Raw genomic sequence first — 144,179 nt, forward strand, 5'->3', positions numbered from 1 at the left:
ACAAGACACTTAACTATGAATAAAAAAAGTAACATAAAACTACATTGGTGTTATTAACCAGTTGAATCACAGAGAGACTAAGTCCTACATTTATGAAGTGTTCATTAAATTTGGGCACCCAACTGGTGCCCAACATTAATGGACATTTTGAAAATGCTGATCTTCACATATAAGAGATTGGTGACTAGGGAAGCTGCTGTTTTCTGTGTTCATCCGTGACATTTTGTGCTTCACTGAGTCCCTTGCAAGCTGCTATGTTCTTTCAGCCTGCAAAGTATTTTACTGTATTCTACTGGATAGCAGATTTGATTCAGAATTATTTAAACAAACCCTCAAAATCCAAGGATGTGTCTGCTCTGTGTGGATTAAAGATCCCATAGCACTAAATCCCAGTCTAGCTGGCCAAAATTTCCACTGCCCATAATCACTCAGTTGTGCAGCATACTGTGTGCTAGTTGGTTGTTGCCCTCCACCCTAGAACTGGCTGCATTTCAGTGGTGCAGTTTCAGTGTTGCTACTTTTGCAATTGTATCATGAGCCCTGCGACATTTGGTGTTTTTCTTAAAGTCACAGCTTCTGAATTAAAGTGATTGCATGAGATTCTCAGCTTTCATTAAAAACCCTAGAAAACCCATAGAAAAAAAAGTTTCTAGCCTTTATAGTTGCAGAGAAAAGTCTGAAAATGTGACCTGAACAGTTTTCAGCCTCAGAAGGCAAATATGAAGATCTCCAAATTATTAATTTTAAAAAATCTTATGATTTTTACAGCAATCTAATGATTTTGGGGGCACAATTCATGATTTTTGAGTGCTTGGGTTTGGCAACACTGTTTGTATGTAATTTATAAAGTGCTTTAGGATTCTTTGGGAATGGATACCATCATATAAATGTAAAATATTTTTAAAATAATGTTTACATTGCTATTATTATTGTTGCTATTATTACAGTAACACGTATAGGTTCCAACTGAACGTATGTGTGCTAGGGGCTGTACAAACACATAGAGAATGTCCCTGCCTCAAAGAGTTTAGATCAGAATCTAAATTGACAAAAGAGAGAAAGGAAACAGAAGTGAAGTGACTTTTCAAAGTCACAGAACAAGTGAGAGGCAGAGTCAATTAGACCTCAGTTCCCTGACTCCCTCTCTCCTGACCTATGTAATTGACTACAGCACACTGCCTCACTACAATGTCTTTTCCACTACAAACTAAGTTGTGTTCAGAAGGTCACTCAGCTAGGGAACCAGGAGAGATTACTTCCATATCAAATGAAGGGTGAGATGAAAACATAAACCACACCAAACTATACCATTTTTTCACTGGACTGTAACTATGAAACTAACATAACTTTATAATCAGTCCATACCTAAAAAAATCATAGTTTATACTTTTGAAATAAATAATGATGCTGCTTCCAGATTTGACAGCTGAGCTGATGGCCACTACAATCCTACCATCCACAGAGTTGGCACATTACAATACAATGGCTACCTTAAGGGCTTGATTCAATGTAAATAGCGGTCAGAGGAAAAAGCACTGAAAGGCGCAAAGGTTTTAAGAGGAGAGAAGTGATAGATGGGACAGCACAATGTAGGGCTTATCTATATGGTGGGGGCAATGCACTCTACAAGGGTGTGATTCCTAAAGTGCACTAATGAGTTGCACATTAATTGATCTGTGCAGACCCTGCTGATGCACACAAAAAGTTCCCTAGTGCACTTCAACATACTATGGAACCTTCAGTACACACCAGCAGGGTCTACACAGATCAATTAATGCACAACCCATTAGTGCATTTTGGAAACCACTCCCCCATACAGTGCATTACCCTACCATGTAGACAAGCCCTCAGAGTGACCCCCAACTGTAGAAGAGAGGATGATAATGAGATCTGTGGGGGCTTTGAAAACCTAGAGGGCAACTGGACTGAGAGACTGATTAGAAGCAACAAAATTAGTCTGGGTCTAAGCCCCAAACTTCTGGAATCTTGAATTGCCCCCAAAATCTGGAGTCTTTGGATCTTAGGTTTTGCTTTGGGTTCATCTCTATTAAAGAAGCTAAAGGACAAGACAATGGAGTAGTATTGTCAGTGTTCTGGGCCCAGTGGACTCAGGGAGCCCATATGTGAGGGAATTACAATAGCTGAGAAATAGTTAGTACATGAATAAAGATTCTAGCAGGAGAAGAAGTCGCACTCAGGATTTTGGCTGCATTCTTTAGTAAGGTGCTATTGCACAAACCACTTTAATACCTAATAATTAGTCATGTAAACTGTCTGGGGGAGAAACTTCATAGAGCAAGGTGTGAGATGGGAGTACAATTAAGTTTAATAATTCTGTGATCTTCTGAACACCCATATCAACTGCCACTTAACTTAGTGAGAATTGGGTATGTTCAGCACCAATCAGAGGGCACACAAAAGAAAAAATGGACCCAATCCTGTTCCCACTGAAGTCAAAGGGGACTTCTGTCTTTGATTGCAATGGGAGCAGGATTAGATTTAGTATTTTCAATCTTTCACCTTCATTTTATTTGTTAGAAATGTAAATGCCAGTGGCCAGCACTAAAGCATTTAGGTGCCTTACACCTTATATTTTAAATAACAAAACATAAGCTTTTTCAGTTGAAAAGCTCTATAACAGAACCTTGTATACACTGAATGAATGGCACAACCCCAAATATTACATGGATTGGTAAATCAAGCAAAAGCGTGCTTGTTTTAAAGGGGCCCCCTAAGATAGTTTAGACCCAAAGCGGTGGGAATGGGTCATTTTAAAAAAAGGTTTACTAAAACCTACTATGAATACAAACGTTGTCATGAACACTCCCGCCCCTCCCGATACAATGTGCTTGGATTCCCTTGCGGTGTTTAGATCCCTTCCCAAACATTGCAGCCTGCTGCTAGGGCATGAGAGCTGGAAACCGACGCGAGCAGCCGGGGAAGAGAAGCCTGACAGGGCCCCTTGGAGGCTCTGCTCTGATCTGGGGGGAGGAGGGAAGGCAGGAAGGAAAACGTCAGCCCCGCCGGAAGCGCTTAGGGCTGGTGCAGTGTGTTGCTGCTGGCCGGGCTGGAGCCGCTTCGCGTGCGGCCAGCTGCAGGGGAGGAGCGGCGCCCCAGGCGGAGCTGCGGCCATGGGCAGGACCGTGACAATGGCTACCTGTGCCCTCAACCAGTGGGCTCTAGATTTTGATGGCAATTTGGCACGGATTTTAAAAAGCAAGTGGGGGCACGTTAGGGGCAAGGCTTCAGCCATCACCTGGCGGGGAAGCGGTGACTCCCTGGCCTCGGGGGCGGGAGATTTCTCTCAACTTCCTGGGGCTGCAGCTGGTGCAAAGTGGGTGATGACTAGAGAACTGAGCCCCATGCAGGCGGTCCATGAACTCCTGAGCCCCACTGGTGTCCAGCTAAACTCAGCGCAGGGGGTGATGTTGTTGCCCTGATTGAATTAAAATGGGATATTTTTTTTTGAGCCAGAGTGGGTCAGCTGACAGTTTTAGGCTTTTTGGTCCCCAGTGTAGCTCCCTGTGTCTCTTTCCCATGACAGGGAAGAGAGCCATGGGAAAGTGACACCAGGAACTACTCTGAGGACCTGGAAAGCCTAAGATTGTCCTGCCAGCTGACCCACTCTGGCTCAAAGTGGGAAAGGAAGAATGGGGGGAAAGCAGGGGGGTGCTGCTTGGAAGGAGAAGAGTGAAGATAAAAGCCCAGTCCCTTCCTGACCAGGCAGAAAGGACCCTTTCTGAGCAGCTCAGAGATTGCCTCTATGATGCCCTCCTTTGTGGCAGTGCACAGAGGCAGCTGAAGCTCTCAGTGGTCAAGCCAGCATCAGTGTTCGCACAGTAGATTTTCAGCCCTGCTTTTCCAGGAGTTGATCTGTTGTACAAGGCCTGTTTCCTTGTTCTTGCATCTGTGGAGCTCTCCCAGTATGGTATGGTTGTGTGGAGGAGCTGCTGCAGCCTCACGTGTGTAGCAGTCACTGCACCGAACCACTGCTTCAGTTTGTACAGCCCCTTCTGACCCATTTCCTTTTTTCTTAGCTTCCCTTTGTCATTATAAGGCTCTAATGGGTAGATTTTCAAAAGAGCTCTGCTCCCAGTTAGGTATTCAAATGAATGGTTATTGCTAAGCACTTTTGAAAATCTGGCCATTTTGTTAAGGTGCTAAATGGAAACTGAGCTCTTCTGAAAAATCTGCCTCTAAATAAACTTGAACCAAAAAGGATAGTGACACTTCAAAAGGACTAAAAGATTACAGGATGACACTGTTATATGGATGGAGACTATTAAAACCAACCTGAGACTTTATGTCCAATACTGGGATCCCCTCTGCACGCTGACAGGTTAGATTACCATTTAATGTTTTCTGTTTAGAATGGACTCATCTTCTCCCCCCCCCTCACCCCACCCCACCATTTTATAGGTATTGAAATAGCAAAATACAAAGGAGCAAGATACAGACTTGGACCAGAGCTTGAAATTTGGTGAGACCATCTTAATTCCTGTATATTTGGTATGTTTTCAAGGGGGAGAAGTGTATATTGCTCATCAACAGAATAACTAAACAACAATGAATGGTCAAGAACAAATCGTAATGCAGAATACTCTGTGTAATAGTATGCAAATTGCAGTTTAAACCCCAGGGTTGGCTTTATGAGCAAAAATGTATTAATGGTAGTGAAGGGTGCAGGACTGGGTCCTTTGTTTTACAACTCACAGTGGCATCAATTATTAAGTGTATTATAATGAAAATTCCAGATGGTAAATGTAATGTTCAGTTCTGTCCTTAGTTTAAACCATGTTATTTTTTTGTGAAAAAGAATACTTCAACAACAATACTGTAGAATTTTAAATGCTGTCAATGTAAATGGTAAACTATACAGTTTGTTTGTACTCTGTGTAATTTCCATATGTTTGAGAGTTGTTTTTATTTATTTTATTTTAAGTGGCAGTGGCTTACTGATCTCATCTGAATTTTTTGCTTTGTAACTTTTTGTACACAGTGGCTATGGCTGTTCAGATCACTATTATGAGTCCGATACACTCTTACATTCATTTGAAGTTCTGGCAAAGCTTTTGGAATCTCCTGCCACTCAAGACATCATCTGTGATGTGGGAATGTAAGTGTTGTGTACTTATTATGAAGAGGCAGCTGCACTGGAAAAAGGTGACCTGGGTGCCTGAGCAGACACTACTGCAGGGGTGGCCAACTTGATCCTGAGAAGGAGCCAGAATTTATACGTCACTAGCTCCCACCCCTGCTCCTAGCGCCTCCCACCCACCCACAGCCCCACCAATCAGCGCCTCCCCTTCCCTCCCCGTACCTCCTGATCAGCTGTTTCGTGGCATGCAGGAGGCCCTGGGAGGGAAGGGGAAGGAGCGAGGGCACGGCAGGCTCATGGAAGAGGATGGAAAGGGATGGAGTGGGGGCAGGGCCTGTGGCAGAGCCAGGGGTTGAGCAGTGAGCAACCCCTGGCACATTGGAAAGTTGGCGCCTGTAGCTCCAGCCCCAGAGTCGGTGCCTATACAAGGAGCTGCATATTACCTTCTGAAGAGCCGCATGTGGCTCTGGAGCCACAGGTTGGCCACCCCTGCACAACTGGATAGTAAGGACTCTAGAGCTACAGTGGCCCAGTCATAGCATTGCTTAGCACTGTAGCATAGACACTTAGTACATCAACAGAAAGGGGTTGTCAGTTCCTTTAGTAAATCCACCCCATCAAGAGGTTGTAGCTTGGTCGAAGGAAGGGTATACAGTGACGGTTAGGTTGACCTAACTACATTGAATGGGATGTGAAATTTTTCATAGCCCTAAATGATGTAGCTAGTTGACCTTAGTTGTAGGTGTAGATAGGAAAATTTTTCAATAGTGCCTTAATGACTTAGACTCCTAAGCCCCACTTTTAAAAGTGATTTAGGCTTCAAAGTGCCTAAGTTATTTTAAAAATGGGACTTGGGCTCCTGAGTCACAAAGGCACTTTTGAAAACTTATCCTCTGTATTTAATGTTGTTGTCCAGTACCAGGAGCTTTGCTCCTGCACATGAAGTTTTTACATGGGAAGAGCTGTAGTATGAAAGTAAAAAAATAAAAAACTGGGCTTTTTATTTTTCAAACTTAAAAATAGTGAAACGACCCTGTTTGTATCCAGAAGGAAAAAAGAGATTTCTGATGATTCTTTTTTTAAAGAGATTTGAGTGGAAGGATCACTAGGATTTAGAGCATACTCTTGGGAAACAAAAAGTCTGGGTTCTATTTCTAGGTGATCATGGACTCATTGTGTGATCATATACAATTCTTTCAACCTTTCTGTATCTCAGTTTACCCATCTGTCCAATGGGATTAATACTTGCATCTATCCCAGGAATGTTGAGGCTCTATTTATAAATATATGTCAAGGGCTTTATGATCCTAACTAGCTATCACAGAGAAACTACTTTCATGAGTAGAAGCAACCTTACATTGATATTAGGGAAAATGTTTTCAATTATGTGCTGTATTAGGTTAAGTGGTTCTGAATTGCATCATTTTAAAATTAAATATATAAGGTCAGCTTTTCTACTCTGTTGACACCGCTGGAGGTACCACACAAGTCAAATGTGGCAAAGGATGCTAAAATATATATCACATTTACAGTAGATCTCCTGGAATGTGGTAGATATTTTTAATTGGAGTGTTTTTCAATAATCAGCTTGTTTTATTTAATGAACTTAGCTTCAGGTAACACTGATTCTTTTTTTTGTACAGGCCTGTTATGTGCAGAAATGTTCGCTACAACTGTAGAGTGATCTTTTTAAACAAGTATGTATTTCTTATCTAGATAATACCTTTTATAGTCACAGGTTAGGTTAACTTCTTTGTATATAGTTATCAATCGAAAACAAATCATATGTCAACACATTAATATTTAAAGGGGCAACGCCAGTTTCATACGTGTTAATTTCAAAGAGATGGGCAATTTTTGTGAACTTTCTATTTACAATCACGTCTTACTTCTTAATGTAAACATCAAAGATTCCCACTGCTGTGTGACGGACCTATAAAGCCAAGAGAGGAAGCTGAAACAGGCAGACTATGCAAGGGGAAACAGTGAAAATGACTGTATATAAATTGCTATCAAATATGCAAAGTAAACATACTGAAAAAATAAATAGAAACTTGGCATTTCTTAATACTCATTTGCCTTTGCTGCAGTGTGAGTACTTAAACCCTCTCTCCCACCCCCTTTTTTTTAAAGGAAAATTCTTCTGATCAGGCCAAAGATGATACTGGCAAATACAGGAAATTACAGGGAACTTCGATGGTTTACCCCATGGAGCAGAGCACGGTGGGCTGTGTACAACGTACTACTGAGGCTGCTAAAAAGCATGGATTTGCCATTGCAGTCACAGCAAAGGGTTTGAAATCCCCATGCCAATTCATTATTTCTACTGCAGGTTCAGCAGCAAGGGAAATTCATTTAAGCCACCTAATGGTATTTCATTTAGAAAGCTCTTTAAATAGGACTAAACTTGTATCCCATACAGCCATGCATGGAGGGGAGGCTCTTTAAAGAATAGAGAATCTGCTGCCAATGTGGCAGTGTCCTTCCCCTCCATACTACTTCCCCTGACTGCCTTCAGACCAAGCAGAAGCCTTTCCATGGAGTCTAGAGTTGGAAGGGTCCCCAGCCTGTTTAGGGATCTAAACCCACCTCCAGCTGGGTATCTTCTCTAGATGTTTACAGAAGATTCTACCTCAAGAATGGAGCATGGATTTCTGGCCGCCTTGCGGCACAATCCACATGCATTGATATAATGGTCCCTTCTGACGAATTCTATGAAACGTCAGGTTAGCATTGACTATAGCATTGAGTTAAAGCAGAAAATTTATTTCTGAGCATTGCTGATTTGTATAATTGTTTTAGGTTTGTGGAAGAATATTTTCTCCCCAGGATGATACAGGAGGTGACAGGACAGGTGAGTTTAAGGAATGTGTTTTCTGATCTTGTTTTAGTGTCAGCTAGGCATAACTTAATCAAAAAGAACTTAATGACAATAAAAACTGTTAGGCCAAATTCAGCTGTCAGTCACAATAGTGCAAATTCTGTGGTTTCAGTGAAGTTTGAGTTATTTGTGAGAATGAGTGAATAATTTAGCCTTATTTACTTAAATGTTAATGTTCCGCAGCAAGGCAAGAGGGTCCAAAGTTTGCCCAACAGAGGATCACATTGGCTGCTTACCAGGAGCTGGAGGATCATACCTGAATTTCCCAAAATAGAACAGATTTTTCTCCTTGCTTCATGCACAGGTGCAACCTGCAACAATTGCATGTTACAGCACAAAGTGCTCCATCTTGATCTAAGTAGACAGCTCTGACTTATTGCCACACCTTTTTGTTAAATCTGAGGGTGGCTTCTAGAACTGCATGGGCTACCCCTGTTTTCCAGGATCTTTAATTAAAAAGAGATGGGCCTGAACCAAAACCCTAGCTCCTAACACCACTGGAACTCTGGGAGAGGTAAGAACCTGATCTGGATTTTTCAGTTTGGGCCTATCTTGAAGTAAAATCAGTTTGAGATTAGAGAATGTGCATTGTGCTTTTGCTTTGATACTAATTTTATGTAGTTCTATATTTTTGTCTTTTGGGGATTAATTTTTTAACTCCTATAAGACCATGCCCCCTGTTAAACATGCATGTCTGTGTTCTCTGTTTACCTCAGGAAACTGTTCCTTTTGGTGATGCAGTGCTAGCAACCAAAGATACATGCCTCGGGAGTGAAATCTGTGAAGAGCTGTGGGCACCAAAAAGGTAAGAAAACTCATGGTGATCGGGGGAGGTCCCGGATGACTGGAAAAAAGCTAATGTAGTGCCCATCTTTAAAAAAAGGGAAGGAGGAGGATCCGGGGAACTACAGGCCAGTCAGCCTCACCTCAGTCCCTGGAAAAATCACGGAGCAGGTCCTCAAGGAATCAGTTCTGAAGCACTTACATGAGAGGAAAGTGATCAGGAACAGTCAGCATGGATTCACCAAGGGCAAGTCATGCCTGACTAATCTAATTGCCTTCTATGATGAGATAACTGGCTCTGTGGATGAGGGGAAAGCAGTGGACATGTTATTCCTTGACTTTAGCAAAGCTTTTGATACGGTCTCCCATGGTATTCTTGCCAGCAAGTTAAAGTAGTATGGGCTGGATGAATGGACTATAAGGTGGGTAGAAAGCTGGCTAGATCATTGGGCTTAATGGGTAGTGATCAATGGCTCCATGTCTAATTGGCAGCCGGTATCAAGCAGAGTGCCCCAAGGGTCGTTCCTGGGGCTGGTTTTGTTCAATATCTTCATTAATGATCTGGAGGATGGCGTGGACTGCACCCTCAGCAAGTCTGCCGATGACACTAAACTGGGAGGAGTGGTATATACGCTGGAGGGTAGGGATAGGATACAGAGGGACCTAGATAAATTAGAGGATTGGGCCAAAAGAAATCTGATGAGTGCAGAGTCCTGCACTTAGGACGAGTGCAGAGTCCTGCACTTAGGATGGAAGAATCCCATGCACCACTACAGACTACAGACCGAGTGGCTATGCAGCAGTTCTGTAGAAAAGGACCTAGGGGTTACAGTGGATGAGAAGCTGGATATGAGTCAACAGTGTGCTCTTGTTGCTAAGAAGGATAACGGCATTTTGAGCTACATAAGTAGGAGCATTGCCAGCAGATCGAGGGATGTGATCATTCCCCTCTATTCGGCATTGGTGAGGCTTCATCTGGAGTCCAGTTTTGGTCCCCACACAACAAGAAGGATGTGAAAAAATTGGAAAGAGTCCAGTGGAGGGCAACAAAAATGATTAGGGGGCTGGAGCACATGACTTATGAGGAGAGGCTGAGGGAACTGGGATTATTTAGTCTGCAGAAGAGAAGAATGAGGGGGGATTTGATAGCGGCTTTCAACTACCTGAAAGGGGGTTCCAAAGAGGATGGATCTAGACTGTTCTCAGTGGTGGCAGATGACAGAACAAGAAGCAATGGTCTCAAGTTGCAGTGGGGGAGGTTTAGGTTGGATATTAGGAAAAACTTTTTCACTAGGAGGGTGGTGAAGCACTAGAATGGGTTACCTTGGGAGGTGGTGGAATCTCCTTCCTTAGAGGTTTTTAAGGTCAGGCTTGACAAAGCCCTGGCTGGGATGATTTAGTTGGGGATTGGTCCTGCTTTGAGCAGGGGGTTGGACTAGATGACCTCCTGAGGTCCTTCCCATCCCTGATATTCTATGATTCTATGAAGACAAAGAGATGAATGAAAAACAGGATGAAACATGTCCTGAAGCTGCCAGAAGGAGAGGTGCCTCTGCAAAGCTCAGTTAATGTTCTTCTATGGAAAAAATCTTTCAGACAGTACCGGCATAACTTGGATTATCAAAACATAACAAGGAGCAAGAAATGCATGTGGGGGAGGCGTCTAAGTAAATGGGACAAAGAATTTTGTTGTCTTTATGTATTACAGTTTCAGTGTTGAGAACTCTGTGTGCCCAAGTCACTCCTTGGGATGACAGATAAACCTGAGAGTTTTAATTAACCAGTTTATGTATCAGGAGTTTCATTGTACTACAGTGTCTTCCAGGATAATACATATGGAACCAAACTTTTCCACTATGGTTTTGTGTGTCTTTTGAAGAATTAGGAAAGATACTCATTGCAACGTTCCCACCTGGTGGTATCTGGACCGGTGATCTGCTAGGTCACTCCAATCCTTGACTCTGGGAGCCAGCCTTACCCTGCTCTGCTGTGAGAACCCCCAGTCCTGGGCTGTTCATGCACAGCCTCTGGCATGTAAGCTGCTCCAAGCTACTTGCAAGTGACTATCACTAGCTAATATCTGCAGTCCCAGAAACAACCGTAGGAACGTCCGTCTTGCAATGTCCAGTTATGCCCGCTGGACGCTGCAAGCTTATATAAGTTTGTCAATTTAACAAAGAAATTGATATGTACCAGGCTTGTTCTCCCAAGGGGAGTCTCTGACACGCTTCAAAACAAATGCACTGCTTCAGGTAGAATAAACAGATTTATTAACTATGAGATAGATTTAAAGTGATTATAAATCAAAGCATAAGAAGTCAGAATAAATAATAAATAAAATAAAAGCAAAACGCATTCTTAATGCTGTTCTTAACCCTTTCAGTGTCCTTACAAACTTAGATGGTTCTCACCATAGGCTGGCTGCTCTTCAGCCAGGCTCTCCCCTTTGATCAGCGCTTCAGTCGCTTGGTGGTGTCTGTAGTTGTAGGTGGAAGAGAGAGAGCAGCATGGCAAATGCCTCTCCCTTTATTCATGTCCTTTCCTCCCTCTTGGCTTTGCTGCTCCCTTTCACTCCCCCCAGAGTCAGGTGAGCATAAGGGCTTGTCTACACTTACATTTTATAGCGCTCTAACTTGCTGGCTCAGGGGTGTGAAAAATGACCCCCCTGAGCGCAGCAAATCTGAGTGCTTTAAAGCACTAGTGTGGACAGGCTCCGAGCGCTGGGAGCCGTGCTACCAGCGCGTTGAGCTAATCGCCTCGTGGAGGTGGATTACCAGGAGCGCTGGGAGACTATTCTCCCAGCGCTCGTGCGCGACGACACTCACACTTCAAAGCGCTGCTGCGGGAGCGCTCCCACAGCAGCGCTATGAAAGTTTCCAGTGTAGCCATGCCCTTAGTCTCTTCAAGCAAGGTTGATCAATTCCCCTGTTGTGGCCTCATGCAGGTGAGTCATTGCATTGTAGCTCCCTTGCTTGACACCGCACCTGGGCGTTGGTTACTTTCCTTGCTGTTGCCTCTGGGGAGCTAATGTCGGGCTGATTCCCCAACTTACAGCATGCTTTAGTGACCACAATACAACACAATTCTCATAACTTCATATGAATTAATGATATACGTATATGGATAAAGAAATGGATCGAGCAGCAGATAACCTTTCCCCTGATACCTTACAAGGCATGCTTTATACGTAAGATCACGATTATATGAAAATGAGGAATATGAGGGTTACAGCACATTCCCCCAAGGTATAGAATGTCACACTCGAATGATGAGCCTGATAGTGGTGTTACTTACATTGGTGTAAATCAAGAGAAATTCTTTAACATCACAGTGGTGTAAGTGAAATCACTATCAGGCCACTTATCTGCAAAGGAGACTCCCAATCATTGTACCATATTCAGAGAACCTAACTAATTTCCACACTGCAGAATTTTACCTCCCTCATGATATCACTTGCACACTAACCTATAGGTGTATTATTCACTCTTTAATTTAGGTTTTATTCATTTTTAATGATCAGTTTTATTTTTTTTAAATTTAATAGTGCAGGCAGTGCATAGCGAAATAGCTGAAGCTAACTCAGGACATGCAAAATTCAAGACATACTGTTTAAAGGGTATTCAGTTGAGGCTCTGGAAATTTCTTTCCTGCTTATGGGGAAAGTAAATTCCAGTGCACAGTTAAGTGCCCTTTAAATAGTGTGTCGTGAATTCTGTTGTTTTAATTTTTAAATTCCTTAGACTTTTTTATAAGAGTTTTTTCTGTTCTCCTGTAGAGGTTTAAACTTCTTTACAAGGGAGAAACTACCTAGGGTCCCGGTCTTCTCAGATTAGCAGGCAGGAATGGGGAACTAATTGACATGCAGGGGAAACAGTGAAACTGACTATAATACAAAATGCTGTCAGATGCATAAATTAAACAAATAGGAAAAAAAATGTAAATGTTTCTCTAAACTCTTTCAGTTCTAGTCATCCTTTGTTCCTTGTAGCTATAGAAGGTGCAAAATTTTCAATTGTGTTTGATTGTCCTTTTAATATCAGTATATTTTCAACCAATTTCCTATAAAAATAATTTTTAAAAAATGCAACATGCTCGTTTTCTCATTTCCATGTCATGTGACTGTAGTCGATCTATTTGTGCTGTGGGGTTTGCTGAGAAGGAGAGAGGAGACCTATGGACCTTGGAGGAATGCTTTAATTCCCTCAATGTTAGAAATCTTCTTTCGTCTCAAAGAAGGATCATCTTATCTTTTTGTTTCGCTGGGATCAAGATATTCAGATATATGAACAGTTGACTTCCTTTGAATTAGAAGGATGGCATTTGATGATCAAAGCCCCTCCTTTTCTCTGGGAACCAGTCCATCCATGACAAAGGAACAGTGCTATGCAGGGAAATAAATATGATGCTTTAGCAAATATTTCCATTATTTGAACTAACCAAGACACATATTAAACTGGCAGTGGACTACTCTAGGCATGGAAAAGAGTTGTCATTAGTTGCCACTAATTTTAAGTGACACAGAGGAAATGCCAGATGAGTATTGTACTGTCGTTTATTTTTACAGCCCTCATATTGAAATGGGGCTTGATGGGGTGGAGATCTTCACTAATTCGTCAGGGAGTCACCATGTGCTGCGGAAAGCTCACACCCGTGTGAATGTGGTAAATTCGGCAACAGCAAAGGTAGGTCTTTTTAAAGACCAACTCATCTCTTCATTACTTAGCCCAGTTTTTCAGGGTGGTCTCCTCTACTCTGACAGGGCATAGTGTTGCCTGCCTGTGCTAGTAATTAAGCTTGATGGCATTGGAAAGCTAAATCTGTCGTCTTCTTCTTTTCATATATATATATCTACAAAGGAGAGTCAGCAAAATCTTAAACCAGGATGTATTTAATTAAACCAAGCCCCAGGGATGTGAGATCCAAAGATTGGGCACCTTTGATTCTTCTCTATCTTGGTTCCTTTTTTAAAAAAACAAACAAACAAAAAACTATAACAATAAAGAGACAAAACCACCATTCAAAGTGACTAATTATTTCACTGTTGAAAGCATGAAATGTTTTATCCACTTTATGCCACCTCACCTTATCCTTTTGCCTTCAGAGGTTTATAACTGCAGTGGAGATTAGCAAGATGATGATTTTTTCTCAAGGAAATTATTTTTTAAAAATAAAGATGTTAAGATGTTTTGCATTTTTTATATCTAAAACTCACCTTATTTTAAAAGAAAAAATACATATTCAGTAATTAGGCAAAAACTAGATTTGTTTTGTAATAGAGATGGGGGGGGAACAAACCTGTGAATGGCAAGCTAAGCTATGAAAAGTGATTGCTATGTGTATGATGTCTCTTCAGAGTAATTTAACATACTTTGCTTGCTTAACAATGTCAGCTGCGCCCCAAGACATCCAAACATAATTTCTTCCTTATTTTGCCAAGCCCTCTGTTATAAAGAATTATTGTTTTTGCAACACCCCCACATCCTGAATTTTGAATTTCAGTTCTAAAGTATAGGCCTCTACTACTTGAACTAAAGGGGCAACTCCATCTGGCGGTAACAGCCATCTGAGGGAGATGTAACACATGTAGCCAGTGTGTTGTATTATTTGTTTTCACAGGGCCCTACAAAGTGCTGAGCACTTTTTCAAATGAAAAGGAAGGAATGGTCCCTAAATTAGCCACAATGTAAAGATGGAGAGTGGACTTTGGGGGTGGGGTCAAAAGAAACCAGTAGTTTTGCCTTTTAACATTCCATAGTTTTCAAACTGTTATATTTTGGGAAAAAAAATAATATATTTTTTTCTTCTTAGAATGGTGGGATTTATGTCTTAGCCAATCAGAGAGGCTGTGATGGTGATCGTCTGTACTATGATGGTTGTGCCATGATTTCTATGAATGGAGACACTATTGCTCAAGGATCCCAGTTTTCACTGAATGATGTGGTAATAAACTCAGGCTGACTGACATTGTGAGATTCATTTCACTCCTTGGTCTCCCTCAGCCTGGCATTGCTATTCTTTTCTCAGACCTTGTTGCAAGGTGAAGTCAGTGGGACTGCTGCTATGCTGAGGCTTTTCAGAAATTCTCCCGCCATTGGTCTAGCACAGGTTCAATTCCATTGGTGCTAGGTTGGCTGGATGCCCTAATGTAGACCAAGCAAGTACCTTTTTACCAAGTTATCCAACCCTGCTCCAAGGGGGTCTAGATGTCACATTGGTAAAATAATTGCCTGCCCCCAATCCACACTAGCACTTCTTTTTTTGTCTGCAGTGATGGAGCTGCAGAAGGGGAAGAATTTCTGAAAAGCCTCATGTAGACGAGGCGTGGAGGTTTGGATATTGTGCTGAGGAGCAGGCCTTGTTGGTTTATATGTGCTTATTTAAGCAATTGGACCCAAAGGTGTCAATTAGAGTATAATAATTATAGGCTCAATTTTGCAAACCCTTATGCAAACAAGAAATTTGTTAAGTCAGTATGAACTTTTTCATGTAGGGATTGTGGGATAGTCTATTGTCAAGTGCATTCAGTATAAATTGTTCTTATTTAATTCATGTGAGGAATCCTATTGAAGTCACTGGTCTTTCACTCATGAGTAGATTGAGCAGGAAATATCTACATGGAAATGGCTGTATCCCTTTTTAAACAGTTCTTTGTACCGTACATTTGGGTTTGAAAAGCCATTCTGTACCTGTGTCAGAGGTCTAATTTTAAATGCCTTTCCCCAGGAAGTCTTGGTTGCTACACTGGATTTGGAAGATGTTCGAAGTTATAGGGCAGAAATTTCATGTCGTAACCTAGAGGTAAGCATTCTTCAAATGTGTTGAACTTGTGCTCTTTGATGAATTTCGATAAGTCATTGAGTCAACACATTTTCAATTATTGAAAGAGACTGTTGAAATACTTTGGTTTCTGCAGTATTCTAGAATTCCAGTATTATCTGTGAACATGCTTTTATAGATAAATGCTACATTAAAACTGATGACTTCCCAAATGTTCTATTCTATTAATTAGGCAAGCAAAGTGAATTCCTATCCCAGAATAAAAGTGAATTTTGCTCTGTCGTGTTCTGATGATATATGTGTACCTACCTGTGAGCCAATCCAGTGGAGATATCATAGTCCTGAGGAAGAAATCTGGTAGGCATAAATGAGGTGGGGAAATGAATTTACTCAAAATAAAAATATAGTCTGTTGCATAGTTTATTGGTAAGGTTAAAAAAATTTGGAGACTAAAATTATTTCTTGATGGTGTGTAAAGTCCTAGTGGAGAAGTGTCTAAACAAAGGAGATCAATAAAGATGGATTTTTAAATATGAAATAGTTCTTATCTTATAACTGTTCTGGAATATTTATTAGGGCTGTTGATTAATCGCAGTTAACTCACGTGATTAATTCAAAAAATTAATCGTGATTAAAAAAGTTAATCGCGATTAATTGCACTGTTAAACAATAGAATACCAATTGAAATGTATTACATATTTTTGGATGTTTTTCTACATTTTCAAATATATTTATTTCAATTACAACAGAATACGAAGTGTACAGTGCTCACTATATTTTATTTTTTATTACAAATATTTGCACTCTTAAAATGATAAAATAGTATTTTTCAACTCCCCTCATACAAGTACTGTAGTGCGATCTCTTTATCGTGAAAGTGCAACTTACAAATGTAGATTTTTTTGTTACATAACTGCATTCAAAAACAAAACAATGTAAAACTTTAGAGCCTATATGTCCACTCAGTCCTACTTCACGTTCAACCAATGGCTAAGACAAATAAGTTTGTTTACATTTACAGGAGATAATGCTGCCTGTGTTTTACTTACAATGTCACCTGAAAGTGAGAACAGGCGTTCGCATGGCACTTTTGTAGCCCGCATTGCAAGGTATTTACATGTCAGATATGCTAAACAAGGGGTGGTCAATCTGTGGCTCTGGAGCCACATGCGGTTCTTCAGAGGTTAATATGCACCTCCTTGCATAGGCGCTGACTCAAAGGCTGGAGCTACAGAGGCTAACTTTCCAGTGTGGTGTGGGGTACTCATTGCTCAACCCCCTGCTCTGCCCCAGGTCCTGCCACCACTCCACCCCTTCTCCCAAGGTCCCTGCCTCTTCCCCCGAGCCTGTCATGCTCTCGCTCCTCCCTGCTCCGCACCAGAGCCTCCTGCGCACTGCAAAACAGCTGATTGCAGCGGGTGGGAGGGAGTGGGAGGCGTCGATTGGCAGGGCTGCTGGTGGGCGGGAGGCGCTGGGGCTGGAGGGGGTTAGCGGATGGGGATGCCTGCTGACATATTACTGTGGCTCTTTGGCAATGTACATTGGTAAATTCTGGCTCCTTCTCAGGCTCAGATTGGCCACTCCTGTGCTAAACATTCATATGCCCCTTCATGCTTCGGCCATCATTCCGGAGGACATGCTTCCATGCTGATGACGCGCGTTAAAAAAATAATGTGTTAATTAAATTTGTGAATGAACTCCTTGGGGGAGAATTGTATGTCTCCTGCTCTGTTTTACCCACATTTTGCCATGTATTTCATGTTGTAGCAGTCTTGGATGATGACCCAGCATGTTGTTCATTGGTTAAGGAATGGTGTCCCTAGCTCTGTTTGTCAGAGGGTGGAGATGGATGGCAGGAGAGAGAAATCACTAGATCATTATCTGTTAGGTTCACTCCCTCTGGGGCACCTGGCATTGGCCACTGTCAGTAGACAGGATACTGGGCTAGATGGACCTTTGGTCTGACCCAGTATGGCCGTTCTTATTTTCTTAAGAACACTTTCACTGCAGATTTGACAAAATGCAAAGAAGGTACCAATGTGAGATTTATGCAAAGAAGGTACCAATGTAAAGATAGCTACAACACTGGACCCAGGGTTTAAGAATCTAAAGTTCCTTTCAAAATCTGAGAGGGATGAGGTGAGGAGCATGCTTTCAGAAGTCTTAAAAGAGCAACATGTCGATGCGGAAACTACAGAATCCGAACCATCAGAAAAGAAAATCAGCCTTCTGCTGGTGGCATCTGACTCAGACAATGAAAATGGACATACGTCGGTCCACACTGCTTTGGATTGGAATGGTGGTTGAAGCATGAAGAGATATATGAATCTTTAGCGCATCTGGCAAGTAAATATCTTGTGACGCCGGCTATGACAATGCCATGCGAATGCCTGTTCTTACTTTCAGGTGACATTGTAAGAAGCGAAAAGCATTATCTCCTGCAAATGTAAACACGCTTGTTTGTCTGAGCGATTGGCTGAATGTGAAGTAGGACAGAGTGGACTTTGTTTTCTTTTTCAATGCAGTTTTTTTGTACATAATTCTACATTTCTAAGTTCAACTACAATACTTTAATGGGGGAATTGAAAAATACTATTTCTTTTGTTTTTTTACAGTGCAAATATTTGTAATTAAAAATAGATATAAGTGAGCAATATACGCTTTGTATTCTGTGTTGTAATTGAAATCGATATTTTTGAAAATGTAGAAGACATCCAAAATATTTAAATAAATGGTATTCTATTATTGTTTAATAGCACGGTTAATCACGGTTAATTTTTTTAATCTCTTGACAGCCCTAATATTTGTATTTTTTAACTTTCAGCCTTGGCCCTGCATGTTGGCTTTGGGACTACTTAAGACGCAGTGAGCAGGTAAGAACTCTTTTCAACATTGTTTTTCTATGTTTTAACCATAAGAACAGTATAGGTAGCTTGCCTCTACCTAGATCTCTTTAGAGCAAGATTATTCTGGGAGACTTTTCACTAGTATCGTCAGTTCAAGCTTAAAGCACTTATTCAAGGTGTGTCTAACTGTTCTCTTCAAATCTGTTAGTGCTCAGTCCTGCTTTCTTTAAATTCAATAACAAAACTCCCATTGACAAAGGGGGGTTTTTTTTGGGTGTTTTTTTTTTTTTGGTAACCTAAGTTGGTGCTCCAGTTTCCTGCAAGCAACATACTTTTAATGGCATGATAAAAAATGGCATCCTTTCTACACTGTCCCCAGAAACAATACACCAGTTTCATTGCTGACTTACACCCTGGCAATCTGATTAAACTCAATGGAATTGTGTAGGGTGTAAATCAGCACTGAATCTGGCCAGATTGTTTAGGATCCCTCAAGAGAAATTCCTTCTAAGAGCTTCATTCATGAATCTGTTTTCTTTGTGCATTCATGTTGCTGTTGACTTTTTTTTTTTTTGCTTCTGCTTGGTTTTGGGCCCTCTTTTCATCCCTGCCGTACATCACACAAGTACTGAGTTGTGTTGCTTGTATTCATGCCAGTTCTGGGCTTGCTCCCGCATCCACTGAAATCCAGTAGAAAACTCATATTGACTTCTATGGGAGTAAGACTGGGCCCATTATGGCTGTTATGGGGAGAAGTGTATTACTCACGCTTTCCCTGTAACATGAAAATGGAGGGTAACTATCATGTAAACTATTGATGAATAGGACAGTGAATTTGAGATTTAACCTACACCACCAGTTTATTGCATCTGCAACCTATTCAACCATTGCTAACGCGCACACAGATGAAATCTCAGTAGTAGTTGAGAGCCTACAGAGACACATGAAAAAGTACTAGCCAGTTACAGCTCTCTAAAAATAGGAGGTCCATAACTATAAACAAAACATACAGCATCCATTGCAAGGTAACTGCTTTTACCATTCCTTCTCAGGAATGGTAAAAGCACCTTCCAACTTCTCAAAAGCCATTTTAAGTAGATGGACAAAGAAAAGTGCCAAACACACATACTAGCAGTTTGATTCCAAAGATCTGCTTATTTCAAAACATGAGGATCACATTAAGCAATGATCCAAATTAAACAGAGTGGATTGGATGCTAAGAACTCCATCCTTCTTAATTAGCTTTCCTTAACCACACTAGAGAGTGAGGACCTGTTCAGCAGCTTTTTCTAGCCATCAGAGTAAAGGGTTTAACCTGAGACTTGGCTTGGTTAGCCAATGCAAAGTGATAAGGGTGTGAAATGTTTTGCTAGATCTGTTTTCCAATGTTCCGAAGTACTACCAGAATTGACTGGCCCTGCTGGCTGGAGCATGCATAACTCACCTGAGGGAGGGACGCAGGAATAGGCTCAAAATATTGTTTCTGAAGGGTAAAATATGTTTTTACAATGGCAGTTCTCACAGCTTTTCCATTGTTTGCTGTTTAAGGCAGGATTTTTCCTACCACTTAGTGGTGGAATTGACAGCTCTGCTACAGCTTGCATTGTGTACTCCATGTGTCACCAGGTTTGCCTTGCAGTCAAGAGTGGAAGTAAGTTGGGGTTTGTGTGTGTGTCCTTGTCAAAGTAATCAAGCTTGATAATGGTTAGAGGTAAATGAATATTAGCCATTAGTACAGTACATAAGGTGCAACATACTGGTTATGTGCTTAATCAGAGATCAGGCCCTACCTTTTCAGTGGAGTGTGGTAGCTAATTGCCTTAGATGCCTTTTGAGAAACCCAGCCAAAATGTGGATCCAGATTTCAAAGATCCTCCCAATTGTATTTATGGGGTTTGGTCAGCTATGAAACTCAGGCTATGTCTACACTTACGGCGTGTGGAGTACACATGCAGCATGCCTGCTAGCGGGGGCATAAATAGCAGTGTAAATAGTGAGGCATGGCTTAGGTGAATAGAATAGAGTGCCCAGCATGCCTGAACCTTGACTCTCTATGTGCCCAAGTAGTGCCTCCCACGTCAACACTGCTATTTTTAACAGTGTAGTGTCCCACTGCCTCCCTGCTGCCAGAGCCTTTCCCTGCCATAGTGTAAAGCTGCAGTAGGGGGGAGAAGGGGAAAGAGCAGCAGGGAAAGGCTTCAGCAGGAGATGACAGCAGGGAAGGGCTCTGGCAGAGGGGAGCTACCAGAGCCTTGCCCCACCGCCTTCCACTGCCAGGGCCTGTCACTGCCGTGTGTAGCTACATGTGTAGTGCATGTCTTCACTTATGGGCAGTGCATAGAATACACAGCCATGGATCTGGATTATTCTTTGGATTTACCATCCAAACTTTGGGATGTTTGGGTCTGGTGTTCCAGTTTATTGTGGGAGAGTTTATTCATTTTGGGTGAAATTCAACTGTGTATGTCGGCCAGCACAGTTCTTAAGCAGCGCTTAAGTCTCACACAGGTGCTTAAGGAAAGTTAAGCCCTGAAATTGGGTTGAAATAGTTCATAGACTTTGAGCTAGTCCTTTGTACTGGATTAGCATTTCATCCTTTATGAAGCCTCTTTGTAATACATGGGACAAAACTTTTTTATATTTATAGACGCAAAACCAGCAGCAAACTCAATAATTCTCTTTGATGGAATTGAGAATGTTTGAAATGCCAGCAAATGAAGTGTTACCTTATTTTGTGAAGGGCTGTTGTGAGGCTTAGTTCCTTTATGATCGTAAAGTGCTTTGAAATTCTCTACTGATTGGTGCTGTGGAAGAGCAAAATATAATTAGCAGTAGTACAAGATATCTGTGATGGTTCATCTCCTTTCTCCTTTTACTGGATTGTCTGCAGATCAAGATGTGCTGGCCGACGTACGTAGGATAGTGAATGATGAGACCTACACTCCTGAGGATTCCCAGGAATTCTGTGGACATATCTTCACCACTTGTTACATGGCTAGCGAGAACTCCTCCCAGGATACATACAACAGGGCCAAATTGTTGGCTGAACAAATAGGCAGGTATAGAATAAGAAATGCTTGGATTAAATAATGTTGCAGTTAAGATTTCATATACAGCTTCAGGTTTTCTAAAAGACCAGTATCTGAGTAATAAGGGTGGTAAGTAGAATATTACAGCCTTAATACCTGAATGTATGTGTGGGGGTGGGCATTAGAAACATTGGGGGAAACCAATCAACTGAACTTGAAAAGTCTGCGCTCCAGGCTCCCCAAGTCTAGAAGCCAGATATTAGATAGTGGCAGGCTTTAGTGCCTTACCCCTGTGTCCTTGATTTACATGCTAGAGAACTGAGGGATTGCTTATTTTCTTCACATAAGGAAGACAAAGTTAAAATCATTTGTTTTATACTGTTTTACCTAGTCCGAAACATGCAAACTGATTTACTTGTGCTTGTAATCTTCTCAGCTATCATATAAATCTAAACATAGATGTGGCAGTGAAAGCCATCGTGGGGATTTTCAGTATGGTGATGGGCAGATCTCCCCAGTTCCGTGTCTGTGGAGGGAGCAGCAGGGAAAATCTGGCACTACAGAATGTGCAGGTATGCTTTTGTTTTCCCCAAAGGATCCAGCCCACATAATCATTCTTATACTAACATTTGGGGATTAAGTGACACTGGGTTGCGGTGTTCACTAGTCACCTGTAGAGACTGCAGTTCTACATGTGGCTTAGTTCTGAAGTATACTGGGCTCATTGTAGTTATTAGTGGATGTTTTAATTTGACTTCGAATTCTGTGTTATGAAGGAGAAAGTAGTTTGCTTTGTAAATCTGCTTTATTTCTCAATTTGATTTGTAGGCTAGAATAAGAATGGTCCTTGCCTACTTGTTTGCTCAGCTGAGTCATTGGGCTCGCGGGATGTCTGGCGGGCTTCTAGTGCTCGGATCAGCCAATGTGGATGAAAGGTGGGCGAATATTGGAAATCTATTAAGTCATGGGGAGTCGAATTCACTGCAGTCTTTTGTAACTCTACTGGATGCCAGTATATATCAATGCCCCAGGAAATATACTTAATTTAAGAATAAAATGAGTGTACCGGAATCAATGAAACTATGAACTGAACCAAATCAGTCGACATTTTTTAGATGCCCATTTGAGAATTGGTGCAGTCATTTGATAAAAAGAACAGCTGTTTCTTTCTCAGCAACCTTCAGTAGCGAAGGTGACCCATATAGTAAATAGAAAATGAAAGTGAAACTAATATTTTGTGTCTTTTGATGACTTTGTTATTAGAGATTTAAAAAACAAACAAACAAAAAACCCCCAACAACTTTGGAAGCCATGCCATATATTTTAAAAAATCAGGACCAAGTTTAGTAGCTTGGTCATAGTATGGTGGGGCATCACAAAGGACAAAGGTGACCTGTGACCATGGGAGCCTGGAAAGGTGGGATTTTAGTTGCTATTGAGGTAAGTAAGGCAGTATTTTAGTTGTTTTTGTGTGAAATGCCCTGCTTCATTGGTTGGTGGAGGCATCACAGTTAGATTTACAGTTTGCAGATCCTAAAGTTGTAAATGTGGGAGTTGGGCGTGAATACACTGCAGTGTAATACAAAACAACAGTCAGACATACTTAAGTAAGCCCAGGGTTAGTGGGACTCACGTTAGCTGACTTGTGTTACAGAACCCTGGGCTTAAGTGTCTACATTGTATTTAAACCCTATATTAAGACTTGTCTACCCTATGCTCTAACCTAGGGCTTGGGCATCCACACTGCAGTGCGCAGACCTGAGTCAAAGTTACCATATCCCAAAGTCTCCTGAAATGTGGCCACTCTAGCACTAGGACTGTGCTGCACTGTGGGAAAACTTTACTGCCTGCCCTGCATGTTTTACATGCTGGAGAACTGAGGGGTTGTTGTTACAGGAATAGCCCACCAAACCCATTGCAAACCCAGGAGGCTCTCTGATGGTGTGCTTGTCGATGGGTGATCAGAAGAGAATGGGTTAATGCTGACCTGAGCTGCTACTGTTCGCTAAGGGTAGCGGGGAGTGGCTTCCCTTTTCAGTAGCGTGGACTGCAGATTGTTGGGATAGAGAGGACTAAGGAAGTTGTCCCGTGGAATTGTGGGATACTTTTGGATGAGTTCCAGGACCCAAGTCAAGCAGCCCTGCATCTACACTGCGAAGCAATAGGGCTTGGACCCTGGTCCTGGTTTGGCTAGAGCTTTGACCTTTGAGCTCTGCAGAGTCCTGGGACCCTGGGTCAGCGTAATTGGAGTGCAGACACAAGGAGGCGTTGGCTTAAGCCTGGGCTCAAGCATAGGCTTATGTTGCAGTGTAGACATTAGAGACCCCAACCAAGATCAGGGCCCCTTTAGTCCAGGCTCTGTACAGACACACTGTGCATTGAAACTATCCCTGCCCAGAGAGTTTACAGTCCAAATAGAGGCATAGAGACTTTCCCAAAGTCATGGTGAAGCTCAGAGGTGGAGCCCACACCTCCCAAGTCCTAGTTCAGTGTCCTATTCACTGGACCATCTTGCCTCTCCACAGAGTAGCCTGTAAATTACTTACCCCACTGATTTCCCAAGAAGGTGAGATCAGGTGAGTCTCTGAGTGGTTGGATTATCCAGGAAAGTTGAGACCTCAAGAGGGAAGGGCCCTAAGAAGTGGCTTGTGCTAGTCCTGGGAGGCAGTCAGCCTACATTGCTTCAGAAAATACAGTCTTCATTTTGTTTTTATTTTATTATTCTATTAATACATACAATGCTAACTGCGGTTGCAGTAGGTATTAAAATATTATCACCTCCCTGCCAGAGACCTAATGATCATTAGAGTAGCACTACCACGTCCGAACATTAATCAGTTTACCCCTGAATGTCCCAATGACTTTAAAAAACGGATAGCCTTATAAATACACATGAAAACATAAAAGGCCCTATTTCTAGGATTTTGGTTGTTATATAAAGTTCCTTATTCTCTTTCAGTCTTCACGGATACTTGACTAAGTACGATTGCTCCAGTGCTGATATAAATCCTATTGGTGGAATCAGCAAGACTGACTTGAGAAATTTCATACAGTATTGTATGGAAAACTTCCAGCTTACAGCACTCAGAAGGTAAGTGGTAAAGTAATGATTCACGACTGGTGAAACTGTGCTAGCATCCATACTCCTCTTCCTCTCCTACAGTGTGTGCTCATCTGTAACATAAAGGAACCCGAATTCTGAACCTCTGATGCCACTGTAATACATGTGATAAATAATAATAACTTCCGTGTTTAAATGTGGTTGCAGCTAGTACATTTTTCCTTATCGGTGTGGACAGAGATTTTTCTCTGAAACCCAGGCAGCCTAATAGCACTATTAATATTGGCCATCTATACCTACCAAATCTCTTTTGTCTTTAGCACAGCTTTAAAACAAGGATATATTATGGTTCTTGCAAAATACATCCAAGTGAATATTTGTCAAGGAAGTTGTGTCATAAGTGTTCTAGCAACTATATTTAAACATGATTGCTACTAGGGCTGTGTCTACACTAGGGTTTATTTTTTGGCAACTTTTCTTCTATCATTGCTAACGCCAACTGGTTGTAACACCATTGGGGGTGCTAGTGGAGACAATGCTGCCGTGACGGCCTAAGTTTTTACACGATGTTATTTAAATGGGACGGTGTTAATGTGGTCAGCTTCAGGAGCTGTTCTATAATAGCTTTCCCAATGTTGTTACCATCAGGGGAGCTTCAACCGTGAGAGACTCTTGGCAAAAACTCATAGTAGGCAAGGCTAAGCTCTTTTTCAGCCTTAGCCTGGACAGGGATTTAGATGGATGCAAGACTGTTTGCTGTTTCCGTGAATGTAGCACAAACTATTGAAAACTTCAGTTGCATAACTGATTGTTGCTGTGCTTGAATCCTGAGGTCCTTATTCCATTTATACTCAGATTTGATTCAGGCAAATATATGATGACTATGATTTTACTATAGGCATCACCCTGTGCACCTGGGAGAGCTTTTGGCACAAATAGCAGTAGTCTAGTAGATGTCCCATTTTCTTTTCACGGTCATTTTGCAGGTTGTGCTCCCGAAATGGACTTAAATAAAGCACTTTATGTTTAGCAGCTAACGTGATTGGTTTGAATGAATGCTTTTTTCTACACAGTATTATGTCCGCTCCACCAACTGCAGAGTTAGAGCCCCTTGCGGATGGACAAGTGTCTCAAACTGATGAGGTAATGGGCAGTGACTTTAAAAGCTCTGGTAAGCCTTATTCACAACTTGTTTTTTGTTCAGTAGCGGAGAGGGGCAGCAGCGCCGGACTATGACCAAGATAAGTTTCTCTCCCTTTGAATGGTCTTATAAGCCATTCCACAAAACAGCTCTGTAAACATTAATATCTGGCAGCAGACTTGTTTATACAGGCCAAGAGATTCAAAAGTAACTGGTGTTTTTGGATGCCTTGAGTTTTGGTGCTCTACTCAAGATATCTGTAAGGGGCCTGTATTTGAGAGGGTGAGGGCATAGCCCTTTCTGCAAATCAGTCCCCTTTAAGGCCTCTCAAGGCCCCCCAAAAATGGGAGTCTCTCAAAGTTACTAGTCACTTTTGGAAATATTGGCCCCAGAACTTTGTTTCCTCATTTTATTTATTTAGTTGCATATGAGATCACTGTTCAAACTTATGAACACCATTGAAATCAAGGCTGGTCTAAATTCTAGGGAACTGTACTGTGTTTCTAGGAAGGTGGAAGGTAAGTCACGGCACAGTTTAGTTTCTTGTTTTCAAGCAGAAGGCCAACATCTAGGTTTAGCTTGCTGATATGAAGCCTGTGTTCAAATACCACAGAAGGAAAAATCCTTTTTATTCAAGAAGTGCTCTTGCTAGCTAGATGCAATATATTCCCATACAACAATTCTGAAATTCCATTGCAGTCCTTATTTTAAATGGAGATTGATTTTCAATTTAGTATTTCTCTGATTAACTGAATTTATTATAGTCTCCTCTAAAATAATTCATTCTGATTCATGTTATACATTTTCAGTGCCCTTTTTGTGTATGTGATTTCAGGAAGATATGGGGATGACATACACTGAGCTCTCAGTCTATGGAAAACTAAGGAAGATGGCCAAGGCTGGACCTTACAGCATGTTTTGTAAGCTGATCAATATGTGGAAGGAGATCTGTACCCCAAGAGAGGTAAAAATTAAAAAAATCTTGCGTTTAAAATCCTCCATTAACAGAATTTACGCTTGGAAAAAGATCACATGTAGTTTTCATAACTTAAGAGGAACAGCTTCATCAGTCTCTTGTATTTAGAAATACCCTAGAGAGGTCATAACATGTTAAAGGAGAAAAGACCAAATTTCAAGAGAAATCTCTCTGTGGAAACCTGTCCACCGACACTGATCACACGCTCACTGCCCACTCTCTGTGTTACATTTTGCTGTTTTCTGCTTCCCAGAAGACGTTCTTCTGCTTGTACAAGCTGGCACAGATCCTAGAGTGATTCCAGCCTTTTGTCTATACTGCAGACTGTTAGATCAACAGTTAGGTATTCTGAAGGGAACTTTTTGTTTAGTTTTAGATCTATACATGCATGGCCAAATTCTGCCTTCCCTGATATGTGCCCAACCCCCATTGAAGCTAATGGATGTGCCATGAATATATTGTAGGAGAGAAGGTGGATCTTGATTTTCAAAACACCTAAAAGAAATCTACATCCACATATCCTGTGACAGAGTTGATTGGAGGGGTGTCATTTCCATGACATTTCAATGGGCACTTGCTTTTATCCTGGCAGTGCCCTTTCTGGGACCTCTGTGAGGTAGGAAAGTCCTATTATTCCCATTTTACAGATGGGAAGCTGAGAAAAGAAAATCTAAGTGACTTGCCCAAGGTCACACAGGAAGTCTGTGGCAGAGCAGGGAATAAAATTTGGGTCTCCTACGCAGGCCAGTGTCCCAACCCCTGGGATATCCATCTTCTCCCTTATAAGAAACATTTACAGCAAAATAATATAGATGTGTTTCATTGTGACACTTTTGTGCATTCTGATACTTTAAATGCATATTACATGCCTCACTTCCTCTGTGGTAACATACATTAGTAGTGCTAACTGATATATATAAATTTGGATTTGTGAATTAGCTCACTCCAGAGTAACTTGCTCATCTAGAATTGTGTTTAAGTTCTGAGAAATTTCAGTTGGCCTGAAACTATGTGTTTTGTACACCAGGTGGCATCCAAGGTTAAGCATTTTTTCAGGATGTACTCAATTAACAGACATAAAATGACCACCCTCACACCTGCCTATCATGCTGAAAACTACAGTCCTGAGGACAACCGATTTGACTTGAGACCTTTTCTTTACAACTCTACCTGGTCCTGGCAGTTCAGGTCTATAGATAAACAGGTATGCATCGTTCACTTCTGCTCTAGGTTTATTTTAAATCATTTGTGATATGATAAGCCCAGTTCCAGTATGTCTACATAAAGAAAAGGAGTACTTGTGGCACCTTAGAGACTAACCAATTTATTTGAGCATGAGCTTTCGTGAGCCACAGCTCACTTCATCGGATGCATCCGATGAAGTGAGCTGTGGCTCAGGAAAGCTCATGCTCAAATAAATTGGTTAGTCTCTAAGGTGCCACAAGTACTCCTTTTCTTTTTGCGAATACAGACTAACACGGCTGTTACTCTGAAATATGTCTACATAGACATAGATTCCTATGATCTAATTCTTAGGAGATCTTACCTCTGTCCGGGTATCCCCACCCCAGAGCCATGCCCCTTGCCACAGCTCCCAGGGGGGAAGATGGGTAAGAAGAGACAGGGTGAAGGGGAGACACAACTGTGAAAAGTTTGGGGACCACTGATCTATGCTTATGAACTGTATGCCCATTCAGAGCAACGGGCCAGCACACAGTAACAGGAGTCTATCTACACGGACCTCATTGCAGGATTGGGACCTAAAATGGTGTGACAAATTCAGTAAGAGCTGGGAAATTCAGAGTGAAGGTGTCTGCCCATCTTCCTTTACAGCAATCCCCTCTTTGAACCTTGAAGTCAGTGGAATTACACCAGGGATTAATTTGACCTTGCATGCTTGGATATAGCAACTGTTTTTAGACTGGCCACTGTGGGGTATGTAAAGGATCAAGTGGTAGCTGTAACTATGGTTTGCTTGGCTTTTTGGGGGCTTCAGTCACAACCTTAACATTATTTCAATACATTTTCTTTTACCATAAAAGTGCTTGGCGGAGGAATTTTAACACATGGGAGTTTTCACTGCCAAAGATTTTAAATTTCAGTTGCTTTTAAGAATATGTTTACATATGCAATAAAATATTAATTCCCATCTCTATGAAATGTCAGGCATGCTATAATAATATCTGACTCTCTGGAAACCTAGGATAAAAGGTACCATATGCTGCATTCCCTTTTTAGCCCCACCCCACAACTCATAATTTTGGGCCTTTTCTCATTAAAGTGTAGGGCAAAACTCCTTTTGGCTTCAGTGGGAGCTGGATTGGATATTTCTGTAGGATCAGACTATAAAAATCTGGCCTCTCTCTTTGTGCCTGTAAATATTTATGGGCACAGTGAATATCACTTAGACTTGTAATGACCCAGTGTATTGGCATATGCTTCCTGTGATATTACTTGGGCCTGCAGGTATTTGCCATTGCAAACTGTGTGCAAAGAGGGGGGCCAGTTTAAAAAAAAAAAATCCATTCCTTAAATTTTTGCTTATCCAGTAGGTTACAGCAGCAGCCTGTGCTGGTGACTGTTTCAGAAAGTTTTTCAGAAGACTCAAAAATAAGAGCATGTAACAGGGATCACTCCGTACTGTGGTACCTCCTGCTGGCTGTCCTGGGGATTAGCTCTCTTCACCAGTGCACCCTCCTCTGGTGGTGCCTTGCTAATGTCACGCCTGTTCTAGGACCCACATCTCTCCAAGGACCGCGGCGTCCTCTTTAATGGCACAACCCTCTGGCCATGCTGTACTCTGTGCTTCCCCCTTCCGGGGGACCTGCAGTCCACTGTTCAGCCACTTCCTTTAGTGGCTACTGCAGTATATTATCTGGCCACTTCCTCGTGGCCACAGCATCCTCTTTATCCTTGCCTCAGGCCCTCCACCTGCAAACCTCAGCAGCTAGCCAGGAGCTCTCTCTTGCTCCCCTAGCCCCTGCTAGCAGCACTGCTCTGTCTAGGGTGCTGGCAGTTCTCTCAGCCCTCCAGGTACACAGTCCTTCCTCCCTGGGCTCCCCGTAGAGAACTGCCTTTCTGTGCCCTGCAGTTCCCTTTTCATATGGGCCTGCTTGGCCCTGATTGGCTGCTCCCTTCAGCCCTTCTCTGATGCAGCCTCCCAAGGGCTCTGTTAACCTCTTAGAACCAAGTGTGGGGCAGATGTAATACTGCAAGGCAAGGCTGGTCTATTTTGGGAAGCGAGTGCACTAAGGGTTTCCCTTGGCCTGGAAACTCTGCACTCGCAGGCCACGCAGCTGTAATTCCTAAGAGACTCATCCTTCAGGACAATGTCATGTGTTGACTGTTGTGTCCCTGTATTTGTAGCACAGAGTCCAGAGATAAGAAGGTGTTACTTGGAAAGAGCTTGAGACAATGGTTTTATTCAGATTTGCCAGACCTGCAGTTATGGCTCGTTTCATCCTCCAGCACAAAGGGGCTGTCGCCCTGGTAGATCTACCAGTGTGAGGGAATTCCCAGGTGGTGCAGCTATTATGCCTCCCTTCTGGCTTGGGAAGAAGGCTGTGTGTCCAGAGCTCTTCTGCACACTACTACTACCTGGCTTCCAAAATGGCCCCTGGGGTCTTGAGCAGCTGGCATAATTTAGAGCAGCTGTGAGGTGACTGGGGCATGGCATGGGCCGATACAGAACCGTCGGAAGGACCAGGGACTGAAGGTGGATGCAAATCCTTTGCATCCACCTTTCTCTGCTTTTTCCAGTGCTTATTGGGCACAGCTGAAAATCTGACCTCTGGCTTATTGTTCCTCTGTTCATTGTTCACTACCCCAATTCCTTGTGAGAATCTAAATTTAACAGCAGAAATTAAATGCAAATTTGTTTTTACTTCTGTACCTTGTTTAATTACAGGTTTCCAATCTAGAAAGGAAGGAAGGGAAGCCTGTACCTGAAGATGTGGACTGACTACTCTCCACTCTTATACTACTGACTTAATATGGGTCTACAAACACAACATTCAAGGATAGAGTATATTCTGAAGATCAGCACGGTTCCAGTGTCTGAACAGACTATAGAGCTGGTCTATCTTTTTGTTACCAGTTATATTTGTAATTAATCAAACCCAAATTAGTTTGGACAAATAAGCTTCAAGCTGTATTATTCATGATTCTGAATGGTTTGGTTTGCTTCAGCTATTCACTATTTGTTGTTCATGGTGTGTGATTGGTCACAAAATTCACATGGTCTTGGCTGAAACTTTTAAAATGTAAAAATGAAGGTTGGACTTTTGTGTTTTAATTTTTGGATGATTAATCATTCGTGATTCATTAGTATTTTCACATATACCTGAAGATTGTCTGAATATTTGGAAATAACAAGTGATATGATCCCTCCAATCATAGAAACCCAGCTCAGTGCTTTTGTGCGGAAATATGTGTGCACATATAAAATTTGATTGGACCTAATGAATGGTCTGCATGTGATTTTTATCTAACATGTTGAACTGAAAGCAAAAATCTTTATAGTCTCTGGCACATGCTGCTGTGAAAAAAACTAAATTTTCATTTTATTGTGTAATAAATTCGCATTTTTATAATGCTAATTGGCTCTGTTCTTAACATAGTTAATTCTATGTAAATAAAAAATAACTTGTCTGCTTTAGTGATTGGAACAGCAGAGTAAGATCCTAATTCAACAACGTATTTGAGCATTGGCCAAATTTTACATACATGAGTAGTTTCTAATGAGGCCCAGATCGGCACCCCGAAGGTCTGTTTCTGGCTTTGCCATCTACTTGCTGTGTAACCTTTGAAATTCACTTTAATCTCTGTGAGTTTCAGTTTCCTCATTCCTAAAATAGGGATACTGCCTAGTTGATATAATGCTGAATGTGCTCTGAGATCCTCAGATAAAAGGTACTTTACTATTATCTGTAAAACATTATTTAAAGGTGAGCTGCATATAAAATTGGGCTTGTACCCTTTTTTCCTTCTTTATGATTTATAAAGAAAACTTTGGTATACGTGACATGTAAAATGTTCACTCAGTGCCTGGCACTTTTTGAAAAGAGATGGGGATAAGCCTGGTGTTCTGGCTAACATTTCTGTTCCCACTTAACCTAGTGCTACTGTCCAAGACTGAGCATGCACTGTCATCAACAGTATGCATCCGATGAAGTGAGCTGTAGCTCACGAAAGCTCATGCTCAAATAAATTGGTTAGTCTCTAAGGTGCCACAAGTACTCCTTTTCTTTTTATCAATGAGTGAATAATGGCTGCTTTTACTTGCCTGTGTAGTTACTATGTTATTGAAACTGAGCTTGCTACTCTGTAAAACACTTGGGGACAGAATGAGCATAGGAGAGATGGTTATAGAACCCGCTTCCCCTTAGCATTCAGTAAGGTTGCCTTACCACTTTCCTCTTGCTCTTCGCTTATTTTAAGCTTCACCATCTCAGAAATGTGTCCTAACTTGTAGACAAATACAAAGGGAATGAAGGCAAGAGTCTTACTGTCATATGTTACCCTTTTAACCTGTTGCCTTAATGTTTAGCCACTTCTTACTTGCATTCACTGAAGTTACGTATGATGCCCTTTTATTAGGGCCTTTGTCCAGCTCTGAGCATAACAATGTTGTGATGTTACAGTAGGGAATTCTAAATCATGCCTGGATTTCTGCTGTTGAAATAGACTGCAGGCAAGGTGGTGGATGGACACAGGGCAAGTTTCCCACCATTCCCTGCTTCTTGCAGCCCCAAAAGAGAGTGAAGCTATTCATGGAGACAGCAGGAGTAGGGGAGGCTGGTCAGCCTTTTGGCAAGGGTCCCATAAAATCCTGGTTGGAGTCTAAAGTTGACTTCCCCATTCAGAGTCAGGTGTCCTTATTGGAATCCTGGGAGGTGGGTGGGCACAAGCCCATCCACATCTAAAGGCCCCTCCCCCAGTCTTGCAGGAGCGACCACTGGACCCAGGAACCAACTGAATATGGGGGACAACGAATGAATAACAGGGTCAGGAGTGAAGGTCACAGGTTCAAAACCAGGGATCCAGAGGGGCACACGAAGCAGAGAACCCCTGCTCCTCGAAGCTGTCTAGGGCGCCAGCGGACCCAGAGGAACTCTGCCTGGATGCATGTGACCAGGGAGGAGCAGAAATAGGCCCCGCAGTTGCAGAGCACCCTCTCATCTAGCATCCTCCTCCTGGTGTTGAAGACAGCCACTTTGGCCAGTTCCAGGAGGAGGTTGACGAAGAGGTCTTGTGAGTTTGTGGGGCCACAGACAGGGTGTGCGAATATAAACAGGTGTGGGGAAAAGTGAAGCCAGAACCGCAACAGGAGGTTCTGGAGGAGCCGGAATAGGGGCTGCAACCTGGTGCATTCACGATAAGCATATGCCAGATTCTCCCTCACATTGCAAAAGGGGCAGGCGTCACGGATGAGGGTGAACCGCGCCAGGTACATGCCCGTGTTCATGGCTCCATGGGGGAGCCGCTAAACGATATCCCTGGCGGGCCGTGGGCCCAGGGTGGAATAGAGGCTGGCCCACTGGGGTTCCTCACCCTCCACAGGTGGTAGACGGTTCCACCATTTGGTATCAGGGTGGGACATGAGGGTGAGCACTACTGCCACCTACCCTCCCTCTAGGGGAGAAACCTGGCTTGGATATAGCTGCCTCTGCAGGCATAACAGTTGACGCTCGGTGAGCCAGACGCAGCAGAATTTAAAAACAAAGGTTCTGATCTAACTTTGCATTTTCATTTTCATATGGCCAGGAACCTCAGTCAGAAATGAGAGCTCTTCTCCTTTCACTCTTTTGCCAAAGCTATTGTTTCCTGCCTTTTTTGACAATCATAGGAAAAAAGGAACAAGGAAGGGCTGTTGGCTGCAGGGGTCCTCAGTGTGTTTCCAACTTACAAAAGAGAGAGCAAGAACAGCCAGAATCACATAACTGAATGCTGGCAGGCAGACTTTCTGCTGCTACTCCTATACTACTGAGCGTTTTAAACACTTAACAATTAAGATGACTCTGTCAGACTGTTCTTGTGTTTCCATTGTGGCATGAACACACTGCAAATGACCATCCCCTACCACACCACAGTCAGCTGCTGGTTGAACCAATCAGATTTATCATTTTAACATTTGTTTTTGAAATTCTCTCCGTGTTGCCCTTTCAGCAGACACCCTTAATTCAGCATTTACCAACAGTTAGTCCTCAGTGCTGTTAGCCATAGCACCATTTCCCCCTCTGTTGTAAAGGGAAATAACTGTGGTCAGCTGTTGGCAAATGTCAAGTTAATCATGATCACTCTATCAGTAACTCACCAAAGGGAATGTCACGTAGTTATTTCCAATGTTTAAGAAACAGGTGGAGAAAAGTGTTAGGCCTGTGGCTGCTCCTTTGGAAGTCAATGGAAAACCTGATGAGAGCCAGTTCTGGCCCATAATCAGTGGGGGATAATGCTGTGTTTCTAGTGCCAAAATATGCCAACTCATTTTCCCCCTGGTGAAATGTCAAATTAAACAGAAAAAGATAACATCTTTCAAAATTCCACTAAGAATTAGTGCTAATTTTTTTTTTAAAATAAATGGCATGTTAGCACCATGTCATCATTTCTAATAGTTGAGTTCAAGTTCTGGCTGGCCTGGACTTGTTCTGAGCTGATTGTGGTGGAGAGAAAAGAGAAAGAAAAGGGGGAGAGTTGGCAACTCACCTCAGATGTCACAATCCCATTATCACCATTGGTGTTTAGTAATTGAGTGTTCAGACTAATTGATTGTCTGCAGTTTTATCTTTCCTGCCTATTTGCTCTTGCAGACCTGCTCCTTTGATAAGTCTCTCTCTCTCTCTCTCGTCCTATGAAATCAACCACATCTCCTCTTGGACTCATTAGGGATCATTGCTGAGGCTGGGTACACAGAACAAACCTGGTAGAATGCCTGGAGCAGAGGTGTGGTTACTATTGAAGTTAATGAGACTCTGAACCTCAGTAATGACTGCAGCATCAAACCAATGGCTGTTAGAAACCAGCACACTGGGTGGAAAATTGAGGTATACAGGTTGCAGAGTAGCAGCCGTGTTAGTCTGTATTTGCACAAAGAAAAGAAGGACTTGTGGCACCCTAGAGCCTAACAAATGTATTTGAGCATAAGCTTTCGTGAGCTTCATCGGAGGAAGTGAGCTGTAGCTCACAAAAGCTTATGCTCAAATACATTTGTTAGTCTCTAAGGTGCCACAAGTCCTCCTTTTCTTTTTGAGGAATATAGGTCTACTTTAATTTTTGAGTTTGGGACTGTGTCCAGGTCAAGGATTTTGGCTGTCCCATTACAAAAACAAGTGATGTGAAAAAATGACATATGAGTTCAGATCCTGAGCATACATCAAGGTTTGGTTCAGGAACAGCTTTCATTAAGCTAGAGAATATATTTCTGAAAAGTTACTGTTTCTAACGATAAGTACTTTGCAGTTGGAACACTGATTTCTACAACAGAAAAGATCTTTGTTGCCCAACATGCACTATAGTTGAACTGTTATTCAGTAATACAATCACATAATTTGTTGCTCAATCTTAAAAAGAAAATTGCCTAAATGATTACACAAATTTCAGTTAGCTTTAGAAAGTGTTTTTTTTTCCTCATAAGGCAGTAACTTACATTTTAAAAACAAAATCAGCAAAACAATTACATCTCAAAAATGTATTGACAGTTCAATGATGTTCCCACACAAATAGCCATATTAGTACCATTGAGGATGAAAAAGCTACTTCTCACAGTAGGATTTTGGCTTAAAATTTTTTGATGCTGTCCTACATATCAAAGTAGGCTTTAAAAATTGAAAACATTTAAATAGTGGAAAAGTTTTTCTTTGTTAAAGCAAATAAACCATCCCAAACAATTTTAAGTGAACATTTGAGATGGTGAAAAATAGTGGCAAGATAATGCTAGAGACTGAAGTTGTTCCACTAAGTAAGTACAGCACATAGTGACATTGCAAGCTTTCCCTTACTTCTCTGCAGATATACCTCAATTATGTTCTGATGGAATTGCTTCCAAGGTTAGGGAGATAGCAAGGACTACGTGGGCATTGAGACTGAGTTGAAACTGCCAGCCCCAGGACCAATTACAATAGTAGTACCTATCCACTAAGGATGATCTCAGAGCATCAGTTAATTTCAGTGGAAGAATATTTTTAACATTGCATTTTTCAAAAACCAATTAGGAAGAACTAAGCACTCTGTGTATGTCTTCACTGCAATAGAACACTCATGTCAGCTGATTCAGACTGCAGATCTCTAAAATTGCAGCATAGCTGTCTGGGCTCAGGCTGGAGCCATGATGGTCTCAAAGCCTGGGCTCGAGGCCAAGCCCAAAGGCCTACACTGAAATTTTATAGGCCTGCAGCCTGTCGGCTGACATGGGCCAGACACAGGTGTGTAATTGCAGTGTAGAGCTACCCAGAGTGTCACAGCTAAATACAAGGTTGAACAGATTGTTAAGCATATGAGAATAGACCATTCAAGGTGAAGTAGGACTACTACTACAGGGGTGTTAAATGTCCACTTCATTTATTTAGCTGTGACACTCTGAGTACCTTTCCCAGACCTGAAGAGCTCTGTGTAAGCTCACAAGCTTGTCTCTTTCACGATGAGAAGTTGGTTCAATAAAAGATATTACCTCACTCACCTTGTTGCTCTATTATCCTGGGACCAACATGGCTACAACACTGCAAACATTAATACTTTATCAGAAAAATTCAAATCACAGTTTGAAGATACTGAACCATGAAACGTATACAAAAATTTCCCCTAAATCTGTCAGATGAGCATTCCTCTAGGTGATGCTTCTGTCATCTTTGCTTACCATTGTAGACATCTGAACATGAATATGGAGGGCATATAGATTTAGAAAAATGGGCAGGTTGTAAAATGAATTGACTATCAGCTGTGACTACATGGATTCATACTAACATTCCATCCTAAAAATATCATGGCTATATGTAGTCATTTCCCCCAACATTCTCATACAGCTGGAAGATTTCTCTTAAATACCATATTTTGTTTATGTAAAATCAGTTCTTTGCTGATCTTGCAATTCTTTTATATTACAAATTTACCTATATTTCTACAAATTAAAGTCTCTCAATCTCTGTTTTAAATCTTGGAGATACATTATAGAGTCCATCAGAACTATACTGAGTCAGCATCGAGAGAGGCATAGAACCTTGTTCAGATGAGACATACTGTTAATTTCATTACACTGGACATATTGCCCATGGATAATTTTACTATAGTTCACACTATATTTTACCCTTTCCAAACTGCACAGGAAAGAATTACAACAAAAAACTGTGTAATCCTACAAAGTCACCTAGAACTTTAAAGGCATACAACAGAAGGGAAATCTGATGCAACCTGTGGATGAGGAGTGAGAATGGAATGTTTAATTATTCTGAATCACACAGCCTGGTGGAAAATACTTGCTTCCGTGAAAATAAAGAGAGGTTTTGATGGAAAGTGCAATTTCCAGTGAACTCCTTGGCTTCCATAAATTGTTCGTTTCTAAAAACAATGTTGCAGGTAAGTACAGTACATGCTTCAAAACATTTTATAATAATAATGACCATACACTCTTCAGGGCAGGGACTGTGTCATCCTATGTGTTTGTACAGTACTCTGTGGTCCTGATCCTGATTGGGAATTTTGGGTGATACTGTAATACAAATAATCTATATTGTGCTTTACATGTTCAAAGCACTTCACACAACCGTCACTAATTCTCAGAACACCCCTGTGAAGGGAGTACATAAGTAGTCATATCTTCATTTTAGACAGTACAAATTGAGACAGAAGGTGAAATGACTTGGCCAAACCTATACAGTGAGTAGGTGGCAGAGACAGGACCTTCCAATTCCCAATCCAGTGCTCAGTCCTCTGGAAAAAATGTTATGGATGATATGACAGTTAATAAATGAGGTTCTTAATTCTATCTGTGGTCACTCAGTGTACAGTAAGTCCACTCTTACCTCATATTATTGGATTCTACTCTAAAGAAGTTGGCCTAATGCCAAGTATCAAATATTAGCCAAAGGCTTTCACAGAGGTCCAGATCCTCAAATATTTAGGCACCTAAGTCCCCAATAGTGCCTAAATACCTTTGAGGATCTGGGCCATATTTACGGCAAATGAAGTACTGTGCTGTCTAGCTATACAGTGGTTTGGAGAGACCAGTGGCACCAGAACTACACCAGGAAATTGATTTGTACTGTCCAGTTAAGCAGATTTTTAAAAAATTGGATCCTGATTTTCTGTCTTGTGCAGCTGTGGCTATAGTGTTGCGATTTACAGACAATAATCACAGTAACGATGATGTGTTTAGCAGTGCAGGCTCCAGCGCCTTAGAAGATTTATAGTTCTGCTCATTGTGAACCAAGGCAGCAGGAGTGACTGTGGGATACTCTCCTGTGGACAGATGAAAGTGTTTATCACCTATGTCCTGACTCCCCTGCACCAGCTGAGGGAGAGAGCCTGGTACAGCAGTGATCACGCTGGTGATAGCTGGGAGTCACTCAGTCAGGAAGAGGGGCTCCAGGGCGTCACAGCAGCCACGAGACCCAGACTCCCTACTATGCCCCGCTTTCCCTGGCAGATCCCGCACCCCTCTGCACCCAGGACCCCTCGGAGCCCCAGCCCCTCGCACACCGGAGCCCCTGCTACCTCTGCTCCTAGTCCCCGCGAGTCCCCCTCGAGCGCCCGCCAGCCGCTCGCGCAGGCCGGGGCGCTGCACTGCAGTCCCGCAAGAGGCGGCCGGGCTGGGGTCAGGCGGCTCCTCCTCCCGCCGGCGGCCGGGTCACGTGTAGCGGGCGGAGCTGGCTCTCCCGGGGCAGAGCCCGAGACCAGCCACGGCGGGGTGAGCCCTGCTGCCACCTTCCTTCTCCCTATGAGCCGGGCGGCCGCGGCCGGGAAGTGTTGCAGGGGAGCGCCTGGCGCAGCCGCCGCTGTCCATGTTGGAGGGAGCCGGCACCGAGAAGGAGCCCCTGCTGCCTGCCCGGACAGCGGGCCGCGGCCACCCGCACAGGGGAACCTTCGGGGCCGGCGACTGCCCCGATCCCGCGGCCTCCTGCACCGTCGAGGACGGTGAGTGGCGCCCGGGGAGCCTCGGGCATGGTGCCACGGGCTGGTGCCTCGCAGAGGGGTCCCGCTGGGGCAGGGAGATTATGGGGCGTTCCCGGCGTACCCAGGGACTGGGCTCTGTAAAGTGGCACCTGTATAAGCGCCTGCCCCTCTAGGGGAGTCCATAGTAGGTAGCAGATTTCAGAGTAGCAGCCGTGTTAGTCTGTATTCGCTAAAAGAAAAGGAGTACTTGTGGCACCTTAGAGACTAACCAATTTATTTGAGCATAAGCTTTCGTATTTTCCACTGAATGCATCCGATGAAGTGAGCTGTAGCTCACAAAAGCTCATGCTCAAATAAATTGGTTAGTCTCTAAGGTGCCACAAGTCCTCCTTTTCTTTTTGCATAGTAGGTAGGTTTTGCCCCATAGAGCATAGGCACTGCTGCCCGTGTGTGTGGGGGGGGAGCTAGAGCATCTAGAGCATGGTGCTTAAAAGACCCCTTAGATCAGCGATCTCAGTGCTCGGGGGTATTGCCTATGAAAAACACACAGAACATGGACTTCAGCGCCTGCTGGGCAGTGCTTATAGCATATGGACTAGTGCCTGCAGGACCTCGGCCTTGGTGACACTAGGGTGGGTGGCAGCTGCAGAGCAAAGATTCAGGGCCAATAGAGTGATGCCAGTAATCATTCTAGACTGAGGGCTTGTCTGCAGGGGAAAACTGATGAAGTAGTTGATGGTGGAATAAAGTGCACTGGAGTATCTCCCCATCTGGACAGTCTGTTCTGGAATAAAGGTGATTTGATTCTGGAACAGTTTGCTGTGCTTTGGAAGTGCACTGTTTATTCCAGAATAAAGTGATTGTTTATTCCTAAATAGGATGTCCACACAGGGAGCTATTCCAAATTAGTTGTCCTGGAATAAGATAGTTCTGTCAATTTCCCAGTGTAGACAAGCCCTGGTGTATGAGGTTTAATTCCCATAGACTGATAGTGTATATACATAGCTGGCATGTGGATTTCAATTTGATTTGTCACATTGCATTACTTACCTTCACTATGCCACTGATTTATTTACTTACTTGTTTTGGATGAGTCTAGCTGACTGGGGATAATGAGTGAACAAAAACAAGAAGACTTGACGTTTAACGTGTTTTCAATCGTCCACTCCTGCATCATGCTGTTTTCTTTCAGATTTATTTTATGTTAAGGGCTAAATGCTTCCCCCCCCCCCCTTACAAGAGATGTAGACGTCTTAAGTGGGCGCTTAAGACGTCTTTAATGTGAAGGGAAGGTGTCATGGAAAATTGTATAAACTAAACTTCACACTGTCTTTAGGCTGGGATTTTCAAAGGAGCCAAAGGGAGGGAGGTGCTTATTTCCTATTTGAAATTCAACAAGAAGTGGGTGGCTAACTCTACAACTCTTATCAAATTTCAGTAGGAATCGAGCACCTAACTCCCTTAGGCTTCTTTTGAAAATCCCAGCCTTAAATTGCAAGGCACTTTACATAATTGTTTCTAAGAGCCCGATTTTGTGTTGAACTTAGTAGCACTCTTGAACTGAATGCCACTTACTCACCATTGTGTGACTTAGATCTTAGACCTCAGTCCATCCCGTGCTTTGCTGTACATTGGGTTACCCACATTTGCCATTCTTGCCTGTCAACTGCCCTTCTCTCCAAATCTTCCCATTTCATGTTGAGGTGCTTGATGTCATTCAGAACAGTTCATTTCCATGTTATTCATGATCTTCCTCTCTTTCTTGCGTTTGCTGACATCCATTCAAGGACGGTATTTGGTAAGCGTTCTCTTTCGATTCTCAGCACATGTCCCAGCCACTGATGTCTTCTTTTTTAGATTATTTGTGAGAGGGTGCCTTGTCTAGTCATTTTTCTGACTTCTTCCATTGTGTGACTACTCGTGTTAAATACTGCTCACTATAAGGGTAGAATAATTGGGCCCAATCATGTCTATGCTCTGGGCGCTATAGCTGTGTTGCTACAGCTATGGCTCTGTAGCGCCGTCGTGTAGATGCTTCTTACATCAACGGAAGGGTTTTTTTTGGTCACTGTAGGTAATCCATCTCTCTGAATGGCTGTAACTAGGCTGATGGAAGAATTCTTCCATTGACCTAGCTGTGCCTACACTGGATGTTATGTTGGCATAGCTACGGTGCTATGGGGTGTGATTTTTTTCACACCCCGGAGCGCTGTAGCTATGTCTACCTGATTTTGAGTGTAGACTAGGCCTTTGAGTAGCGCATTCTTGGTAGTGCATAAATCACACACAAATTATCTTTACTCGAACTGCAAACACATTTATTTTAATATAAAACCTAAGGGTGGGATTTTTCCAAAGTGCTCAGCATTGCCTTAACACTACTCTTACTGAAATCCGTGGGAGCAGAATTAAGTCAGTGCTGGGTGCTTTTAAAAATCCCATCCTAACTGTTCCTCCCTCTTTCCCCAGTTCCTTACAGTATTCCTGTAATCAACTTTGGCATTATTATTCTGTGGTCACACAAATGGGGAATCTCAGATTTAAAAAGGTAAGACTACTAAAGGCCTTTTCTGCGGTTTGAAAGCAGCCTCTGTTTTTTTGTTAAGCAATTTAATCTCTGTTGCATTTGTCTTCATGGTTGATGTCAGGGTCTGTTTAAAAAAGATGTGGTTGTTACACACAAATATGCGGTGACATTTTTAAATTGTTTGCTAACCTCTTAGGAAATTGAATGCTATTCAAATCAGTCATCTGGGAATTCAATTCAGTGGTGCATATTGCTTAGTGATGCGTTATGCTTTTGAACCAGGGATGTGGGCAAAGCTATACTACCTATGGGATCAATTTTTTTCTCATAACGTCCCAGTCAGCCTCCTTGACTGCTATGTCCTGCAGGGATAGTTTGGAGGTGCTGATACTGAACTTCTGTCGGCTATAGGAACGTCAGGGGAGATGGCATCTTCTCTTTTAAAATTCAGGCTCTTTAGAACCTGTTACTAGCATGTATTATGTGTGTCTCTGAGCCCCGTCATCATTTGCTCTCTGAGGGAGAGACTTCTCCTCCTCCCCCACAGGCATAGATTGTTTCTGATTCCCTTTACTGGATTAATTACTGGGGCAATCAAAGATTCCTTGATGCCAAAGGCATATAGTCAAAATAAAGGTGGAAGTGCTCATTCTTCACTCTTGCTGTATATGTAACTTACTACAGACTTTGTTAATTAATTTTGGATTGATAATTTCATAATGGGCTTAAATTGCAGCAAGGGAGATTTAGGTTAGACATTAGGAAAAACCTCCTAACTGTCAAGGTATTTAAACACAAGAAAAAATCACCTAGAATGGTTGTGGAATCTCTGTTATTGGAGGTTTTTAAGAACAAACCCTGACAAGCATTTGTCTAACCTGTCTAGATAATACTTAGTCCTGCCTTGGTGAAGGGTTCTGGTCTAGATGACCTATCAAGGTCTCTTGCAGTCCTACATTGCCATGATAATATAACGGTTATGTAGTGATGCTTTATTTTACTTCATTACTTGCTGTCAGTTTTTCCCTTGTTTTGGATCCTGCCCTGGTGGATGTAGTAATAAAAGCTGCGGGTAGATATAAAAAGAGAGGACCCAGTCCTTCTCCCATTTTAATCTGTGGCACCATTCCATTGAGTTCAGTGGGATCAAGGTCAGGCCTAGAATTTTGAAGCTATATATCTTTTTAAAAAATGTAAATCTGGATAACAGACTGAAGTTGTGTTGGACTATAGATGCTACCAAAAAGGAATTTGGCTGAGACTCTACTAAATAGGAATTGTTCTGATTTTCTTTATCTCTGATTTTTGCTGACTGGAAATGCAGCCCTTTGTGCCTGTAATAACAACTGGGTAAGAGTCAGTCACTTAGAAATCATTCCAACTGGATTTATTTTACTTTTACTTTTCTCTCATTAACCTCTCTATGAGCCCTTGCACTGGAGGGGATGTTTTTGTCAGCAAAACAGTAGGCTTCTGGGAATCAAATACTCAAATCCTGACAAAGAAATCCTGACACTGAGTGCTATGTAAGTTACTCAGAGCTTAATGTCTACATGGGGCAACTTACTGGCATGATACAATTATCAACATAATTTAGCAACATCAAGTAAACTGAAAAAAGGCTGCTATTACTCTGAATAAGAGTGTCCAAATGGGGAATTATAACTATAGCAATAAAGCTATGCCAGTATGTTCTGTGTTTTTACAGTGCCTAGCACAATAGGGTCCTGGCCCAGGACTTGGGCTTCCAGAGACTGGTAATAAAAATAATTAACAATAGTAATGCCAGTAAATTTCCCTTTGTAGAGAAGCCTTCGATGTGTGGATGTGTGTGTCTTTAGAATAGACTTTGCAAATAGAAATCCTGTCTGCTTGCATAGACATTAAAGTTCTTTTTGAAAGAGGGGTTATCCTTGTGTTCTTGGCCATAATGTCCTCTCCCATTCCCCATACTGTTGTGGGGGGAATGGGAGTGTTCAGCTGATGGTGACCATCATTGCCAACACATGGCTGATTTTCAGTGAAGCTCTGTGTATAGTTTGTGATAGATGTTGGTGTCCGTCCTTTGTTGTGAAAGGTGCGGAGTAAATGTAAGAATCTTATTCTTATACCACATGTGTGGGGGAGTATGTAACATTAATAGGGACTGAGATTATTCCTACAGAGTAAGTGAGGGTTCAAATAGCAAGTGTATTATAAACAATTTATCTCCCAGATTTTTTTTTTAAAGCCATGACTACCTATTTTTTATGGTTTCCTGCAGACTCTTAACTATGTAAGATATGGGAGGTAATTGTCCTGCTCTACTCAGCAACTGGTGAGGCCTCTGCTAGAGTACTGTGCCCAGTTCTAGGTGCTTCACTTTAGGAAAGATGAGGACAAATTGGAGAGTCCAGAGGAGAGCAACAAAAATGATAAAAGGTTTAGAAAACCTGACCTAGGTGGAAAGGTTAAAAAAAATTGGGTATGTTTGTCTTAAGAAAAGAAGACTGACTGGGGGGACCTGATAAGTCTTCAGATACATTGAGTGTTACAAGGAGGATGGGGATCAGTTGTTCCCCATGTGCACTAAAGGTTGGACAAGAAGAACTGTAATGGGCTTAATCTGCAGCAAGGGAGATTTACGTTAGGTATTAGGAAAAACTTTCCAACTATAAGGGTAGTTAAGTGCCAACAGAGGTTGTGGAATCCCCATCAGAACAGATTAGATAAACACTTGTCAGGGATGGTGTAGGCATACTTGGTCCTGCCTCAGCTTAAGGGGCAGGACTTAAATGATGTCCCTTGCAGCCCTACATATCTCTGATTTTTATACTTCATTTTGAGCAATATTGTTCATTTTGGCCCCAGGGTTACCAATGGTCCACGCAAATTTTATGCCCCCTCGTTGAAAATGTTTACATCAGAAATAATGAAAAGGTTATAGAAAGAGCTATTTACTCTAAAGAACTGTCTAAAGACTGACAAAGCATTTTAAATTCCTGAATTAATAATTTTTTTGTATACCTCACGTTGCCACACTGCCAAACATTGCATTCCACATTTAGGCCTTGTTAAGTTGAGAGGCATGGTTCTTTGCAGGAGATGGGGGATTGTAGGGACGCCGTTTGGACAAATTTTTTTCCAAATTTACGTTTTGGAAACCTTTCTATTGGCCTTTGGTTTTGTAAAAGTTTATTTTTATATGACATCTTTTGACATTTTGGTGGGGAAAGGTTGCTCTTTTCCCGCCCTCTCTTCCTGAAACAAATGACCTGTGAATCTTGTAACCCAACCACTTCATTTTAGAAACAAGCTACAGGAGGACCTGAAAGTGAAATTGATTATATATAGACTAGTCTGTGTTTACGCTGGGTTTACTCACAGATTCTGCAGTGAAGTGTGAAAAGAAAAGTAGATTTCTTTATTTCATATTCACTCAGTTAAGGTAGTGTCTATAAGATAGGAAAGGAAGCTTCATCTCTTCATAATCCACATTCAAAAACACGATAAAATTTGACCACGGTAAGCAAGTTGGTGTGCTTAGACCTCTGTATATTGTGCTGACTTTTATTATCTGATTTTTGTGTGCTCCCCTTTCCGTTGTTGTCTCTTGTCTTATACCTATATTGTAAACTCTTTGTGGCACAGATTATCTTTTTGTTTTGTACAGCACCTAACACACTGGGGTCTTGGACCGTGATGGGGATGCCTAGTTGCTACCATAAATAATAATTAATAATTGGTGTGGCAGGCATTGCCTAGGTAACATAAATGACCACTGTTTCTTTTACCCTCACAGCTGCTGGAGCTGCCCATGATCTTTACATAAACCAAGCTGTAGTATTTATTGAAGATGCAATACAGGTAAATAGAATTTGTTTCTTTCTTACTGTGCCTACAGTGCTGCGTATTTGTTACATGTTAAAATTAAGGCTACGATTTAGTCATGGAGCTCGTGGAAGTCACAGCTCTTAGGCTAGCTCTTATTTTCAGAATCTGTTTATTCCACATTTACTTTACTTAGGGTATTTTGAACAAACTTCGATTGAAGGAACGCTAAATAAGTGAGGGTAATAATTATACTTGGTGAGAGTTTAATGAATAGAGCAGGAGACTACTGTCAGAACTCCTGAATTTTATTTCCTGCTCAGTTATTGGCTAATTGCATGGGTTTAGGCAAGGTAATTAGCCTCTCTGTGCCTCAATTAACTGAGCTATATATGGCAGTAATGATGCCTACCTCCTATAGGTGCTGAGGTATAATTTATGAGAGTAACATTTCTTGAGGTTCTTGGATGAAGAGGTCTTTATAAAAACAATTTCTTTCCCATATCATTTTTTCTTCACATGTGTGCAAGCTAAGGGGTAGTCATTGGTGGACTTCACTTTACATGAACAGTAATTTTTCTTTTTTAGTTGCCTCTATGTCTTAGTATAAAGCTGAAAGTGTCTCAAATTAGGTTTTAAATAGCTTTTTCTCCCTCTTTGAGGTAGCGACCAAATGCAGTGTCTGAATTACTTTTCTATGCTTTGTCTCCTGCCTCCAGTATCGTTCCATAAACCACCGAGTGGACTCCAAATCGCTGTGGCTTTATCGATGGTACTATTCAAAAATTTGCCAGTGGTGAGAACTTGGTATTCTGCTCTTTTTGTCTCTCTCATTTAGCAGTGGGTTTTGAAATGACTTCTTGTCTTTGTTTTTTGTTAGTTTGAGTAGCTAATATAATACTTGTTGTTTTATTCCCAAACAAACTTTTTCAGCAAATCAAAATGAAGAATAAATGTGCAAGTGATGAGAGTGGACAGTAAGAAGTATTGTAAACTCTTACTCCTGCAGATAGCTCTATAGAATTCCATGGGGCTAGTCACATGAGTAAAGACTGTTTGCGGGAATTAAGGGTTTGCAGGATCATACACTGCAGTTATTCAAACTTGTATTTGTTATTAGCATTTAATTAAGCAGCAGCAACTGTGTGTCTTCTAGCTCATCTATTTTCCAGTGGGTGCTATTAAAAGTGCAACATTTTCCAAGCTGTGGTATTTGGTTTGAGGCCGGCCTTTTTATTCTAAATGCAGACAAAAGTCCTGTACTGCTTAGGGGTGTGATATAGTGCTTTCAGATGGTGTCCACTATATGCATTAAGCTTAATACCATTATGAAATTTGATATCCTTCTCATCTCATTTAATTTTGTGACCGGTGTCTGCTCCCTTTAATTCCTGTCTTTATGTTCCCCACCCTTCCAGGGTTTTGAGTCTCACCATTACTCTAATCCTGGCTCTGGCTTTCATTGAAACCCCTTCTTCGCTCACGATCACGTCGGATGTACGATATCGCGGCACAGCCTGGGAGCCTCCTTGTGGCCTGACTGAAAGTATAGAGCTGCTTTGTTTCCTCGTCTTTATAGCTGACGTCTCTGGGAAGGTGAGCAAAGTCATGGTCTGTACAGTATGTAAGAAGTATGTGTGCTTGCTCAGCATATTTATGGTAGACACGGTCAAAGTGATCTGTCTGTCCTTCCTTTATATTTTGGGAGATGGTGTGATTTGAAAGGATATTGAGGTTTGCAGGTTTTGAATTTGTGGTGTTTGATTATATCTTAAATTTTGGAAAAAATGCAACTTCACATTGACGTATAAAAACAATGCAAAAACACTTCAAAATTAGGGAGATACTAGTCATGCATTTCCAAGAAATACGACCATATTTCCTTAAACTCAGACAGCTGTTCACTGACAGTAAATAAATTGATAATTGTGTTGCTAAGGGCCAGATCTGGCTGACCTTATTTGGCCAGGTATTCTTGCTATTTTTGTTAGGGTTGTAGAATTGGGCCCTAAATGATCCAGTTTGCTCAGATTCAGACTAATTTCTGAAGTTTGAACCCTTAAGTGCTTCCTGTTTTTGAAGGATCAGCATTTTGATCACTACACAGATATTTACCGTGTGTGTGTGTGTGTGTGTGTGTGTGTGTGTATATATATGGTTTACTCAAAGAGGTGAGGAGCACCTGCAACTTCTGTTGACTCTTACTTAGCTCCGCTAGTAGAAGAATTCTAGGATTCAGTGTACGGTGTTTTTGCCACAGTCCGTGGGAAATATTTGCAAACAAAGACTGAGGCTTTGTCTACACTGGCAGATTTCTGTGCAGTAAAGCAGTAACTTCCGTGGTGTATACACTGCCAAGCCACTGAGTGAGCAGAAACTGCGCAGTTGCAGTGCTCTAAACAAACCACCCCGATGAGAGGTGTACAGTTTTCTGCGCCAGGGATACAACACCACGGTGCCAGTGTAGACACCCTGGTCAATTACAGTGCTGTGATTGACCTTTGGGAAGTGTCCCACAATGCCTGTTCTCGCCTCTCTGGCCATCGGTTTGAACTCTACTGCCCTGCCGTCAGGTGACCAACCGTCATCCCCACCTCATAAATTCCTTGGGAATTTTGAAAGTCCCCTTCCTGTTTGCTCAGTGATGTGTGCAGTGGTCTCAGTGCATCTTTCCAGGTGAGCAAGCCTGCTCCATGCACCAGGTGATCCCCCTCTTGGAGCAATGCCAAGCTGCTGGACCTCATCAGCATTTGGGGAGAGGAGGTTGTTCAGTCCCAGCTGCACCCCAGCCGTAGGAATTATGATACCTACTGACAGATTTCATGGTGCATGGCAGAAAGGGGTCATGACTGGGACACACTGCAGTGCAGGGTCAAAGTGAAGGAGCTGTGGAACGCCTACCACAAGGCGCGGGAGGCAAGTTGTCACTCCGGTGCTGCGCCCATGAGCTGCCGGTTCTACAAAGAGCTGGATGCAGTACTTGGTGGCGACCCCACCTCCACTGCGAAGGCCACTGTGCATACTTCGGTGGCTCGCCTGCCAGTCGAGAGTGGACCGAACCAGGAGGAGGAAATCTTGGACAAGGATGTGGAGGGATGGGGACCCAGAGGTAGAGGATGACTTGGAGGTCAGAGATGCATGCAGCCCAGAGCTTTTCTCTACCCCTCAGGAGGCTAGGCAGTCACAGCTGTCGGATCTTGGCGAAGCGCAAACAGGAGAGGAGGCCCCTGGTAAGTGGCTTTGATTTTGGGAATTGCTGAAGCGAGTTGTGGGGTCAGGAGGGTTGCAGAAAGCAGGCTTGTGTCTGTATGATGCGCGTACCACCACATGCCTAATCTGAATGGTGGAACAGGGTGTTGATTGACTCCCTCACTTCCTGGGAATCTGCCTCAGAGATCTCTATGAAACTCTCATGGAGATACTGGGCAATCCGCTGCTGCAGGTTCTTTGGCAGAGCTGCTTTGTTTCTTGCCCCATTAAGGGTAACTTTCCTGCACCACTCTGCTGTCACTGGGGGCCTGGGGGGACACCATTGCTGCACACAGACGAGCTGCATAAGGGTCAGGGAGGGAGCCGCAGTCTTGGAGAAGACCCTCCCGTGATTCTCTGCTCACCAAGTTATTCCCTAAACTATAAAGGCAAGAAGAGTGCGACATTGATCTCGCAACGCATAGCAGTTACAACACGAGATTGCTTGTGGCATTCACGGAGGTGCTGACCACAGTGGAATGCTGCTTTTGGGCTTGGAAAATAAGCACTGAGTGGTGGGATCACATCGTCATGCACGTCTGGGATGATGAGCAGTGGTTGCAGAACTTTCGGATGAGGAAAGCCACATTCATGGGCCTGTGTGATGAGCTCGCCCCGGGCCTGTGTGATGAGCTCGCCCCAGCCCTGTGGCGCAAGGACATGAAAATGAGAGCTCCCCCGTCGTTGGAGAAGCGCATGGCGATTGCACTGTGGAAACTGGCTACTCCAGACTGCTACCGATCGGTCACTAACCAGTTCGGAGTGGAAAAGTCGACCGTTGGACTCATGTTGATGGAAGTGTGCAGGGCCATTAATCGCATCCTGCTCCGAAAAACCATGACTCTGGGCAACGTGCATGACATTGTGGATGGCTTACAAATGGGCTTTCCTAACTGCAGAGGGGCGATAGATGGCATGCATATTCGAGTTCTGGCACCTAGCCAGACCACCTAGCCACTGAGTACATTAATCATAAAGGGTATTTCTCAATGGTTCTCCAGGTGCTTGTAGATCACCGTGGGTGTTTCATGGACATTAACTCAGGCTGGTCCTGAAAGGTGCACAATGCACGGATCTTTTGGAACACTGGCCTGTTCAGGAAGCTGCAAGCAGGAACTTTCTTTCTGGACCAGAAGATCACCCTAGGGGAAGTCAAAATGCCCATTGTGATCCTGGGAGACCCTGCCTACCCCTTAATGCTGTGGCTTATGAAGCCATGCATGGGGCACCTTGACAGCAGCAAGGAGTGGTTCAACAGGCTGAGCAAGTGCAGAATGGGTGTTGAGTGTGCTTTTGGCTGTTTAAAGGCCCGCTGGTGCTGCCTCTATGGGAAGCTGGACCTGGCCGATGACAATATTCCTATGCTTATAGCTGCATGCTGTACGCTCCATAATATTTGTGAAGGGAAGGGTGAAAGTTTCACTCAGGGCTGGACCACTGAGATTCAGTGCCTGGAGGCTGAATTTGAACATCCAGAGACCAGAGCTATTAGAGGGGTGCAGTGTGGGGCCATAAGGATCAGGGATGCCTTGAGGCAGCAATCTGAAGCTGAAAGCCACTAATATTTGTTGCTGTGCTTGGGAATGCAGTGCTTGTAATGCTAGGAGACGATTGTGATTGGTGTAGATGATGCACTTTGAAGGTGTAAGAAAATTGCCTGTTGCTTTGCAGGGCTCTGTTTGCTTTCAATTAATGTAATAAAGATTGCTTTCAAACCAAAAGAATTATTTTATTAAAAAAACAGCCAGAACGGAGAGAAACAAAAACACACATCAGCACTGAGGGGGATGGGGGAAGGGAGGGTCCCAGCAGTAGGTGGGGTCCCGGGATGGTTAAAGATTTTTGTGTGTCCAGGTATCATATCCAGCCTCTCCTTTGGAGTACAGTGCAGCGGGTACTGTACTTCAGCAGGGCTAAACTGCAGAGGGACGGGTGTTGAGTGCAGTGGGTACTGGGAGTCCGCAAGGCTGGACTGTGACGGGGCAGGAGTTGAATGCAGCGAGTACAGACTGGAGCCAGGAGGTTGATAAGAGGTGTGTTGGCAGTGTCTGGGGGGTGCATGGGAAAGAGTTTTGCAACAACGGCTGCTGGGGAGGGCGGGTGTGGAGCTGCTCAGTTTGCAGTGCTAGTAGTGCCTGGAGCATGTCTGCTTGGCGCTCCATAATGTGTAAGAGCTGCTCCGTGGCTTCGTTCTGGCGTGCCGCATTCTCCTTTCTGTCCCTCTTCTCTCTGTCCTGCCACTCCTTCAATTCTTGTTTTTCGGCTGTAGCGTGCATCATGACATCACGCAGCAAGTCCTCCTTAGTTCTTCATGGCCACTTTCCAATTCTGCGCAGCCATTCAGCTGGCGATAACAGAGGGAGGCTGGGCTCCCCAGGTCATATCTGTGAAGCCAAAATGCAACATTTTACAGAAGCAGTATTATTTGCAGCACACAGACCACTGATTTAAAACACGGCCACTATTCACAAACCTGTCACTAACTGGCTGACCCCAGGCAAGCACACATGAGCCACAAGACTTCCAAAATGGAGAGTTGCCGAAGGGGCAGGGGAAATCAGTGTTTCAGGACCATACTGTACGTGGGGCACGTGGCTCTTGGGGAGAGCCAGCACTGCTGGGGGGGTGCCTTATAATCATTCCTGTCCCCACATTTTCCACAGGCTGTGTTCATTATGGAAGATATCTCACAGCTGTTAGTGAGAGTGAGCAGCATATTGATAAACAGTGTGCGATCCATTCCTGCAGACTGAAGAGGCAGAGCGTGCAGTACACAAACTGTTGAAAGAATGTGCCAAATGCGGACGGAAGCACAGGGATTGCTGGGATGTGAAGCAATGCATCACGGGGCATTGGGACAGGACCCAGGATGCCCTGCGATCCCCTCCGCCTTCCCAGAACTCTTAGTGGCAGAAGAGGAAGAGATGCTCTGTGGGATAGCTGCCCAGAGTGCACCGCTCCGAATACTGCTGCAAGCACCGCAAGTGTGAACTTGCTATTGTGCAGACAGCTGACAGTGTGAACACACAACAGCAGTTTCCCTTCAGTGCTCTCTGAGCGGCGCTGTAACTCTGCCAGTGTAGACATACCCTTAAAAATAACACATGTTTGACAGTGTATTTGGATCAGTTTCCTTTTCAGTTTAGTCCCTACTCAACTTGTTATGGTTTAACAGATGTTTAAATTTTGTTTGCCTTCCAGAGTTATTTAATTGGTTGGGAAGAATTTCGGAAAACGAAATGGCTGCTGGCTTATATCCTGATACTGGTGGTTTCCATTATCGACTGGACTGTGTCACTGAGCTTTTCTTGTACAGAGGTAAGAACTGTTGTTACCTCCATCCCTCCCCAAACTATCAGCAGGCTTGTGGCAGGGAGGGAATTACTGCAGGGAAGGCAGGTAGGAGGGCCTGGACTGTGTGGTGCCTAAAAATTTCAGTGCAGGGTGGGGAGTCTTGCTTTTATTGTCTTGTGTTTGCTGCTGGAGTGAGCATAATGAGACATTAGGAAACACCTGCTGTAGCAAAGCTAGTCTTTAGGGACTCTTAATTTGAGTTTCTCAATAAAGGATGTAGTGCTTTCTGTAAAATTAAATAAAGCTTTGCCAATATAAGTAGTCTTTGTGATAATTTGAATGGAATAGAAAAGAATCTGGCCATTAGCAGAAATTTCATTTTGCAGGAGGGAGAGGACAGAATTTTCCATTGGATTTAACTGTGTAGGATTTACGGAGGGTAGCTGCCCATGGCCAACCCTCCATTTCAAAATGTCGAGATAAATATAGTGCCAAATCTTGCGTTTTCAGGGGGAGTTGCAGTCATTTTAACCATGTGACTTTACAAGAGCAATATGATCAAAAATCTTGTGATATGCTTCTAAACACACATATCCTAATGATAGTAACCTAGCTTTTCACTCATCTTCCTCCACTGTGCAACAGCTCCCCTGGCTGTAAGTCACTCGCACTGAATCATCATCAATCAGTGATTACAAAATATTCAAATATACAGGAAGAGAATGAGGTTGGAGTTTTGCATTTTGTGTTAATGCAGATTCCTGTGCCAAAGCCATTGTCAAACATCACTCACCCACTCCCAGCAAAGCATGTAAACCTTGCTTCAGGTCATTTGCAGGAGTAGCCAGGGGTTGAATGCAGTTGGCGCTGTTAGTGTTAAACTGTTAGCCTCACAATTTTGTAATGCATATTTTAGTGACTAGGATACTGGTGCAGTGGCAGAGAAAGAATTTTTAATGTTGAATGGACATAACAGCTGAACTTGCATATGAAGCAGGAGTGTTCTGCTGTCCCAGCTAGCTTCTTTTTTTATATTTTACCTGAGAGACAAGGTGGGTGAAGTAATATCTTCTATTGGACCAATTTCTCTTCATGAAAGAGATAAGCTTTTGAGCTACACAGAGCTCTTCTTCAGGTCTGGGAAAGGTAATCAGAAGGTCACAGCTAAATACAAGATGGAACAGATTGTTTAGCATAAATAGTTTACCCATATTGTAGGAGACCAAGGTGAAGTGCCAGTTAGCTGCAATCATAGGACTAAAAAAGAGGGGATTAGTGGGTTACAGATTGTTATAGTAAACTATAAATCCAATGTGTTTATTACGTTTGTGATTTCTAGTGTCTAGCAAAGTTATGAATGAAAGCTCTTCTTTTGAAGACGTTGTGCAAGTTTACTTTGAGGATGAGGATTGAGAGGTCAGATATGGAGTAATCGTTCTGTGAAGAGTGTTCACCCGTGGGTGATAGTGTTTTTTGTCCTTTATCATTTTTTGTGTGTGAGTTCTATATCTGATTCATCAAACCCCATCTTCAGAGGAAACTTGCACAACACTTTCAAAAGACAAGCTTGGGAGCTTAAATTCATAACTTTGCTAGACACTAGAAATTAATTTTCCCCCTACTGTTACTCAACCTTCTTGTCAACTGTTTGAAATGGGCCATCCTGATTATCACTACAAAAAGTTTTTTTTCCTCTTGCTGATAATAGCTCACCTTAATGGATTACTCTCGTTAGAGTTGGTATGGCAACCCCCATTTTTTCATGTTCTCTGTATATATATCTTCCTACTGTATTTTCCACTGCATGCATCTGATGAAGTGGGCTTTAGCCCACAAAAGCTTAGGCTCAACTAAATTTGTTAGTCTTTAAGGTGCCACAAGTACTCCTCGTTCTTTTAATGGACTTAATAAAGACACTGGAATTATGGCTTATTACAACAATCTGTAACCCACTAACAGCCCCCCCGCCCCCTCCTGTGACAAGAGGGGTGTTAACGGGTCACTTCATCTTGAATGGACCCTTGAAATACGTGTTAACTACTTATGCTAAACAATTTGTTCCACCTTGTATTTAGCTGTGGCACTCAGGCTTTGTATACTTTTGTCGTTCAGAGGTGTTAAAAAAATACCACCACCACCACCCCGAAAGACAAAAGTTGATGACAAGCGCTGGTGTGAAGAATGCTTTGTCGGCAGGAGAGCGCTCTCCTACTGACAAACAGCAGCTACACTGCGCGTCTTTTAGTGGCACAGCTATGTTGCTAAAATCTGTGTAGTGTAGACATAGCCTCGGAGTACGTTTCCCAGACCTGAAGAAGAGCTCTGTGTGTCTCACCAACAGAAGTTGGTCCAATAAAAGATATTACCTCATCCACCTTGTCTTGCTAATATCCTGGTACCAATGCTGCATACTTTTGAAGCAGGTTTAAATACAATAATAATAACAACAAAAAAGGCATCAGACCAAAACCGTGGTTGAGGGAATGAGGTAAATGTCTTGTTTTGTTGCTGCATCAAGTTAATGCAAGTTAGCCTCTATATTGGCTAGCAACTGCTTCTGAATCCAGACCATTGTTAATATTTAGGCCTGGTCTGTACATAGTTTTTGTACATTTTGTGATTTTTCTACTGAAAGAGTTAAATCTGCACAGTAGTGCTCTATCGTATTATAACCTATTCTCCTCCTTTTATGGGAATGAGCTATACTGGGATAAGCTCCTTTATACCAATATAGCTGCATCCAATCTTCGGTGGTGGTGGGCTTGTACTACTTTCACTATATAGGTATAGTTAAAATGGTATAGTTTTTGTGTATAGAAAAGCTTTTTGGGAAAACCCGATGCACCCTAATGTACAAATCCTGGACCCAACTGTCTGTAAACTAAAGAAAACCGTGTGTGTCTAAAATGGTACGTTTACCTCCATCCCTCATCCTTGTAGTGATCCTGATGATTTTTCAGTGGCCTAAGGAGTCCTTCAGCAAAATCAGAGAAGTAAAGACTTTATATTTCTAATCTAAAAAAGGTCTGTAGGGGAGAGGGGAAGCGGAAGTAAAAGATAAATACAGCATGAAAAGTTACTGTGTTCATATATAATAAAAAAAAATAATCAAATGACAAAACTATTTTCCCTTTTGAGGATCACTTTAAAAAAATTAAAGAATTTGTTTAAAAAAATATTTACATAAAGGCTGATTTAAAAAAAAAACCACTAGATTTTTGTAAGTTGCTTTCCCCTGTGTGCAATACAAGTTGCCTTTTGCTTGCAGAATAAAGCTTTGTAAAATCATATACTTGGTAAGGGTTTGACAACTAATGGTTAGAACAAGGGACTGAGTCAAGAATCCAGGGTAATGGCATGCTCAGCCTCTGATTCACTCTGTGTCCTGGAGCACGTTATGTATTAGCTGCTTTGAAAATTCCACCCTTAACCTTTGTGAGCCTCAGTTTACCTGGCTGTAAAATGAAACAAATGATCAATAGGTGGCTTGCAAGATGATGGAAGACTAATTCATGAGTGTTTGTAAAACACACTGAGATCCTTGTGTACAAGGGGCTTTAGAAGTACAAAGTATTCTAATCGCCTTCAGTTATTGTCTGAACTTTGGACTGGGTTTAGCTGTTGCATAATAAAAATTCCTTTTATGAAGTGTCATCATTTCTGGAAACCCATCTTTTTCTTCATCTTTTCTGACAAAAATGGCTAAAAAATTAGTGGTATCTGCTGTGTGAAACTTTGTAGGGCTCAATACCAAATCCACTATTTTATTTTCACAGACTGTGAGAATAAGACGAATTCTCCGGCCCTTCTTTCTCCTTCAGAACTCCTCTATGATGAAAAAGACATTAAAATGCATCAACAGCACTCTGCCAGAAATGGCAAGGTAGGTAACAGCACAGTAATTTCCCTCAGATCTGTTGTAGCCTTGTACCTGAACATGCCTTTTAGGTAGTCTCATTATTCTGGGAGTGTGGAGTCTGGACAGGTTCTATGTTGAGAGAGACCAGCTAGGTAAATGATTAGCCACTGAGCAGATGAAAGAAAATCCCTTACAGGAGCGGGCTGTGGCCTACCTATAGCTGGGAAAATTATCTATGCAGTAACTTAAATGTTACCCTAGTGGTGAGGTGAACTAATTCTGTTCTGTATAGTTTCTCATACTGCGCTCATCAACGTAGTATTTGAGTGCCTTCCAGTAGTGCATTAAGTTATGTGACTAGGGGTTGGTCTACACTACAGAGTTAGGTCGACCTAACTCTGTAGGTGTCTACGCTACAACGTTGCTCCTGGCTGATTTAAGTCACCCACTACACCGACCTAATAGCTCTACCTCCGCGAGGGGCATAGTGCTTAGGTTGATGTAGTTAGGGTGACGCAGTGTCTGTGTAGACACTGTGTTACTTACTTTGCCTGTTGGCTATCAGCCCCGCACATGGCTTACAGCTGGAGCCCCCCTACCCCAGGGTTAACAGTCCCAGCTGTCAGCCCTGCATGGGGGTCATAGTTGGAACCTTTACCCTGGCAAGGGTGTGTGTGTGTGCTCCAGCTTTCAGTGCCCCACAATACCCCACACAGTTAAGTCGATGGAAGCGCTCCTGGTGAGGACATGCACCACCAACAGAGGGGGTGTAGAGTGGACATGAACCGTTGCAGTAATTACTGCAGTGGCTGTACGTCGACCCATCTTAGGTCGCCTTAATTTTGTAGTGTAGACAAGGCCTAAATCTGCAACTGTCATGTGTTGTTTGTTTTCTCTTCCTCTTCCTGGGGGAGAGGCATGAGCAATGGAGTGTTTTGTTTTGGTAGGCTTTTAGGGTTCGTTAGGTTGGTTGCTTGTTTTAAATATGCATGTTACTATGCTTCCCATCACAATGGCCAAAGGTTCTCAAAGTTTCACTTCCTTTCTGGGAGCTTGAGGCCTGGTGATTGTGTACCTTATCCTGAGAGTTGTGGGTATGATCACTTCTCAGTATCAGATCACTTGTCTATTTTAAGTCTTGCCAGCAAGCATGTGGTGCCTATAAAACAAGTGATTTGTGCATGTGAACGTGTTTGTCTTCACACTTTTATATAATACTTGGTACTCATACAGATCTTTCTATATTGAAAGTACTATTGTGACTGGGGTCCTAGTGGGGAGCCAGCTGTGGTCACTCAATTAGAGGGAAATGGAAAGAATGGGACAGACAATCCCCATAAAGCTGGTGGCTATTCCAATACTTAGATTTACCAAGCCAGCATAAAACAGCTTCTTTATTACCTTACGGGTTACTCAGAAGTCCAAACAACACAGTTCCCTTAAAGTGATCCAGCCTCTGGTCTCCATCCAGGTACCCACGTCAAATATGATGAAAATTTCTGTAAATCTTATTTCATCATATAAAAGAAAAGGTTCTACCAATCCCAAAGTACCAGACACATTACCTCCTAGGTTAATGAATGTTTCAGATCTTACCCAAATACACGCTACAGCCAATTCTTATTAACTAAACTAAAATTTACTAAAAAACAAAAGAGAGAGAGTATGGTTAAAAGATCAGTATACATACGGACATGAGTTCAACTCATTGAGGTTCAGATTCACAGCAGGGATGGTGAGCTTTGTAGTTGCAAAGAGTTCCTTTAGAATTCAGTTCATAGGTCATAGTCCAATGTCCAAATCTCATATTCAGGGCGTACCAGCATAACTGGGACCTCAATCTTGCAACTTAAACTTCCCCCGAAGAAGCTTATGCAGATCTGAGATGACAGAATCAGGACCCAAGGATCTTTTATACAATTTCATGTCCTCTTTGTCAAGTTGGGAGTTCTTCGGGGAACAAAAGGTAATTAGGATGACTTTGAAGGAGGTCCATCACCAGTACTTAGCTATATGAATTAACATAAGGCCATTTGCTTGTTCCTCCACCATTCACAGTACTTTTCAAAGAGAGATGAATACCGAGATATCCCATGTTTACAATTCATTTAAATGATATCAGAATACAGCATAGACAGGGACTGTTGATTACATTGTTGACCCTACTCATACATATGTAAATACACAAAAACACAAACATTATCTCCCCACATGTCTTTTGAGGGTTATTTATTTTGCAGGATGTTTAACCCTTTCTAGCCATGCGTCACAACTATGTACATTAATCCTCATAACCCCCTTGCATTAGGGGAATCAGACATCAGCTGGTTAAGTGACTTGTCCAGGACCCCTGAGAGAATCTGTTTCAGAGCTGTGAGTAGAACATAAGGAATTCTTGGGTCCCAATTATGAACTCAAACCATTAGGCTACCTTCTCCTTTGATACATTTATTGCAGGGTGCTTTACTTCAGTATTTTCATTCTTGGGGGAGTGTTAGCAGTACAGATATTGATTCGTATGTTCTTATTAGAAGCCTTTAACTAGAAATCAAAGTAAGGGGTGCAATCACACAGCATGATGCTTTTTTAAAGAGACTTGTTCCTGCACATGCGTGTGTATGGTATATAGACTTTGCTATATCCCGTCACATCTCTTTGATTCAGACAGGGCATATTAATCTTAGAATCAAAGATCTATACAAACCCACTAAGACTATATATTTTTGCCAAAGGAGGTCATAAGGCCTAATGCTATAGAAACAATCCTCATAATTCGGTGACAGAAGACTATGACCCTGATTTTGGAAAGCATTTAGTTGCATACTTAAGTCCCATTGACTTCAGTCCTGCAGTCAGTTTTGATTAAAGTCAATGACACATGCTTACGGGTCCTGAATTGGGATGCTGTTCCGAATAAGGCCTGTAGGATTTGTTTAACTACTTTGCTCTAGCTTTTTTTAAAAACATTGTGTTTGTTTAGGACTGCATCCTCTTGTGTTTTAGCAAAAAACTGATGTCGACACATATATTTTCTCTCTGATAGTGTTGTTCTGCTGCTAGCCGTTCACTTGTGTCTCTTTACCATGTTTGGTATGCTGCTGTTTGCTCGATCAAAGGTAACTAATAACTAACATTTATGCTGTGACAAATCCCAATATTGTTTTTTCTGGCCTGAGTGGCTGTTGCATATGTTGGTTGTATGACTAAGCCAGAGAAACCCGTTCCCAGCCTTCTTTGCCAGAACTCTTGGGATGGATTTATAATCTCTTACAGGAGGGTTGGGTTTAGAAACTGAATTACAAAACGTGCTCAATCTAATGATTACTGTACTATATATTTAAGAATGCATTGGAAGGTCATTTCCAAACCAGTTTTACAGTCTCTTCTTTCTCCGTCTCTAAATGCTACGTCTCCAAAACTGAACTTTGTCTTTATTTCTGAGCTGTGACTACACTAACCTCCCTACTGCATTTTTTTTTTATCCCTTTGCCTGGTTCTGTTTATAGCTATCCTGGCTGACATGGTGGTAAAAATGCCAGCAGCCTTATCCATGCAGGAGCTTCCGGTGTCACAGTGGATAAAGTTGTGCTGGTATTAGCACAGGTGAGAATTTTAAAGTAGGAACAGAAAGGCTAGTGTAGTAAAGGCCCTAAAATCACAACATGGAAACAGGGCCGTGTGTGTGTGTATGTGTGTGTGTATATATAGATAGAGAGAGAGACCAACTGACCGACCGACCTACCGATCTTCCCTCCCATGTCCATAGCCTTTAGGAAGACCTAAATCCTGTATTAACACTTCTACATCTTGCTTGTTTTTAACTGTTCTTTGTTATGTTTTAATGATTGTTAATCGGGCAGATGTCTGCCTGAAGGCGCTACAGCAGCATAACTGATTTGATTGTATTAGAACCTTGCATATAAGTTGCCTACATTTTCTACACTACTCTCACAGCTCTCTTCCACCTTGCTTGGTAGACTTGGCTGTCTGTATTGTATCAAGCAGTGAAAAGTGTTCTTGAGTGATTCTTAACTGATTTTCCCTGGCAAGACAGAGGCTTGTTGACACCTTAGTGTTGCTTTGGTAAAAATATGGATCTCTGTGTCTAGGATAAGCAGCAGGACAAGGAATGGGTGGGATATTTTCACAATTTGCCAGATTCACTGACTTCACTGCTGGTGCTGCTGACTACTGCAAATAACCCTGACGGTGAGCAATCCATTCCAAAGTCATTCTCATCTCCTCTCTCCTATTAATAATATAAAATAGTTGATGGAATGGATTCCATTGCTCTCCTTAATTTACTGCCTGACCACTATCAAATGATCCTAAATATTCTTACTATTCTTCCGTATAATGGCTCCTTCTGCAGTTAGTGAGGAAACTGCATGGACTGCTCCAAATTTGTGTCCTTTTTAACTCTTTAAAGCCTTTAAAGATTTCTCCAACTTCTGCCCCCATTGAAACAATTTAAACTGTCATAATTTCATTGATTTAAGCTACGACATTTACCCCAGATAATCTGTCCCTGGGTCTCCACCGATACTAGATCAGGATTTTAAGTGTTTGTTTCTTTCAGACACAACGTTCCTAACTCCCAGTTGTTTTAAAACTTTTATACAGTGATGATTCCTGCATATTCTAAGAATCGAGCCTATTCTATCTTCTTCATACTCTTCACTGTGTTGGGTAAGTCACCCGTTCTCTTCAGTAACTTCGGGTTTGTACACACTACCACTTATGTTGGTATAACTTATGTCACTCAGCGGTGTGAATAAGTGACATAAGTTACATCGAGCTAAGTGCTGATGTGGACAGCGCTATATCGGCACGAGAACTTCTCCCACTGACATAGCTAACGTCTCTCGTGGAGGTGGTTTTATTAGAGCTCTCCCATCGGCAAAGAGCATCTTCACCAGACATGCTACAGTGGCACAGCTGCAGCACTTCTAGTGTAGACTAGCCTGTAGAGTGCTAAGTTACTTGTTAATCATTTTACCGCACCTTGACAGAGGAACCTTAGAATTGGAGTTTGGAAAAGCTGTTGTTTTAATTTTTTTCTGGGATTTATAACCACAATAGTCTTTCTTTGTGTTTCTTTTTACTTAAATGCTGCAGTTTTATTTATCTCTCTGAAGTATCTTGAAGTATAGTTTTCATGAAAGATGTTTACAGCAATTTTACTCATTTTTAGGTAGGTTAGTCCATGACCAGTTGTTAGTTCAAACTTATGTAGAACCATACATACAAACTATTGGCAAATTGTATTAGTTGGGCTGGTGGGGAGGGCAAGAATCAGATATTTGTTGTGAGGAAGCTAATTGTGTTGAATTTTAGATTCACTTTACCAGCTTACTGTGCAACATACACAAACGTTGTAATTTAATTCTTATTTTTTTCTATCAGAGTTTTAAGATGTAAAGTTCTATTCAGTTGAAAAGTCTTCATTAGTTTCTGCATTTACAAATACTTCTGTTTTAAAACCTGACTTCCTGTTATAGCTCTGCTTATTACTTAAGGAATATACTTGAGTGAACCATAGAAATGTTAAGTTTGATTTCTCTCTTAGTGGCTATTGTAAAAGTGTTGTAATAGGTCCTGTTTTATGAGTTAGCAATATTCAAATCCTATAGGACTGTTATTTCACCAAAAATGACTCTGTTTAGGTCCAAATTATTCATTGTGTGGCTTAGTCAGGCAAACATGATATGATTCAAAGAAAGTGAACTAAATGTCCCGCGGATCTCACTATATGTATTTCTTTTCTTTAAGGAAACTTGTTTCTGATGAACTTGCTGACAGCAATAATATACAATCAGTTTCGAGGATACCTTCTGGTGAGTAAAACATGCCTTTTTTGTGTGCTGATATGTGCTAATCACGCTATTGGTGAGCCATAAACATACAGCTTCTCAAGATAACTCTAAGTCTGAAATGCATGGGAGTGGAGTTTGAAATTACCTTGTATTGTCAAAGCGGCACAACCTCTTTGATTGGGGACACAGTTACAATAGTATAAAGGCGTTTATACTAGTATACCTTCTTCCTGTAACGGAAGTGGAGTAAGCTATAACCCAGTTTAATTGTGTTCTTGCACTAGAATTTGTACTGATTTAACTATTGTAAAAAATCTACACCCCAACCAAAATAGCTATATCAGAACAAAAACTATGTGGCTCAGGCCTAGGTGTATTACTGTTTATGGTACCTAGCACAATAGGTCCCATCTCTCGGTTGGGGCATTTAGGTGCTATTTTAATAGATAAAAATAACAATAATAAAAAAATCACTGTTATATATTCCTCCTGCATGGTACAGCATGTGAAATCCTCAAGTCAGAAGTGGTGACTGGTCCTCGCTACAAATCGTGTTGCTATAACTTCTGCCTGTAAAAAGAACCTTTTCTCTCCGTTTTATTTTTATTTTATGCTTAGACCTTATTGTGGCATGTGCTGTAATTTAAAGTGCAAACCACTGAACTTGCTGCAGAACTTGAGTTCCGTGGAAGTGACTAGCCAGTAAATTCGAAGGAGACATTACTCTGGCTTGTTGCTGAACCTTCATTCCCCCTTTGCCACCATTTATTCATTTGGGTGGGGGAGGTGTTAAAGCAAGTTACTGCCTGAGCTGCGGATATATCCGTGGATACTTAAATTCAAATAAAAGGAGTCTATGACATATAAAGAATCAGTCGTACACTTTAACTCCTCTGCCCCATAGTACCTGAGTACCTTTCAGTAGTGCATTAAGCAACGTGGGGATTGTTCTCTCTTATCCTCTCCTCTAGGAGAGAGTTGTGTGTTCAGTGTAGTGCTTTGTTTTGGTTTGCTTTAAAATGTACATGCTGCTCAGTGTTTATATTGGAGAAGGCAGGTCAAAGAAACATGCCTTGCCCATGGAGCAGGAGATAGTGAGACTTGTAATGGTCCTTAGCTCCTGGGGGAGTTTGTTGCACAGTCTTGGACTGACCGCTGAGCATGCTTTGTCTCCTGCCCAGACGAGCTTTACCTTATGTGTGTCAGTGTTGCCCTCCAGTGGAGGTGAGCTTGGATCGCTTCAGCAGAAGTGCTGTGAGTGCTACTTCAGAAATGAAAAATCATGAAACGATGGATACGGGAAGAGGTTAACACTATAAAGGAATGAATCCCACAGCATTTGACATATTAGTGTCCCTGATTTTTGAGTCTCTTGCACATTGTACCACATCTGGTCCTTGGTAGGCTGAGAGAGAGCTATGGGTAAGAGTGAGTCGGTGAGAGGAATTGGGAAAGGCTCTCCCTCAAACAGGATTGTACATGGGTTTTTACACTCATTGCCTTTCCAGCTGAATAACTTTCAACAGTAAGTGAGGATACCTGATTTGCAATGTAGGTAGTCTTGGGACTGTTCAACACTGGTGACATTGGAGAGAAAAGTTCTTACCTTATCTTAAAACTAGGGCTGTCAAGCGATTTAAAAAAATTAATCGCGATTAATCGCACTGTTAATAATAGAATACCATTAATTTAAATATTTTTGGATGTTTTCTACATTTTCAAATATATTGATTTCAATTACAACACAATACAAAGTATACAGTGCTCATTTTATATTTATTACAAGTACTTGTACTGTGAAAAATACTGTTTTTTTTTAATTCACCTAATACAAGTACTGTAGTGCAGTCATGAAAGTTGAACTTACAAATGTAGAATTATGTACAAAAAACCTGCATTCAAGGATAAAACAGTGTAACACTTCAGAGCCTGCAAGTCCACTCAGTCCTACTTCTTGTTCAGCCAATCACTCAGAAAAACAAGTTTTGTTTACATTTGCAGGAGACAATGGTGCCCACTTCTTCTTTACAATGTCACCTGAGGTTGCAAGATTTTTACGTGCCAGATGCACTAAAGATTCATATGTCCTTTCATGCTTCAACCACCATTCCAGGGGACATGCATCCATGCTGATGATGGGTTGTGCGCGATGACAGTCCAAAGCAGTGTGGACCGACGCATGTTGATTTTCATTATCTGAGTCAGATGCCACCAGCAGAAAGTTGATTTTCTTTTTTGGTGGTTCGGGTTCTGTAGTTTCTGCATCGAAATGTTCCTCTTTTACGACTTCTGAAAGCATGCTCCACACCTCATCCTGCTGATATTTTGGAAGGCACTTCAGATTCTTAAACCTTGGGTCAAGTGCTGTAGTTATCGTTAGAAATCTCACATTGGTACCTTCTTTGCATTTTGTCAAATCTGCAGCGAAAGTGTTCTTAAAATGAACAGCACATGCTGGGTCATCATCTGAGACTGCTATAACATGAAATAGATGGCAGGATGTGGGTAATACCGAGCAGGGGACATACAATTCTCCCCCAAGGAGTTCAGTCACAAATTTAATTAACGCTTTTTTTTTTTTTTTTTTTTTAACGGTCGTCATCAGCATGGAAGCATGTCCTCTGGAATGGTACCCAAAACATGAAGGGGTATATGAATCTTTATCATATCTGGCACATAAGTACCTTGCAATGCCAGCTACAGAAGTGCCATGCAAATGCCTGTTCTCACTTTCTGATGACATTGTAAATAAGAAGAGGGCAGCATTATCTCCTGTAAGTGTAAACAAACTTGTTTGTTTTAGTGATTGGCTGAATAAGAGGTAGGACTTAGTGGACTTGTAGGCTCTGAAGTTTTACATTGTTTTGTTTTTGAGTGCAGTTATGTAACAAAAAAAAAATTTACATTTGTAAGTTCTTTCATGACAGAGATTGCACTACAGTACTCATATGAGGTGAATTGAAAAATACTATTCCTTTTATCATTTTTACAGTGAAAATATTTGTAATCAAAAATAATACACACTTTGATTTCAGTTGCAACACAGAATACAATATATATTAAAATGTAGAAAAGCATCCAAAATATTTAATAAATTTCAATTGGCATTCTATTATTTAACAGTGCGATTTAAAACTGCGATGAATCGCAATTAATTTTTTTGAATTAATCGCGTGAGTTAGCTGCGATTAATCTACAGCCCTACTTAAAACTGCTACCACCACCTTCTTGAGCATAGGTCTTGGAAGATGGGTTTTCCAGTGTCTCTGAATTAACCTGGGTCCTTGCTTTCGTTACCATAGAAGAGCTTTTCCTGGGACTGATTTATTGTATTTTGATGTATATTACTCTTTTAGGGGGAAAGAGGCTGCCAATTCTAGGCCATTAATTAAGAATACGCTAAGTGGGCACTGTGGGTTGAGGAGAAGGAAGAATGAACAAGAAATCACAGGCTGGAAGTGACTAAGATCAGTTCTTGGAATCTCCCACAGCATTCATTCTGCTTCCTCTTTCCCCTACCCACGCTCTCAGTTATTTTTCTTTATAACTGCAGGAGGAGTTCCCATGTAAGGTGAGTGCCTCTTTATACGAGGTGATTGAGCGGGCCATTGTATTGCCCATGCTTCCTCGATATTTCTTCCTCAGATCATGATCTCTCCTCCCACAGGCACAATCCTATCATTTAGACATAGCCCTGCTGAATTCTTCCTGGAGCTCAGAAGTGCACAGTGGGAATGTTTCTGCTTCTTTGCCCCTTGTGGAGTGCAGTATACTCCCAGCGATACCCCGCTCACTCCAGGAACCTGTACAGAGGGGATGTTGCTCCCAGGCTCCCACACCCCTTTGGAGGCAATGTGCGCTCTTTGGGGAGCAGTCTTGAGCTTTCCGTGCGGGAAGGGGTCTGTGAATGTGACAGATACAAAAAGTGGGGAAATACCATGCATATTCCTTTCCTGCTCACCACTCCCCACCTGTCGCAGTTTGGCCTGCAGAAAGATAGTGGAGAGATGCACGCACTGACCGTGATGGTCACTCGTGTGAAAAAGTCTTATGTAAAAAAGTACAGATCAAACAAAAATGGCTGGGGCCCTGCTTTTTGTGGGATCTTAACTGACCCTGCTCTTCTACATGGATGGTGGTGCACATTTATGCTTTTGGATACTCTAATACAACTCATCACCTGCACATTCTGGGGTTAGTTCCCCCAAAAGTGTGCTCACACCAATGGAGGCCAGGGCTTGAAAATCAGGCCCTGGACGTTTATGTGAACTCAGACGGTCCCCCATTTTCTCTCCCTTTTACTTTTACTGCCCTATCCCAAGGAAGAGGGGGTAGGAAATCTCCAAAACCATCCATGATTTCTGGGAATGCCAGAAGGCCAGTGTGTTCTCTGGCTAGAAGTCTTGGTCCTGTAGGGAGATTGGGTGGCATTCTTCTCCTCTGTACCCTGTCTTCTTGCTCTCTCCTAGCAATAGCAGGACTCGTATGTCGTCTTGTTCTCTCCTAACAATATGTCTTCTCTTGGACTCCACTGATCTCAGCCTCTGAAACTTTTTAAAGTTACTCTTTCAATTGCAGAGCAAATATACAGTTGGACCCTGTAGATGGACTGCTGGTGGCTAGTGGTGGGGGAATTGGCAGAGAGTGGGTGACCTGCCCTTCCTGAAACCCTTAACTGAACTGAAATGGCTCTTGTTGAGGCTTGCAGTTTGCTTTGGTTTGAGATGGGCAATGACTCAGGCCACTCTTCACTTCAGCTACATGAGTTGCCTCTGTAATAGCTACTGAAAGGTAACTTCTCTCCTCTGTGTTGTTTTCACTGTATAGAAATCGGTTCAGTCCTCGCTCTTGAGGAGACGTTTAGGAATCCGGGCTGCATTCGAAGTGCTGTGCTCCCTGAAAGAGCGTCCTGTCAGTACAAATGAGTAAGTGAAGAATGCCACAGTGTATGTTGCTGTCAGGGAAGAGAGCAATATTTTTCCTCCAGTTGTGTCTGTTACTGCTCCATCTGTTTATTTAATGGGTTGTTTTTCCTGCTGCCTCCTCTCCTGCCCCCTATTATATTATAGCCATATCATTTAAACACAGTTCTGAGGCTCTCATTTGTGTCTGTATTATAGGTGGGGGAGGATGGAAGCTGGTTCTTGCTTTCACACCTAATCTTCCATATCTGTTGTAATTGCTTTAACAAATAAGCACTGGGCTGGAGTTAAGAGCAGCAGTTTGATGGTGCCTTCATGAGAGGCAGGAGAGACAGATTATGTTTCAGGATGTCTGTCAGAGTTAATTGTCTTTTTTTTTTAATTTTATTTTTAAACAGATTGTGTGTCAATGCTAATACCTTACTACAAGTGCTTCAAAAAGTTGAAATGGATTTTTGCTGCAAGCAAGCCATCTTGAGGGTAGGAATCTGATTTTGTTTGATTACATTCATGTCTGTGCTTGTTAAAGATTCTGGCCTGATAGCCCTGGAGACTGAAGTCTTCTGTTTAACCACAGAGCAGGTCTGAGAATGGTCACATCAACAGAAGCTTCTTCCCACTGCCCTGCCAATATCGGAATCCCCTCTGAGTGTGAGAGCAGAGGTCAGGTCAGGCTGCAAGACCGTTTATTTCTTGGCCTTCTTGCTGAAACTCTGAATGGTGTTGTGGAAACGGTGTGTGTCCAGCCTGCTCTCAGCTGGTCTTGGACCACCAGACTCATTTCTCTAATAGGTTAGTGAGCAGCTGTCTGATAAAAACAACTTTTGGTCACTACTGGCAAACTCGATTTGAACCAGTGACTGAGGGTAGAAGGCGTCATTTCTCATTATATCCCCCCAGAGCCATTCAGTCACTTCTTAGTGTTGGCCTATTTTGTTTTCATTAAACATTTTTGTTGCAAATTCTTTTTTTAAAACCCTGTCTTATAATATCAGTTTTTTAGGATTTTATAATGGAAAAGGGCAGCTGTGTAAAAATGAGTACTTGTGGCACCTTAGAGACTAACCAATTTATTTGAGCATGAGCTTTTGTGAGCTACAGCTCACTTCATCGGATGCGTCCGATGAAGTGAGCTGTAGCTCACGAAAGCTCATGCTCAAATAAATTGGTTAGTCTCTAAGGTGCCACAAGTACTCCTTTTCTTTTTGCGAATACAGACTAACACGGCTGTTACTCTGAAACCTGTGTAAAAATGGTAACTAGACCAGTTGAGCAGATGATTCTCAGTGTAATGTGGCTCTCAAATCTTCTCTGAAGCCATGACCAGATGTTAGGGTTACTGCCGCGGGGTGGCTACACTGCTCCTAAAACAGAAGGGGTTAAAAGCAGCCCTGGAGAGGGCTGTGGCTGGGGATGGCTGATTGGGGAAGCAGCTGCAGCTGGGTCACGCCCCAATCAGGCCCCAGCTGGCCTGTATAAAAAAGCTGTGAGCCAGAGGCCCAAGGAGGCTCTCTCCAGGCTGGGAGAGAGCAGGGCCTGGCTCCTGCCTGACAGGGTACTGAGGGTGGTGCAGTGCTGGGGAAGGAGCAGGCTGAGCGGGGATGCTCCAGGCTGGCAACTCCCCAGGCTGTAGGGCCTGGTCCAAGGCCCGTTAGAGGAAGGCAACAGGTCTGAACTCCCTTGCCTATGATGAGTGATCTTTACACTGCAGTCTGCCCCGGGAAGCGGGGGCTTGGTGATGACTGGCAGTAGCCCAGACTGAGGCAAGGTGGGGATAGTGGGTTGGGGGTTCCCCAGGAAGGGGAGACCCAGAGGCAGAGTGTGGGGGTACTGCCAGGGGACAGAATCCCAGAGAAAGGGGCACCGGGGTCTGTGGGGGACACGGGGGCCAGAGCTGTGCAGATCACCAGCCTGCAGAGGGCGCTCCAGTCTGGAAAAGAGCTAATTCCCAAGGATGACCAGCAGGAGGTGCCGCAGGGGTGAGTCCGCTCCTTTACAGTTACGCACTCTTCAGCGTAGTGGGCAGGGAGGGAGGAGTTAGTGTTGTCTCTCCCAACTGAAGGGACAGAGAAAGCAAAGGTCAGTGAAAGATAATGATGGGTCAGTGAAAGTAATGACACTGTCCTAGTGTCAGACTTGCTCATCTGAATGCCTCAAAGCACATTTTAGCTCTAGGAGAAGAGCAAACCTAGATGTGCTAGAACATGGCTTTCTACAGTATTTTCTTCTAGCATTTGAAATGCCCATTTCTAAGGAGAACCAGGGCTAAACTATAGGTGATAGCATGCCCATGGTTAGCTCCTTTTTGGCATTAGTAAGGCTTGTTGGAGGCTTAAGTTAAGCAATGAAGTTGAAAATCTACTCTGTAAAGTAAAAATCTACTCCCTGCCTGACTTCTGTCACAGTTCAAATGCCATTTTTTAAGAGTGGAAGACGTAAACTCTGATCTAGGGATGGTCTTAACAAACCAGCAGTGCATGTATTCTGTCACAGGCATTGTCACAACATCCTTAACAATGTTACCTGGTAATGCTTTTGTGACTGGGTGCCTGGATGGGCCATGCTGAGAATGGGCAGACTGCAAGGAATAGGGCAGACAATCCCCAAAACTGGTGGTTTATTCTATAATTAGATTCACCAAGCCAGTAACAAAACAGCTTCTGTAACACCACATTGGTTAACAAGAAGCTGTATACAGTCCCCTTTAAGCAGTCTAGCCCTTGGTCCCCATTTAGACAGGCAAGTCTAATATAGTGAGGGTTTACTGAAAGCCTGATTCGCCCTATGTGATGTTCACCAATCCCAAAGGATGGGACACTTATCCCCAGGTCAGTATGAGTCTCAGATCTTATCCAGTATTCACGCAAATGCCAGTCCTTTAGTAACTAAAAGACTAAAGATTTAAAAATAAAAGGAAAAAGAAAGAAGAGAGTTGCAGTGGTTAAAAGATTAATATACATACAGATATATGTAAAGTCCTTAGGTCAGTTTCATACCAGAGATGGTGAGGCTGCTGAGTTGTAAAAGTCTTTCTGGAATCAATTTAGAGGGTTATAGTCCAATAGGCAGTCCAGGAATAGTCTGTTCAAGTTCTTCCATGAGAATTCCAGGGTAAACCTGGAGACCTCAGTCTTATGGCTTAGACCAGGGGTCTCAAACACGTGGCCTGCGGGCCGCATCCACCCCTCTGCCTACCTCCAGGCCAGGGGTGGGCAAACTACAGCCCATGGGCCGGATCTGGCCAGTGGGATTGCCCCCCCTGGTGCCGCGAGCCCCGCGCCACTCCCTGAAGTGGCCGGAACCATGTCCCTGCGGACCCTGTCGGGGGGGCGGGGGGGGCAGAGGGCTCTCTGTGTGTTGCTGTTGCTTCCAGGCACCCCCCCCCGACATCTCCCATTGGCCAGGAACAGGGAACTGCAGCCAATGGGAGCTTCAGGGGAGGTACCTGGAGGAGCGGCAAGAGCAGCACACAGAGCTTCTTCCCCCGCCCCCCCCCCACCCCCAAGGACGTGGTTCTGGCCGCTTCCTGGAGCGGAGCAGAGTGGAGCTGGGCCAGGGCAGGCAGGGAGCCTTCCCTGGCTCCGGTGTGCGCCGCTGCCACCCTGGAGCCGCTCTCGGTAAATGGCACCGGGCCGGAGCCTGCACCCCGAACCCCTCCTGCACCCTCTACTCCAACTCCCTGCCCTGAGCGCCCTGCTACACCCTGCACACCTCCTGTACTCCCTGCCCTGAGCCCCCTGCCACACCCCTCATCCCTCCTGCACCCCACACCCCAACTCCCTGCCCTTAGCCCCTGCCGTACCCTGCACACCACCTGCACCCCCTGGGGGCAGGTAGGGGGCAGAGTTGGGGTGGGGACTTCAGGGAAGGGGTTGGAAAGGGGGACAGGAAGGGGTGGGAAGAGGCGAGGCCTCATGGAAGGGGTGGAGTGGGGGCGGGGCTGGGGTCAGCGGGGGTCGGGGGGTCACTGATGTGGCCCTCAGGCCAATGCACTAGTCCTCATGTGGCCCTTGTGGTCATTTGAGTTTGAGACCCCTGGCTTAGACCTTCCATGTTAAAGTTTTAAGCAGATCTGAGATGGCAGGGTCAGGTCTGGGGCTTTTCTTTATAGCTTGCTAGCAAGCTGACAAGCCTCTTGTCACAGCAAGACCTCCCAAAATAGACTAGGCAGTGCAGATTGTTGCTTTGTAGCTAATCTTCTATTCCCTAGGCATACGCAGGTAAACTAGTTACATATTTCATTCAATTAAGGCAATTAGCTGGTACTTCATCATAGCATAGATAATTAAGTTGAAGACAATATAGATAATATTATTAGTTTCCTGCAGTATAGTAAAACCTCAGTGTTATGAACACCAGAGTTATGAACTGACAGGTCAGCCACAGGCCTCATTTGGAACTAGAGTTACGCAATCAGGCAGCAGTAGAGACCAAAAAAAAAAAAAAAAAAGTAAATACAGTACAGTATTGTGTTACACGTAAACTACTAAACAAATAAAGGGAAAGTTTAAAAAAAAAAAAAGATTTGACAAGGTAAGGAAACTGTTTCTGTGCTTGTTTCATTTAAATTAGGATGGTTAAAAGCAGTATTTTTCTTTTGCATAGTTAAAAGATATATAGCATAGTTAATCTGCTGTATCTTACATCTTTGATCTTACGGTTAAACTAAACCATCCACATGCATAATATAACGCAAGTAAGACATGAAAGGGAAGTAGCCTCTACAAGCTAATCTGGTGATTTTGTTAAATTTCTTACAATATATAGATAAATAAGTACACTTAGCATCTACCCTTGATTTCTATTACTACAAATGAATGGGCTAATGATTGCCGGTTTAGTACATCTCTTTGAAATTCACATACAAGTAGATTGTCTTGATAACAGTTTAACAAGAGGCGTTGAAATGTAATGGGTCATACCAAGTTGGCTTTTCTGTCAGTGTCACAGCCTTTTCTAGGGACACACTCTTGCAACAGGTATTGCATGTGACATCTTAGGAAAGTACATTGTATATGAACATATGTGTATTAAACTCTACGTAAAACCAAATTAAAGACTCTTGAAGTAAGTTTAGTTAAAGAGCAGCAGGAGCCAGATGGCACAATGAAATGAAATGGAGGTTGTTTTAAAAAAGAGTATATATATTTTGTTTCCCTTGGTTGTCCATTCTAGTCTCAGTTACTCAGAGCAGGAGTATGTGAGGGAATATAGAACAGAAGGTATCCATAGTTAACTAGCTCATTCAAATGGGAGGTCAGCATCAAAGTCAATCACACTAGTGGTTAAGTGTTTTAGGCACCTGTGTTTTGAAAGTTCAGAGTTGAAGGCAGTGGTTCTCAACCTGTTTACCATTGCGGGCTGCATATGCAGCTCTCTGTGTGTTATGTGGGATGCATCCAAACAATATATACACTACCTGTATGGCCCTGAGGATGTCACATGGGCTGCATAGCTGTGTGCTGGTTGGGTCGCAAGCAGGTTGCAGGTTGAGAACTACTGGTCTAAGGCTATGTCTATACTAGAGAGCCTACAGCGGCACAGCTGTACCAATGTAGCTGCACCACTGTAAGATCTCTAGTGTAGCCGCTCTACGCCGAAGGGAGAGAGCTCTCCCGTTGTCATAATTAATCCACCCCTCAGTGGGGGGCCCCTCCCTACCCCTTCTATCTGCGGCTCCACTCCTGTTCTGCCCCTTCTGCCTGTGGCCCCGCCAATAGCCCCACCCATTCTGCCCTCCCCACTGCAGTCCCGCAACCCCTTTTGCTCCTTCCCCCCCCCCCCACCCGCACTGTGGCCCCAAGACCAGAGAAGCTCTGTCCTCACGCCACGGCATGGGGACTGCAGCAGGGAGTGAGAGCTCCTCCAGTCTCAGGGCCGCAGCGGGGGTCTGGGTGCTGGGGCTTCTTCTGCCACCTCCCCCTCCCCCCCCCACGCTTCTGCCGGGGACCAGGGTCGGGGTGCTAGGGCTTCTCCCTGCCTGCCTGCCCGCCCGGCACTACTTCTGGAGAGCAGGTCGGGCATGGGGGCTTGCCCTGCTGTCCTGCAGCTTCTGACAGGGACGAGGGGGGGGAGACGCTGGGGGGTGGGGACTTCTCCCACTGCCCTGCAGCTTCTGCCGGGGACTGGGTCAGGGGCTGCTGGGGTGGGGAGATTCCATCATCTTGGGGCTTCTGTCAGGGACTGGCTTGGAGGCCAATGGGGGCAGGAGGAGGCTTCCCCCATCCTGTGGCTGCTTCCAGGGACGGGGTTGGGGGCCGCTGGGGTGGAGATTCCTCCATCCCGTAGCTGCTGCCGTGGAGCGGGGTTGGGCTTGGGAGCTTCCCCTTCCCCACCTACTTGGTGGCCAGAGCCCCTGGGCATGGGCCCAGTGGCTAATCCACCACTGCTCCTAATCCAGTGCCTTGCCTACTGGAGCCTGCTGCCTCCCTGAGTAGTGATATAGTCTTCAGGCATCTGCCCTCCCTGCAGATCTATTAAACACAGATGTTGATTTGTGTTTCTCTTGTATGTAAAGACAGTTCGGTCATGCCCTCATGGCATACTGTCAGCTGCCCTGTTTCAGAAACTCTTTGATGAACTCGACAAAGATCCTGTTAAACAGGTATGTGCATGACAATTATTTATATGGCACTGTTAATCTGTGCAGTTCTGCACAACAAGCTTTGGCTATGAAGACATGAAATTGAGCAGACAGTACATATATATGGAGCGGTGAAGAGTCATCGATTTACATGGTGTGTTCACTGTGTTATTCGTAAATGGTTTTTATAGTGGCAGATTCCATTGATTTTCAGTCAGATGGCCACTTTTAAAACATTAAATGCATCCCCCCCCCAAAAAAACATATCCAAACAAAAGCCAAACAAAAATGTTTGTAATACTTCTTATCTTTGGAATTCTTAAGTGATTCGACTAAACAAAATGCGTGTAAATTTTCCTATATTAGAAGATATGATTAGTAATAAGCAAATGGAAGATGAGTTGGAGAGAGACTTTGCATTTCCAGGACTTATAAGAGAGAACAGCTAACTTACAAACAAACTTTTGGGGAAATGTAAACTACCATGTATAAACTTTATGTTTAAGTGACTGGACTGTGCTAGAAGAATTAAACCATTTCACATTTTAAAAAAATAATCTGTCAATAGCATTACATCAAAGAGCATTTATTCAGTCTCCTCAGCAGTTGGTCTCTAGACCAATAAATACACTAGAAAGGAACAATACTGCAAATTTATAATTATTGTTTCCAGGGAGGATTAACAAGAAGATGAGCAAATGGTGCACCATTTTTGATCATCAGAAGTACGTAGGGGAACTAACAAAAAAGACACATGGTAAATAGGTTTGTGATGAAATGTGTGAGGCATTTAAAAAGTTTTACCACCATCAGAGAGTCCCATTTTAAGGCAATTAATTGTCCCCATATGTTTATCTTTTGGAGGACGATGTCAAAGCCTTCTTCAATAGAAGTCTTGCCTCCCAGTTCTTGAATGAAGTCAAAGTTTTACTGGGCTGCCAGTGAAACATACAGTCTCAAAGCTTGTCTGCACCCAGCTGCATTGATTTTAACTTAAACTGGTTTTAAAAACTCATTATAAACTCTGGTGCAAACCCTTGTCTGGACACTCGTATTTCGGTTTAGGGTGAGCTTACTTTGGTTTAGGTTAAACAGATTCCTAATCAACATAAAGTAAATCAAAACAAACTTTTCCTAAACCAAAATAACAGCATTCACATGGTTTTTGGCACCAATATGACTGAATTGGTTTAAAAAATCACACCTTTAGTTAAACTGATACAACTTTATGTATAGACCGGGTTTTAGGAACAAATTCAGTCCTGCCATAAATGTATGCAATGTCTCTGAAATTTGAGCTCAGTGGAGTTTTGCTCCCCGCTTACACTGGGGCTGAGTTTATACTTTATTCTTCTCTTAAATTGGGCCTTTCTCCCTACTCCTTCTAATAAAGGATTTAGACTCTGAATCTCAAAAATGACTGTTCTTCTCTTTTCAGCATCCTCCCACACCAGAGTACCAGTCTCCTTTTCTGCAGAAAGTGCAGTTTGCTTTTGGCCATCACTACTTTGGCTACTTAGGGAACGTTGTAGCACTAGCAAACATTGTTTCTATCTGTGTAAGTATTGATTTTTGCATCAGAAACAGAACAGGATTTAGTTTTGTACTCTGCATTCCTACCACCACATTGTGTAGAGGTCTCTATTATGCATTGTTTAATCTTGCCCAGAATATTTAAAACTAAGGAATAATTTCTCTGTTTGGAAAGGAGTCTGCAGAGTATAATAATAACTAGCTCTTGCATAGTACTTCTAATTAGTAGATCTCAAAGTGCTTTACAAAGGAGATCAATATCATTGCCCCCATTTTACAGATGGAGAAGCTGAGGCACAGAGAAGTGAATAAGCAATTGTATTTTTTTTCCCTAGTGTTTAAAGTGCCCTACTATCTCAGGGCCAGGGCAGGGAGCTAGTCTTGATTTGATGTGGTGCATTTTTGCTCTCTAGGGTACAGCAGCCAACTGTTGATTCACCAGAGGTTTTTTGTTTTTTCCAGGTCATCTTGGTAATGGATACAGATAAGCAGCTTTCTGAACGGGATGACTACTTCTTGGGGGTAAGAAGTATCAATGTCTTATGTGGTTGCTGTTGCTTCTAAAAGCTTAATTCTAAGGATGTTCTTCATTTTACACCTTCTAGGCTATAAATTGTTTTTTTATCCTGTACTATCTGCTGGAAATGCTGCTGAAAATACTGGCAATGGGATTTAAAAGATACATATCGTACCCAAGCAATAGATTTGACGGATTTCTGACTGTAATTCTGCTGGTAAGTTCCTGGGTAACTTCCACTAAGTTCTTGAAAGTGAGTTTCTAGGATGACCCAGCTCTAATGGCATTATTTGGTTGAATCAGAGAGATAATGATTTATACAGTCTTGGCATATGTGAGAAACTGATCAATACATTTTCATATTGAAATTAAATTTTTGTCTTGATCCTTGTCCACTAAAGGTTCTGCATTGTTCTGAGATACAACATTGTGGAAGCATTTTTCACTACTACTGGTTGGCATGTAGCTTTCACTAGGTCAAAAATTTACCCTTCAGTGATGAGATCTACATATTTATATACACTCAAACTGTATTGATATTCCAGGATATCAATAGATATATTTTACCGCTCATTTTGGATAGATATTTAGAGTTGTGAGCTGCTCCATACGCAGTCTCCTCAGTGTTAAATCTGAAAAGCTCAAGTCTCTCAAACAAAAACAACAATAAGAGGAGGTATTGCATTTTACATAATCTGTAATAACCTTACCATTTGGGTGGGAAGTAGCAGACTAATCATTCTTGTAGTTATTTGATGAAAGAAGGGAATTTGCTGGACAGCTGAGACCAGATTCAAGCCTTGTTTAATGGATTTACACTTTCTTAGACCAGATCTAAATTTGGTATTCTGTGCCCACTTAAGAGCCACCTTTTGCTTTTCGCCCAACTAGCAAAGTATGTTTGTTTAGACAGTTTTTGCCCAAGAGGCCAACAGGTTGGTGTTTAAACTTCTGGCTTTAAAAGAAGAAGCCTTTTCCAGTTTAATGTGGGGGGAGGAGAATTGTTCATGCACACTGGATTTAAATGGAGAACATTTTTCAGTTGCCCTTTGTAATCACCCAGACTGGGGAGCTGAAGGACGTTGGGGCATAAATTCCATTTAAATACAATAGAATGTGGGCACCTTTCTTAGGCACCTCTGAAAACCTCCAATTCTCAATACCCTGTAAGATCTCTTAGTTGAACAGTAGTAAAAGCCTTGTTTTGTTTATATTTTCAAAGTTGTTTCACAAATGGTATTCTCAAAGATTAGGTGAAAAATTCTAATTTATTCTAAATTCTAAAACTTGCCATTTCAACTTGGATTCCATAGAATTAGTTTCTCTGAAACTATTATTGCAGCTCTGAAACTGCTGGTCTGTCTGCTGCTAGGTCCTATGCCTAAACAAAATCCCTGCATGCACTTTAACTTATTTCTGTACAAGAAGTAAGGTTTACTTCCCACCACTGGACTTGGGTGGGGAGGCAGGAGTAATTTTGTAATCTGCTAGCTGAAACTGACAATTACCTAGCTTTATAGCAAGTCAAATTACTGACTAAAACTCCTGTCGCTGTCCGTTTGGAAGAAGTTTGAGGTCAAGTTCTTGAGACTTTAATTCACAAAACAAACATCAGAGTTGCTGCAGTTTTGCTTCTTTTCTTTTGTAATAAAAGGTTTTGGAGGTCTCAACTTTTGCTGTGTATGGATTTCCTCATCCAGGCTGGTATGTATTCTTCATAAGCATTTATAGCTCTTCTGAAAATTGTAGCATAAGGAAACTAACTGGTGTTGGGACTTAAAAGATCCTGGTCAAAAATTGCATGGCTCACATGTACTCTCATGGTACAGTGTCCAGGGACAACTATTTATAAATGTTGGTTGTTCTTATTTTTCAAGCATGATACACATTAGGTATTTGTGTACATATGGCTGCTGTAACTTGCCAGACCTACTAAAAAAAACCCCCAAAAAACACTACCTAGCATAAGGTGCCAAACCTGTTAAAAGCAACTTCAATAATTCACTTCTGCAGTCACTAGAGGTCAGGCAATACAGAGAATTGGGAGAATACTGTTCTGTTAGATCTCTGACAGAATTTGAAAAAGCTATTCTGCTGTCCTGATAGAAGGATGAATATATGTACCTTGAGGGCTGGCTTAGAATGAAAGCAGAGTAGATTTGGAGAAATAGCTTGTGTCCCTTTTTAGTGCTTTTCTAAAAGTATATGAAATGAAATTGAATGTAGTACAAACATTAACTGGTGCTAACCTTGTTCTGTTTCTGTAACAGGCTATAGTTAAACCTAACTGTATAGACTCTTATCACAACTTTCACTGTAGCTTTAAGTTTGACTTTTGTTGTAGAAATAAGTTGATGTAGATACAGAATTTCTCTTATCTCTCATCTGTTGGAGTAAAAGATTTTTTAAAATATATGCACACAGTAACCAAGCAGTGGTGTAATTACTGCTCTTTGCTTCTCATGGCTCATGAGCTAAGACTGTTCAGTGGCTCTTTTCGCTTAAGTAGAAGAAAAAAATCATAGATGCTCCTTTAAAAATTGCATGCTACTGCAGCTGACTCTTGCTTTAAACAGTCATACTTGTGATTTGCTTCCACTTACTTTTGGAAAAATAGTCTGTCCTCCATCTTATTGTGACAGTCATTTGTAATGGACTCCGGCACTTACTTACTTTCCCTCTGAGTTGAAGGGCCAACTTTTAAAAGAAATTTTCATATGAATTTTATCCCACTTTAGTGTAGGTATTTTCAGAGTCTTATTTCATATAGCAGTCTTTGAGTGGCACGAGGTAACTGGTAATTAGCTGTCAGAGCTAGAAAAACTGTTTGGTTTGGAATGCCTTTCAAATGACATATCGGAGTTAAACGTGATGATTGAATAAACTCTGTCAGAAGGATATTAATAGCTGTGAACAGGCTATTTACAGTGGCTTCTCTGAATTTAATGAATTTCCCACACAAATGCATGTGATAAATTTGGGCTTAATTTTGCCCCTTGATTTGTGAATGCACATCATTGTTATTTGTAAGGCTCTCAATTAATTGCAGTTAACTCACGTGATTAACTCAAAAAAATTAATCGTGATAAAAAAATGTATTGCAATTAATCACAGGTTTAATCGCACTGGTAAACCATAGATTACCAGTTGAAATTTATTAAATATTTTGGATGGTTTTTCTACATTTTCATGTATATTATATTCTGTGTTGTAATTGAAATCAAAGTGTATATTTTTTCTTATAAATATTTGCACTGTAAAAATGATAAACAAAAGAAATAGTATTTTTCAATTCACCTCATACAAGTACTGTAGTGTAATCTCTGTCGTGAAAGGGCAACTTACAAATGTAGATAGGTATTTTTTGTTACATAACTGCACTCAAAACCAAAACAATGTAAAACTCTAGAGCCTACAAGTCCACTCAGTCCTACTTCTTGTTCAGCCAATCACTAAGATAAACAAGTTTGTTTACATTTACAGGAGATGCTGCTGCCCTCTTCTTATTTATGTCACCAGAAAGTGAAAACAGGCATTTGCATGGCACTTTTGTAGTCGGCATTGCAAGGTATTTACGGGCCAGATATGCTAAACACTCGTATACCCCTTCATGCTTCGGCCACCATTCCAGAGGACATGCTTCGATGCTGATGACGCTTGTTAAAAAGAAATGCGTTAATTCAATTTGTGACTGAACTCCTTGGGGGAGAATTGTATGTCCCCTGCTCTGTTTTACCCGCATTCTGCCATGTATTTCATGTTATAGCAGTCTCAGATGATGACCCAGCACATGATATTCATTTTAAGAACACTTTCACTGCAGATTTGACAAAATGCAACAAAGGTACCAATGTGAGATTTCTAACGATAACTACAGCACTTGACCCAAGGTTTAAGAATCTGAAGTGCCTTCCGAAATCTGAGAGGGATGAGGTGTGGAGCATGCTTTCAGAAGTCTTAAAAGAGCAACACTCCAATGCGGAAACTTCAGAACATGAACCACCAAAAAAGAAAATCAACCTTCTGCTGGTGGCATCTGACTCGGATAGTGAAAATGAACATGCGTCGGTCCGCTCTGCTTTGTATTGTTATCGAGCAGTACCCGTTATCAGCATGCACGCATGTCCTCTGGAATGGTGGTTGAAGCATGAAGGGACATATGAATCTTTAGCGTATCTGGCACCTAAATATCTTGCGATGCCGGCTACAGCAGTGCCATGAGAATGCCTGTTGTCACTTTCAGATGACCTTGTAAACAAGAAGCGGGCAGCATTATCTCCTGCTGTCAACAAACTTGTTTGAGAATTTTTCTGAACAAGAAGTAGGACTGAGTTGACTTGCAGGCTCTAAAAATTTACATTGTTTTATATTTGAATGTAGTTTTTTTTTTGTACATAATTCTACATTTGTAAGTTCAACTTTCATGATAAAGTGATTGCACTACAGTACTTGTATTTTTCAATTCACCTAATACTATGCCTTTTGGTTTTTTACAGTACAAATACTTGTAATAAAAAATAAATATAAAGTGAGCATTGTACACTTTGTATTGTGTTGTAATTGAAATCCATATATTTGAAAATGTAGAAAACATCCAAAAATATTTAAATAAATGGTATTCCGTTATTGTTTAACAGTGCAATTAATCGCGATTAATTTTTTTAATCGTTTGACAGCGCTAATTATTTGATATCCTATTTGTATTGCAATAGCATCCACAGGCACAAGTCAGGGATCTGAGGCTCTATTGTGCTAGAGTGAGGCACTAACACACCCACCCACCACCAAGTGAAAGGAATGTCCCTGCCCCAAAGAAAACACAACCCAGGTGGATCAGAATGAATCTTGAGATGTCCGTTACAGTGTGTTTAGCTGATTGTTGGGTCTGCATGGGTATATCTACATTGCAATAAAAAACCTATGGCATGGCCATGGCTGGCCCAGGTGGTCAGCTGAGTAGGGGTAAGAGAATATAAAATTGCAGTGTAGATGTTCGGTCTCAGGTTGGAGCCCAGGCTCTGGGACCCTCGCCGCTCATGGGGTCTCAGACCCCTGGCTCCAGCCTGAGCCTGAACATGTACACTGCAATTTTATAGCCCCACAGCCTGAGTCCTGTGAGCCTGAGTCAGCTGACCAAGGCTCTGAGACTTGGTGCTGCTGGTTTTTTATCAGTGTAGACATAACTGGAAGTGTATTAAAATATTTTCAGAATATGCCTTCTGTGCTGGTATTTCTTAGTTCTTGCTGTAGGATTTGGATTGAGTATCTTTGCTACCTGAATCATGGCTTTGGAATTTTCACTTATTTGTTGGAGAGTGTTCCATTTTCTAGTAGCCTTTTTCCCTCCCAGCAACAGAAGCACATACTGTTCCAATGTAAAAGCCAACTGTTATTAGCACTGAGTTTTCAAATGTGACCCTATTAATGTATTAGTAGCCAATAATGCACATCCCTTCTGCAACTGCACTATCATACTCTGGGACCTATTATATGCAGAGCACTCTTCATATTTTTCATTGCCATTCATCAACTGTGAAAGTCAGTTACTACTTGGAAGGATAAAAAGAAATCCTTATGAGTAAGGAATTATCACTGAAAATAGTAGAAGAGTTTGAATGTGTTTCTTGGAGTATTTTAATTGAAATATCCTATAAGATCCTATGAGGTCTGCTTGCTATCTACACACATTTTTAACATGGACTTTAGAAAAGGAATCTAACTGGGTAGAGCATTCTGCCAGTCTATCAGTAATGAAGTGCAGTGCCGTGACTCTAGCTTCTCTCCTCCCTCACGAGTTAGTAGTAGCTGGGCTCAGCGTGGATGCAGCATACTCCTCGGCAGGTTCAGGTTTCCTAAGGGACTTACATCCAACCTGTTTCTTTCACTTCCATCCAGAGGATTCAAACTACACAAAGTCAAATCTCCTTTGAGGAGACAGGAGAAGGGCTGTCTGGTAGAAACAAGATCAGTTGACCGGGCATTTCAATACACATTGAAACAGCTGGAGATGCTTTTATGTCATGTCCACATTTAAAATTGTAGCTTAAGTGATGGCAGCTGTCGGTGGATCTCCTTCCTCCTCAGTCATTAATGTTTCCTGTGGCTGAGACTCCTGCCAGGTAAATTCTCAGCCCTGTAACTGTCAGCATTAGGTTTATAAAGAGATAGTACATGATGAAATAGAACTTCCTTTTTCTAAAAATTATTAACCCACAAATGCTGAGCAAAATTTGTGAAGAACAAATAAAAAATTATCATCAGTTGCTTCTCTGGTTTTTTTTATGTCACTAGTTGTTCTAATTTGTTGCATTATTCATGTGTCTTTTGTAGGAGACCTGAAATAATGGGGTTACTGTCTCTGTGGGATATGGTGCGCCTGGTGAATATGCTAATTGTATTCAGATTTCTGCGGATTATCCCGAACATGAAGGTGCGTGTACCTTGCTTTTTCCCACTTCCTGAATTCTTGACTAGTCCAATTATAAAACTTCCTAGAACCTTCTCAGAATAATAACCCTTTTCATCGCGGATGGATTTGATTGCATTGAAGAGGCATCTGAGTTGGGTTTACAACTTGGAAACTCCTCACGCTCAGTCCCCTTCCAGCATGTGGAGTGATGTGGGGGTGGGCTATATACAATGATCTGGTGGTTTGGATGTGGACCCGCAGCCACCAGTCGCCCATCTCTTTTTATGCCAGCAATCGGGGGCCCTGCCTAAGATGGGGGGCCTGTGCAAGTGCACCGAGTTGCCCATTGGTTAATCTGGACCTGAGTGTAGCTGCGGCAGCATGGGCTAGTAACTCAAGTACAGTCCTGTGAAAGAGCCTCGGTCTGTACTCGGGCAGCTGCCCGAACTGCCACCCAAGTTGCGGTGGCCACAGTGCTATTTTTAGCACACTAGTTGGATGAACGCTAGTGCACACATGTTTACTCGAGGTGGAAATTCCAGCTGCATTGTATATGTACCCTATAAGTGACCTTTTGCCTTATGTTCCCACTCTTGAGCACCTGAGTGGATACAACTCAAATGAGGAATTTATAATAGTTTCTAGGTGCTATGTTGGCTCCCCCACCTAATTTCTTTAACAGACCCGGTGTTTGAGGGCCTTGTATGGGGATTTTGTCGTTCATATAAACAGCAACCTAGATGAGACGATCACTTTGTTTTCACTTGCAGTCTAGGTCAGGATTTGAACGCAGATTCACAAAGGTGAAATGCCTGTGCACTGATCCTTGTAACTGAAATTACTTCCCATATCCTCATACCCAACCCTACCTACTTACAACCCAGGCCCAATTTCACCTCAGGTTCAAAGAGCTGATTCAGTATATGGAAATTTTCCCATTAAAAGTGCAAATCTTACTTATTTCTGGCTTGTAGTGTATCTGTAGCTGTATGGGTCCCAGGATATTAGAGAGACAAGGTGGGTGAGGTAATTTCTTTTGTTGGACCAACTTCTGTCAGTGACAGAGACTAGCTTTTGAGCCACACCGAGCTCTTCAGGTCTGGGAAAGGTACTCCGAGCTGAAGAAGAGCTCTGTGTGGCTCAAAAGCTTTTCTTTCTCCAACAGAAGTTGGGCCAATAAAAGATAATACCTCACTGATGTTGTCTCTCTTATTTCAGGTTTGTATCAAGTGATGCCAGGATTAACCACTGATGATGATATAGCGTTGCTCTAACATTCTAATTCTCTCAGCACTCTGGTCAGTTCAAAGCTTTGGCCCTGGACAACAGAGGGTAGTGCATAGCAAACGAGCCTGCTGTAGAAAGGCAAAAACAGCCAATATTTGGAGCTGTACACCTGGAAATAGTGAAGCTGCTTATAGCAGTGGTGAGTTCATATGAGGGACAGATCAGCCAGGGAACAATCTGGCTCAGCCTTGTTGCGTGTCATACCCATATGGTATGCTCAGCTAGTACCAGACTGTAGACTGCACCTGGGAAGAAAGCAGGCTTGGGTAGTTCCAAGAGAGACATTACCCTATTCAGAATTGGGTGAGGTCTGTCTGGCTGCCTGGCTGGGAGATCCCTGGAGCCTTAGCATGACAGCAGCTGTGAAGACTGTTTTGTACTTGCATCCCAGTTCAGTAAAACAAATGTTTAGCTAATGTCAGGGTGAAGTGCAAACTGGAAAGTGAGGAAGCGTGGTCTAATGGTTTAGACATGGGACCAAGAGTTGGAGTTGTGGGCTCCATTCCTGGCTCACCTACGATCACCGTCTGACTTTGGGCAAGTCACTTAAGGTGTTTGCCTCAGTTTCCCAGTCTGTAATTGTGACAGAAATGACAATTTCCTGCAGTATCCTTGGCTATGAAATTTATGTATTATTCTGGGCTGGGATTGTCTAAAACTCTTTGGGGCTGGGGGGAGAGGTAACCTGTGTAACTCTTGGGAGTACAAAAGACTATTGAAAATGTGCCAGACAAGTGTGGACTTTTGGGACAATAAGTGTTAAGTGGATTTTCTTCGGATTCGCTAGGGAGAGGTTAATGCAAATTCCACAACTCTGGAATTTTGAAGTTTTGCCCTTTTGAAGTTTTGCTCTGAATTGGTGTTTGTCTGCTTATTTACCTGTTAATGAAGGCCGAGGTCACGTGTCCAAGCCATTTAAAGAAACGGCTGTTCTGCCCAGTCCGAGGGAATGGGGGGGACCCAGTTGTGGCTGCCCTTGGCTGGAGCTGGGGTGACCTATGGTAGGGTTTTTCGCATGTGTGTAGGTTCTTTTATTGATTCAATATATTTTCTCTGTAGTCTGTTTACCTTAAGAATAGATGTGTTTACTTAGATGGAGCTGTGTGGTAACATAACTGGCAGTATGCTTCAGAGAAAAAGCAAAGTGCCGATACTGGCCTGTTAAGGCAATCTGGTTTGCTGGAGATATCACAGTGTAACCCAAGGAGCTGTGGAACCCCCAGTCAGGAGGGAGAAAGACAAGGGTCTCTGCTGAAGACAGGTGATGGCTGGGAGCCTGAAAGCTTTAAGTAGATACCCTGGAAGGACCACAGAGGGGGAAAACAGGTGCAGTCACTGTGAAACTGTGACAGGACTATTGTAATAGCATCCACCTCACAAGAGTATATGACTTCATTCATTAACTGTACTCAGTATGTGGAGATTGTACCATATGACTGGAGAATTGCTAACATAGTTCCCATTTTTAAGAAAGGAAAAAAAAGTGATCCGGGTAACTACAGGCCTGTTAGTTTGACATCTGTAGTCTGCAAGGTCTTGGAAAAAATTTTGAAGGAGAAAGTAATTAAGGACATTGAGGTAAATGGGACAAAATACAACATGGTTTTACAAAAGGTAGATCGTGCCAAACCAACCTGATCTCCTTCTTTGAGAAAGTAACAGATTTTTTAGACAAAGGAAATGCAGTGGATCTAATTTACCTAGATTTCAGTAAGGCATTTGATACGGTGCCACATGGGGAGTTATTAGTTAAATTGGAAAAGATGGGGATCAATATGAAAATTGAAAGGTGGATAAGGAATTGGTTAAAGGGGAGACTACGGCAGGTCATACTGAAAGGCGAACTGTCAGGTTGGAGGGAGGTTACCAGTGGAGTTCCTCAGTGATCGGTTTTGGGACCAATCTTATTTAATCTTTTTATTACTGACCTTGGCACAAAAAGTGGGAGTACGCTAATAAAGTTTGCGGATGATACAAAGCTGGGAGGTATTGCCAATTTAGAGAAGGACCGGGATATCCTACAGGAGGATCTGGATGACCTTGTAAACTGGAGTAATAGTAATAGGATGAAATTTAATAGTGAGAAGTGTAAGGTCATGCATTTAGGGATTAATAACAAGAATTTTAGTTATAAGCTAGGGACGCATCAATTAGAAGTAACGGAGGAGGAGAAGGACCTTGGAGTATTGGTTGACCTCAGGATGACTATGAGCCGCCAACGTGATATGGCCGTGAAAAAAGCTAATGCGGTCTTGGGATGCATCAGGCGAGGTATTTCCAGTAGGGATAAGGAGGTGTTAGTACCGTTATACAAGGCACTGGTGAGACCTCATCTGGAATACTGTGTGCAGTTCTGGTCTCCCATGTTTAAGAAGGATGAATTCAAACTGGAACAGGTACAGAGAAGGGTTACTAGGATGATCTGAGGAATGGAAAACCTGTCTTATGAAAGGAGACTCAAGGAGCTTGGCTTGTTTAGCCTAACCAAAAGAAGGTTGAGGGGAGATATGATTGCTTTCTATATCAGAGGGATAAATACCGGAGAGGGAGAGGAATTATTTAAGCTCAGTACCAATGTGGACACAAGAACAAATGGATATAAACTGGCCATCGGGAAGTTTAGACTTGAAATTAGACGAAGGTTTCTAAGCATCAGAGGAGTAAAGTTCTGGAATAGCCTTCCAAGGGAAGCAGTGGGGGCAAAAGACCTTTCTGGCTTCAAGATTAAACTTGATAAATTTATGGAGGAGATGGTATGATGGGATAACATGATTTTGGCAATTAATTGATCTTTAAATATTCATGGTAAGTAGGCCCAATGGCCTGTGATGGGATGTTAGATGGGGTGGGATCTGAGTTACCACAGAGAATTCTTTCCTGGGTATCTGGCTGGTGAATCTTGCCCATATGCTCAGGGTTCAGCTGATCGCCATATTTGGAGTCGGGAAGGAATTTTCCTCCAGGGCAGATTGGAAGAGGCCCTGGGGGTTTTTCGCCTTCCTCTGCAGCGTGGGGCACGGGTCACTTGCTGGAGGATTCTCTGCACTTTGAAGTCTTTAAACCATGATGAGAGGACTTCAGTAGCTCAGACATAGGTGAGAGGTTTATTGCAGGAGTGGGTGGGAGAGATTCTGTGGCCTGCATTGTGCAGGAGTTCAGACTAGATGATCGTAATGGTCCCTTCTGACCTTAATATCTATGAATCTATTAATCTGTGAGATCCGTGGATGAAAATCACTATTATTTATATTATCATAGCAGCTAGGAGTCCCAGGCATGAGTCAGGACCTCACTGTACTAGATGCTGTAGTAGAAGTGCAAAGTATTTAACTGCACTTCATTTTCCCAGCCTGCCATCATTTTGTATCATTTTAGTTACAATAGATTAGAGGGGCTTAAAAAATGTATAATAAAAATATTGATAAGAATTCTGTGTTTTGTTTTAGTTCATGGCTTTGGTTGCCAGTACATTGCTGGATCTGGTGAAAAACTTAAGAGCCTTTGCAGGGCTGCTGGTGGTGAGTTACAATTCGAGATTGTCAGTCTTTCTATAATATGCTGCAATCTAGGGTACGCTTTCTACAGAGTAAACCAGCGAAAGGTACATGCATTGTCCCCACTAACAATAGCAGAAACTACATGACTAATTTTCATGAAACAGCACATCAGATATTTGCTTCCAAGTGTTCATCCTGCCCCCTAGCAGTGCAACCCTTCCTTATGGGATCAACAAACTAGCTGATTATTGTATGTGGAGCTGGTAGCAACTTTCCATTTTAAGACCCTCTATTCAGTTACTTATAATTTTACAAAACTTTAAGCATTCAGGCTGAAATTTCCTGTCCTGGGTTTCTGCCTCAGGCTTTTTATTTATTTATTTTTTTTAAGTTTCAGCTGAAACAGTTCAGCCATGTCCAAGAAGAAGGTTAAGGAGATATACGTTATCCACATTAAAAACCACCCTAACCAACTAGAGCCCTGCGCAGATACAAAGTTTATATCTATGGATATAAAGCGGATATCTGCGGAGCTGCAGGGCTCTACCAGGAACCGCAGCGGCGAAAGCAGCAGCACGTCAGGCCTCGGTTCACAGGAGCCAACGTCCAGCCCGGGCAGCTCCTCCAGCATGGCCGCAGCGTCCCCAGCCCTGCCCACTGGGGCTGGCACCAGGTTCACCAGCAGCTGTCCCTGGTTGCGCTAGAGTTTGCAAGCAGCTCGCATGCTCTCGGCCAGAGACACACGCAGCTTCTGCCCCAAGGAGCTTACAGTCTGAGACCGATCTTGCGATAGGCTGAGCACCCTCAACTATCATTAATTTCAAATATTTTTGTTTAAGTTGGAGTTGAGGATGCTCAGTTGATCTCCTTGGATGATGAGGCCTTATTACATTTGTTGTTGATTTGAGACTTATTTTTTCCAACGTTAGTCTGCAACATATACTGTTAGTATCATGTTAATTATTTTTTGGCCCGTTTCTCTTTTGAGTGTTTACTGTGTATATTAGAGTTAATTTCATAGCTGGTGTTACAGGGAATAAAACTGATTTATTATTGCCAAGCCAGATGCCCCACCTACTGGCAGACTGTGGATGTGTAGCATCAACTGGATCCAACATGTTTAAAATCCTCTTGTATGTAGCTCAAAGTATAATATCCTTTTCCTTCCTGGGACTTTTTAAATAACAATATAGAAACATGAGAACTGAAATTATCCTGGCATTTTCACTAGAACGCTCATGTTGTCTCAAGCCAGCCTAGTAGCAAGTGATGCTTTCTTCAGTAAGAATTGTAAAGCGTTGACAACTCTCTGAAGGTTATTTCTAGGGCAACTCCTGACATAAGGTAAAATTTTCAAAAGTACATGAGTGATTTCAAAACATAAGTCCCATTTTCGAAAGGCACATAGTGCTCATTGATAACCAATGGGAGCTGGTCCTTTTTCAAAATGGGAATTATGCTCCGAAGTCACTGAAGCACTTTTGAAAATTTAACTTTAGCACGATTACAGCGGTGCTTTTACAGAGGTTTCTGATTAAATATAAATAGCTGATTTAAATTTGGCCATAGCTTAGGTTTGGTAGAAGCTTGCTTTTAGGAAACCTAAGTCCAACAGCAATCTTCCCATAACTTTTTAAAAATCCCAGTAGAAATAGTTTTTAACCGCCACTCCTCTGTAGTGTTTGCAGTTCAGCCATCACCGCACTGAGAACCAGAAGGTGAAACTTTTCATAAAGAAAAGTGGCTTCAGTTTTTTTTAACAATTCCCCACTGAATGGACTATAGAAAGAAAGCATGCAGCATAGAGTGAAAAATAAGTGTGCTTTAAAAAGTTCTTTCACTTTTTAATAACCCATGGCATTGTTTTAAACAAATTCCGTTACCTCCGTTACTCCATGAGTTTTAAGTTGATTGTGTTCCTTTTTAACATTGAATGGTCTCTGAGTAGCTTACCTTACAACACCCTAAGTTAGTTTTTGAGTATTTTAGTGACTAATGCTAATGTGTATTCCTTTCCAGGTGGTTTTCTATGCGTTTGCTATCACTGGCATAGTGCTATTTAAAGGTGCTGTTGTTCCTATGGGAAATATCAGGTAAGGCTTTACTCTAAATGTTCAGTATTTGGAAAGATCCTCTTGGTTTTTGAAACCCCACTGTATACCTCTGTTCTTATCTCCCTGGACTCTTTGATAAGTACCTCCATCCTCAGTCCCCTTTTCTGTACGCTCCTCACTATTATAGCATGCTTTTTAATTTGTGGTGGGCCAAGAATCTTTGACTTTCTTACTGTGAGCCCCTTGGTTTTCCCTCCTTATCTTTCTCTTCCTTTCTCTCCAGTCTGTCACTAACCTCTTAAATCTTGCAGGTTTTCCTCCCCTGCTCACTATTCTATCCTTCCAACTTCCCATCACTGTTTTGAGTCTCCAGGAATGCTCATCCCCATCTTGGAAATTTCAGACCCCTTTTCTGCTTTCTCTCTAACTAGTGCTCCCTTTCTGCCTGTGAGAAGGTACTCAACTCAATGGAAGCATTCTACCTATAGAACAGTGTCTAGCATGTTATAATAACATTGCACTCTAATTTCATTGTAGTGTTGTCAATGCAACATCTGGTAACAGCACCTTGCAGTGTGGGACCTACGAGCAGTTGGAGTATTGGCCAAACAACTTTGATGACTTCGCTGTGAGTCTGGTTGCTAGTGGAATATGTTCTGTGTTTTCTGAAGATGTCTAAATAGTGACAGTTAGTGCAATAACCACTCAACCTCTGTTTCATCTTGTTGCTTAGGCTGCGGTAGTGACTCTCTGGGATATCATGGTGGTGAACAATTGGCAAGTTTTCCTGGATGCATTTTCAAGATACTCAAGTCCGTAAGTAATAAAACAGGTACCTAAGGAGACCCTCCATTGGGGGTATTATCCTGTGTTCTATTCAACATAGTTCTTCAAAGTAAATGGGCAGAAACTATAGACAGAGTTCACTTCTTATGATCTGGGAACAGGAATTACATATGAAATTACTGCCTGCCTGCTGCTATCCCGAGCTGCATCTCTTCAAATCCACCCAAGTATCTAGTAACCAAAGTTTGCCACTTAATGGACAGCTGTTTATGTCTATGTAAAGTGGTAGGTCTCAGTCCAATGTCCAGTGGGCATCACATTTAGCAATAATTTGGAATCTTTGTTGGCAGTTGACTTGACCCAGAATTGAATTGACCATGGAGCTTGGACTCCATATGAGTTTGCTTCACCCACCTGTGCTCCTTCATGGCCAACCTTGAGATGTGTTGGTAGATCGCTGTGGGGAAGCTTGTGTTGCTGCTGTATCAGTTCTGTGGATAAACGGAGGTGTTCAGTCTCGTGTGTTGTCAGTCTAGCATCTTTCATTTGCATTAAATAAACATAGGTAAAGTTTAAGAATCTTGATTTTTCTTTAAGTTAGGTTTCCCTTCCTTTGGTGTCTCAATTGGTTAAAGCACAATGCACTATACCGTGGCAGTTTTGCCATTGACTTTGGTGGAGCCAAGATTCCACTTCATATTTCTTTTTCAGAATTCAGACTCAGAAATTGATGTGATATCAGTGTGTGTTCGTGTGAGGGGTGGTTGGGGATGGATTCTGATGAAGGACAGAGTACATTTATCTCTCAACTGATTGAGATCCAAACTTAACAAATGGTTTCTCCCAGGCAACTGTTTTATTTATGAAAATGGTGCAGCTTTTCACAGGGAAAAATGTAAGTCCACAGCTATGAACTTTCATGGCTTTTTAAGGGATGGAGGCATTGGATAATCATTTTCATTATAAGGTGGAATTGTTAGCCTCATAATATTGTACACATCTTTATTTTTTGTCTTTTAATATTCTCCTTCTCCAGGTGGTCAAAGGTCTATTTTGTAGCCTGGTGGCTAATTTCCTCTGTCATTTGGGTCAATTTGTTCGTAGCCTTACTTCTGGAGGTAAGGGAATGAGTTTTATCTTTAGATTCTTGAAGGGTGTGAGAATTTTTATGCAGATCTATTGGAAGTAGAGTTTTTGCCATTATGTGAAGTTGAGCACTCAGTGATGGAATAAATCCAAAGCCTGTCCAGGTGTAAGAGGACATCTAGTGATAAGAGTAATTATGGACATAATTTAATTAACTTTAGAGAATATTGTCCATCCAATATCCTCTAATGGGAATGAAAAGAGAACAGTTATTATTAGCATGAATTGTCCCAACTATTCTTGTGTATGTCTGGTCACCCTTGGCACACGAGAACTGTATTAAGCTGGAGGGTGTATTTTCTGGATGAGGTCATACAAACCAAGGTCCTGCTTGCTTTGTGTAGATGTTAAAGACTCCAGAGCACTCACTGCAAGAGTATTTTTCCCAGAGTCTTTTGGACTGCATTTTTCATGCTCCCTTGTTGTATGATATACTATTTGCTGGTTGGTCTTCACTATCTGCCCCAGAGCTGGTTTGCATTTTATTGGTGCTGAATGATTTCAGTTTGTAAACAGCTTTGAAGGGTATAAATGTACGGTGTTCTTATTTACTATATAAGTACTGCAGACTTGCATGTGCGCTGTACTGTACTGTACTGTCTCTCTCTAGTACTAATCACCTAGGCTGCAGGTTTGTGGTGGCCATGCCCATTGCAGAGAGAGCTGGCTCTATAGGATTCCAGAAAAAGCTATTCCACGTTTGAAGAGGCTGTGCCATGATTTTCCACTCCTGCAGAGGCACGGAGGCCAAGTCCAGAGAGGCTGGCCTGATTTAAAGAGGTTGCCCTCTAAAGCATGGTGATGATGAAGCAGGTTTTAAAGATGGTGCTGAAATCAGTATATAAAAATATTGTCATGACAAGCCTGCAGCTTTACCAGTCACTTGCCTCTGCATCCTTTCTGGAAGGCTAAATAGCTACAAAATAGACTCTGGACTGCCGACATCAAGTCCGAGCCTTATCTGTGAGCGTACGGGAAGGTATTCTACCCTTGGGGACCAGCCCTGCAGAGAGATCCATTGACTTTTTTTCTGCGGATTTGGGGCATAGATCTGTTGTAATGGCTTGGATGTGGCACTGTGTGGCAGGAAACTTTTGTTTCTGCATGAGTTGTCCATCTACCTCTTGTCATTGTGTAAATCAAAGCAAGCAAAGAGACAAGCCAGAAAATCATTCCTTCTTTGATAAAGCTGTGACATTTTAACTTGAAGTAAGTCAAAGAAATTGCTTTTCAGCCGGGGGGAACCTAAGCAGGTGAACGCTAGCAGGGACATTTTAAAAATGTGGACGTTTAAATCGGGGAATGCGGTTTGTACAGTGTATGGAACCCAGGAGTCCTTTAGTCCCTCTGCTCTATTTTTACCTCCACCATCTCACTGTGTGACCATGAGCAAGGTACTCATCCCTGTTTGAGGCACAGAAACGTAAACCGTGATTTACCTCGAAGCGTCGTGTTGAAGTGTTAAGTTAATTCAGTGAAGTGCAGAAGTAATATTTTTATTATTTGGTATTTTGGTTTATTATTATGTACCTCATATATATGTATAACTGGCTTGAAGAACATTCCTGTTCTGGGCTTTAGGGGGATTTATAAAAACTAAACCACAGGGAAAATATAAAACCTTATGTCTAAAGATGCTAAAACTAGCCTTTTATTTTCTTTCTCCTTCCAATTCCAGAACTTTATTCACAAGTGGGACCGTCACTCCCATCGGCAGTCTCTCTCAGAAATTGAATACCAGACAACGGTGGAATTAATGTTCAGGTGAGTCACATTAGGACTTGGTGGATAATAGCCTATTTTTAAGGATGCTAATCTCCTTTTCAAAGACAGCGTTCCAGGTGGGAACGGGGTTTGCTTCAAGCCTGGTGAGTAAGAGTACAAATCTTTTAGCTATTAGCCGGGAGCAGTCCTGAAAGTGCTTTACCTATGCCTGCCCTGCCCTGGCTTAATAGACTAACCTTTTGGAACATTCCATAATATGATGCTGGGAGAAGAGGTACTAATAATGAAGGACTACTGTGGGTGGGAATGGTAAAACAATCCACATTCTTGGCTTTGTGTTCGACTGTGGGTGGAGAGTTGATCGTGTTGCATAAGTAGAACTTGTGGTACAGATTTAATGTTCAATGACTTCACTGGGAGCATGTTCTCATTTGACAAGTTTTTTTTCAGGAAAGCACATCCATTGACCTCAGTTATGTTGTACTGCGTGCAGGAAATTGCTTCCCTTCTCCTTATGGGAAAACAGCTGCTGGTTTCTATGACACGTCTGTAGTGTAGAAGGATGGATCACTCGGAACTGGATGCATCATTAGGAAGCATCAGCCTGTTGTAATTGTAATTCTCTTCTTCAGTCTTGAAATAAGGATGTTATATCTCAGTAAAAAAATGTTGAAAAATCCCCTTTGCTGCCCTAAGCAACTTATGCTTTTTTCTTTGTAGGGATGTTTTGGAAGAACCTACAGAGGAAGAGCTGATGGAAAAACTGCACCAGCATCCACACCTGCAACTGTGTAGATGACAGATTGATGGGAGGACCAGTTTATTCATGCCTTTTTTGCAATAAGGTTGTCAGCTGGAGGACTGATATTGCAGTGAAATTGAATGTATTTTCTGTAAAGTGCTGTTAACCTGAAAGCTGACAGGAAAGCATGTAACATTTTAGTTGGCATTTTGATTTTACTCTTGAACACCACCTACAATGCAGAGAACTGCAGGGAGAACTTTTTTTTAAAAATAATCTGCTCCTTTTTAAAAAAAAAACATTAAATTCTTCTAATTTGACTTGATTTTAGAGTCATTTTATGGGAATATGCAGCTGTTATTTTTTTAAGTGTCAGGACAAGGAGTTGTAGACCATTTTATTTGATTCTTTTTTTTAAGAAGGAAGAGAGTATTAAAATGACAGTGCACTTTAATGCAAACACTTCTAACCACTATGCTTGCTGCTTTTTTGTACCATAAATAATGGAACTGCCTATTCTGGCATTCAGTGTGCCAAGGACAGTGCCTTAAAATTCTTGAATGAATTAGGCAGAGTCATGCTCTAGATTCTCAGCCTTTTTGTAATAAGGGAGATCGAAACACTATTTTTATTGAAATATGATGCCAGCATTCTTTTATTTACTAAACGTTCATAATTGTACAATCCTGTTCAAAGTTCAGGTCGAAGGTGGAGATAGTCTGTATCACAGTTTCCTTTTTTTGGCCGGTGTTAAGGGCTGTGCCCATGTGGTGATTGCATTATATTGATAACATTATCAAGGTCAGTATAATTTTGCATGGAACAATCGTGCCCTTGTTTTACAATCTGGAATAATTAAGCTCTACTTCAGAGAAAATATGCTCATGTTGCTTTGAAAATGAGCTCTTCCTTTTTGCATTCTGACAAGTCTTGTTTTCCCTGGATTCATACTGAGCCACAGTTTGTTTACTTTTGCAAGAATTTTAGTGGAAATCCTGTGCAAAATATAGCCATATATCCACCTTGGGTGGATGGGGAGCAGGCAGTCATGTTCAGGCTTCCCCCTCATAAACTATACCTGTATATAATAAATTGATTTTTAATTCAGGGGAGTGGATTTAGGATAGTATGTGGCACCAAAATCATTGGGGGTCATCTCACTTTTTTTTAGAGCTGGATGGGACAAATCCTGCAAGGTACTGGACTGCCTCATTTCTCACTGTAGTCCATGGAAGCTTGAGGGTGCTTAGTATCATGCAAGATCATATCCTTTGTGCTAGCTCTTTTCCCCAGTTCTGGTTAAACGTTTATTGTATCATAGATGTCAGAGATGGGGGGGAAGGGCCTATTAGGTCATCTAGTCCATCGCCTTGGGATCAACACAGGATTGTTCCCTATTTTCTAGCTTTTTTTCCAATACAGTTCCACAGCAAGACACTCACACAGTTGAACAGCTTCCACTATCTGATGCATCTCATCAGTAGGAAGTTAGCCTAATTTTTTCTTATTTTAGTGTAAGCCAGTTACTCTTGGTTATCGCTCTTTAACCACGTTAAGCATTCCTTTAACTCCTTCTTGTTTCTATACTCTGTATACTTGGTGAATTATGTATGTCCATCCTGCCAAGTGAGCCTGTCCGTTCCTGTATGCTTGGGATGTTCTATTTTGGCTCTTCGTCTTTTATTTGGCCATTATGTTCCATTGTTTACCAAAGTAGCATAACTTGGTGTGATATTCGTATAATCTTCATAAATCATGTCTCTTGTATGCAATCCTTGCACATGGACAGATGTGCAGAGAACAATCTATTTTAGTGCTTGTTTGTTTGTTTATGTATTGGACTGGGAATGTAATGCAGAACTACATACAGGAAATAGCGTGTCTAATATAAATTGTACTATAAGAGGTAAATTACTATGTGATACAACTTTTAATCTTTAAATGCACAGAGACTTGAATAGGAGTAAAACAGAAGGCTTAATTGGTAAAAATGTCCTTTTTATTCCTTTCTTCCATTTACGTGTTCTAAATGTTGAAGGACCTCATGTGTGGTTTGATCATCTGAAGGGCTGAGCTCTTCCCATGACATGTTGAGCACCTTCCACTCCCATTGATTTCAGTAAGAGTTGAGTGCTCAGCACTTCTTTGGCTCGAACCTATATAGAATTGCCATTTATGCTGTGTTGCATAACCTGGACATAGGTGGTTATTCTTGTTAAGGGTGGGTAGATGAGACACAGACACACACCTGGAAGAAATGACCATTTGAAAGCTTTGGAAAAATGTATTAAAACCATAGTTTGGATTCTCATATGTAAATACAGCAACAAATTTGGTTTTCTATCTTCAGAGGATTTTTTTTCTTCTGGTTTGCTTTCTAGTAAGTACAAAGCTGTTCTGTGGAAATGGCAAAAAAAAAAAAATTCGTCAGCTCCATTGTAACAAATCCATGACCAAGGGAGAACTTTGACGTGTGATTACTTTGCTTGCTTTTGCCACACTAAAAAGTTTTTAGTGACAGCAGGATTGTACCCCAAATCTTCCTGTTCCAAAATCAATAGCCCCTCCCACTTCAGCTTAAGGAAAAACATCTATGCAGCTATTGCAGTATCAGAGTTTAGGGAACAAGGCTGAGAAGTTCTGACTCCATTCAGTAGGAGACAGCACAAGCACACTGCTCTATGGAGACATGTATAAAAGAGATTCTGTTCAGAGCTGCAAATGAGACAGGCGGTATAATTCCCGTTACTATGCACATGTTACAATGCATAGAGAAAAGCCTACCATTAGCAGGTAAAATCATAAGGGATTGATTGAGATGGGGGAAACAGACTTTATAGTTTCTCCACATTTTTATTAATATCTGTACTGTGTTGCTGTGTGTAAATTTTTTTCAGCTGCACAGCTTGCTGCTTTTGGCGAGCATTTATTTTCTAGGTTTTTAGAGCAATATTAAAAATGATTCCCAGTATCCATTAGTTATCCCCAAACTGTAAGGTCAGGTTGGCTTAAACACTTAAGTATGTGCTATCTTTTATCCTGTATAAATTACAGGGTTTATCTTTTCACTTGCTGATAGACCACATGTGCTGGCAGCTGTGCATACTGTTATGGTTTTAGAAGCTGATACTACGGCTTAAAATTCCTTAATCCAAATAGAGCAGAGGTTTTCAAACTGTGGGACGTACCCCCTTAGGGGGTGTGGAAGAACGTTTGGGCGGGGGGCGAGCGGGGTGGGACCTGGGCCAGGCTCCGCGGGGGAGGGAGTGCCACCTCCACCCTGACTCACCTCAGCAGGCCGCTCAGCCTGTGGGTCTGTGGCAACATCTGCCATGGCTGCCGATTTCCGCTCCCGGCAGCCTTTGCATCCAACACTGGCTCCACCCCCAGAGACAGTTGCCCCACCCTGAAAACACGAGTGGGCAGGGGCAGAGGGGCAGGTATCGGCCCTGCCCTAGCAGTGCAGTCTGGCTGCAAGGTAAAAGTAGTCCGGCTGCTGAGGAAGCCTTGGCTGTGCCATTGGTAAGTATCTGTGTATTTGAAACTTGCAGGTGTACATAATTTAATTAAAGCTATGTTAAGGTCTCTGTTAGGTGTATGAGTAGGCCATCAGCCGTACGTTTGCATGTGTCTGTTTTTGTCTGGGTTGCCTTTGCATATGTCTGTTTTTGTCTGGGTTGGGGGAAGCAACCAAAAATTGAAACTCAAAGAGGGACTCAGCTCAAAAATTTGAAAACTGCTGAAATAGAAACTGTTTCAAGTATTCCACCTGCCTCACCCGCATCTTTGCTTTTTATGAAGACCAACCAACCAAAATAAAAGTAGAATGTGTCAACCTGCTCTTCTACTTTTCATAGGGTTTTATTATCTTAACTTGACTGTATGTGGGCCCAATTCAAAGCCTGTTGAAATTGGTGGGGGGCATTCCCATTGATTTAAAGACCATTGGCTCAGGTCCTATGTCTGCATTCCTAGGCAAACACTTTCAAGCTTTCAGTGTAAACCTGTAACTCTGAGGAGGAGGATTTGGGATGTATGCGAATAGGATATTGTGTGGGGGATGGTGTGGGGGGAAGTAGATGGGGCTTTGTGCATATTTCCACTCTGAGCATCTTAATTCAACATTTAATTTTCCTGGTTATTGCTGAACGAAATCCTAACTGCTATAAACAAAGCAAGCATTAACTGGTAAGTCATTTACTTTTGTTTCTATCTCATATTTCACAAAGTTACACATAAACCTTATACACCAACTGTCAAGAGCAATGGGTGTGCCCTAAATGGTCATTTTCTCACATCCTTCCTTAATCCTGTTGTGTATAGTTGGGTTATTCTGCAAATTTGTTTTGAATAGTTTTTCTGTTTTGTCCTCTCCTCCCCCAACCCACTCTCCCAATTGTTCATTGGCTCACCAATTTATTGACGTTTGTTTCTTCTAACGTGAAATGTCCATATTTGTACACAACGGAAACCCTACAAAAATCAACAGGCATTTGATGACGATAACCAAATTAAGATTTAGGATAAAACTGTGTTTCCTAAACCAGAAATGAGAACTAAGCACTTAGGAACCTGAGACACTCCTGAAAATTAGTCACATAGGCATTTTTGAAAATTTTACCCTTAAAGCTTTTTTTAATTATGTGCAAATTTTCTGTGTTTTTCGGTTAATACGTATGAAAAAAGATACATAAATCACTAACAGTAATGTAATATATGATGTTTTGGATCATAACTGTAGAATATTATAGGGTTTTTTTTTTTTTTTTTAGTAAGGGTTTAAATAAAACACTGTCCACCTGCTGATCTTAACAGCCAAGATTTTTAAGAGTGACTAACAATTTTGGAGGCCTGGCTTGAGATACCTTAGACTGGGGACCTGATTTTCAGTAAGTGCTGTGCATATAGCCTCTGAAAATCACTCCCCATTTATAGTCTCTCAAGTTGAGCGCAAAAGTTGAGGCACTCAAAATCGTTAGTCATTTGTGAAAATCTAGACTAACATGTTTCACAATCATTAGTTGAGCGTCACAACATCCCTGTAAGCTATTTCCCCCATGTTACAGATAACGTGAGGCATGAGAGATTGAGGCCTTGTCTACATTGGCACTTTACAGCGCTGCAACTTTCTCACTCGGGTGTGAAAAAACACCCGCCTGAGCGCAGAAAGTTTCAGCGCTGTAAAGCGCCAGTGTAGACAGTGCACCAGCGCTGGTAGCTGCGCCCCTTGTAGAGGTGGTTGGTTTTTTGTGTGTTGGTTTTTTTTTAGAGCGCTGGGAGAGCTCTCTCTCCCAGCACTCTGCCGGGACTACATAAGCCACGTTAAAGCAGTGCTGCGGCAGCGCTTTAACATTGCCAGTGTAGACAAGCCCTAAGTAATTAGCCCAAGGTCACATGGGAAGTCTGTGGCTGAGGTGGGAATAGATCCCAGATCTCCTGACATCCTTAACCACAAGCCTAGCCTTACACTCGAATCTACAGGGAGAATGTGCCAGAATTATTCTCTGTGTCTCCAGAGCTGTTGTTTTCCCAACATGAAGCTAGGGAAAATGTTCAGAAAACACAAGTCTAAGAGACTTTATTTGTTTTTAAGACTAAATATATAGTGATGTACGTAGCAAACTGTTTAAATGGCCACCTATAATTATCTCCTTTGCAGAGTACGTGAAGAATTTCAAGACGGAGTATAAAATGTAGTTGTTAGGTATAATAAGTGTGTGTGGGTTTTTAAAAAAGTGCCTTAGTGGGCTAACAACCTATTGCATTCCTGGGGGAAAATGATGGTGTGCATGTGGCTGCCAAAGATGGAACTTATGCTATGTCATGAATTACCCATGTTACTTACTATGGGGGAAAACCAAAATGTCTGCTATTGCTCACAATTATGATTCCAACCAACAAAAATATTTACTTGAAAGTACAAATGAAACACACAGGCTTGAAAACATTCCAGAGCCATTTAGATTTCAGTTCTGTGGTTTCAGTGAGACAGACAATACAGCAATCCTAAAGTTACATTAATGCAAATGCTAGAAGAAACAAGCTGGCAAGAAATCAGGGTTGTCGGTGGTTTTATTAAATTGTACTTGTCAGAATCTCAGGTTTTCATGAAGTTTATTAGCGTGGACTCTTATATCCAATTTTAAACTTTGAAATTTTCATACCAAGCGTATTAAAAAGTTTGCTCTGAATTCGAGACATGAATTTTTGTAACTTAAAACAGCGAATGCACAAAGACAGATCCCACGCTGTCCTGTTACTTTTATTTTTTTTAAAAGCTCAATATTAAACATTTTCTTAAAAAATACTGGGTCCTCTATATTGCAGTGAGCTAGCAGAGCAGGTGTCTTGGCTTTGTTCTGTGTGGATACTTGGATGGCCCCCTTCACAGTAATATTGCAGCACTTCCCAGCTACTTCTGGATTTTCCTCAAAACATCCCTGTGAGGTAGGAATGTATTACTATCCCTCTTTTGCAGAGGATCATCCAAGATATTTGGTGGCCTGCCCAGGGTGACGTTGAAAATCCATGGGAGAGCTAGGAATCGAACCCAGAGTCCCAGTTCACAGCCTTAATCCAGGAGAGAGGCCTCTTTCTTTCTTGACTATACCTGTGAATTTCAGGTGTATGTTGTAAAAAGATGTTGACATTTCCATCTTAAGTGATTCATAATTTTGCCACTATGCATCCTTAAGCCTTCCATGTTACTCTCATTTGGTTTTGTGTAGCATTTTGTTCTATTTTAAGTCCTTCCCAAGACGAAGCTTGGTTTTTAGACAATACACCTCTAGCCCGATTATAACGCGGTCCTCGGGAGCCAAAAAATCTTACTGCGTTATAGGTGAAACTGCGTTATATCGAACTTGCTGATGATCTGCCGGAGTGCACAGCCCCACACCCCAGAGTGCCTCCCTTTACTGTGATATACCCGAATTTGTGTTATATCGGGTTGCGGCATATCAGGGTAGAGGAGTAGAAGGAAATCTGGAATAAATATCTTGGAACCTCCAAACTAGTTGTGTCTGTTCTTACCAAAGGGAGCATTTTAAAGATTTACCATCTGATTTACAAGCATTTAGGCTTTTGACCCCAGATGGGCTGGGATTGGCACACCAGATACCCATCTCCTATAACTTAGCGCATATTCAGGATTCAGTCGCTTGTGCAAATACTGTATTAAGAATACACAAAAACTGAAGGTTGAATACCACCCAACACAAATACTTGTCAGTCTACTCTCATCCCCAGCCCACACACTCGCTTTAGGAACATTTAGATCCACTTCTACAGGATGAGGGCTAGGCTCATCTGCACTTCATTCGGTTGATATTCTGTTACATTTTTAAAATATAGCTTTCATATTCTAACACATGGGACATAAAAGCATAGGATCTGATTTTTTTTCAGAAGTGCTGAGCACCTACAACTGCAAATTGAAGTCAATCAACGGAAACTGTGGCTCTGTGCCTTTGTGTGTGCTCAGTGCTCGCATCCAAATTGTTGAATTCTTCTGCAGAATCTAGCAGACATAAACATAACAAGATCCCATGGCTGGAAGTTGAAATCAGCAAAGTTCAAACTAGAAATAAGATGCATGTTAACAGTGAGGGCAATACACCAGATTGGATATCTTTCTAAAATATATGCTCTAATTCAACTGCATTTATGTTGGGCTGGATGCAGGAACTACTGAGTGAAATTCTAAGGCCTGTGCAATGCAGAATGTCACACTACATGATCATAATTGCTTCTGGTGTTACCGCAGGCTTATGGTCGACAGAGTGGGTTCTGTTACCCTCCTGAAGAGGAGTCTGATTTTGTTCTATCAAGAATTGTGGTGCAAATCTGTAATGCTATGGCATCGAACTGCTACAGCGTTGGGCCATGTCAGTATGGCAGGGTTCTCTATAATAAAGATCCTATTGAGGTGAGCAGGAGAGCCAGTCTAACCTGTATTATTTTGCTTAAGTTTCTTTTCTGCGTTTTGGGTTGAATTGGTTCCAAATCTAATGTGCTGAGCTGTTGCCAGTGCTCATTTTATTAAGTAATGGTCTTAGAAAATAAAACCTGAGTCTTTAATGTGGCCTCTCGTACCTGTTTTAATACTGTTGAGAATAATCTTATATTTCACCAAAACTACATGTATTTAGTTTCCAGCATCCTGGATAATTGATGGTTCCTATTAAAAGACTTGAACAATCGGCTGCTATAGAAAAACAACTCTAAAGAACTTCAACTTTAATTTTACAGGGAAGGTGTTAAACCCAGACAATAAAACTCAGATCAAAGTAGCCAACAGAAGGGGTCATAAGAAGAGCAGATTGTCCTTTAAACTTCACCATGTTGTGCAAGGTGCCACCTCTCTCTCTTTCTTTAATCAAATGTCATGAAAACGCAAAGCTATTCTTTCCTAATGTAATTCAATCGGCGCCCCTGGCTGGATCAGCAGGAAAAGCACCTGCCTTGCTTGCTTTAGGTTTGGATGACAGACCCTGGTTGTCTGATAGCAGTTGGTTAATCCATAACCCAGGCATGTGGCCCCAACACCACCTGTCATCCAGGTGAGCGTTTAACCTTATTAATATCAAATATAATACACCTTCTTGGCTTTTTTTTATATTAAACACACACGCAGGCCCAATGATGATCATCATGAATAGGAGTATTTAATAAAATGAGATCATAAATGTCTAATGTGCTTTTTCTTGAGCAATAAAATTGCTCACATGCTGTAAATGAGGTTTGAAGTTAACTTGCTCTCTGGGGCTTCTCTAAGGTAGATTACATAGGCTAATAGAGAACACTTTTAAAAATTTTCAAAGGCTTTTTCCCTTGTGTTTATCCTTCCTTTGTACACTGGCCCTTCCTCCTGCCTCCATTCTTGTTGTAATATCTACTGCCATCAAGCACTGCACTGTTAATTTAGGCTCACATTTGAAACAGCTGCATGTTTGAGACCCTCCACGGTGCCTGTTAAACCTCTGAGACATTTTTCAAAATCCCTGCTGCTTGTTTAGTCTCTTGAGTGACTTTAATATAGTCCTCCTGGAATCTGTAAAATAGGCTCCTGTACTATCTAATTGTGTGGTGATGTTGGAAAGTGAAGTGTAGCTGAGAGTTTAGATCCAGAATCAAATTTTCTAAAGCTTTCAGCATGATTTGGTAGGGCTCGTATTGTAGTATGACACTGCTGTGAAATTAAGATTTGAACTTCTCCAACATTTAGAGGTCTTCAGTGTCAGGAACTCAGCTGGCTCCGGGCACAGTTGCCTGGCAACCCAGTGCTGGGCCCAATGAGCGCTCACTAAGTGGCTGTGCTTCCTGATTGGACAGCAGAGCCAGCAGATCATCATTTAAGCCTCATAGCAACAGCAGCATAGCAGCTGCTCAAGGCCTGTTTCCTGCATCGGTCCTTGCTCCAACCCCCACCTATTCCCGCTCCATCCCTAGTCTCTACGTTCTTCTGAATGGCCAACTCCTGGCTCCAACCACTGGCTTGTCTCCTGACCACAACTCCAGTTCCTCCTTCTGGCTCTGTTCAGACCTCTAGGCCTGATTCCTGTTCCAAAACCTAGATTGCACCACCTAAATCCTGGTGTGTGACAGTTTGAGCAGCCCACTGAAAGATAAGAAGGGACATCATCCTGTGGCATGGAAATTCCCTCTGGAAGGGTCCTGGTAGGAACGCAACTCACCCTCTCGGAAGTTGTTGGGCTCATGCAGGAATTGCGGGCTCAGGTTAGCATGCTGTGTGGTCAGAATGCAGTCCTTCAGGTGCAGGTAAAAGCCCAGACAGCAACTCCTGTTCCCCCAACTCTTGCATCCTCATCCCATGAGCCCAACATGCTCTTACTCAATACGTTCGGTGGGGACTGTGTCTAGTGTCATGGGTTCTTTAATCAGTGCTGTCACCTGTTTATGTTGCAGCCACAGGTGTACCACATGGATCAGTCCTGAGTGGGATTAATAATGAGTCTGCTCTGTGGAGAGACCCTGAAATGGGTGTCCCTGCTGCTGGAGATGTCCAATCCTTTCCTTGTACATTTTGAGAACTTTGTACGGCAATGGCGGGTATCTGTCTTGACCCTAATTGGGAATGTACTGCAGAAGCTGCTCTCCATGCCCTCTGACAGGGTCCCCAGTCCGTTGCTAAGTATGCAGCTGAATTTCCATGTCTGGCCGCAGACAGCCACTGGATTGAGCTACACGGTGACACCACTTTGGACAGGGTCTCAAGGACTCAAAAATGAACTAGAACAGGTGGGACATTTGCCTAACCTGAGAGCTTTAATTGATCTTTGCATTAGGATTGATGACTGGCTAACTAAGTGGACCCCAAAAAAGGTGTGTTCTCCAACTTCTGTCAGTCAGAACTCCATCTCCCAGAGCCTCAGCTGCCTTACCAGATCCTGAACTGATGCCAGTCGACGGAGTCTGGCCCCATCTCTCTGATGAAAAGAGCCATTGCCAGGTGTTAAGGTTGTGCCTGTAATGTGGAATGCCCAGGCATGTTGCAGCAGGATGCCTGGCCCAGAGCTGGCCAATCCCTGGGTTGGGAAATGCCAGGAGGGTTGGGTCAGGCCAATTCCCCACTCCTCCCCATAGTGAAGCATGCCACTGCCCATCCACCAGAATCTTAGCAACATCTTTTCTGAGCACTACCACTCTTCATCTCTGGCATTCTACCCTACCCGATATTCACTTAGAAGCCTTGGTGAATTTGCGTGCCTCTAGCAATTTCATTGACCAGAACTTTAAGAGGCATCAGATCCTAATCTTCTGCAAGGATTTTCCTGAGCTCATTGAGGCTATTGACAGTCCTTTCTCCAGGTCCCATCACACATCAAACAGGACCCTTGGAGGTCATAACCCTTGGTGGTTGCCAAGACATCATCGGGTTATCCATGCTCCGCATTTGCAGGTTGTCCTTCGTGTGCCCTGGCTTGTCACCCATGACCCCTGAATCCACTGACAATCATGGTCTATGCTCTTCTGTTCCCTGTGGTGCCAACGAGCATGGCTTGCCAGCCAAGACTGATCAAGCTTTGTGAGGTGCTTGCTCCAGCCTCTGAAGGATACAGAGCTGCAAAGTGTGGGTTCATCAGCAGTGCCCAAAATTCCTGCCAATACAGGGAATATCTCAAGGTATCTGACAAACAGAAAGTGGACGTTCTACTACCTCACCGTTGTTATGATTACCCCATTGATCTCCAACCAGGAACGGAGGTTTCTTTTGGATGCACTTACAGCCTATCTGAACCAAAGTGCAAGTCCTCGGAATATCTGGTGGAAAATCTGCAGAAGGGGTTCATCCACCCCTTCAACTTCCCTAGTGGGGCATCTATCTTCTTCCTGGCTAAGAAAGAGGCTCGCTCTGACCTTGTGTCTATTATTGAGCCCCCAACAAGATCACTGTCCACAATCAATACCCCTTCCACTCAAAAACTCATGGAAAGACTCTGTTCGGTTAGGTCTTCACCAAGGTAGACCTGCGTGGAGTATACAATCTGGTCAGAATCCAGCAGGACGATGAATGGAAAACAGCATTTTAAACCAGATATGGCCATTTTGAATACCTGTTCATGGTGTTTGCCCTATGTAACTCCCCAGCTACCCTCCAGCATTTTATGAATGATGTCTTCAGAGATATCCTCAACCAATTTGTGATCTTCTACTTACATGATAATTCTCATTTTTTCCAAGAATCAAGAGCTCCGTACCATAGTATTCTTGTCAGCAAGTTAAAGAAGTATGGGCTGGATGAATGTACTATAAGGTGGGTAGAAAGTTGGCTAGATTGTCGGGCTCAACGGGTAGTGATCAATGGCTCCATGTCTAGTTGGCAGCCGGTGTCAAGTGGAGTGCCCCAGGGGTCGGTCCTGGGGCCGGTTTTGTTCAATATCTTCATAAATGATCTCGAGGATGGTGTGGATTGCGCTCTCAGCAAATTTGCGGATGATACTAAACTGGGAGGAGTGGTAGATAGGATACAGAGGGACCCAGACAAATTGGAGGATTGGGCCAAAAGAAACCTGATGAGGTTCAATAAGGACAAGTGCAGGGTCCTGCACTTAGGACTGAAGAACCCAATGCACAGCTACAGACTAGGGACCGAATGGCTAGGTAGCAGTTCTGCGGAAAAGGACCTAGGGGTTACAGTGGACGAGAAGCTGGATATGAGTCAGCAGTGTGCCCTTGTTGCCAAGAAGGCCAATGGCATTTTGGGATGTATAAGTAGGGGCATAGCGAGCAGATCGAGGGACGTGATCGTTCCCCTCTATTCGACATTGGTGAGGCCTCATCTGGAGTACTGTGTCCAGTTTTGGGCCCCACACTACAAGAAGGATGTGGATAAATTGGAGAGAGTCCAGCGAAGGGCAACAAAAATGATTAGGGGTCTGGAACACATGACTTATGAGGAGAGGCTGAGGGAACTGGGATTGTTTAGTCTGCGGAAGAGAAGAATGAGGGGGGATTTGATAGCTGCTTTCAACTACCTGAGAGGTGGTTCCAGAGAGGATGGTTCTAGACTATTCTCAGTGGTAGAAGAGGACAGGACAAGGAGTAATGGTCTCAAGTTGCAGCGGGGGAGGTTTAGGTTGGATATTAGGAAAAACTTTTTCACTAGGAGGGTGGTGAAACACTGGAATGCGTTACCTAGGGAGGTGGTAGAATCTCCTTCCTTGGAAGTTTTTAAGGTCAGGCTTGACAAAGCCTTGGCTGGGATGATTTGATTGGGGATTGGTCCTGCTTTGAGCAGGGGGTTGGACTAGATGACCTCCTGAGGTCCCTTCCAACCCTGATATTCTATGATTCTATGATATGTTTGTATAGTTTTTGATTTGGCTTCACCAAAATCAACTTTATGCGAAACACAAATTTTAGCAAGGATACAGTGGAATTTCAGGGTCGTGTTATCTCTCTGGCAGGATTTGCCATGGCAATAGCCTTGTTGGGGGTCCATCACTGAGTGATAGGTGCCCTTGAATGTACGTGGGGTGCAATGGTTCCTCGGGTTTGCAAATTTTTCCTGGTGTTTCATCAAAGGCTTCTTCAACCTTGTCATTCCTCTCATGTTCCTACTCAAAAAGGAGGCTAAGGTCAGCTGGTCCATTGACATACAAGTGGCTTTTGGCTGCTTGGAAAAAGGCATTCACTTCAGCCCCATTTTGACTCAGCTGGACCCCACAAGGGTCTTCATAGTTGAGATCGACCCCTTGGACTTTACAGTAGGCATTGTTCTTTCACAATTCACAGGTCCTTACCAGCTGCTCCATTCCTGTGCTGCCTTCTCTTGGAAACTGACTCCTGCAGAGGAAAATTATGACTTATGGGACAGGGAGCTCCTGGCCATCAGGGCTGCCTTTTGAGGAACGGCATTATCTTCTTGAAGGGGCTGAAGCCCCTGTCTAAGTTTGGACATATCACAAGAATTTGGAACATCTATAGACAATATGACAAAACCAATGTCAGATTCGATGGGCCTTTTTCCTCTTTCGATTTGACTTCACAGTTATGTCCAGGGACTAAGAAAGCAGATGCCTTGTCCTGCAAGGACGAGTACTTTGAAGAGGAGCAGGAAAACTGCCATGTTTAAACCCTCCCACTTTGTCTGTGGAATCATCAGTGGTCATCTGACAAGTACTATCCATTCTCTTCTCCCAGGTAGTCCATTTGCAGCCCAAATCTCATGGGCTGTAAGAACCACCAATGTTTCCTCAGATGCAAGGTTCTGCCTGCAACAAGATTTCCTCTATTGTGGGGATCACCTCTACATTTTAGAGGGCAGCTCTGGGCTCCAGGTGCTAAGGTAGTGCCATGACTCACTCATGGTGGGACATTTTGGCCAATTTAAAAACTAAAATCTGATTACTAGGTACTTCTGGTGGCCAACCTTAGGAATTGTTCTTAAAAACAATGTTAGGTTGTGCAACCTCTGCGCCTGCATGAAGAAACCGTGAGCAAGGACAATGGGCCTCCTTCAGCACTTCCATACCCATGGTTCACCTTCTCTGTGGACTTCATTGGGGAGTTATCATGCTCCCAAAGATACTCCGTTATCCTGACTGTGGTGGACCTCCTGACAAAGATGGCCCATATTATTCTCTACTGTGTCATTCTGTCTGCCCATAAAATTGCACCTGTCTTCCTGGTGCCCATCTTCCGGTATCACGGCATGCAAACAAGCATAATTTCAGATTGAGGGCCCCAATTCATTTCTCAGGAATTTCTCTATATTCTTTGTACCAAGCGCCTCATTTCAACAGCATACCATCTGCAGACAGATGGCCAACCGGAAAGAGTCAGTCAGACCTTGGAGCAGTACCTCTGCTGTTTTCTGAATTGTCATTAGGATGATTGGCTTCCATTGCTGTGTTTGGCTGCATTGGCATACAACAATTCGCCCCATGCTTCAGCTCAACAGATTCCATTCTTTGCAAATTTTGGTTTTCACTCCTGGTTTTATCTGGACCTACCAGAAGACTTCTACCATCTTGGCAGCTATGGACTTGGTCTTCCACCTTCAATAAATACATCAGGTGCTCAAAGAGCACTTGCTTATAAGACTCTTTAGCAGTAAGTATTACATGGACCACAAGACACAAGCTGCCCCTAGCCTTGCCATAGGGGATAAAATTCGGCTCTTGACCCAGAACTTGAGAACGGACCACCCTTCTGCCAAGCTTGATCATTGGGGAGAGGGATAGCTCAGTGGTTTGAGCACTGGCCTGCTAAACCCAGGGTTGTGAGTTCAATCCTTGAGGGGGCCATTTAGGGATCTGGGGCAAAAATTGGGGATTGGTCCTGCTTTGAGCAGCGGGTTGGACTAGATGACCTCCTGAGCTCCCTTCCAACCCTGATATTCTGTGATCAGTATGTGGGTCCTTTTGGATCACTGAGCAAGTAAACCCAGTGGAATTCAAACTTGAACTTCCAGAATCCCTCAAGATTCACCCTGTCTTTCATATTTCCTTCCTCAAGCCTCAGTGATGACCCTTTTCCTGACTGGGTAGACACATCTCCACCCCCCAGTAATAGTCCAGGGGTATGAGGAATATGAAGTCCATCAGTTCTTTGATTCCTGACAGGTCAGGGGAAAATATCTCATAGACTGAAGGGGCACAGGCCAGAAGAGCAATCATGGTTTTGACATCCTATGGGAATTTCACCACAGATACCCCAAGAAGCCAGGGCCCCTAGGAGCAGTCCTTGGGATGGGTGCTAAGGAGCGGTACTGACGGGAATTCAGCTGGCTCCGGAGTCCAGGTGCTGCTGCCTGGAATCCCGATGAGCTTGGCTAGGTCCAATGAGCTTTCATTAAGTGACTCTGCTCCCTGACTGGACAGAAGAGCCAGCAGATCATCATTTAAGCCTAACTGCAACAGCAGCACAGTAGCTGCGTGACGCATTCTATGCCTGCAGCTGCACCAGTCCTGCTTCCCATTTCCTGTACCAGTCCTTGCTCAGTCCTGTGTCTGTTCCTGCTCCAGCTTAGTCTCTATTGTCCTCTGAATCCTGGCTTTGACTGCTCCTGGGTTTGTCTCCCAACCACAACTCTGTTTCTGCTTTCTGGTTCTTTTCTAACCACTATGTAATACCGCCTACCCTGGTGTGTGACATTCAGTTCTGTCTATTTGTTCAGTTCCATCCCTCTGTTTCATACATGGGATTTCTGCTTTATGCACTCTAGTGTGTTATATAGGTTCTCACCCAGGAGTCGTGAACAGATGTTGGGGCAGAGTTCGGAGGGCCATCACCACCCTGCTAAATGGGAGGGAGGTCCTAGTTAAGTCCTGGCTAGAGGGGAAAGGGTTCCATGTAACTGCTACATGGAGAAGGTTAAGAACCACTGATGTATGTATAAGGGGGACTTTTGCATACTTTCCCCCTAGCTATATAACGTTACTATCTTAGCTCTGTTTTGAATGGTTACTATAATGTTAGTGCAAATACAGCTGTCAGGAAAGAGCCCATTTTATAGAAGAAAATCCTGATATAGTACTTGCAGAGTTGTACACTGTATCACCTAGTTCATGCCAATTACCACCCATTGCAGCCATAAAGTTGGAATCTCCCTCATCATTGTGAAGTTGTCCCCAGAACTGGTGCCATCATGTAAGAGTCGGAAAGGGTATGATCGTGTCTCATGAGGCTGCTTATGAGGGACTGACCCATTTCCAGTGTTGAGCAATTTCAGGCCTTTTTTGAGAGCATGGGAGGTTTTTGCAAGAAATCAGGAGGCTCAGGAATGTTTCCTTTTTTGGCCACTAGAGGATGCTGTGCTGCAGACAGATGAAACTGCTGTGAGAGCCTGCCAGAGGAGTAGGTAGGTGCAGCACCCTGCTGGGGGGAACAGGGGGTTGTGTGAGCCAGGACCAGCATTTGTGTGTGAACATTTTTGTGTGTATTTCAAGGCTGAATTTCAACCCTAGTTGTCCCACACATGCTGGAGATAGGCAAGGAGAAATGAGAAATTGGAAGACACAGTACACACCAAAAAAAATTTATTGTTTGGCCAAAAAAATCATGACTTTTTTTTTCCAATCTTAGGATTTTTTGGATTCTGGCTCATGATTTTATACTCTTGGGGTAGTCAAGACTTCACTTCCCTGTGCATGTTGTCAGCAGTGTGTGTTCCGGACCCCAGCTTAGACCCTCCACAAGCAATGTATTCCGCTGCTATTAGGCTGTTTGATCAGTCCATCTGAATACGCTTAACGGAATGCTGTCAACACTGTTAAGTGCTGAGGTCCAAACTGAAGTTCAGTGTAACACAAGATTTAAAGTTTTACAAAGCCAAATCTTAATAGAAATGTTTTCACACAGTTCAAAAAATATCAGTACGAAGTGTCTGTTTCTGCTGAAGCATTTCTAGCCCAAATACTGCATTTGTGCTTGGAGCATAAAAACCAAAAAAGGAACCCCACGATCAACAGCCCAGTATAGTTTCACTATCCTAGGAGCACGGCTACACTAGAGTGTTCAGCAATGTATCTGCACTGATGGAGTTGTGCTGCGGTAAACTCTCTAATGTAGCCACTCTAAGCTGACGAGAGACAGCTTTCCCACCAACATAGTGCTGTCCACGCCGGCACTTGTGTTGGTATAACTTACTTTGGGGGTGATCAGTTCACCTCCCCTGAGTGACATAAATTATGCTGGCATAAACTGTAGTCCAGACATAGCCCTAGCTGAGTAAAATGTAAACAAACAATATAAACTGTGAAAAGTAAATGAGACTTCAAAACAATCTTCACTTTCAAGAATCTAAGGTATTAGCATCACAGATAAAAGAGTAAACATTCTTCACACCTTTTGTGAAGGTGTTTTAGAGAAACGAGCAATTTTATTTTGTTTTTTATGGGTATAGATTTTAATTCACACTTTTGGGAAAAACACAGCGAGCACTCTAGGGACCCGGGCTCTCTTTTACATTGGGAAATTGCCAGCATATTTTAGGTGCTACTGAAAACAGCAGTCATGAAAAATCTGCTTAAAGATGAACTAAGCCCTTTTAGGCTCTATTTAAATGTACTGGCCTAAACTTTCCAAAATGACAGATTTTCGTTGCATCAGGTTTTGGATACTCAACGTGAGGCTACTCAGCTCTTGAGCACCCACGCTCTGAGAATCAAGCCCCTTAAATGTGTCTCAAGCTGAGCAGCCAAAAACAGAGACCCTGAAAATCATAATTCACTTTTGACAATTGAAAACTGTTTTCTAAGAATTCAATATATATTCTTGTACATTTTAAAGTCCACTAATTTGAGCAGATATACATGTCTGCATTTTACAGACATGCCACAAACCTTGTAAAAAGAAAATTACTTCACGTTGGAATAACTTGTTGGTTCACTTTCTCTGTGTATACCTATGTATTAAGATACATATGTATTACAATAGCATTTCTTTGCCATTTACTTCGATTCCTTTAAAATATATTTTTCATGAGTACTCTAATTTTCTATGTGATTTTTATTATTAACAAAGCTGGACTGTTAAACTGTTTCACAACAACTTTTGAAGACTGCCCTTAAAAATGATTGGAGGTGGGGTTAATCCCAAGATTCAACCAGTGGTGGTTTCCTTTTGTCCCTTAGATCTGATGGGGTATTACTTGTATTCATATAACATTGCCAACTTAATTTAGGTGCAGTAATTAGGACTGAAACAAGTTGTGCTTTGTAAAGAAACCAAAGAAGGAAACTGAACAGGGCCTAACTGAAAACAGTGAGGGAATCAGTGTGTCTGGCATTGACATAATACTGCGAAATCAATGCTTTGATCAAACTATAAAGCATAACAGCTGTGTGCAAGGTTTGCTGTGGTTAGCTGGCATTATCTCTTGTGTAAAGTAAGTACATTGTAAACCAGTAAAAATTAACTGCCAGAGTACAATGCTGTTTTTGTGACAGGGAATTCAGATGAAGTCTTCCTTCTGTTGGCAGATTGATAGAAAGAACAGAGGTATTTGCATACAGGTGAAGAGAGGCTGCAATGTGCCATGCAGTCCAAGTCACTGCAAGTATGCAAAGTGCCTCCAGCTGTGAGCACTGTCTTTTAATTAACTTGAGAGAAGGTCTTACCTGGCCAGTTACGGAAGTGGGGGAGGCTTAAGAAATGGGCAATACCAAGAAAAGTCATTGGATGGCAGCAAAGCATTTATCAGTTCGTGTTGCGAGTATTAAAGCTCCTACAGGGTTAAGCTAAAAGGATTGTAGCTCGGCATCATTTTAATGCAGGTAGCTGGGAACAGTCTCATATTCTAGGACAAGATTTCAGCATGGCCTATGTTCTGAGAGAAGCCTGAGGAAGAGTAAGAACCTCTCTTTCCCACCCCCACTCCCATATGTGCACGCACCTCCTTGTTCCTACATGGCCTCAGCGCTTTAGGTTCCCGGGGCAGTGGGATAAGCAGGTACTGTGTCCCCGCTGTGGCTCCCACTCCTGAGCAAGCGGGCAGGGAGAGGGGAAGGAAGTCAGCCAATCAGGGATTTGATTTGTATAAACTTTTATTGCATAATTTCAAATGGACAAGTTATTAACAGGGAAAGGACTACTAAGGCCTTGTCTACACAGGAAAATTGTCTGGCATAGCTGTTGTGGAATCAGCTTTGGGAGTGGAATTATAATTCTGGAATAAAGTGATTTTTATTCCGGAATAGGGTCTGTATGTGAAGCTAATCTGGAATAGCTACTGTGGAATAGTTTATAGATTCTTCCTCACACAATAAGAGCTCTGTGTACGCTCAAAAGTGTCTTTCTCACTGATAAATTTGGTCCAATAAAAGACATGATCTCACCCACCTTGTCTCTAATGTCCTGGGACTGACAAGGGGACAACTACATTGATTATTACAGAATAAGATATCCCAGATAATTTTCCTCAAGTAGATTAGTCTTTAGAGGGAGGTCTAGGCAAAGCATATGTAACAAATGTCAGCTGAACTTGTTTAAATTTCCCTAGCTACTGAGCTAGCTTGCTAGTGTACCTAATCCTGTTTGTTGCCCCAGGTGTTACAGTCCTGGATTGCATCTCCATTAGAGAGAATCAAGTTTTGAGGTGGATTTGTGATTATGACCAGCATTTGCTAGTTTCAGTTCCCAACTTCTACTCATATTTTGAACTGAGTCCAGTGTGAAGTTTTCTACTTTATAGAGCTGAGTCTTTTGAGAGGCAAGAACATTTGTGCCCTTTGCATCTTTAGGAAGTAGAAAGACAACACCAGTACTTGCTATGCATTATAAATATCAAGTCTCTCTCTTTGTTGGAGGACTTTGCCAATGTTTGGAAGTCTTGGATAATGAGATCCTCCATCTTGTAGCTGGAAGTTAGGAGCTTATACTTCTAACTTGCATGTCTACTGGATTTATTTTTAAAAGCAAACAAAACTTTTAGGTCACACTTATATATGATACGGGAAAAAAAAAGGCAGGAAAGAATCTCCCTCCCCCCGCCCCTTTTTTCTTTGTGTTCACCTTTAAAACCTTTCTATTTGTACGTACTGAAGAATGCAGATGCTGTACCCATCATAGAAAGGTAATGTATTACAGGATTAAGGAGAACACACAAAAATATAGTTCTACAGTGTATAAGATACAGTAAAGATCTCAATTCATGGCTGCCCAGGCTGCCCACCGTTTTTACTGTGAGGAAGTGTTCAGCTGAGTACTTTATTTGCACCGCCACTGTAGGTGTTGAAGCTGCCTTCTTAATGGCTGGCAACTCAGTGTCTGAATGGATTTCATTTAGCTTCTCTCTCTGCTGTCTTACTGGCCCAAAAGCTATAAGCAATGCGACAGAGGAGATGCAGTTTGCTAGAGGGTTTTGGATTTTGGTCTGGTTGGGAGGCCTAACTTAAAATTCATACATTAAGAAAAACCGTTCTCTCTGGAAACTATTTAAAAAAGGTGTCTGTAAAATGATTCCATTGTGTTATCTCCATGTATTATTGTAGAAGATTATTATAATAATGCTGTAAATTAACACCACAATTTATAAACAAGCAGTAAGGCGTTCCCTGCCCGGAAGAGCTTACAAACTAAGTCAGACAAGACAGGGCACAGCAGAATACTTCAGATAAGGCATGGTATGATATTATTTTGTTTTCTTAGATGTATGCACTCATCCCAAGCAAGTATGAGTTCATCCTGTATAAACACCTCAATTAAAACAACTATTCAATAAAACTCTATGAACAATAGTAAGCTCTTCATATTCCACAAATTCTCACCCAAGAACCTAATATTTCCTTCTCATCCAGAAAAAGCCCCGGAGAACAAATGGGGCCTTGCAGTGTGAACCAAAGGTCAACAGATTCAGACTCTGGAAAACCTAGGCAGGAAGCAAATTCCCCCCCGCCCCCCACCAACTACACCTTGTCCTGCTCCTTTGTGATTTAAATTGTGTGGAAGAGGTATTAGCTCAAGTGTCTCAGAGGATTGCAGCTGTCATGGTAATACATGGGGAAAGGCAATCGCTGAGGCATCAAGGACCCAAGGTGTTAATGATCAAAGCCAGTGCAGCTCTTGGAGCAATGGTGTAATATGCTTCCTACATGAAACATAGGCTGTCACACTGAGCGTGAAGTTAGGAGGTGGAGGGGATGCTAGTTCGATGTTCCAGTCAAGGGAGCTGCAGGATAGAAGGCACAAAGCAGAGAGAGGGAGAAGGAGACAAAGGCAGAATAAAAGCAGCCATAAATTTATCATGTCACTTGTATTACTCAGTGAGCTTATGCACAATGTACAGAGCTGGTGGCATCTGACACCTTTGGATTTCTTAGGGTACGTCTACACTGCAAAGAAAAACCCATGGTGCTGGGTCTCAGAGCTGGGTCAGTTGACTTGGGCTTGCAGGGTTGGATTGCGGGGCTAAAAATAGCAGTGTAGGCATTCCCGCTCAGGCTGAAGCCTGGGCTCTGAAACCAAGCAAGGGGGAAGGGTCTTGAAACCCAGCCTCCAGCTCAAGCAGGAATGTCTACACTGCGATTTTGAGCCCAGCAGCCTGAGCCCTGTGAGCCTGAGTCATTTGACCTGGGCTCTGAGACTTGCTGCTAGGGGCTTTTAGTTAATTCTACAGATCATGGACAGATTTGGTCCCCGATCTTCAGTCCATTGAGGCCAACAGAAATACTCCCTCTGACTTCAGTGGGCTTTAGATCAGACCATTGATGAAATGTGAAAATAGTAGTGGACTTCACGGGTTCAAACTTCATGGAAGAATAAAACAAGTTGGCAATGTACCCATCAGATAGCTCTTTACAATCCCAAATTACCGTGCAAACAAAATTAATGTTAATAGTAAAAAATTATTTAAAGATTTAACACTTTTTTTTAAAAAAAATTATACAAAACTTTTTAAATTGGATTTTCAAATTTGTCTTCCAGTCATCCTAAGAACAGCTAGTTTGGCCGAATCTTTTGGATTCTTGGAATTCTATTATGTCCAAATATGACATTTCTCATTAGAAACTAGCAATTTTGGAGGAGTGGAATGCTTTCCCACTTTAAAACCCTTCTTCATTTTGAAGTTTATCCAGACATCTCTGTGTGGTGAATGGGTGAATGTGGGAAGGTGTAAATCAGTGTTCAATGGAGCTACATTGATGTATAGTCATTGGGGATCTGACCCAATACCTATGGTTCCCTGAGCTGACAAAAATGAGCAAGTCTTTAATAAAAACACATATGCCACCAAGACTTGCTATTGCAACTGTATAATTAATGAAAATATAAATACATTGACTAATGTTCCTTAGAAAAGTATCTATCCTTTTTTATAATATTTTCAGTTAGTGGTAGTATATTTCATATTATATTTTGCATGTATATAATGCATTTCTTTTAAGGATTTCATTAGCAAAGTGGTTAAGTTGTTTTCAAGTAGGATTATTCCCATTTTAGAGAGAGTTTAACTGCAGCAAAGGTAGCTTAATTCATTCTTCGCTTCTTGTGAATTGCGTGTTACTATTTTCCTGATTTCTAGGTGAACACATCTGTGATGCTCTGTACCTCGGGGGAACACCCTTCACCCCCATGTTTATCTTTATAAAATGATTGTGTGGTATCCAATGCAAAGTTTGTCATGTTGGGTGTCTTCGGAAGGCTCATGATGCACTGAGCATGGTTGTTATACTGATGTTATAGTAATTGTTACAGTAATGTTATAGTAAGGTTATAGGTTATAATTTCATGTATATAGTTATGAGGCTGAAAATAGTTTATAGATTCATGGCTTAAAGCAAGCCCCTGCAAAAACTCTCCAAGAACAGAGAGGCAATTCACACCTCATCAGGGCAAAGATGGGACAAGCCCAGCCCAGCCTCATAGGAACAATGGACGCTGGCTTAGGCAGCAACAAAAGAATCTGTTAGACCCTTGAGAGAGTCACCCCCCTTCCTTTGGTCAGTTTGGAACTGCGATGAGGTAATGCTCACCTGACTCTGAAGGGGTGGGAGCAAAGCCCAGAGGGAAGAAAGGACATGATAAAGGGAGAGACATTTGCCATGCTCTCTCTCTCCCACCTCCATCTACAGACATCACCACCAAGTGACTGAAGGGCTGATCAAAGGGGAGAACCTGGCTGAGGGGCAACCAGCCAGCCTGTGGTGAGAAGCATCTAAGTTTGTAAGGGCATTGAAAGTGTTAAGATCAGCTTAGAAAGCGTTTTCCTTTTTTTCTCATTTGACCAAATCTGACTTGTTATGCTTTGACTTATAATCACTTAAAATCTAGCTTTATAGTTAATAAATCTGTTTTATTCTACCTGAAGCAGTGCATTTGGTTTGAAGTGTGTCAGAGGCTGCCCTTGGGATAACAAGCCTGGTACCTATCAATTTCTTTGTTACACTGATGAACTTATATAAGCCTGCAGCATCCAGCAGGCATAACTGGACACTGCAAGACGCAGGTTCCTAGGGTTGTTTCTGGGACTGGAGATATTGGCTAGTGTCATTCGGTTGCAAGTAGCTGGGAGCAGCTTACATGCCAGAGGCTGTGCATAAACAGCCCGGCCCAGGAGTGGGGGTTCTCACAGCAGAGCAGGGTAAGGCTGGCTCCCAGAGTCAAGGATTGGGGTGACCTATCAGATCACCGGTCCAGATACCACCAGAGGGGAATGTCACAACATCATCTTTCTAGCTGTTGACTGTGCCATGCATCATTGTAGCATGCGTATTAAATCTTCACCCTGTAAAACTCGCAAAGACAGAATAAATAATATCTGAGAGGTCCAACACATCTAATCATAGTTGTCAAAAGTGCATCCCTTCCTCAACACTCTCATTCCCTGCTGGTCAAGGTGAAATTTTGGCCCAGTGAAATCAATGGCAAAAGTCCTTACAATCAACATGTCAATGGCAAAACACCCCAAAGTGTTGGGGTGAAATCCTGGTTTTATTGAAGTCAATGGGAGTTTTGCTAGTGACTTCAGTGGGGCAAGGATTTCACCCTAAGAATATTAAACTAACCCAGATTTCCTGAGTTTAGCAGCAACTTGAGCTCAAAAAACTTGTTAATTTTTGTGTGTGTCATCATATGATGTCCACCTATAACCGTTTATTTACTGGATGTTTTTCTTCATTCAGTAACAGTTTAAGGCTGTACGAGGTTAATGCTTTCAATATCTCATCAGTATTATCGTCTGACTGTGTCACAAGTGTTTTTAATTGCTTTTTCCTTCATTTGGGGAAAAAACAGGTAATTTGGGAATTTTCTTGAGTTTCAAAAACCAAAACTCACAAAGGCCTATTCTCCTCTCAGTAAATATCTCCTATCCAGCACTCAGATAAAACATGAAGGCATGAAATACTAGATTTGTTCTGCAGATTGGGGATGGGGAGATGGGTTTGGCATTTTTTTCATCCAGCCAGCAAAGTTGATTATCTTTAATAATGCAACCTCTAATGTTTCATTGTAATCTCATTTTAAGGAAATGTTTGAGCATTAAGCATTTTCCCACAGCACTGAAACAATGTACCTTTCCCTGCCAAAGATCACATTCCTGTAGCTTGAAGGTAAAGTTTGGAATTTTTCCAGAAGACTAGCTGCCAACTTACCATCATTGATCATTATCAGTATTCATTTGACTGAATTATCTGATGTATAGCAAGGCATGTTCTTGGCTGTATGTAATATTTTAGCTGTTGCACAGTTGGGACCAAATTCTGCTTTTGTGTGTTTTGTTTCCCTTAAGGCTTTTCTTCATGATATATTTTTCTGAGAGAGGATAACTCCTATAATGCAATTAGGGCATAGCATTGTGATCAGTAGAGAGGTAAATTTCTGCACCAATTCTATAAAGAAAAGTCTTATCCTGTTTCTTGGAATTGAATGAGCCTTCAATGGGCACAAGAGAATGCCTAAGTACTCTTGTGCTTTCTTATAATTCACTGATTTTTTTTTTTTTTAAACTCTGTGGCTATTTTGGACACCCATTTTGTTACATTAACTTCTAGATCACTTGACTGGAAGATACGGTCAAAAGCAAAGCCAACCTCCTTGCCAATCAGAATCTCCTATGATTAGCGCTATTTGAGGAAAAACAATCATTATAATATAATGGCGTCTGAGAGCACTGAGGAATCCACACAGCTGATAGACTGGTGAAGGGGGATCATAACTTATCATTTAGTGTTAATGAAGAAGGTGCAGCAAAGGTTCTGAAGATTAATCTGGATCAATAAAATCCAAAAACTACAATTAGCAATAATTTATTCCATAGCAATTTAGCATTCAAAATTAAAAGGTCACTGTCATCTTAAATCATGTGTTGTAAAAACAGTTTGTTTTACCTAGTTACTAATAATATTATAGAGTATTAAAACAGAAATTTAAAAATACAGTTTACTTCTTGCTACTTTATGCTATCTTTATTTATTTTTTTTTATTTTTCTCTGCCTGGATGGTGAAACTTAGTGATGTCCGTTTCACTGTGGGGTTCTCAGTTCTGTAAACACTGTAGGGAAACTTTTGAAACAGTTTTGGTTGGAATTAAAGAAAAAAAACACACAGAGAAATATTTGTTGTTCTCAGGTTTTACAAAAAACTTGTTTTTCCAAAATCTACATTTGAGGCCAAATACGAGTTGTCCTTTAAAGCAATAATGACTTCTGGGGAGTTTGCTAACTGTTAATGAATGGCCTGGAGGAGTTGTCAGCCCTCAGACAAGTGGCTTGAAAATACTTGATTTGTCCTTCATGATCTTCCCACCCACGGGGTTATGGGTCTAGAATTTTAGGTCCTACATCCAACCTAATAGATGTTTTAATAGGTTAAATTGTTAGTCTAACAAGTCAATAGATTGCTAATAATCGTGGCTTATATCCATCCATAACAAATACTATTAATGTATTTCAGCATCTATTAATCATTTATTAACCCTTTATAAACCATTTATAAATGTACCCTTAATAAAAGAAAAAAAGTGACCATTTAATTTTTCCTTCAAGGTTAATATTAAAGATAAGTCCAAGGTCAAGATGGGCACAGCAGGCTTTAGAAGTTGGAGTAGCTTATATTTTGGTAAGTCAGCTGAAGAACCACGTGGAACTAAAATTAGTAAAGTGAATGCAGTGAAGAAAGTTCACACGGTGTAATGTCCTGTGGGCAGTATTAACGTTGATTTACCCAATCTGTTAATGGTGTGGTCCATCTAGACCTTTGGAACATTCCTTAGCTCCTTATTTAATGTAGGAAGACTCATTTCTGAAATTAGCATATAAATTGGCCAGAGTCAGCAGCCCTTTTAAACAGTATTTTACCCTTGCGTCATGGCACAATAACTATTGCTGTTTAAAAAAACAACAAACAAACCCCCAAACAATAAAAATATAACGAGGGGGTAATCAACTTTCACAGTCACTTACCCTTTAAATGATTATTGAAATGAGAACATAAAATTAATGAACTTCACTGATTTTAAGAGTTGGGATCTTAATAAGGAGTTTGGGTAAATTTTACGTGTTTAGTGATGAGAAATGCATTATGATAAACTAACAGCTGGCAGGGCTGTATTAGGATTCAAAGGTTTGTGTATGCAAAATTATAAGTGGAGGTTTTTCTGTTTCACACCTACAATTTCTCTTTCTCTATTCTGTGATCTTGCACACAATTCAGACCATATCACTTCCTCTGTCCATTACATTCCTTCACGGATCCAATCTGAATGAGACTTTTGTGGGAGTTGGGCCTGATCGTAGGAGGTGCTGAGGAAAGAAGGTGCCAGACACCTTTCAGAAGCAGGTTCTTAGTCCCAGCCATTAATTTTTGTCAGCCTGAAATTCAGTACTTGATTGTTCCAAATTTATTTGCCCAGAGTAGCATCCAATGCCCTGTTCTCAGGATATCTTGTTAAAGGAAAACTAATTTAACAGATTCAGCTCATTCATTTGTTAAATAATTAGGAATTTGCCTGTGTGTGTGTGTGTGTGTGTCTGTCTGTCTGTGTATATACAGAGAGAGAAAATAAATGATGGTATGGTATGGTAGAAAGGTTTTCTTGGCATGAGTCTGAGATGACCCCATTACTGTGGTGAAGCCACAGTAAGTTATATGTGCCAATAAAATCCTTATGCAAAACCCTCATATGTTCTGTACATGCCACATATGCTACAGAAATTCTGTATTAGGAATGCTGCTAGACAGTGTTATGAATTTGCATGGGACTGTTTTCCATCTCCCTCCAAAAGGCAGGTGCTTCACTAGCAATAAGTCCTACTTCTCCAGGCCTCAGAGAGAAAGAGAAATTGTAAATAATATATTTACAGACACCTCTTAAAAATAACCTGAAATAACTTTTCTATAGCTAACAGTGTCATGATTGTAAGGTTTTATACCTTTCAAGGCTTAGTTGCTGTGTGACCTACTGAAAGATTGGGAATATCTCTTCCAGTGCTATCAAGCTCCAATTTCTAGCCATGATGGGTTGCAAGATGGACCTTAAACATGTCACGGTCCATTTCCCTGTCCTGTGCTTCAGACCACTGTAATTTTGGGGATTGAAGAGGAAAGGAAGTCCTTCTTTAGTAGTTTGCAAAGAGACTTGTTTTCAAGCAACATTAGAATAATTTTAACCCTCCTCACTAGCCCCTGTACAATTGACTTTAAAATTCCTTTTAACCTGGACAGTCAGTGTCCCCAGGCAAATTCTGATAGTTGTAATGTTTGCACTTATATCACCTGACATCTGAAGATCTCAAAGCACTTTTACAAACCTTCATTAAAGACTCCCAACCCAGATGGGGAACCGAGGAATAGGCACTTGTTCAAGGTCAATGTGAAGGGACCCTATTTGTGATATCTTTGTATAGCTTCCGGCAGAATGGGGCCTGGATCCATGATTGGAGCATGACTAGAGGGCAGTACTCCTGGGACTCAGAAATCCTGGCTCTCTCTCTCGTAAAATCTTAAATGGGCCAGGTGGGTATGCTAGTCCTTCCTAGTTGAACAAACAATAGCCGTTCTTTTGTGATTATGAACCTGTGCTGGTAACTGAACTGCAGGAACTGCATTCATTTCACAGGCTTTAAAGATTATCTGATCCAAAGATAATTTCTGACACTTTGAGACTAGTCACCGGATGAATCAGTGGATGTTGTTGTTTATGCAAGTGAAAGACTGATTGTATTGCTTTTGGACAGGCACAGTTTCAGATAGATACTATGCAAGTTTCCCAGAACACCTCAACCCAGACCTGCCACATTTCTACTATTGCAGTTCTTGGCCTTTGTTTAGAACACAGTGCTGTCTCTGCCAGATTTGCAGTGGTGATGTGATTTGGACAAGTACCTTTTAGGGAGTGGATTGAGATTTTTGCTCATTGCATTCATGGCCCAAGTCTAATTTGAACCTATGACATGAAAAGCTAATGCATTTACAGAGGGGGTGCATAGTGTGAGGAGGGTGAAGTGTGGTAATGTATTCATAGTGTGCATCTCCTCATAATAACTGGAGTTTAAACCTGCTCCCAAAGGAGAAAGGCCTTTCAATTTCTTTATCTACCTACTTTGGTGATGTTTTGTGCCATATGATAAGTGACATATTTTTTCTTTTGAAACGTTTCTTGCTTGAATGGCATCTTAAATGTTTGGGTTTTTTGTCCCTTATTCCTCAGTTTAATTGGAATTATGGTGCCCATCAAAAAGTATTACTGCATGGTGACCTGGAAATAATCATTTCCTTTCATCTGTACCAAACATTTGTAAGTAGTTAAAATGTCACAAACCAGAAAGGCCTGAGTCACAAAGAAATGGCTTTATGTGAGCATAGTAAAATATGAGAATTCATTAGGCAAAAAAAAGGCTATGAATTTCAGTCCACAAAGCAAACGTCCAACACATGTGGAATGTATAGCAGGATGTGGGTCCCTTTAAGGGCTGTATACAGATCTGTGAAGAAAAGCATTTGTGGGTCTGTGGAAATAACCTCTTTCAGTAACAAATGGAGCATGTGCTCTGGGCCTCTGGAAGGATTTGTGTTGAGATCTTACTCTCTGAGTGCACACATTCCTCTGAGTCAGACAGGTGTTAAAGTGAAATGGTGCCCAGAGGATGAAGGCTCCTGATATGCTATCAGCAGCCTCACCACATGACAGATGCAAAAGCTGCCAGCACAACTGCTGAGGAGGTTGCCAGGAGTTTAGATGCCAAATGCTGGGAGAAGATCTTTGCCAGCTTGGCACCTCTAGGACATGTGACTGTTGCCTGGCAAAGAGCTGTCTTTATAATATGCTGGGGAGAATGGAACCATAAGCTCCTTAATAGTTCATCTTGAATAGGATGTATTGATATTGCAAATATAAAATAGCAAGCATTTTACAAGTATATGTGCTTGGCACCTGTGCTGGATTTACAGAGGCAGTGCCATGGCATTACATTCCTGGTAGTGGAATTAGTTGGCACCATCCCATTACACTCCTGGTAGTGGATAAGGGGTCTGATTCAAGTCCACTGAGTGGAGACTTCCATTGGCTGCAGTGGTGGGGTTCGGATCAGACCCTTAGCTGTGGTTATAGAATTGCACTCCTGACAGTGGATTTAGCTGGTGCCTTAACCTTTTGACCCCTGGTGCATTTTTTGGCAGTGGCACAGTGATGCACTGATTGCATTATGACCGAAGCAGACAACATAGAGCTAGTGGCCATCCCCATAGACAACAAAGCATCTCATATTCCTGTCCCGTTGACTTTCTTCCCACTTTCTCTCCTTCCTTCCTCTTATTTGTCAAACGGTCATTAATGGTGGTTGTTATATGTGAACAACGTTGACCAACATCTGCAATGAAAGCAAATGAAGAGGCAAGGCAAAAAGAGAAAAGGGAACAGACTGCCAGATTTTAACTAATTTTTGTAACTGATCACAAGTGCTTCATCTCACGCTGAATTCTAAGAATTGCAGTAAACTAAGGGCTGCTGGCAAAATGATACACCTGCAGGCGGATGAGTGGCAATCAGAGGAGGATATTTGTGTTTCATTTTGGAATGACCTTTTAAAAATCCATTTTCAAGCAAGGAACTCAGTGTGACCATCACTGAAAAGCTCTGCCTATATGTTCCTTTACTGGTTGTATCCCTGGGTTATGGCCCCAGTCTGGCAAAGCACTTAAGCATTGTAAGCATGTGACTAATTGCGCCGTGGTGATATTCACATGTATAAAGTTAAGCACATGCTTACATGCTTTGCTGGTTAGGGTTTAAATGGCTAGTTTCATTTCCACTTGTGCTCACTATTCCAGCTGAGGGGATCGCAGAGCACAGCCAGTCCACCAGAATCATTTTGTTCCTGATCTGCCTATGGAATTAGGGCTGACTGGAAGCACCCCCAAAACCCTTCTCCATTCTTCTTGAATTTTTAAGGACAGTTCCAGTTCTCGTGGATCCAAGCCACGCCCAGCAAGACAATTATAGTCCTGAATTAATTGCAGAGGCTGCACTGCAGCAAAACAATGTCACATCTTTGCATCACGATGTGTGAAAATGGAATGATGGACATTATTAACAAGGGGATGAGAGGCTTAGATTTTGGGTTGGGGGAGGGGGTACAGCAGCCGTGATGGTGATTCCTGAAACCCTAACATACTGCTTGAGATTCCACATTCCACTGATGTTAGGGCTCTCTTATGCAACCTGTGTTCATGTCACATGAGTAGTCTTATTGACTCTTTCAGAATAATTATGTAAGTGCATACCAACATGAGCAGTGGCTGCCCAGTTGAGCCTTTACAGTGCAATTATTAGAGCTCTTTGATGTTGGACATAGAGCATCTACCAACTTTTGAATATAATCCCATGGTCATAGTGTAACAGATCAAATCTGACACTAAGTAACTTCAATGTCTGACAACAGCATACCATGCAAAAGGAGAATACAGAAGGATATGAGAAATTCCATCAGTAACAAACAACTGTATTCATAGGTAAAGTCCAAGTGAGTGAGCCCTGCAAGATATTCTAGCATGTGCTGTTCAGAGTCCACACAGATATTTTCGAGACTACCATCCGCATCGGAAAGCTGCTGGTCAAATGACTCTGATTCTCTCCAGTAGTTTCATGGTATGCTTGGGGTGGGGTTCCAAAAAAGGAGTGACTGGCTGTTGTTTTCTTCGCAAAAGCCTGTTTGTCTGATTAGGTTCAGAATGCATCCCTGGGGTTGCATACTTTTATTTATTTATTTATTTTTAAAAAGTCATTTCTTAACTAGCCAGAGCACAAAAGGTATAGGTGGGAAAAAATCCTTCTCTGAAAAAAACCTCATCTTCCACATTTAAATACTTTAAAAATGGCTTCTGAAACAGGCCAAAGAAATATACTTGTGGACTGAGATAATTTGGCCCCAAGGACCATTTAAAAAAAAAAAAAAGTAAATGTCAGAAAATGTAAGTTTAAAAATAAAGAAAGATAGTTTAAATATATATCTACAGGAAGAGAGAGAGAGATGGAAAGTACCACACATGACAAATAGTAATCATGATGTTTTATGCATTACTGAAAGATGCTCAGGTACCGTGGTGATAGGGGAGAGTATAAGGGTTGTTTAAACATGAAAAATAATCCAGAATAAGGTAGTGTGTGAATTTTAAAGATTAACTATTCTTGATTAGCTCCATGTGTGGATATTTTTATTCCAGAATAAGAGTGCATTATCTGGAATATCATCATCCAGAGGTGATTAAACTAAATTGGAATAAGGCACTCTTATTCCAGAATAAGAGCGTCCACACAGGATATTAATCAAGACTATTTATTCCAGAATAAGTTCCAGTGTAGACAAGATCCTGAACAGAATAGATCTACTGCAACCTTCTCTATAACCTTGCTACTTTCATACTATGTAATGAGTTTGTAGAAGGGTCAGCCAATTGCTCCCCTACACCTTGAACATTTGGGGCTAACTTCCTGGCTCTTTGAATACTGCAATTCCTCATAGCTACCTCAGGATGATAATTGCAGGGGAGTAGAGAGAAAGGCAATATACACTCATATCACTTTGAAACCAAATTAAACCTTTGACTACCCACTTCTATACCAGCTCCACACAGGCATTTCTACAGGCTCAGTTAAAGCCAGCCTAGAGGCCATGGAAAAGGTCTTACAAAAGACTAGCCAGGAAGCCAGTTGCAGACCCAGATCCTGCTGCTACAAAATACAATCTGTCTCTTGGCACCTAGTCTTGCAGCTGCCAGGCACTCTCCTTATGTGGTCACTGGTATTGGCTCTGAGGCTGGAGCAGATAGAGGAGGAGGGCTAAGGGGAACACATTCATCATTGCCAGCAGCAAGTGGAGGCAGTGCCAAGTCACTATGTAACTAGGCACTTTGTGCCAATTTGCTCGGTAATTGGATTGCTATTTGAAAAATTGAAGTGGTGTCTAGAAAATTCGAACCTTTGCATTAATGTATGAAGTTTGCAGTTGAGTAGGCTGAGCATGCAGAATGTAGGTGACCAAACAGGCTGTTTGCACAGGAGTTTGGAAGAGTGACTTTAGGAAGTAATTTGATTCCTTTCAAGAAGATTACACTGGTTTCAGAACCAGCTCCCCTGCGCTGGAGAAGGAAGAGACAAAGAACAAGATACAGTACGATGGAAAGCTGAAATGTCATAGGCAAAATGTAACCCACTGCTCACTCAAGGAAATTCATGCAAAGTTGCCATCTGAAAGTGAACTTTTGAATTGAAAATAAATATTACCTAAAAAGCTAGATATAGTTGTTGTCGTGTTTTCTCCCCAAAAAAGAATACAAATTAACACAATTGCATAAATATCAATATTCTGCACTGTCAAACATTGTTTTTCTGTATCAGTACAGTGCATATTGCACTCAAATGCATTGGACACTGCTGGTATTTATTGAATAAAGTATATATGCTAATACTAAATTGGAATATTGCATTATGTTGGACTATCCAAGTCCAAAAAGCCATTCCAAAAACATGCCGAGGCCATGAATTCAATACTGCTCCCTTTGAAGTCTGATTCAAACCACGTTTTTACTGCAGAGCAGCAGCAGGGTTGTGCCCAGTAATGTAGTAACCTAAATTGTCCATCATGCTTGTCATTATTCTTTGCAGTTGAACCAGCCTCTAGTTCAGCTAAAATTTCTCACCATATACACAAGGTGGATTATTAATCCACAAGGATAAATTGTTGTAGTTTAAAATAGAATCCATTTGTTGGTAGACATAAAAGTGTTTGTCTGTCATCTTCCTAAATTAGAGGAAACCCTCTGTGGCTTTTTGTGTGTGTCTAAACTGAGAACTGTGTATTTAAAAAACCCAAACAAAACGCTACTATAGGCTTGTACTGAAGAAGAATTTTTTGGAGCCTCTGTGAAATGTCTGATTATTTCTCATGCACTCAGTCCTGCTAGAATGAGGTTAACACATGTCAAAGCAAAGGCTAAGGAAACTTTGGATGAAATTTCTGCCCCTAGATGGAGTATTCTGCACACTGGTATTTTTGACATTTTGGGAGAATGGAGCTGTGTGTTAGAAGTCTTGAAATGTCTCTTGTTCTGAATTCCCCTTACTGTTTACTAAGCACTATCTACTGGGACTGGAATAACTGGCTCCCTCAAACCTTTGAGAAGAGGAAATCCAGAATAGGGCTTGTATGTATAATAAATTTGAACTAAAGGGCACTGCAGTCTTAGTGACTCTTATTATTTGGTATGTAATATTGTTAAATACTGCATGCAAAAAATACAGAAGCCTATAACTTAGTGAATGTATTGGTGATGAAAAAGCTGACTTTTACTACTTACATATATTGAATGTTGCTGCGATATTTATGGTATTCTCAGTGCACTGTGAATATTGTGGCAACATTATCTATTTGCAAAACATTTTAATAGCGACCACTGTAATATAGTGGGTGGGTGCTGACAGCTCCACCATTGGCTCAGCAGTGTTTGTTGCTTTTTGTCATCACAGTGATCAGAATAAAATGTCAGTTTTCAAGAATCCAGCTTTAAACGTCCCACGTATGAGGCAGAAAGAAGGTTTCGCCATCTTATAGTTTCTGTGGTTCACGACCTCTAGCATTTTCACCTCTCGTGATAATAGAAGCCCGATGTCGGAGAGAGGTGCCTATACTGCGCTCGCAAATTAGGTAGACAAGAGCTCCAGAAAGCAGAGAGTTGTACAGGCAAAATGGGTGCTTTTGAAAATCTGGCCTTCGTCTGTTGTGCTTTGATGGATGAATAATACAGAATTCAGCTCTGAACTTTCTCAAAGCCCAGGATGTTCACATTATAACAGGAGGGACCAGCTGCAAAGCTTTTATCAGGACTAGGAGCCAAATGCCCCCAGAATCTAGGGTTTTGGTTTGGGCCCATCTTTTATATGATGTAAACACCAGCAGGGTTTAGGGTAGGAAAGAGACCAAACCATTATGTCTTGGGAGCAGTCGCACAAGCTTTTTTCTTAGGATGGAAGAAAGAAAAGGAGGAGGAGGGAAAAAAAAAAGGCACTAAACCATCTGACTAGAGTCCTGGAAAATACTTTCCAACTTTCAAAGAAAGAAAAGGGGGTCTTAATTCAGATTTGCCGGAATCGTCTAATTAGTCCCTTTAGTGCCATGCACCTTACAGTCTGTGCCACCGGATTCGTCCTATAAATGAGACGATGGGCTAATTTATCTTGGCAGCGGTAAACAGACCTTGTGATTGCCCTCCTTACAAATACCGGCCTGATTTTAGGAAAACACTTTGACCAAGTCTGTTTCGCCCCCCGCTCCCTACTTTTCTGAGCATGGCCTGTGCTTCTTGCCCTACTTCCTTGCCACCAACCCAACCCACCCCGTCTCGCACACACTGACATACCTCACACATTTGCCACTGCTAACAACAACCTGTCAACTCTTTCTTTGCACCGTGCTAGGCGCCCTTTGTTTTTGCAGCCCAGCAAGCCTTGCAGCTGTTGTCCGGGGCCTGCTCCGACAGCCTGTGATCAGTCAGCTGCAAAATCCTCCCTGAACAACTCTGTATTCACAGCTCTAATCGGGCCAGCGGACTGTTTCCTCCTCTCTCGCAGTAAATCTTTATCACTTGCGCTCTGCTCGTCAGTTAGTGGCGCCAGCTCTTTGGGCTGCTCTATCCCTTTCCCATACTCTGCTGCACTGTGTGCTCTGAATGCTAACTCCAGCCTTGTTTAGACTCACTGCTGTCTCAGTGCTGCAATCCACATACTGGGAAGGTCCAAATTCCTGCTCCTTTCCTCCCCATCCTTAGAGCTGCACGTATAGCAAATTTATCTCTCTCCCAACTTAAGGGCTCCCTCTGCTTATTTCATATTTTACCCATATAAGTTAATTACTTGATTATCTTTCCATTTCTCCCAGGCAGTCTGTCATGCTTCTATTGCATAGCTGTCTTTGGTAGAAAGATGAGGATGAGCCATCCAATTCAGGGTGACAGCAAAGCAACCCCTGGCGGGAACTGGCACAAAACTGAATTTGAGTGCATGCCCAAAGCAATTAACCTACCTCTCAACGGTTACTCATGGAGGGAAGGAAATTTCCCTCCATCTCCCCATGACTTGCTGCCATCCCGCTCCTTTAAACAATGTACATAAAAAATGTTGAATCATGAAACAGATTCTTAGATAAAGGATCAAATTCTGCTCTCTCAGGGCCCCCACTGAAGGCTGTGGGAATTGGTGATGCCCAGTTACTTATTGGTTGGGATTTGTGTAAAATTGGAGTGGCTCCATTGAAGACATTGGAGTCAGGCAGCATTCGCAACAGTGTAACTCAGAGCACAGTTTGGCCTGTTGCTGTTTATACAACAGAATGAAAACCTCTTCTGCCTCCTCTACCTTTACCGCTCATTGTGGGTCTTTGTTCCCTCACGTATTTAGGCTGTTTAAGGATTCTGGAAATGGGTCCCTTTCAAGTGAAGGAGAATGATTAATACAATTAAACAGCAAGTTTCTTACCATAGACTGAACTAGCTTTGGGCTAGCGCTCACGTGGGATTAATTTTAAAAACAAGCGAATGTGAAATGTAGATGAATGTCTTCAGTTCATAAATAAATTGCAAGAGGACTGGACTGAGCACTGCATTGGGAGCCAGGAACTACTGAGTTATAATCCTGGCTCTGATGTGGACTCCCTCTTTGGCCTTGGAAAGTTCACTTAACCTCTTTTCCTCAGGCCTGCATTCCCCACCCCCCAAATTAGGGATGATAATACCTCAGAAGAGCAGGGTTGTGAAGATTAGCCTGTTAATATTTGTATAGTGCTTTGGTGAGTAAATGCTAATTATTATTAAGGAGTGTTTGTTTGTAACTAGTCATTGTTAGAAGCAGTTGTGAAATATTGACACAGGTTATGTGGGGAAGGATGGTCTTGTGGTTAAGACATTGGACTGGGAATCAGCCAATCTGGGTTTAATTCGCAGATCTGCTACAGACTTCCTGTCTCACCTTGGGTAAGTCATTTAAACCTCTGTGCTTCAGTTCTCCATTTGTAAAGTGGGGACTACGTGTATCTATCTCCCAGGAGTGTTGTGAGGATAAATTCATTAATATATGAGAGAAGTGAAGATACTGTGGTGATGGGGATCATATAAGAGCTGAGAGAGAGAGACATTCATGATAAACATAATGACAGTATCAGTCAATTTGACACACAGAGTAAAAATATAGTCGAATGTAGCAAACAGAGTTGCTCTGCAGTGCTGCCAGTGCTCATTAATTTAGCTCATAATGCAATGCTGGCAGCTTTAGGAATATAGCTGCATATATTCCCTGTGTAATTTCAGTTGGATGCAGTAATCTCCTTCACTTCCTATCCTTAACTGTCATGTGTAGTCTTGGTGTGCCTTGTTAAACAGCAATTGGATGCTAACCCAGGTGGGATGCATTCCACTGGTGTGTGTAATGTGATCTATATATACATTTTGGGCGTGATTTAAGAAGCTCCATCACACCCTCCTTGATTTTGGCCATAGAGACATCTAAATGTGGACTTCTGTGGAGTTGTACCTGCATACAAGATTTGAATTTGGGCCTTTATTTTCTGTAGGCCAACCACAAGGGAGGCAGTGGTATGTATGAGCCAGGACAATACACGTTTCCCACAAACTGGCTGATTATGTCATTTTTTGGAGAAAAGTTTATGGCAGAGGCTGCCATGGTGATCATGAGAGTTGTTCCAGTATGGAATTCCAGCAACATAAGAAAAAGGGATAGGATAATATGTCAATAAGCTCCCAAGCAGACATCTTGAGTGCCTGAGTGTCTCTGGATTAAGTTTAGAAGTGTGAATAACAAGAGTGATGTAGTGGTGGGAGTCTGCTATAGACCACCGGACCAGGGGGATGAGGTGGATGAGGCTTTCTTCCGGCAACTCACAGAAGCTACTAGATCGCATGCCCTGGTTCTCATGGGTGACTTTAATTTTCCTGATATTTGCTGGGAGAGCAATACAGCGGTGCATAGACAATCCAGGAAGTTTTTGGAAAGCATAGGGGACAATTTCCTGGTGCAAGTGCTAGACGAGCCAACTAGGGGGGGAGCTTTTCTTGACCTGCTGCTCACAAACAGGGAAGAATTAGTGGGGGAAGCAAAAGTGGATGGGAATCTGGGAGGCAGTGACCATGAGATGGTCGAGTTCAGGATCCTGATACAGGGAAGAAAGGTAAGCAGCAGGATACGGACCCTGGACTTCAGGAAAGCAGACTTCGACTCCCTCAGGGAGCGGATGGGTAGGATCCCCTGGGGGACTAACATGAAGGGGAAAGGAGTCCAGGAGAGCTGGCTGTATTTCAAGGAATCCCTGTTGAGGTTACAGGGACAAACCATCCCGATGAGTCAAAAGAATAGTAAATATGGCAGGCGACCAGCTTGGCTTAATGGTGAAATCCTAGCGGATCTTAAACATAAAAAAGAAGCTTACAAGAAGTGGAAGGTTGGACATATGACCAGGGAAGAGTATAAAAATATTGCTCGGGCATGTAGGAATGAAATCAGGAGGGCCAAATCGCACCTGGAGCTGCAGCTAGCAAGAAATGTCAAGAGTAACAAGAAGGGTTTCTTCAGGTATGTTGGCAACAAGAAGAAAGCCAAGGAAAGTGTGGGCCCCTTACTGAATGAGGGAGGCAACCTAGTGACAGAGGATGTGGGAAAAAACTAATGTGCTCAATGCTTTTTTTGCCTCTGTCTTCACTAACAAGGACAGCTCCCAGACTGCTGCGCTGGGCATCGCAACATGGGGAGTAGATGGCCAGCCCTCTGTGGAGAAAGAGGTGGTTAGGGACTATTTAGAAAAGCTGGACGAGCACAAGTCCATGGGGCCGGACAAGTTGCATCCGAGGGTGCTAAAGGAATTGGCGGATGTGATTGCAGAGCCATTGGCCATTATCTTTGAAAACTCGTGGCGAACGGGGGAAGTCCCAGATGACTGGAAAAAGGCTAATGTAGTGCCAATCTTTAAAAAAGGGAAGAAGGAGGATCCTGGGAACTACAGGCCAGTCAGCCTCACCTCAGTCCCCGGAAAAATCATGGAGAAGGTCCTCAAGGAATCAATCCTGAAGCACTTACACGAGAGGAAAGTGATCAGGAACAGTCAGCATGGATTCACCAAGGGAAGGTCATGCCTGACTAATCTAATCACCTTCTATGATGAGATTACTGATTCTGTGGATGAAGGGAAAGCAGTGGATGTATTGTTTCTTGACTTTAGCAAAGCTTTTGACACGGTCTCCCACAGTATTCTTGGCAGCAAGTTAAAGAAGTATGGGCTGGATGAATGTACTATAAGGTGGGTAGAAAGTTGGCTAGATTGTCGGGCTCAACGGGTAGTGATCAATGGCTCCATGTCTAGTTGGCAGCCGGTGTCAAGTGGAGTGCCCCAGGGGTCGGTCCTGGGGCCGGTTTTGTTCAATATCTTCATAAATGATCTGGAGGATGGTGTGGATTGCACTCTCAGCAAATTTGCGGATGATACTAAACTGGGAGGAGTGGTAGATACGCTGGAGGGCAGAGATAGGATACAGAGGGACCTAGACAAATTGGAGGATTGGGCCAAAAGAAACCTGATGAGGTTCAATAAGGATAAGTGCAGGGTCCTGCACTTAGGACTGAAGAACCCAATGCACAGCTACAGACTAGGGACCGAATGGCTAGGCAGCAGTTCTGCGGAAAAGGACCTAGGGGTTACAGTGGACGAGAAGCTGGATATGAGTCAGCAGTGTGCCCTTGTTGCCAAGAAGGCCAATGGCATTTTGGGATGTATAAGTAGGGGCATAGCGAGCAGATCGAGGGACGTGATCGTTCCCCTCTATTCGACATTGGTGAGGCCTCATCTGGAGTACTGTGTCCAGTTTTGGGCCCCACACTACAAGAAGGATGTGGATAAATTGGAGAGAGTCCAGCGAAGGGCAACAAAAATGATTAGGGGTCTGGAACACATGACTTATGAGGAGAGGCTGAGGGAACTGGGATTGTTTAGTCTGCGGAAGAGAAGAATGAGGGGGGATTTGATAGCTGCTTTCAACTACCTGAGAGGTGGTTCCAGAGAGGATGGTTCTCAGTGGTAGAAGAGGACAGGACAAGGAGTAATGGTCTCAAGTTGCAGGGGGGGAGGTTTAGGTTGGATATTAGGAAAAACTTTTTCACTAGGAGGGTGGTGAAACACTGGAATGCGTTACCTAGGGAGGTGGTAGAATCTCCTTCCTTGGAAGTTTTTAAGGTCAGGCTTGACAAAGCCTTGGCTGGGATGATTTGATTGGGGATTGGTCCTGCTTTGAGCAGGGGGTTGGACTAGATGACCTCCTGAGGTCCCTTCCAACCCTGATATTCTATGATTCTATGATCTTAGAAGTAACTCTTTTCCTTCAGCTGATCTACCATCATTCGATTTCCTCTGGTAGATGCCCTCCTTCCCTCCAAATCTGTTTTAGCTACAGAGGAGCGCAGGTTGGGCAGCTTTGAAGAGGCTGTGTTTTGCTGGTGAGACTCTCCCAGAGCTGTCTATGAAGTCCCACCAGCCACCCTGGGAATCGTGGGATCGGTAGACATGGCAGGCACTGTTGGCTGTTTTCCCTTGTCCCTGGCAGTAGTGGCTGTGACAGCAGAGTCTGGCCCATTGTTTTCAATTAAGGTGTATGTTGTTGTATCAAGATATTTTGGAAAATATGTATGCTAAAAACAGTATGCTTCAATAAAAGGTCATCCGACTTTCTCGCTACAGAAATCAGCTGATCTTAAAGACCTCAGCAAAAACCTGGATGTCTTATGAAGACTCTCTATATTTGTATTATACAATGGTTGTTTATAGGAAACTTGCAGGGAAAAGGAGTTTACGTGTAGCTCAAGGTAGTGTAAGTGACTGTCCCAGCTTCTACATTTGTGCGTGACTAGATGAGAGATGATAATTTCTGACTACTTTTTTGCTAAAGTTTGCATAAGGACAGCTAGTACCCATAGTGCTCACAGGAGGGCAGGCTGCTTCTCAGGAGTTCAGGTGTTGACAAAAACAAACAAAAATCCAAAGAATTTTATACCAGTTAATAAAAAAATCACTTCCCCTCTGAGTTGCTCAGTTTGCAGTATCTTGGTACTGGGAACTCAGTCCTACTGGTTCTGCAGACTTCTATCGTGTCTTCCATGATGTATCAGATCTGCATTAGTAATGGATTAAAAAAAAGCAGACCCCTTCCCCTAAAAAAAATCTTTGCTTTAAAACAAACCAAATTACAGCACAATATTCTGGCCTCCCTAATGCATCAGAAAGAAACAAAATAGGACCAAACCCAATTTAGTCTTCCCTTTACAGGTTACAAGTAGCAACAAGATTCTTCTCCTCCTTCTCTGTGTCTAGCCATTGGTGTTGCTGCCTTCTGAATGGAGTGAATATTGGAGGTTAGTATCTGATCGAGTAAGTGGCATAGATGTAAGAGGTCGGTGCTGCATACATATGTATGATGAGTACGGAACAGTGTTAGGGAGTTATATGGCTCATTTTGTCAATGTTGCATAATGTTTCAGTGCATCTCCTTAGCAATACAAGGAGCACATCAGACTTGTCTTCCACTTGCTACACTGGATTCCCAGAGAATATTGAGTCAAGTCCAAGGTCTCAGTCCTTATCTTTATGGTGGTCTAATTGTCAGAGTGCTGCTGGAAGGCACTCAGGTGCTATAGTGAGGAGGACGGTTAAGAACTTGAGTTGAATAGGCTGGTGAACATAGTCGGTGCGGGTAGACAGGTGGGGAAGACAGTGTTGTTTTATGTATCTTACCTTTGCATTTCTATTTTATTCAAAGGCTAACCTTAAAATAATTCTTCCTAGTTTTCAAATATCTGTTTTTTTAAAAACAATATTCTATTAAGCTCCTTTCCTCCTTCGTTATTGATGATGTATTTACAATTGTAATTCCATCTTAATGGAGTTGTTAGCCTAGGAATTTCCATGTCAGATTTACCTCAAACTTTCCAGAAAAATTCCAGCCTGGCAGAAGTTCACACCTATGGTAAATGAAGTGGGATGCTGCCAGAATCAGGCTTAAAATGGAAAGTTAGTTTGAATATGAGGAGACTCTAGTTTCTCCATAATTATTACATAATATTAACTTACAATCAGACCCAGAAAGAACTTTTACAAGTAGATTGATTTTGTTTTGCTCATGAAACTGCATTCATCTTGCTTCTTTTCTGACTATCCAAGGGGGATCACTTGATATTAGCTCTCCTCATTTAGTTTAGGGAGGCACTTTATTTGCAAATTTCCTGTTCATCTTTAACAAAAACATGTAAAAGATTAATAAAGAAAGAAGGGAAAAAATTATAAATGGATCCATGTGACTGCATCTTCTCCAGACGTGAATCTTTTTTACTCACTGAAGTTGAGAGAGAATGCAGGCCATGCAGTGCTTGTTAAAACGGATGGAATATCTTTTCCCCTCAGGGTATTTCTTTAATCAATGTTTCTTTATACCATTAGGTCATCTCCTCTTTTTTTTTTTTTCCCTGAAGAATCCTTGTTTTGTATATTTCTTGAGCATCCTGACATTTATTCTCAGAATTATGGCCTGATCACTTCCTTTCCTTTCCTCTCAAAATTCTTGTTGTTTTATCTATTTCAAATGCCTCAACACAAAGATAACTCCATCCTATTTCTCACCACCACCACAGCAGTCCTCCCCCCTCATTGAAATATAAAAGGTCCCATGGTCTTACAGATTTTCTTTATGCTTATTTTGGCCTATCTGCAACCCAAATACATCATCGTGCTATTAGACACCTCTCTAAGGCTCTTGGATCAATTAAAGGTAGCCCTATTCATTGCCAGTACAAATCTTTGCCTATTAACTCTTTCAAAGGGCATTTGTCACAGCAGAAAGCTGTGAATGCAGTCTGGGTTCATTGATTAAAAAAAAGGTATTGTTTTTAGGCCACTGAGTATCTTAATTAGTTGTAATCAGAGGGTAGCTTGTGTCTGTAAAGTGATACAGTTACCTTTCACCTACTTGTATTTTGTGTTTTCTTTTTTTTTTTAAAACAAAAACAGTTGAAAAGTAATTCAAGTATATTCTTTTTTCAGAGACCCAACAGAAGAGCCTTGCTGGTCAAAGTATGATTTATGACACCATTTCATAAGGCTGGCTGTTTCTTGTTTTAACCCAGCATATGACTTGAGTCTTATCATGCTGTATGCAGTTTTTTCCACAACTATAAGAAGTACAGTGGAGGGATGCTCTTAACTGCTAGTATCATCAGCCGTCATTCATTCAGAATGAATATGAAAATACAGAAATCCAAGGTCCCAATCCTGCTAACACTTACACACATGCACATTGCAGTACAACAAGTATATAAATATTTGCGGGTTTGAAACCTTAGGGTATAAGAAGTTCCATTCCAGTGATGTGTTTCTAATATTTTAATAAGAGGTCTCACAAAACTCTTCCCCCTTAGCCTCTGTGTAGGGGAGGCACATACTTACAGAGAAGAGAGGTTAGGGACCAAAGACTCTCTTCATTTGTTCTCCCATTTATACAAACATTTTCTCATAGGGAGGCAAACGTACTTGGCAAAGAATCTTAGATCAAGGTGCAGTTTGCTGGAAATGTTTAAACTTTGTTCCTGAGGAATATACTGGTATATTGATGGGATGGGACAGCATTTAATGTGTTTGGTTTTGGAACAGAGAGGAAGGGGAGCACTGGGAGTGAGTTCTAGAACAAAAACCTGATGCTCTGAACATGACAAAGGTATGAAAAAGTTGATCATAAGAAATTCTGGCACCAGGGTTAAGCCATCTTGGGCAGTGTCCACAGAATGAATGAGTCCAGAAGAGGCAGGGAAATCACCCCAGTGTTCCTTTCAGTTTGGTGATTGAATCTTATCAAGAGAAGCTTTCTCCAGCACATGGTTTTTCAGGTCCTATTGAACAGATATAGTAAATGCCTGCTGTATTGCTTTCAGTTTAAGTTCCAGTGGATTTTAGATCGTAAACTTTGTATGTGCTCTCAGGCTGTGGAGGGACGCTTTTTGAAACGCATCAAAATAAATAAGTAAAATGATCTGGAGTTATAGTATCTTTGTGAATACAGAGGAATTTTCTGTAGTCAAGTCAGCTTTTGTCTTTCACTGTGCACAGATAGATTCTGGTTAACGTGACCTTGTGAATACTTATATAGCCTCCATTACTGTAGTATCAGAGCACCTTGTAAATACTGATAATTTGCTCTTTAACTCCTTATTAGGTAGGATGGTATTATGATCTCCATTTTACAGATGGGGAACTGAGTCACAGAGAGATTAAGGGACTGGTCATGGGCTAAAATTTAAGCACACATGCAAGTGTTTCCATGATTATGGCACAAGTGACTTGTCCAGGGTCACTCTGGAAGACTGTGTCAGAGTTGAGAATAGAACAGAGATAATTTGAGTCCTCAACCACAAGTTTGTTCTCATTCAGTTTGTGTGTGGAGTTGCATATGAACATCAGATTTTCTCTTCTTCTTTTCTAGATGTGGGAAATATGGGGTGGCGAGAGAATTATTTTAGGGTTGATTGTTTAACTGGATGATGTATATTCTGCTATTTGGGCTTGGTTTGGATGGACAAGTCATTGCAGTTTGTCTTTTTCCTTTTGGTGTGTAAATTTTTGTCAAAGTGCCTTGTGCTTTGGCAGGTGCTTTTGAAATAATTTGGAAGAAATAAAATAAATATACAAAGCTCCACAGTAGCTGGATTCTCTAATACCTGTCTAATGTGTACATGTTTGTTTATGTACATACACATATAATCATTGTGTGTGTGTAGCTCTCTATAGTAGTTTTAAAAGACCTCGTACAAATATGATTTATGAAGTGTGACCCATTTTTTTCTTTCTCCAAACTATTCCAATGGAAGATCTCTGACTGAGATGAGAAAACGTAATAGACATTATTAAGAATTCTGATAAAGTAGGCTGAATAAATTTGTTTTCTTTGTAAGCCTTAATCCTGTGTTGTATTGGCTTCTTGGACATGGCTAATTTATTTGGAATTCCATTCTGTTCCTGACAGCATTCCTGATTAGCAGTTTGATCACCCGGAGCAAAGTTACATACCAGCTTTCAACTCTTGTAATCCAGCAGTGTATTTTTTTCAAATGGATTCTTTCTTTCTTTCTTTCTTTCTGCAGAGAGACGTTAAAAATAATCAGGATTGTCTGTTATAGAATGAAAAATCTATTCAAAGAAAACCATATCTTATGTTGAATTTTCCTTACTAAAAACTTTTTGTTCCATTGGGTGTTGTCTTCCTTTGTAATAAGGAAATGAATTAAATTCATCATGATTTGGGTGGCTGGGGTACAGTGAAGTGAACTGTATTAGTAAAGGTTTCAGAGTAGCAGCCGTGTTAGTCTGTATTCGCAAAAAGAAAAGGAATACTTGTGGCACCTTAGAGACTAAGTCTCTAAGGTGCCACAAGTACTCCTTTTCTTTTTGTATTAGTAAAGATATAATGCAGTATTAGTAAAGATATAATGAATCATAATAAACATGCAATTCTTTCTCCACTAGTGTGTTGTCTGAAATGGATGATAAAATTTTTGGCAAATCCCAGTGTAAGTCAATGTGCTATGCAAGCTATTATGTACAATCAGAGGAAAGGGAGATGGATATGTAGAACAAAAATTAGAAATATAGTCAAGCTTCAAAATTTTGGAACTGTTCCATAATCTGATTGTCTGAATCTGTAAATCTTCTTCAGCCTCTCATAGAGAAATGGGCATGGTTCAGAATTTGGGTCCAAAACATAGAGCACTCCAAAGTTCATGGCTGTTCAGATCTGTGTATAAATATTTTTGTTTGCCAATCTGTTAAAAAAATAGCTTTCAGAAATATTCCAATAAGTATTGAGGGTGAGATTTTCAGAAACACATAAGGGACTTAGGCACAAAAGTTCCCTTGAAATGAGAATGAGACTTGTGCCCCTAACTCACTTAGCTGCTTTTGAGGATCCCACCTCCAGTCTATATTTGCTTGTGATTCATTGTAGTTATGGTAAATTTGATAATTTATTTATCATTCTTGTGGGTATTATGTCCTATTGACATCAGTGGGGTTACGCATATACTTAACATTGCATAAAGTGATTATTAAACACTTTGCTGAACTGGGCCACATTTTTGATCCTCCACCTTTAAAGTTTCAGAGACCCTTACAAAATTTCCGAGTTTAAAGTTTATGGAAGAAATCTTTTAATTATACCTTGAAACCAATGGCATTTTATTTTGCAATGAGGAAACAAAATTGGGAGCCGTTCCATTGCAATGTGGAAAATTTCACGGTCCTTCCCCCACTCTAACAGAATATAGACAACTTACTCATTGATGACATTTTACTCTGTGTGTGTGTGTGTGTGTGTGTGAAATTGGCTCCCATTTTCCCCAAACATTCTGGTTTACTGTGAACATTCTGGCAAAGCAAAATTCAGTATTTTTGCTCACAATGTGTTTTATGACCTTTCCTTACCACATGCAAACTTTATAACAGCAATTTTTGCAGCACGCTAGAAACACTGTGGAATCTGCAGTTGTTCCATGCTTATCTCCTCCTGGTAGACGTAACTTCAGACTTATGCTGTCAAAGCTTTCTAGGGTGGGATAAAGACAAAGTGATAAACTGGAAATTGAAATTTAACGGTGAACCAGAGTTAGATTTTGACCAGATATCGTTTTGAAAAAAAAACGGCATTCTTTAGGATTAGACTAGATGAAATGTAGTATGTAGTAGCCCATTCCTTACATGTTCTAATCTCCCAAGGACATGCAACACAATGAATTCACTAGGGAAAAAGTGTTGTCTAGTGATGAAAGCACAGGACTGGGAAATGACAGACTTAGGGCGTCATCCAAAGCCACTTGAGGTTACTGAACAGTCTTCTATCCACTTTAATGGGCTTTGTATCAGACCCTTAAAGCCTGAGCCCTCGTCTACACTGGGGGGTGGGGGGAAGGGGAATCGATCTAAGTTATGCAATTTCAGCTATGTGAATAACGTAGCTGAAGTCGACATACTTAGATCGACTTACTGTGGTGTCTTCGCCGCAGTGAGTTGACTGCTGCCGCTCCCCCGTCGACTCTGCCTGTGCCTCTCGTGGTGGTGGAGTACGGGAGTTGACGGGAGAGTGCTCGGGGGGTCGATTTATCGCATCTAGACTAGACACAATAAATCGATCCCCACTGGATCGATTGCTGCCTGCCAATCCAGCGGGTAGTGAAGACATACCCTGAGTCTGATTTCACTTACATTGGTGGAAATCCCGAGTAACTATTAAAGCCAATAGAATTACACAAGTGTAAAACCGGTGTAAGTGAGAAAAAAAATGCATACTTGGTTTATGCATTTTTAATTTAAATTTAATTTAAATTAAATTACTATGTAAACTTGGGCAAGTTACTTAACCTCTCAGACCCTTAAGAAAAATGGACATAATAATACCTACCTCATGGGACGTTATAATGCTTAATAAATTGCTTGTACAGTACTGAATGATCATTACAGTAGAGCTGATATCTAGGTCCAACTGTATTAGTATTTACCTGAGGCTTGTTTTCCTCATGTTGCCTAAATATTTTTGTATTTTCATCCTCATTCAGCACTAGAGCTTCTTTGTATAGACTCTGCTGTCCTTTTAATTTATTAATATATTATTAATTAAATATCATTGCAAATGCCTGACATGTTCTGATTCTGGCTTAGAAGTCCAATTTGTTGCTTATGGATTGCATTTCAGCCACACTTAGAAAAAAGCAAATTCTACGAATTCCAAGGAATAATACACAGCATAATACCATGTTTCAGAGTAACAGCCATGTTAGTCTGTATTCACAAAAAGAAAAGGAGTACTTGTGGCACCTTAGAGACTAACCAATTTATTTGAGCATAAGCTTTCATGAGCTACAGCTCACTTCATCGGATGCATCTGATGAAGTGAGCTGTAGGTCACAAAAGCTTATGCTCAAATAAATTGGTTAGTCTCTAAGGTGCCACAAGTACTCCTTTTTCTTTTAGCATAATATCATGTAGCAACAGGCAGATGTGAAAATACAGTCCAAGTTTTTATGGTATCCCCAAATCCGTTAAACTGCCAATTGCTTCAGAAAATCTCTTTTCAAGGTAGATTTCTCAGTTTAGTCCTTTCAATTCCTCCTAGTCCGTTCTCTCTGTTTTGTTTGCTATTGTTCTTCCTACACTGTTCATGTCTGTTGTTCTTTCCTTGTATCTTTGATCTACCTTAAGACAGGGACCTCATTTTAAAATTCATCAGTATAGTTCCAAGAATACTGGTGGCACGGTCAAAATAATAAATAATATACTAAGGTAAGGACCGTAACCCTCTCCCCACTCTTCTCTCTAATCATCTGATTTAGAGACGGGAAAAATTAATGCACCTAATTGGACTCCTGATGATGTTGATATATTGTTCCCTACCATGTATTTTCTACGAGATCTATTACAGTGGAAAAGCAATAGGAAAGGTGTTGTGACCCTGTACAACACTGAAAGAACTTGGTATGTACATATAATCACAAGATTTTGAACGAGTTGACTTTGCATGTCAGATTTTGTCCTCTAAAGATAAATACCTTGAGCTAGTTTTTAATGTTGCTCTTTTAAAAGGTCACATTGTTTTCAATCTGACGTAGAGTACTTTGTGCAAGAGACTTTACATAAGTAAACTGAAATGAGATGCCTTTACCTTTCCACTGTGATAACTACAGCGGACGTGCCATGCTAAGTAATAAGTGTTGGTCCTGGGGCTTTTTCTTACAATGAAATGTGTTAGCCATGCTGAATTGTGCAGGTTTCCCTTTGCAATATCACCATTCTTGAATGTGTGATATATCAAGTAAGTCAAATATCTTATTTTCTAATCATAATTCATTTTATGTCTCTGTATATTTCATAGAAATGACTACAGCAGCCACCAGCTGTTATACCAGTTATTACCTGCTATTACTTATTGCTTATGTAACCTCACTGAGTATTTTAGCAATGTGGTGGTACTCTGCTTAGGAAGTAGTAGTGTAGTTGGATTCAGAAAAGTAATACAGGAAATATGCATTTTTACCATTGCATTTGGAAGGTCACTAATGATGCATAATTCATAGATTTGGAACTTTATTGCTTCCACAGGTACCATCAATTATTAGTTACTGAATGATAGTTTTAAGCTAAATGCTGTCTGAAATAGTCAATGCTGAATTTGTCTTGGGAAATAGTTTGGAGTTAAAGATTTGCACTAAATATCTGTGGCAAGAAAATGGTGGAGATGTCAGTCAAGTGAAAATGGACAAATAAATATTACCCATCTATTTAGGGGCATTATTCTTTTGTGATATTTAATCTCTGCAGAGATGATCAGCTGAAGAATGATTTAACTGATCAGCAATGGCCAGAGAGAATGACTGAATACAATTTTCATGTATGATACAGAGCAGACTGTTTGAAAAGGTAACTTATTGAAAATGATGCCAGCACTAGGGAAAAATTGTCCTATCAGAGATGCATGGAAAATTTCAAATAATAATACCTAGCACTTATCTAGTGCTTTTCATCAGTACATCTCAAAGCACTTTACAGAGGAAGAGGAATCATCATCCATGTTAAACCGTATTTTATGCAGTTTACCCATATAAAGTTTTCATTTGGAATATGGAATTATCTTGCTTATGCCATACCATTAATCTTCTTGTTGTGTAACCTTACTCTGAGGGCCTACTATCAGGAAAGCCTTTTTCTTTTCCTCTTCAGCAATTAAAATGTAGAATTCCTTTGTGTGAATACATATAGAATGAATGAAAGGTGCCAACAGCTCTGGCATACAGAGTCTTCTGTTTATCCACAGAACAGGTATTGACCAGGCAGCAATAGTGCACACTTACCCAGCACTATGCCTCAGCCTCTCCCAAAGGGACCCCTGCTCCAGGCAGAAGTTGTTGTGCAGTCTCTTTGTCTGTTCTGTTTTTGACATCTCTGCTGAGGAGCCAACAAGGCCTAGATTAGAACCAGTTGTGTTTGTGTGCGTGTGTGGGGGGACACCTGTTCACTCGCGGCTGGAATAAGGCTAACAATTCATTTTGCATAACTCTTAAATGGTCATCAGAAGAGAGTGATTCTTGGTCATTAGCAACTTGAGATGGGTCTGATGACCTAGAAATGGAAAATGCAGTCCCATGAGCTATCCAGGCTCGAACTCAGTGAATAAAATCCTGGAGTCCATTCTCGAGAATTCTGCCTGAGTAAGGACTTCAGGATTACCTCACCGTTAATGAAAAGTAATTGACACAAAGGATTCATTTATGTGGATTGTGGGAATTTCACCCAAAGGAAGCAGAGGCGCAGATTTACACCTTTCTGAAGGAGGGTAAGTATCATTAGCCTAGTTTTGCAGGTAGGGTGAGTGAGGCCCAGGCAAGCATTACTTGCCTAAGGTCAAAGAATGAGGCAGTGGCACAGCTGGGATTAGACATGAGATCTTCTGACACAACTATTTTTCAGCTATTTTTTACCCATCAATCTACAATGAAGATATTATTTATCATAATTAAAATATCATCTGTATGGAAGTGAATTATGCAGCACTAGCCAAAATATTTTTGTTCTCTGCAGTTCCTTGCATTTTTTAAAGAAAAATCTACCTTGTGTTATATGAACTACCTGCAAGAACAAGCCCCGTTAAAGTCAGCTCCCTTTGAAGTTTGTATATATAAAATATGCCTTATTCTATGCATCTCTACAAAGATTCCTTCTTAATCCTGATTATTCTTTTTCATCCTTTGGCTGAGAATTTCCTTGCATAGGAATTTCAATTGGCTCACATTCCTATATAAATGCATACCAGGGTAATTCATCAGGGTTTCTTTGTTTTAAGCAATCTGATCAGTTCCTATACCTTCTCACTCCCTTTAAAAAGCCCCTAGGGTAGGGAAGGGAACATTTTTCTTATTCCCTCCCCCCCCCCCCCCCGCTACTGAAAATGAACTCCTGGACCCTCTTAGAGCACTAATGTCACTGAGCCATTACAAAACAAGTTTACAGAGCCTGAAGCTTTGCTCTTGATGTACTGTAGGTATAACAGTGACTAGACTGAGATTTCTCTCTGCAAAATGATTGCATGTCTAAGTGTGTGTACAGTTATGCCATGTCTGTGGTTACCTGCTGCTGTTCACTGTCCTTGTGGAAACATAATGTGCTGGATCTCACAAGGTTCTCTCGGTCAGAGCAATTTTGAACCACAACATTTGGACTGGTAATTTTGGGGTGCAAAGTTGTTTAATGCATGGTGTGCTGGGCTGGGAGTCGGCAGATGTGCATGCTGTTCTTGACCTGCCATTGCACGGTTTTGTGACCTTGGCCAAGTCACTTTGCTTGTCTTTGCCTTTCCCCCCCCCCCCTTGCCACCATTTGTGTCTCTTTCCTATTGGTCTCAATTCAGGAAAGCACTTAAGTGCAGTTGCTTAAGTTCATCCCTATTCAGGACAGCACTTAAGCACATGCTCAAGTACTCTTTCTGAACAGGGATGCTGTCCTGAATTGTTTCAGAGTAACAGCCGTGTTAGTCTGTATTCGCAAAAAGAAAAGGAGTACTTGTGGCACCTTAGAGACTAACCAATTTATTTGAGCATAAGCTTTCGTGAGCTACAAGTACTCCTTTTCTTTTTGTCCTGAATTGGGCCTTAGATGGTAAACTTTTGAGGACAGAGACTGGCTCTCACTATGTGTTTGCACACTGCCTAGTCAAATGTGGTCCTGGTCTCAGTCAGGACCTCTACGCACTACTGTAATATAAATAATACATAATAATAAGGTTCTGGTTCAGGCCTTTTCTCTAATTTAAAAGAAAAAGAACTGAAGTTCTAAGTTTCCCGCAACTTTAAGGCTCTGAATCAGACCTTAATCTCCCTTTTACATGGAAAGCACAACTTCTGGTGAAAGAATCCTGCTAATTGTGCCTGGTTCAAATAAGATTCTAGCAGTTCCAGTAATTACACATTTTGTCAATCCATCTATGTTTAAAGTGAGCAAAACCAAGTTCCTTCCTATCATGTCAGCTGCAAATAATGCTGCAAGCTGAATAGGGAGACATAACATAATCTTCCAGGGGTTTCTTTCCCTTTTAGTTCTTAGAACTCAGAGACTTACTATAACAAGAATCCTTTCTGTGAAACCTGCTTAACACACTGGACTAAGCAAACTATCTCCTAAAGAGAGCGTGAGCATTTTTGTG

At 41.9% G+C, this 144,179-nt stretch overlaps 2 protein-coding genes across 2 annotated transcripts; both read left to right on the forward strand.

The window, feature by feature from the left end:
• Positions 1–3,037: 3,037 nt before the first annotated feature.
• On the forward strand, positions 3,038–32,047 carry NADSYN1 (NAD synthetase 1). Its single transcript, XM_074955214.1, has 21 exons — positions 3,038–3,216; positions 4,420–4,480; positions 5,000–5,116; positions 6,742–6,795; positions 7,232–7,321; positions 7,901–7,952; positions 8,696–8,784; positions 13,327–13,444; positions 14,571–14,702; positions 15,486–15,560; positions 15,772–15,896; positions 18,364–18,412; positions 19,934–20,036; positions 21,276–21,444; positions 21,851–21,986; positions 22,243–22,349; positions 24,374–24,505; positions 25,549–25,618; positions 26,452–26,580; positions 27,620–27,796; positions 30,500–32,047. The coding sequence occupies exons 1-21, from the start codon at positions 3,132–3,134 to the stop codon at positions 30,551–30,553; spliced, it is 2,124 nt and encodes a 707-aa protein (XP_074811315.1). The 5' UTR covers positions 3,038–3,131; the 3' UTR covers positions 30,554–32,047.
• A 6,393-nt stretch (positions 32,048–38,440) lies between these two features.
• Positions 38,441–94,723, forward strand: TPCN2 (two pore segment channel 2). The gene is made up of 25 exons (XM_074955216.1): positions 38,441–38,715; positions 45,003–45,067; positions 45,751–45,827; positions 46,450–46,627; positions 51,482–51,598; positions 55,351–55,457; positions 58,477–58,549; positions 59,543–59,642; positions 60,057–60,122; positions 61,206–61,270; positions 66,077–66,174; positions 66,570–66,651; positions 72,689–72,775; positions 74,193–74,312; positions 74,750–74,809; positions 74,893–75,021; positions 76,459–76,508; positions 81,135–81,234; positions 85,947–86,018; positions 88,017–88,090; positions 88,589–88,679; positions 88,785–88,867; positions 89,874–89,955; positions 91,662–91,747; positions 92,429–94,723. Exons 1-25 carry the CDS (start codon positions 38,583–38,585, stop codon positions 92,505–92,507), a joined length of 2,274 nt encoding a protein of 757 aa, XP_074811317.1. The 5' UTR covers positions 38,441–38,582; the 3' UTR covers positions 92,508–94,723.
• Positions 94,724–144,179: the final 49,456 nt, after the last annotated feature.

The sequence above is a fragment of the Natator depressus genome, chromosome 6, assembly GCF_965152275.1.
Source record: "Natator depressus isolate rNatDep1 chromosome 6, rNatDep2.hap1, whole genome shotgun sequence".
Classification (NCBI taxonomy): domain Eukaryota; kingdom Metazoa; phylum Chordata; order Testudines; family Cheloniidae; genus Natator; species Natator depressus.

Coding starts and splice junctions, on each gene's coding strand:
- TPCN2 (XM_074955216.1), top strand. CDS start 38,583: ATGTTGGAGGGAGCCGGCACCGAGAAGGAGCCCCTGCTGCCTGCCCGG. Junction 61,271..66,076: donor AGTTTCGAGGATACCTTCTG/GTGAGTAAAACA, acceptor TTCACTGTATAG/AAATCGGTTCAGTCCTCGCT. Junction 75,022..76,458: donor TTCTGACTGTAATTCTGCTG/GTAAGTTCCTGG, acceptor TTGTAATAAAAG/GTTTTGGAGGTCTCAACTTT.
- NADSYN1 (XM_074955214.1), top strand. CDS start 3,132: ATGGGCAGGACCGTGACAATGGCTACCTGTGCCCTCAACCAGTGGGCT. Junction 14,703..15,485: donor AGTTTTCACTGAATGATGTG/GTAATAAACTCA, acceptor GCCTTTCCCCAG/GAAGTCTTGGTTGCTACACT. Junction 15,897..18,363: donor AGTCCTGAGGAAGAAATCTG/GTAGGCATAAAT, acceptor TTTAACTTTCAG/CCTTGGCCCTGCATGTTGGC.